The sequence below is a fragment of the Phyllobates terribilis genome, unplaced genomic scaffold (assembly GCF_046119375.1).
Source record: "Phyllobates terribilis strain yellow unplaced genomic scaffold, ASM4611937v1 Scaffold_831__1_contigs__length_621364, whole genome shotgun sequence".
Classification (NCBI taxonomy): domain Eukaryota; kingdom Metazoa; phylum Chordata; class Amphibia; order Anura; family Dendrobatidae; genus Phyllobates; species Phyllobates terribilis.
The window spans coordinates 39325-183503 of NW_027363591.1; the positions used below are offsets into that span (position 1 = coordinate 39325).

A 144179-nucleotide genomic window follows, 5' to 3' on the forward strand; every position below is an offset into this window, starting at 1 on the left:
TCCGTTGTGGTCATGTGACCACAGGCCCTAAAGTATATTTAAACAGACATGGAAGGTCCTATTAAACAATCCCCCCGAGGAAGCCACAGGATATACCACGCGAAACACGCATTGGGGTCCTTGTTTTTTCTGGGTGCTGATCTAATATGGGTAAGAGTGAAATATAATTCTTTAGCATTTTTTCATAGGGCACTATAGGCCATATGGCAAGTGGTACATATCCATAGTGATGAAATATGCCATAATTTTGTACCAGTGCATAAATGCCTTGAATACGAGCATTTCTTGCACTTTGTCCCAATAGATATTTAACATCTATTATTATGTTGTATATGTGTCACCCAGTTTGGTTGTCTGTGTGTCGTCCTTTTTAATCATGTATGTCTTTTCTATATATTGTTTACAATAAAGTTTTTTGATTCTTTGCCATATACTCTGTATATGGTTCGTTTTTGCTATATAACAGCAGAAAGAAGTCCGGGGGCGCCTCCCGCCAGAGAAAATATAGAAATAGTCCATGGATGAGTTCAATGGATCCAGCAGATGAGGGACACAACACAATCCCACGTGGCAGCTTCTATCAATCCACACCCGCCACGAGGATCTGGCCGCAGCCTGAGACCCTCCAGAGTCGGGAGGCCCCACGCAACTGACTGGGCCAAACATGAGTCTATTGTTCTGTCTACTGGGATCAGCCCCTGGATGGGGGAAGGGTTCACACCCTCTAGATGCAACAAGAGATGTTGACCTAGGCCCGATTACATTACAGTCCATGAGCACAGCCCGGGGGAGGGATACGCTGTTAGGCTGTGTGCCCACGATGTGTTTAAGCGTTTCCTCAGCAGCAAAAACGCTGCAGAAACGCTTAAACGCATGGTAGAAGGCCTGCCATATTCCCCCATGATAATCCGTGCTCTGCACATGCTGCGGAAATTTCCACTGTGCATTATCACTGCGGAAAAATACGCAGCATGTCCATTAATTTTGCGGACATGCAGCGTAATTGCTGTAATTGACTTGCATTGAAACGCATATTATCCGTGTCAGCACATTTGCATACACGGATAACATGCGTTTCTATGTGCGGATGGTACCCGGGTGTGGAGGACAGGAGACTCTCATCCAGACCTGGGTAACATAGAACCTGTGAAAAAAAGAATAAAATAAATATTATACTTAGCTTCTGATGGTCCCCGCTCTCCCTGTCTTCACTTGCCGGCAGCATGCTGTGGACTGTAGGACCTGCGCTGACGTCATTTAGTCATGTGACGGCAGGTCCTTCAGTGTACCGCGAGTTGTGGAAAAAAAACACAGCACTACCAATTATTTTGCAGAAGCGCTGCGTTTTCGCCGCCAGTGACTTGCATTAGAACGCATGCATTCCGCTTCACTAGATAAGCACATGCGGAATATAAGCGTTCAATGTGCGGATGGTACCCGCATGTGGAGGATGGGAGACTCTCCTCCGGACCCGGGTACCATAGACACTGTGAAAAAAAGAATAAAATAAAAAATAAATGTTATATTTACCTTCTGGCGGCCCCCGCTTCGCTCGTCCTCCCATGCCGGCAGATCGCGATGGACTGAAGGACCTGCGCTGACGTCATAGTCACTGTCTAGGGGCATCATAAATTCAGCATAAGGTGGGCATTACACTGTGTGGAGGCAACATACATACTGCATAAGGAGCATAATGGGGGCATTACACTGTGTGGGGGGCATCATACATCCTGCATAAGGGGCATAATGGGGGCATTACACTGTGTGGTGGGCATCATACATTCTGCATAAGGGGCATAATGCGGGCATTACACTGTGTGGGGGCATCATACATCCTGCATAAGGGGCATTACACTGTGTGGGGGCATCATACATCCTGCATAAGGGACATAATGGGGGCATTACACTGTGTGGGGGGCATCATACATCCTGCATAAGGGGTATAATGGGGGCATTACACTGTGTGGGGGCATCATATATACTGCATAAGGGGCATAATGGGGGCATTACACTGTGTGGGGGCACCATACACACTGTATAAGGGGCATAATGGGGGCATTACTGTGTGGGGGCATCATACATACTGTATAAGGGGCATAATGGGAGCATTACACTGTGTGGGGGCATCATACATCCTGCATAAGGGGCATAATAGGGGCATTACACTGTGTGGGGGGCATCATACATACTGCATAAGGAGCATAATGGGGGCATTACACTGTGTGGGGGCATCATACATACTGCATAAGGGGTATAATGGGGGGCATTACACTGTGTGGGGGCATCATACATCCTGCATAAGGGGTATAATGGGGGCATTACACTGTGTGGGGGCATCATACATCCTGCATAAGGGGCACAATGGGGGCATTACACTGTGGGGGGCATCATACATCCTGCATAAGGGGCATAATGGGGGCATTACACTGTGGGGGGCATCATACATCCAGCATAAGGGGCATAATGGGGGCATTACACTGTGGGGGTCCTGTACTCTGAGAACAATACGTTTCCTCCCTTCCTGTCTCCATAGTTGGGTCGTATGTATCTATTACAGGAAACAGAACAGAAACCTTATGATTCTTATAAAGGGGCAACACAAGACCCCAAAGAGCCTCCGTGCTGAAGGGGTTAATGCCCCCTGCGCCCAGTAATGGGGTCTCCACATACCTCCACGGTAGCGTCTAGATTGGAGTTGATCTCTTGAGGGGGAGGAGTGATTTCATTCTATGATGACGTCACCGGAAGGGGCGGGGCTTCTCAGTCCAGTGGACGCTCTTCCACCTGCAGCTGTAGCAGTGCACATTGTGCCGGGACCGGAGGATGGTGATTAGGAGCTCGTGTTCTGCGTTGTGCTGTGAGGACTGAGGTGGGAGAACTGACCATGTGAATAAATGCTGTGCTGGCAAAAAGGGGGCTGTGTGGGTGGTGTGAGGAGGCATGGGGTATGTACAGGGACATCCAGGGAGCTGTGTGGCTGGTGTGAGGAGGCATGGGGTATGTAGAGGGACATCCAGGGGGCTGTGTGGGTGGTGCGAGGAGGCATGGGGTATGTAGAGGGACATCCAGGGGGCTGTGAGGCTGGTGTGAGGGGCATGGGGTATGTAGAGGGACATCCAGGGGGCTGTGAGGCTGGTGTGAGGAGGCATGGGGTATGTAGAGGGACATCCAGGGGGGCTGTTTGGCTGGTGTGAGGAGGCATGGGGTATGTAGAGGGACATCCAGGGGGGCTGTGGGTGGTGTGAGGAGGCATGGGGTATGTAGAGGGACATCCAGGGGGCTGTGTGGGTGGTGTGAGGAGGCATGGGGTATGTAGAGGGACATCCAGGGGGCTGTGTGGGTGGTGTGAGGAGGCATGGGGTATGTAGAGGGACATCCAGGGGGCTGTGTGGGTGGTGTGAGGAGGCATGGGGTATGTAGAGGGACATCCAGGGGGCTGTGTGGGTGGTGTGAGGAGGCATGGGGTATGTAGAGGGACATCCAGGGGGCTGTGTGGGTGGTGTGAGGAGGCATGGGGTATGTAGAGGGACATCCAGGGGGCTGTGTGGGTGGTGTGAGGAGGCATGGGGTATGTAGAGGGACATCCAGGGGGCTGTGTGGGTGGTGTGAGGAGGCATGGGGTATGTAGAGGGACATCCAGGGGGCTGTGTGGGTGGTGTGAGGAGGCATGGGGTATGTAGAGGGACATCCAGGGGGCTGTGTGGGTGGTGTGAGGAGGCATGGGGTATGTAGAGGGACATCCAGGGGGCTGTGTGGGTGGTGTGAGGAGGCATGGGGTATGTAGAGGGACATTCAGGGGGCTGTGTGGGTGGTGTGAGGAGGCATGGGGTATGTAGAGGGACATCCAGGGGGCTGTGTGGGTGGTGTGAGGAGGCATGGGGTATGTAGAGGGACATCCAGGGGGCTGTGTGGGTGGTGTGAGGAGGCATGGGGTATGTAGAGGGACATCCAGGGGGCTGTGTGGCTGGTGTGAGGAGGCATGGGGTATGTAGAGGGACATCCAGGGGGCTGTGTGGCTGGTGTGAGGAGGCATGGGGTATGTAGAGGGACATCCAGGGGGCTGTGTGGCTGGTGTGAGGAGGCATGGGGTATGTAGAGGGACATCCAGGGGGCTGTGTGGCTGGTGTGAGGAGGCATGGGGTATGTAGAGGGACATCCAGGGGGCTGTGTGGCTGGTGTGAGGAGGCATGGGGTATGTAGAGGGACATCCAGGGGGCTGTGTGGCTGGTGTGAGGAGGCATGGGGTATGTAGAGGGACATCCAGGGGGCTGTGTGGCTGGTGTGAGGAGGCATGGGGTATGTAGAGGGACATCCAGGGGGCTGTGTGGCTGGTGTGAGGAGGCATGGGGTATGTAGAGGGACATCCAGGGGGCTGTGTGGCTGGTGTGAGGAGGCATGGGGTATGTAGAGGGACATCCAGGGGGCTGTGTGGCTGGTGTGAGGAGGCATGGGGTATGTAGAGGGACATCCAGGGGGCTGTGTGGCTGGGGTGAGGAGGCATGGGGTATGTAGAGGGACATCCAGGGGGCTGTGTGGCTGGGGTGAGGAGGCATGGGGTATGTAGAGGGACATCCAGGGGGCTGTGTGGCTGGGGTGAGGAGGCATGGGGTATGTAGAGGGACATCCAGGGGGCTGTGTGGCTGGGGTGAGGAGGCATGGGGTATGTAGAGGGACATCCAGGGGGCTGTGTGGCTGGGGTGAGGAGGCATGGGGTATGTAGAGGGACATCCAGGGGGCTGTGTGGCTGGGGTGAGGAGGCATGGGGTATGTAGAGGGACATCCAGGGGGCTGTGTGGCTGGGGTGAGGAGGCATGGGGTATGTAGAGGGACATCCAGGGGGCTGTGTGGCTGGGGTGAGGAGGCATGGGGTATGTAGAGGGACATCCAGGGGGCTGTGTGGCTGGGGTGAGGAGGCATGGGGTATGTAGAGGGACATCCAGGGGGCTGTGTGGCTGGGGTGAGGAGGCATGGGGTATGTAGAGGGACATCCAGGGGGCTGTGTGGCTGGGGTGAGGAGGCATGGGGTATGTAGAGGGACATCCAGGGGGCTGTGTGGCTGGGGTGAGGAGGCATGGGGTATGTAGAGGGACATCCAGGGGGCTGTGTGGCTGGGGTGAGGAGGCATGGGGTATGTAGAGGGACATCCAGGGGGCTGTGTGGCTGGGGTGAGGAGGCATGGGGTATGTAGAGGGACATCCAGGGGGCTGTGTGGCTGGGGTGAGGAGGCATGGGGTATGTAGAGGGACATCCAGGGGGCTGTGTGGCTGGGGTGAGAGGGCATGGGGTATGTAGAGGGGCTGCGTGGCTGGTGTGAGGGGGCATGGGGTATGAGGACGGTGGCCGACACAACCTCCTTAAAGACGATAGCACGCCATTTTAAAATCTGTCATGGGAGAAATCCTGAAACATTTATGGTACGTGGTATTGATGTCATCCATAGTGGCATTAGGGGTGGAAATGTAAAAAAGTTCTGGCTCAAGGGGAAACCAAATGGATAGTGGAACAGGGAACAATGACACCAAATGGCCTTAATGAGGCTCTAAGCTTCACCCATTTCTTTAATAGATATAATCTTTGTGGTATTTTTATACAATTGTATGTGTTGATTTTAATTAGTTTTCTTTGTCATTTGTAACTTTCTCCCTCCATAGTCTATATGCACCATCTATATGGATCACCTACATATGGTAATCAATATGAGGATACTACTAGCAACAATTAAATTGGACCAAGAAAATAGATTTTCGTACTGACAGAATCGTGTTGTAATTATAGGAAAATGATGCTGCTTACTCTAACACATTTTTGCATTATTAAGTAGTTGCGTTACTATACTTGTCTAAATGCGTTGGTGTGTTGTTCTCTTTGGCGAGCGCGTGGGTGCTGTGCCTCCCCTTGCCTCTGCGTCATGCACGGCATCTGCATGGTGTCTGCGCATGTTGGGGGGCCATGGCAACGTGTCCTGGTTCCCTGTCATGCGTGGTTCACCTTGATGGCAATGCGTGACGCATCTGGCTTGGGCTGTTCAGCGCGCATGCGCTGATGGTCCAGGAGATGATTGGTCCGTTGTGGTCATGTGACCGCAGGCCCTAAAGTATATTTAAACAGACATGGAAGGTCCTATTAAACAATAATGATAATTCTTTATCATTTTTTCATAGGGCACTATAGGCCATATGGCACGTGGTACATATCCATAGTGATGAAATATGCCATAATTTTGTACCAGTGCATAAATGCCTTGAATACGAGCATTTCTTGCACTTTGTCTCAATAGATATTTAACATCTATTATTATGTTGTATATGTGCCACCCAGTTTGGTTGTCTGTGTGTCGTCCTTTTTAATCATGTACAGTGCCTACAAGTATTATTCAACCCCCTGAAGATTTAGCTGGTTTGATAAGATGCAAATAAGTTAGAGCCTTCAAACTGCAAACGAGAGTAGGATTTATGAACAGAAGCATAAATCTTACAAACCAAAAAGTTATGTTGCTCAGTTGAATTTTATTAAATTTTAAACAAAAGTGTGGGTCAATTATTATACAACCCCTATGTTTAATATTTTGTGGAATAACCCTTGTTTGCAATTACAGCTAATAATCGTCTTTTAGAAGACCTGATCAGGCCGGCACAGGTCTGTGGAGTTATTTTGGCCCACTCCTCCATGCAGATCTTCTCCAAGTTATCTAGGTTCTTTGGGTGTCTCATGTGGACTTTATTCTTGAGCTCCTTCCACAAGTTTTCAATTGGGTTAAGGTCAGGAGACTGAGTAGGCCACTCCAACACCTTGACTTTTTCCCTCTTGAACCAGGCCTTGGTTTTCTTGGCTGTGTGCTTTGGGTCGTTGTGTTGTTGGAAGATGAAATTACGACCCATCTTAAGATCCTTGATGGAGGAGCGGAGATTCTTGGCCAAAATCTCCAGGTAGGCCGTGCTATCCATCTTCCCATGGATGCGGACCAGATGGCCAGGCCCCTTGGCTGAGAAACAGCCCCCCAGCATGATGCTGCCACCACCATGCTTGACTGTAGGGATGGTATTCTTGGGGTCGTATGCAGTGCCATCCAGTCTCCAAACGTCACGTGTGTGGTTGGCACCAAAGATCTCGATCTTGGTCTCATCTGACCATAGAACCTTGAACCAGTCTGTCGGAGTCCTCCAAGTGATCATGAGCAAACTGTAGACGAGCCTTGACATAACGCTTTGAAAGTAAAGGTACCTTACGGGCTCGTCTGGAACGGAGACCATTGCGGTGGAGTACGTTACTTATGGTATTGACTGAAACCAATGTCCCCACTGCCATGAGATCTTCCCGGAGCTCCTTCCTTGTTGTCCTTGGGTTAGCCTTGACTCTTCGGACAAGCCTGGCCTCGGCACGGGAGGACACTTTCAAAGGCTGTCCAGGCCGTGGAAGGCTAACAGTAGTTCCATAAGCCTTCCACTTACGGATGATGCTCCCAACAGTGGAGACAGGTAGGCCCAACTCCTTGGAAAGGGTTTTGTACCCCTTGCCAGCCCTGTGACCCTCCACGATCTTGTCTCTGATGGCCTTGGAATGCTCCTTTGTCTTTCCCATGTTGACCATGTCTGAGTGCTGTTCACAAGTTTGGGGAGGGTCTTAAATAGTCAGAAAAGGCTGGCAAAAGAGATCTTTAATACATACATGTGAAGCTCATTATTCTTGGTGCCTGAACTACTTCTTAATACTTTAGGGGGACCAAACAGAATTCTTGTGGTTTGAGGGGTTGAATAATAAATGACACTCTGAATTAACTTTTAACGTTTTAAAAAAAACAAACAAACAAAAAAAAACAACAATATTTGCTGCAGTGCATTTCCCACTTCCAGGCTGATCTACAGTACAAATGTCACAATGCCAAGTTAATTCCGCATGTGTCAACCAACTAAATCTGCAAGGGGTTGAATACTACTTGTAGGCACTGTATGTCTTTTCTATATATTGTTTACAATAAAGTTTTTTGATTCTTTGCCATATACTCCGTATTTGGTTCGTTTTTGCTATATAACAGCAGAAACAAGTTCGGGGGCGCCTCTCGCCAGGAAAATATAGAAATAGTCCTTGAATGAGTTCAATGGATCCAGCAGATGAGGGACACAACACAATCCAACGTGGCAGCTTCTATCAATCCTCACACGCCACGAGGATCTGGCCTCAGCCTGAGACCCTCCAGCGTCAGGAGGCACCACGCAACTGACTGGGCCAAACATGAGTCTATTGTTCTGTCTACTGGGATCAGCCCCTGGATGGGGGAAGGGTTTACACCCTCTAGATGCAACAAGAGATGTTGACCTAGGCCTGATTACATGACAGTCCATGAACACCGGCCGGGGGAGGGACACGCTGTTAGGCTGTGTGCCCACGATGTGTTTAAGCGTTTCCTCAGCAGCAAAAAACGCTGCAGAAATGCTTAAACGCATGGTAGAAGGCCTGCCATATTCCCCCATGATAATCCGTGCTCTGCACATGCTGCGGAAATTTCCGCTGTGCATTATCACTGCGGAAAAATACGCAGCATGTCCATTAATTTTGCGGACATGCAGCGTAATTGCCGTAATTGACTTGCATTGAAACGCATTTTATCCGTGTCAGCACATTTGCACACACGGATAACATGCATTTCTATGTGCGGATGGTACCAGGGTGTGGGGGACAGGAGACTCTCATCCAGACCTGGGTACCATAGAACCTGTGAAAAAAAGAATAAAATAAATATTATACTTACCTTCTGATGGTCCCCGCTCTCCTTGTCTTCACTTGCCGGCAGCGTGCTGTGGACTGTAGGACCTGCGCTGACGTCATTTAGTCATGTGACGGCAGGTCCTTCAGTGTACCGCGAGCTGCGGAAAAAAAACGCAGCACTACCAATTATTTTGCGGAAGCGCTGCATTTTCGCCGCCAGTGACTTGCATTAGAACGCATGCATTCTGCTTCACTAGATAAGCACATGCGGAATACAAGCGTTCAGTGTGCGGATGGTACTCAGGTCTAGAGGAGAGAAGACTCTCCTCCGGACCCGGGTACCATAGACACTGTGAAAAAAAGAATAAAATAAATGTTATATTTACCTTCTGGCGGCCCCCGCTTCGCTTGTCCTCCTATGCCGGCAGATCGCGATGGACTGAAGGACCTGCGCTGACGTCATAGTCATGTGACGGGTCACGTGACGCTGACGTCGGCAGGTCCTTCAGTGTCCCCCGATCTGCCGGCAGCCAGAACGGAGCAAAGCAAGACACCGGGGGCCATCAGAGGGTAAGTATAGATTTATTTTTTTATTTTTAACCATTCTTTTACGGTCAAACTATATAAATTCATGCCGTTTGCATGGATTTATATAGTGTGACCAAGTTGTCAAGCAGTTTCCAAGTGATGCTAAAATCGCTTGGAAAGCGCTTGTCAACCCGCATGCGGAAATGCAAGTGAAGAACGCACTGTTAGTCATATTGGATAAAACAAGTTGCTGAGGTTAGGACCACCAGGGACCCCAATGTTACTTAGGAAAGACTATGTCCATATTTAATAAAAAAAAATTCACATATGCATAGCACAGATCTGTCCGTCCATTCATGGATTCTGTATGGGACTAATAAAAATAGGCCATCACAGCACTCGGCTATGTCACTTATGTACATAAATGCATAGAAAATATTAACTACTCGAGCTAAATTGCTGCATTGTCGCCTTAACTCTGCACCTGATTAATGTCTTGATGAGAGGGCGGGGGTGAAGGACGCAGCTCCAGATTCATTAAGAGACATATTGATCAGAAGCGTCTGATGGCTGGACAGCGCCTCCATGCTATGCCACTGACTGGAGTAGGACTTGTAGCGACCACAGCTGCTGATGATGAAGATGCCAAACAGCAGTCATCACAACCCGGCCCACTTACCCATAAAAATGGCATTAGAAAGCAAAAAGTTCCAACATTTTTACATAGTTTTCAGTTGCATCCAAATTATACGATTGAGCATTTTATAACAGAATTCTGGAGTAAAAACTATGATGAATAGGGTCCTATGGGTTTTGTTCTGTTTAAGCTGAGTTGATGCAGGTCTGTGCTATGACGTCAATTCAAGTTAAGAAACCCTTTTATCTACAGGTGCTTCTCACTAAATTAGAATATCATCAAAAAGTTACTTTGTGTCAGTTCTTCAATACAAAAAGTGAACCTCATATATAGAGTCATTACACACAGAGGGATCTATTATATAGTCATTACACACAGAGGGATCTATTATATAGAGTCATTACACACAGAGTGATCTATTATACAGAGTCATTACACACAGAGTGATCTATTTCAAGTGTTTATTTCTGTTAATGTTGATTATGGCTTACAGCCAATGAAAACACGACAGTCATTATCTCAGTAAATTAGAATACTTTTATAACAGCTTGAAAAATTATTTTAAAACCGAAATGTTATCCTACTGAAATGTCTGTTCAGTAAATGCACTCAGTACTTGGTCGGGCTCCTTGTGCATCAATCACTGCATCAATGCGGCAATGTGGCATGGAGGCGATCAGCCTGTGGCATGGAGGCGATCAGCCTGTGGCCCTGCTGAGGTGTTATGGAAGCCCGGGTGGCTTTGATAGCAGCCTTCAGCTCGTCTGCATTGTTGGGTCTGGTGTCTCTCATCTTCCTCTTGACAATACCCCATAGATTCTCTATAATAGATTCTCTATGGGGTTAAGGTCAGGCGAGATAGCTGCCAACCAAGCACAGTGATACTGTTGTGTGTAAACCAGGTACTGGTACTTTTGGCCGTGTGGACAGGGGCCAAGTCCTGCTGGAGAATGACATTTCCATCTCCAAAAAGCTTGTCGGCAGAGGGAAGCATGAAGTGCTGTAAAATGTCCTGGTAGACGGCTGCGCTGACTTTGGTCTTGATAAAACACAGTGGACCTACACCAGCAGATGACATGGCTCCCCAAACCATCACCGATTGTGGAGACTTCACACTAGACCTCCAGCAGCTTGGATTGTGGCCTTTCCACTCTTCCTCCAGACTCTGAGACCTTGTGGAGTGTGTCAGTGACTGCCTTCTGGACATCTGTCAAGTCAGCAGTCTTCCCCATGATTGTGGAGCCTACTGAAACAGACTAAGGGACCTTGTTAAATGCTTAGGAAGACTTTGCAGATGTATTTTGTTAATCATTCTAATTTACTGATATAATGACTTTTGGGTTTTCATTGGCTGTAAGCCATAATCATCAACATTAACAGAAATAAACACTTGAAATAGATGACTGTCTGTAATGACTCTATATGAGTTTCACTTTTTGTATTGAAGAACTGAAATAAATTAACTTTTTGATGATATTCTAATTTAGTGAGATGCACCCGTATTATTAGAATTATCACACCAGTACACCTGTTTTCTCATTTGTGAGATTTAAGTAAACCTTGTATGATATCTTTTTCATTTGTGAATGTCCTTATACTTTCAAGCAGAACCTAGACACCCCACAATGCAATAACCCATCGATCACTACAAGCCCTCTGTTTTCCATGGATATCCATATTATGGACTGAGTATAGTTTCTTATGCCTGAACTGCGCACCCCTCGGTGAAGACAGTGAGTTTTTTGGGGGGCAGCTTATGGTCGTCTCAGGATATGAACACCCCCTGATCTGCTTGAAAATATAACTGAAATAAAATGTTGAGAAAAAAATTCAAATATCATGTTGACCCTTCAAGTCACCATGTTGTAAATCTTTATCACTTCCCCACAGAATAAGTGATTGGTCTGAAATCACTCAGGGGGTAAAGAGACTATGTCATCACAGAATAACTAATCAAACCAATGGCAGCCCCTCAGTATATCATGGCACCCTGTATTTTGATTGGCAGCTGTAGCTTATAGACTCGAGTGGGGGTCTCAAACATTTGGCCACAGAGGCTGCTTGAGGTCCTCAAAGAATCCACTCCAATCCAATGTGGTAAATTATGAGGCTCTCGGCTGCGCTCTGTTACGTTTATCCCTGCGAGGCTCCGCCACTTTTTGAAAAACTGAATTCCAGTCACCTCAGCACCAAACTGTATAGAATGGAGGTTGCAGAGAGATCCTCAAAAAATCCACTCCGATCTAGACGGCTCACTGGTGAATCAGCTAGAATGGAGTAGCTCAAATGATGTCCTCAAAAAATCCACTCCAATACAATGTTGTAAATTATGAGGACTCTGTTGCTGCGCTGTGTTACGCTTTTCCCCGCGAGGTTCCGCTCTCTTTAAAAAAAAATTGATTTCAGTCACCTCAGCACCAAACTGTACAGTTTGGAGGCTACAGGGAGGTCCACAAAAAATCCACTCCAATCTAGACGGCTCAATGAAGAATCAGCTAGAATAGAGTTGCTAAAATGAGGTCCTCAAAAAATCCACTCCAATCCATTATTGTTAATTATAAGGACTCCGTCGCTGCACTGTTACGTTTATCCCCGCGAGGCTCCGCTCACTCTCGAAAGACTCAATTCCAGTCACCTCAGCACCAAACTGTACAGTTTGGAGGCTACAGGGAGATCCTCAAAATACCCACTCCGATCTAGACGGCTCTCTAGTGAATCAGCTAGAATGGAGTTGCTCAAATAAGGACCTCAAAAAATCCACTCCAATACAATGTTGTAAATTATGAGGACTGTCGGCTGCGCTCTGTTATGTTTTTCCCCGCGAGGCTACACCTACTCTTTGAAAACCTAAATTCCAGTCACCTCAGCACCAAACTGTACAGAGTGAAGGCTACAGGGAGATCCTCAAAAAATCCACTCCGATCTAGATGGCTCACTAGTGAATCAGCTAGAATGGAGTTGCTCAAATGAGGTCCTCAAAACATCCACTCCGATCCAATGTTGTAAATTATGAGGAGTCTGTCGCTGCGCTCTGTTACGTTTTTCCCCACGTAAAACTGAACGATCAGCGCTGTGTGTGATTATTTATATTATAAAAAGCGATAATAAAATGCAACTTTGATTAATCATGAAAAAAATAAAATTTTGCCCTTTGGAAATACGTAATAAATATAACAGTTTCAGCAAGTACCTAAAAAATAAAAACATGAAATCATTACAATTATAAAGCTGATATATATCTACAATGTGTGTACATTCCAATTCCACTACATTGCAGGCTATGAGGATCCGGGAATCTGCTCCATTCTGGACATTGGAGGTGATTTTTTGAGGAACATTACTGTAGAAACTGAACTGTCTAGAATGGAGAAGCAGAGAGATTATCAAAAGATCAACTCCGATCCAGTCACCTCACCAGTGAATCAGCGAGAGTGGAGATGCTGGAATGAGGACCACAATATATCCCCCCGATCCAGTCACCTCACCAGTGATCAGCTAGAGGGGAGATGCTAAAATGAGGAGCACAAAATATCCCTCCGATCCAGTCACCTCACCAGTGATCAGCTAGAGTGGAGATGCTGGAATGAGGACCCCAAAATATCCTTCCGATCCAGTCACTTCACCAGTGATCAGCTAGAGGGGAGATGCTGGAATGAGGACCACAATATATCCCCCCGATCCAGTCACCTCACCAGTGATCAGCTAGAGGGGAGATGCTAAAATGAGGAGCACAAAATATCCCTCCGATCCGGTCACTTCACCAGTGCATCAGCTAGAGTGGAGATGCCGGAATGAGGACCACAATATATCCCCCCGATCCAGTCACCTCACCAGTGAATCAGCTACAGTGGAGATGTCGGAATGAGGACCCCAAAATATCCCCCCGATCCAGTCACCTCACCAGTGAATCAGCTAGAGTGGAGATGCTGGAATGAGGACCACAAAATATCCCCCCGATCCAGTCACCTCACCAGTGATCAGCTAGAGGGGAGATGCTAAAATGAGGAGCACAAAATATCCTTCCGATCCAGTCACCTCACCAGTGATCAGCTAGAGGGGAGATGCTGGAATGAGGACCACAATATATCCCCCCGATCCAGTCACCTCACCAGTGATCAGCTAGAGGGGAGATGCTAAAATGAGGAGCACAAAATATCCCTCCGATCCAGTCACTTCACCAGTGAATCAGCTAGAGTGGAGATGCCGGAATGAGGACCACAATATATCCCCCCGATCCAGTTACCTCACCAGTGAATCAGCTAGAGTGGAGATGCCGGAATGAGGACCACAATATATCCCCCCGATCCAGTCACCTCACCAGTGAATCAGCTAGAGTGGAGATGTCGGAATGAGGACCCCAAAATATCCCCCCGATCCAGTCACCTCACCAGTGAATCAGCTAGAGTGGAGATGCTGGAATGAGGTCCCCAAAATATCCTCCCGATCCAGTCACTTCACCAGTGAATCAGCTAGAGGGGAGATGCCGGAATGAGTACCACAATATATCCCCCCGATTCAGTCACCTCACCAGTGAATCAGCTAGAGTGGAGATGTCGGAATGAGGACCACAAAATATCCCTCCCATCCAGTCACCTCACCAGTGAATCAGCTAGAGTGGAGATGCTGGAATGAGGTCCCCAAAATATCCCCCCGATCCAGTCACTTCACCAGTGAGTCAGCTAGAGGGGAGATGCCGGAATGAGGACCACAATATATCCCCCCGATCCAGTCACCTCACCAGTGAATCAGCTAGAGTGGAGATGTCGGAATGAGGACCACAAAATATCCCCCCGATCCAGTCACTTCACCAGTGAATCAGCTAGAGGGGAGATGCCGGAATGAGGACCACAATATATCCCCCCGATCCAGTCACCTCACCAGTGAATCAGCTAGAGTGGAGATGTCGGAATGAGGACCACAAAATATCCCCCCGATCCAGTCACTTCACCAGTGATCAGCTAGAGGGGAGATGTCGGAATGAGGACCACAAAATATCCCTCCGATCCAGTCACTTCAGTGCTGAGCCGCCTAGAGTGGAGCTGATAAAATGAGGCCTCAAAAAATCAACTCCGATCTAGACGGCTCACTGGTGAATCAGCTAGAATGGAGGAGCACAAATAATCAACTCCAAACTAGACGCAACCCCTCCTGCAGAGCTGCCACCACATATATGGCTGTCGTGTACGCACAGGAGCTGTGATGAGGTCACAGGAGGGGAGGAGTCAGGGGTCACATGATCAGGGGCCTCAGTGGATGCAGGACTCTGCTGTGCTGGTTGTCATGGTGCTGGATGAGCTGAAGTTTATGTGTGGGGTCAGGAGGGGTTTACAGTGTGGATGTAGCAGAGCCGCGCGTGTACGAGGTGTACGGAGCAGAGCCGCGCGTGTACGAGGTGTACGGAGCAGAGCCGCGCGTGTACGAGGTGTACGGAGCGGAGCCGTCTGTGTACGAGGTGTACGGAGCAGAGCCGCGTATGTACGAGGTGTACGGAGCAGAGCCGCGTGTGTACGAGGTGTACGGAGCGGAGCCGCGTGTGTACGAGGTGTACGGAGCGGAGCCGCGTGTGTACGAGGTGTACGGAGCGGAGCCGCGTGTGTACGAGGCGTACGGAGCGGAGCCGCGCGTGAACAAGGTGTACAGAGCAGAGCCCCGTGTGTGCAAGGTGTACGGAGCGGAGCCGCGCGTGTACGAAGTGTACGGAGCAGAGCCGCGCGTGTACGAGGTGTACAGAGCGGAGCCGTGTGTGTACAAGGTGTACGGAGCGGAGCCACGCGTGTACGAGGCGCACGGAGTGGAGCCGCGCGTGTACGAGGTGTACGGAGCTGAGCCGCGTGTGTATGAGGTGTGCGGAGAAGCGTGTGTACGAAGCGTACGGAGCGGAGCCGTGCGTGTAAGAGGTGTACGGAGCTGAGCCACGTGTGTACGAGGTGTACGGAGCGGAGCCGCGTGTGTACGAGGTGTACGGAGCGGAGCTGCGCGTGTACGAGGTGTACGGAGCGGAGCTGCGCGTGTACGAGGTGTACGGAGCGGAGCTGCGCGTGTACGAGGTGTACGGAGCAGAGCCGCGTGTGTACGAGGTGTACGGAGCGGAGCCGTGTGTGTACGAGGTGTACGGAGCGGAGCCGCACGTGTATGAAGCGTACGGAGCGGAGCCGCGCGTGTACGAGGTGTACGGAGCGGAGCCGCGCGTGAACAAGGTGTATGGAGCGGAGCCGCGCGTGAACAAGGTGTACAGAGCAGAGCCCCGTGTGTACAAGGTGTACAGAGCAGAGCCCCGTGTGTACAAGGTGTACGAGGTGTACGGAGCGGAGCCGCGTGTGTACGCAGTGTACGGAGCAGAGCCGCGCGTGTACGAGGTGTACAGAGCGGAGCCGTGTGTGTACAAGGTGTACGGAGCGGAGCCGCGCGTGTACGAGGCGCACGGAGTGGAGCCGCGCGTGTACGAGGCGCACGGAGTGGAGCCGCGCGTGTACGAGGCGCACGGAGTGGAGCCGCGCGTGTACGAGGTGTACGGAGCTGAGCCGCGTGTGTATGAGGTGTGCGGAGAAGCGTGTGTACGAAGCGTACGGAGCGGAGCCGTGCGTGTAAGAGGCGTACGGAGTGAAGCCGCGCGTGTACGAGGTGTACGGAGCTGAGCCACGTGTGTACGAAGTGTACGCAGCCGTTTGTGTACGAGGTGTACGGAGATGCGTGTGTACGAGGTGTACGGAGCAGAGCCGCGCGTGTACGAGGTGTACGGAGCCGTTTGTGTACGAGGTGTACGGAGCTGAGCCGCGTGTGTACGAGGTGTACGGAGCGGAGCCGCGTGTGTACAAGGTGTACGGAGCCGTTTGTGTACGAGGTGTACGGAGCTGAGCCGCGTGTGTACGAGGTGTACGGAGCGGAGCCGCGTGTGTACGAGGTGTACGGAGCGGAGCCGTGACTATAATCAGCCTTTGGGGGATAAATGCTTTTCTAACCTTGCCCTTAGAGGAGCTTATTACAATTTAATCATGAAGGGTGATGAGTGTAAATCGGCGTCTTTAGCGTCTGAGGTTTTATCGATAATCTTGTTCTGCCCTTTGGATTCTCCAATGCACCAACAGGATTTCACGACTTTCTGAATGATATTTCTCTGATTACATCGGGAGATTTGTTGTGATTTATCTTGATGATAGAATTTTCTCTCCTGATTTGGATTCTCACCAGGAACATGTCCGTCTTCTATTACAAAGATTGAGGGGAAAAAAAATATGTGTTTGCTAAAATTGAGAAATATTTTTTTTTCTGTTCAGGAAATTTCATTCCCGGGGATCATTTTATCGGCTGATGGTTTACGATGGATCCTGGGAAGGTGAAAGCCATAATAGATTGGGTCCAACCTAGTGACCTGAAAGCGTCACCAACTATTATAGGAAATTCATTAGGGGTTGTTCTCTGATTGCTGAACCTCTTACTGACCTCACACATAAGGGGGCAGATCTCAAGGTTTGGTCACCGGATGCTATTGGGGCTTTTGAAAAATTGAAGGAGTGTTTTATGTCTGCTCCTGTTCTAATCCAACCCAATCTACAAGAACCATTCATTGTGGAGGCGGATGCTTCAGAGGTCGGGGTAGGGGCCGTTTTATTTCAGGGTTACAAAACTTTGACCTATTTGTGGCCATGTGCTTTTTTCTAGAGAAAATTTTCGTCTGCTGAAAGACATTCTGCTGTTGGGAATGGAGACCTTTTCTGGAGGGTTCATCAAGTCACTGTGGTCACGGACCATAAGAATTTGGAATATATTGATCAGATAATTGACTAGCCCCTAGACAGGCCGGAGAGTCTTTATTTTTCTCTAGTTTCTATTTATCGCTTTCAGGCCGGGTCCAAGGATGTGAAGGCTGTCGCACTATCAAGCAGTTTAAGTTCAGTTTCTCCTCCAGAACCTCCATTCTACCTAAGGGCATTGTGGTTTCTGTGATATCCTCTGAATTGGAATTTGAGATCCGTAAAGTCCAGTCTTTGGCTCCTTCTGCCACTCCTGGGTCCAAATTATTTGTAGCCGTGTATCTAACATTGCATCTGTTGCAGGAGTTTCATGATTCCATCTTGAGTGGTCATCCTGGGATTACAGCTATGAGGAAAGCTATTAGTAGGCTTTTTTGTTGGCCGTCTATGAATAATGATATTAAAGATTTCGTATCCGCTTGTGAAGTATGTGCACACAATAAAGTCTGTCATAACTGTCTGGCCGGGGAATTGAATCTATTGCCAATTCCAGAAAGATAGCTGACTCATCTGTCCATGGATTTCATCACGGATTGGCCTCTGTCTGGTGGGAAGACTGTTATTTGGGTGGTAGTTGACCGATTCAGTAAACAGATTAATTTTGTTCCTTTGCCAGGGTTACCTGATGGTGAGACACTCTCCAGGTTGTTTGTGTGTCATGTTGTGATACTGCATGGAATTCCTGATAACATTATGTATGAACAAATCAATCTTTGGAACAAATTTTAATGTGTTTTATTGCGGCTCAGCAGGACTGGTTCTCATTCTTATCTCTTGCTGAGTTTGCCTTTAATAATCGGATCAATCAGTCCAGTGGAACTTTGCCCTCTTTTGTAATTATGGTTTGCATTCCCATTTTGGTGAATTTTCTAATATAAGTTTAGAGGGGAGTAGAGATCGCCATACAGAAACATGGGGGATGTTACATACTTTGAAAATAGACCTAGTTCTATCAAGTTAACCAATTCTCCACCAATTATAGTTTTTTTGTCAATAAATTATCTATAACCCACAATGTTATGTAGTGAGGAAATCATCCAGCCCTTTTTTAAAAGTTGTTATAGTGTCTGCCATTACTACCTCTTGTGGTAGGGCGTTCCACAGTCTCACTGCCCTGAATGTAAAGAACCCTTTCCTGTTTGCCAGAATGGCCATTCTTCCACCCAGGGTCGGTCTGGCCTGGCGGGAAATCGGGAAATTTCCCGGTGGGCCCCGATATGAGTGTGAGAAAATTGGTGGTGGGGGCCCTTTAAAAGTGTGAGCCCTTTAAAAGCGCGGCTGAATCAAATGTAGCGTCGCGCGCACGGCACATTCATTGGTGACAGCGGGCCTGCAGTGACGTGCATGCAGCATACTTACCACGTGAGTCCTTGACACTAAGAGGATGGATTCTTTCTGGGCGGTGTCACGCACCGCGCTCTGCTTTCCCGCTGGCTGGCAGACTGTGGTGACGCTGACGCCGCTCTCTTCTGGCCTCTGATACGCCGCGCCCGCGCTCTGCAGTGCTCTCTCTCTGCTCCGGGGCCGTCCTATGATACGCCGGCGCCACCGAAGCTGATGTCTTGCTCTGCTCTCCCTGCTCCCGGGCTTCTGATACGGTCCCATCCCGGCTCTATATCTGCCCTGGCCTGCTCCCCTGTAGTAATACCGGCTCCCGACCAGGTGGTGGCACCGCCCTCTTCTCTCCTGCTCTGACTCTGGGCTTTTTTATACCGGCTCCGGGGCTGGATATGTGGAATCTGGCCTGGAATTGGAAACAAGGCTGCAGTCCTACAGCTCTCACTGCTTCAATTTCATGTCAAGAGCACCGTGCCAAATAGTCAATAACGTTTTTATGGGTGAGTTATATGGCTGTGTGTGTGTGTGTGTATATGGCTGTGTGTGTGTGTGTGTGTGTGTGTGTGTATATGCCTGCATGTGTGTGTATATGCCTGCATGTGTGTGTGTGTAAATGCCTGCATGTGTGTGTATATGCCTGCATGTGTGTGTGTATATGCCTGCATGCGTGTGTGTGTATATGCCTGCATGTGTGTGTATATGCCTGCATGTGTGTTTATATGCCTGCATGTGTGTGTGTATATGCCTGCATGTGTGTGTGTATATGACTGCATGTGTGTGTATATGACTGCATGTGTGTGTATATGCCTGCATGTGTGTGTGTATATGCCTGCATGTGTGTGTGTATATGCCTGCATGTGTGTGTATATGCCTGCATGCGTGTGTGTGTATATGCCTGCATGTGTGTGTGTGTATGTGTGTATATGCCTGCATGTGTGTATATGCCTGCATGTGTGTGTGTATATGCCTGCATGCGTGTGTGTATATGCCTGCATGCGTGTGTGTATATGCCTGCATGCGTGTGTGTATATGCCTGCATGCGTGTGTGTATATGCCTGCATGTGTGTGTGTATATGCCTGCATGTGTGTGTGTATATGCCTGCATGCGTGTGTGTATATGCCTGCATGCGTGTGTGTATATGCCTGCATGTGTGTGTGTATATGCCTGCATGTGTGTGTGTATATGCCTGCATGTGTGTGTGTATATGCCTGCATGTGTGTGTGTGTGTATATGCCTGCATGTGTGTATATGCCTGCATGTGTGTGTGTGTGTATATGCCTGCATGTGTGTGTATATGCCTGCGTGTGTGTGTGTGTATATATGCCTGCATGTGTGTGTGTGTATATGCCTGCATGTGTGTGTGTATATGCCTGCATGTGTGTATATGCCTGCATGTGTGTATATGCCTGCATGTGTGTGTGTATATGCCTGCATGTGTGTGTATATTCCTGCATATGTGTGTATGCCTGCATGTGTGTGTGTATATGCTTGCATGTGTGTGTGTGTATATGCCTGTGTGTGTATATGTGTGTGTGTGTGTATATGCCTGACTGTGTGTATATATGCCTGCCTGTGTGTGTTTGTATATGCCTGTGTGTGTACAGTGTGTGTGTATATGCCTGTGTGTGTACAGTGTGTGTGTATATGCCTGTGTGTGTACAGTGTGTGTGTATATGCCTGTGTGTGTACTGTATATGCCTGCATGTGTTTGTGTGTATGTATTTGAGTGCCTGCATGTCTACGTGTGTATATGTGTCTTCACACGTGTGTGCGTACTTCCCTGTGTGTCTGCATTTTTGTGTGTGATTGTCTGAGTGTGTCTGAGCATGACTGCGTGTGCATTTCTGTGTGTGCTTGCCTGCGTGTGTACGTGTCCCCATTTCTGTGAGTATGTGTATCTGTGTGTGCATATTAGGGCTCTTTCACATGTCCTGATATTTACGGGACTGGAGATATCCGTGTCCACCTGTGTGTCATCCGTGTGACACATACTGGCGCTTGGGAATCAGTGTACAGTTAGTGCTGTTCCCAAGAGCCGGGTGCTGAGCGCTGCCCTCATCATAGATCCCTGCCGGTGCTGCGATCAGCAGCAGCAGGGTCAATGGTGAGAGTAGTAGTCTACTCCCTCCGTGTCCAACTGTAAAAATAGGAATAAAATAAAAGAATCCTTATACTCACCTCTCCTAAGCATCACCCGCTGTAATCCGTGTGAGCGCTCACGCCGAGGAGAACAACTCCTGCAGCGAGCGGGCCCCGGAGCTGCGCTCAGTGATTGACAGGGCACCCCTTGTTGAGCGCAGCTCCGGGGCCCACTCGCTGCAGGAGTCGTTCTCCTTGGCGTGAGCGCTTGCACGGATTACAGTGGCTGACGTTTAGGAGAGGTGAGTATAAGGATTTTTTTTATTTTATTCCTATTTTTACAGTTCTACACGGCGGGAGTAGACTACTACTCTCATCATTGACTCTGCTGCTGCTGATCGCAGCGCCGGCAGGGATCTATGATGAGAGCAGCGTTCAGCACCCGGTGCTTAGGAAGAGCGCTGTCATCAGTGTGCGGGACGTTTTGCGGGAGGTGCAGCAGGTAAAAACATTCATTTGAATGGGTCTACGTGTACCAATGTCTCTGGTTCGTGTGGAAACTGTCACCGCATGTACTGACGTGTGAAAGAGCCCTTAGTATGTGTCTGTGTGCGCTTGTTTTCGTGTGTGTAAGCGCGCTTCTGCATGTCTGTGTGGTCTTCCGAAGATTTATTATATTTGGGGAGAGATGGGAGAGAAATTTTAGGAGACAGAATGGGGAGATGTGTGAAAAAACAGTATGGTGAACCAGAGGAGGGGTGGGAATGAGTGCAGGAACAGAATGGGGAAGGGGGATGTGTGAGGAAACAGTATGGAGAGTGGGGGAATAGTGTGAGGAGACAGTATGGAGGGAGAAAAGTGTGAGGTGACACAGCACAGAGACTAGGTAGTGTGGGGGAAGGTATAGAGATGCGGCAATATGGGGGAAACAGTGTGAGGGCACAGCAAGGAGGGAACAGTATGCTGAGGAGGGGGGAGTGTGATGAAGGGGCACAGTATAGAGACTGGGCAGTATAGGGGGGACACAGTGTGAGAGGACAATGTGAAGAGGGGGCCCAGTATGGTAAGGAGAGGACAGTGTGGAGAGCAGGTACCATAAGAGGGGTAGAGTGTATGTCATGTTTTTTTGTGCAGGGAGCATTGTAAGAGTTAGGTTTATTCAGGGGCTCAGTGTAGATATTTTTATTCAGGAGCATTATAATGACACTGTATCTTTAAGGGCATCGTGTGGGGATGTGCTGCAGAAGACCGGAGAAGATGGAAGTCTGCAGAGATGAGCTGTGGATGAGAAAAGTCATCATGGCGTCTGGACTAGAGGAAGAAAAGAAAGAGAACGACTCTAATCAGAGAAGCCGTCTCAGGTAAGATACCTGGATGTAAATGTTCATCTGTGATCCTGCCTGTGTCTTATCAGTACTGTGGTTCCTGTATGGTCCGCAGTCTGATGATGACTGATAACAACGCCCAGTATCTCTATTGTTAATTACATACTGGGAGTTGTAGGTTTATGCGATACAAAGATATATGGGGCTGACCTGACATTACAAATGATGGTGGTTCAGATGATGCATTCATGTACTGATGTGTTTGTGCGCGTCTGCGTGTTTGTGCGCGTCTGCGTGTGTGTGCGCTTCTGCGTGTTTGTGCGCGTCTGCGTATCTGGAATAATATGTATTTTTGTAAGATGCGTGTATGTAACTGTGCATTGTGGTGTGTAATAACATTCATATGCTTGAGGCACCTTTACTAAATCTATTAGGTCTCTTTCACATGTGTTAGGGAATTCCATTTGTCTTTCCACATTTAGGAACAGACAAGTGAAATTTGCTAACCCTGATATAACTGTCACCATAGGGATGTGCTTGTATGGAAGCGGGTTCAGGAGCTGAGCCTGCTCCATACCGGGCAGATGTCGGCTGTGTTACATAGCCGGCGTCTGCCTGTAACAGCAGTGATCAGAGCTCGCCTTGATTGCTGCTGTTTTGAGTATTTAAGTGCCCTTTTCAATCACTGACAGCGGCATTTAGATAGCACAATGGCCGGTGCATGCAGTCACCTGTTCCCTTCAGCCCCCTGTGACGCAGTTGCAGGTTGCTGATGGGTTGCCAGTAGTGCTGAGTGAGCGTGGTCGGATAAGAGACATTACAGTCACCACGAACTACAAAGTGAGCGTGCTGCAATAACGTCCGGCACCTTGATTGTGACACTTCCATGGAGCCCAACCTCAGGCTGAGCTTCATTGAATGACTAACATGGCAGCAGCACCTGGCAACTAGTGCTGAGTGAGTGTGGTCGGATAAGGTGTGATCCCAGCATGCTCGGGTGTTATCCGAGTATCTTGTAGTGCTCTGCTAATATGCTTGAGTCCCTGCGGTAACATGTTTTGCGGTGGTAGACAGAAGCAACACATGCAGGGATTACCTAACAAACCGGCAATTCCTGCATGTGTTGCGTCTGTCTACCGCCGCAAAACATGATACCCTGGGGATTCGAGCATAGTAGCACTACAAGATACTGGGATAACACCCGAGCATGCTGGGATCACACCTTATCCGATAACGCTAGCTCAGCACTAGTTGCCAGGTGCTGCTGCCATGTTAGTCATTCAATGAAGCTCAGCCTGAGGTTGGGCTCCATGGAAGATGTCACAATCAAGGTGCCGGACGTTATTGCAGCACCCTCACTTTGTAGTTCACGGTGACTGTAAAGTCTCCCTCCTTGCCGATCCTATGACAGGAAGCGAGCGGCGGTAGGGAGAATAAAATGTAATTTTCTCCGTGTAGCCAACACTTTTCCAATAAGCCGTCTAACCAGGCTTTCAACCCTATTTACCTGCAGATTACCCCTATATCTGCAGATAAATAGCATTTTTCAAGGTGACAAGTTACCATTAAAAGGACTCTGGCAGTACGGAATGGCTGTTCGAAGAAAGTCCTGCCGCTTGGTGCTCCACAGCACGGCCAATCATGTAACCATAGTGCATTATAGAAAAGCATAACAAGTAATAAAACTGTTTATGGTGGGCAGTAGTGTGGGCCCCTAGAGTCAGTTCCCCTGGTGGGCCCTAGGCACCCCAGTCCGACCCTGTATGTACCATCCTCCAAAACTTTGAGGACTCCACTAAGATGGTGAGCGGCGATGACGCCATAATTAGCGTCACCATCCCGCTTCTCTGTCTTCTGAAATGCTCTCTGCTCACAATCAAAGAGGATGCATTGCAGGCGGAGCACGATGAGATGGAGCAAGGAACCATACAGGGTGATTACACACAGCCAAGCCTCATCTCATCCTAACGTGGAAGAAGGATTAGGTGACAATGAGGAAGAGGAGGAGGAGGAGGAAGGACAGGAGCTAGTTTCATGCACTATAGACGGTACTACCTGCACCTGCACTACCTGTATAGCTGTCTGTTCAGCGTGGATGGCCAGAGGACAGAGAGGAGAAGGAGGAGGAGGAGAGCATGGTCAGTCATCCTCTTGGTGAGGACACAGAAGTCTTGCCTGTTAGTAGTCTGGCACGCATGGCTGAGTTTATGTTACGCTGCCTTTCCCATGACCCTCGTGTGACGCCCTGCTGTGCATGGAGCCACAGATCCTGGAGGTGTACATTTCCGGATTTCTCCACAAGAGGCCCTCAGAGCATACACACACCTCCACCCTACCTCAGACCACCAGAGGGAGCCCGGATAGGGATATAAATACGGAGGGTGGAGCTAGGCAGAGTGAGTCTGTGAGTTAGTTCTCCTCAGGAAGTGAGTGGAGACAGAACAGTCTGGAGTCCACAGCCAGTTCCTGCAGAGTGAGACACAGAGAAACAGGTCAGTCTGCAGTGGAGCTCAGTCAGACTCAAGCAGCTCGAGTTAAGTGAGCTAGGAGCGTTGCTGACGCTCAGAGAGCAGCAGAAGAGGCAGCCAGCTAACTGCCAGTGTGTATAGCCTAGTGAGGGCCCGAGTAGGCCGAAGGCTAGAGGAGTGAGTAGCATTGGGGGCAGAGGAGCTTTACCAGCTCACCCCAGAAACCATATACTGGACACCGGGTCCTAGTCTGCAGGGATTCTTTACACCCAGCAGAAGACAACCAGAACCCCTGGCGAACTACATGTCCCAGGAATACCAAACGCTGACTGTTATACCAGGGTCAGGAGTTACCGAGGCCCCATATACCAGGGAGTGTGTACTCCAACAGAAGGCCCTACCACAGGATCAGCCGGTGCAGAACAAAGACTAAGTTAGGCCTAGCTCCAGGCAGGCCAGAGACTAACACTAAGCGGCGAAGAAACAGGAGGCCCTACCACAGGATCAGCCGGTGCAGAACAGAGACTAAGTTAGGCCTAGCTCCAGGCAGACCAGAGACTAACACTAAGCGGCGAAGAAACAGGAGGCCCTACACCTGCTCACTGGGGAGAGTCCTGCAGTGCACCCCTCACCCTACAGTGCTCCGGACGGTACCTGCATTTCCACCAGTAAAAGGTACAGAACCAAACCGTGTGTGTCCCCTGTCCTTCCTTGGACCCGGCTGGGTCACCGCCATATCGTGCACCTCGTCAAACATCACTGCCCTGAGGCCTAGCTCCACCTGTGGGGAGCTACACCATCAAAGCTGCCGTAACACCAGCCTCAGTGGACTGCCGCAGCGCTGGTGATCCTCACCAGACACCACAGGTGGCGTCACGAACTTTGACATTTCATTTTCCCCTTTTTAAGAGAGATCCCAGGGTACGGGCCCGGGAGCCGACCACCGCGACATCCCCCAAAATCAGGCATTAAGGCCCGGGCGCCGAGTAGTCCCCATCCCCTGGGCGTCACATCTCTCTAACTGGCGTCACGAACAAGATTGCGTGCCCGTTGCCACCGGGTACTGTGCACCTTAAGAAACTGTAACACTCACAGTGGTGAAGCTTTTCCCGCCATTTTCTGGAGTTTCCCGCCTCTGGCCGCCATCTTTCCGGTCACCGCGTGGGAAGAAGAGGGGCATAACCGCTGGAAGCGCGCGAAGTCGAGGACACACCCCACGCACTGACGCAGCGTCAGGTCCTGGCAGGAAGCCCCAGCGAATGCTCTGACGTGGAAAGTAAGCGACGCAAGGTCCTACCAGAAGACCGTCACCTGCGGAGCTGCGGCCTACAGAAGGAAGGTAGGCCATGGTTCACTAGGGGGGTGCCAAGATGTTGCAGCAACAACCCAACGTCGCGACCCAGGCTGACAGCCCCGATGATGCACCCGCGGCCGCCGCCGCGCAAGACGGAGCCGCCGCTCCATCACCAGGGCCTGTAGCCCCTATCGTACCATTGGCTTTACCATACATGCCTGGAGCAAAGTGGCTCCCCCAGTACAGCGGCAAGCCAGACACCCTGTCTGGATTCAAGCGCAAAATATGCAGCATCCTGGACATGTATTCTATGACGGGCAAACAAAGAACTACATTTGTTGTGGGACAATTGACTGGTGCTGCAGAGAGAGAAGTAGAGACCTGGTCGGCCGCAGACCAGGAGTCAGTGTCCGCAATTTTCGAAAAATTACAGACTGCCTTTGAGGACCGCACTGAAGCCGACCTCCGGATGAGGTTCTACCAATGCTCTCAGAAACCGGAGGACAGCGTTCGGGACTATGCCTGCCATTTACAAAGGGCCTTGTGAGCTCTAAAACAGGTTAGTCCAATTAGCATAACTAATGAGAGTAAAATGCTAAAAGAACAATTTGTCCAGGGGCTGAGGTCCCAAGCGGAGAGCAGGACTGTGCGTTGGTGGTCCTTGGATCATCCAGATGCTACCTTTGACACCCTTAAGGATATGGCTATAAAGGGACTGCAACCCCTGAAGACGGCAGATACTGCAATCCAACGTTACCAGGGTGGGGCCACTCCAACGCCAGCAGCACCCACCTTTTCCCCACTGGCTTCTGAAGCCAAAGTGCAGGCTGCGCCCCCCACTGAGCTGGACTGTCTGCGCTCAGATGTGCGCCAGCTGACCAAAAACCTGGCCACTGTGATGAGTGCCCTGCAGCTATGGACGGACCCAGAGACGGAGGGAAAGATCCTGCTAGCCGACTGCCCTGAGGATGTCCCCTGGATGAACCGGAGGAGAAGGAGGACATCGCCACCCCGGAGGAGGACTACGCCGCCCTCAGGAAAGACCAACAACCAGCGCCATTCTCACCAAGAGTTCGTCTGCCACTGCTGCCAGAAGGCAGGTCACACAGTGCACCAGTGTCCTTTAAACAAGCAGACCCTGGGTCCGAGGGCCAACACCCAGGAATAGACTCAGCAGGCCCCTCAGACTGGCACCGCAGGTTCGTGGGAGGAAGACCTTTCCTATACATCATACTGGACGGCATTGCGATACCTGCCCTGCTGGACACCGGATCCCAGGTAACAATCATACCTGATATCCTCTATAGCAAATACTGGTCCATGGACAGTCTCCAACCCCCAAACCCAGACTTTTCAGAATATGCCTCTAACGGCCTCCCTCTTGACCTACTTGGGGTTAACAATGTAGCAGTAAAAGTGGGGAGAGTGGAGTTAAAGGACCAGGGACTCATTGTAGTGAAGACTGTCAATGAGGAAAATGGACTGAATGTGGTACTAGTCACTAACATTGTTGGTAACCTGTGGAGGAGGTTGTGTTTTTACTCCAACAGCTCCCTGACGTTGCCAGACCAGGGCAGAAGAGAGCGATCCAGAAGGAGATCCGAGCCCTGATGTACCAGCAGCAAGTGAAGCTGACCGGTGGTGAGATTGGTAATGTGCGGGTAACAGATCCCATACCCATTGTGATTCCCCCAATGAGTGAAATGCTTATCTGGTGTAGAGCAGCAATAGGTCTTAAAGGACAGAGCTACCAGGCGGTAGTAGAACCCATTAGCTCAGAGCACAGACCTACACTCTTAACTGCCAGGGGGGTAGTAGATGTACGCAATGGAAGGGTGACCGTCCGTCTTCTCAACTATGGGGAAGATGAGGTCAGATTACCACGTTATGCCACTGTTGCCAAACTTTACACTGTAAATAATAACTCTATTCACACGGCGGAGTCCTTAACCTCCCCAGACCAAATGGAGGATAATGACCCTGCAACCCAGGTGGAGGATTGGTGTCAGCAGATCCATGTTGGGACAGACACCACTCCAGCCCACCAGAAACAGGGAGTACACCGGGTGGTTCAGGAATACGCGCAGGTATTCAGCAAACACCCACTTGACTTTGGGAGGATTAAGGGGGTACAACATCACATCCCCAGAGGCAACGATCCCCCCATCAACGAACGGTACAGGCCTATACCTCCAGCACACTACCAGAAAGCCAAGGAGATGTTGCATGACATGAAGAAGGCAGGGGTAGTAAGGGATAGTTGTAGTCCCTGGGCAGCTCCCCTAGTCCTAGTCAGGAAGAAGGATGGGAGCATGAGGATGTGTGTAGATTACCGTCAAGTAAATCGCATTACACATAAGGATGCATACCCTTTACCCCGTATTGAGGAATCCCTGGCTGCCTTAAAGTCTGCAAATTACTTTTCCACCCTTGACCTCACTAGTGGGTACTGGCAAGTAGCTGTGGCTGAGGAGGATCGGGAGAAGACGGCCTTCACCACCCCGATGGGACTCTGCGAGTTCAACAGTATGCCGTTTGGACTCTGCAATGCCCCTGGAACGTTCCAGAGATTGATGGAGTGCTGCCTGGGACACCGCAACTTCGAGACCGTGTTACTATACCTGGATGACGTGATTGTGTACTCCAAAACGTATGAGGACCACTTGAAGCACCTGGCGGAGGTATTTGAGTCACTGTCCTGGTATGGGATGAAGTTGAAGCCCTCAAAGTGCCACCTGCTCAAGAAAAAGGTACAGTACCTGGGGCACATTGTTAGTCCAGAGGGAGTACCACCAGACCCGGAGAAGGTCACTGCCATCTAGAAATGGCCGGAGCCGAAGAACCTCAAGGAGGTGCGTCAGTTCCTAGGACTAGTAGGATACTACCGGAGGTTTGTAAAAGATTACACGAAGAAAGCAGCGCCTCTGCAAGACCTCCTGGTAGGACAGTCCCCCAAGGGCAGAAATTCCCCATTCCACTGGGGTAAAGAACAGGCTAAATCATTTCAAGAAATGAAGGAGATCCTGACAGGTGATGAGATCCTAGCCTACCCTGACTACAGCCAACCGTTCCTGCTGTATACTGATGCCAGCAATGAAGGATTGGGAGCTGTCCTAAGTCAGAAGCAGAATGGCCAGGAGAAAGTCATCGCGTATGCAAGCAGGAAGCTCCGCCCGACTGAGAGGAACCCAGAGAACTATAGCAGCTTTAAGTTAGAGTTCCTGGCCTTGGTCTGGGCCATCACAGAAAGGTTCAAGCACTACCTAGTAGAGATGAGCGTTGTTCGACTCGAACTGTTCGCCAATCTCAAATTCGAGCTGTTTTGGGCGGTGTTCGAGCCGTTCGGCGAACACGAACGATTTGAAAAAAATTCGGCTGTTCGACGTTATGTTCGATAACTGTTCGTGCACCAAAATCATAACTGGATTTTTTCTCAGTAATGCTGAAAATTAATGTTAATACGCAGTTTGAGTGTTCAGCGGGGCGGGGGGAGGGGCAGGGGATGGATCTCTGCAGGAATAATGAAGATCTCCATTTTTTTTTCTCTTTCCCGCATTTACAGTGGGGAGGTGCAATCTGTCAGCCTATCAGCAGAGCACACACGGAGCAAACTGCTTTTTTTCACACAAGCAAGGACATGTGTCATTGGCACTGTATGTCACATGTCCTTGCTCTATAAGACCCAACCATTTTCCCCGTCGCCACCATTTTCTCACTGCTGCAGCTGCGTGTTAGACGGCACCGCTGTTGCTGTGTGTGCTATACCTTGTCAATTTCAAGTCAATTTTCGCACAAATCTACAGATAGCTTGGTAGTAGGGAATAGTTTTGATTGCAGTCCTTTTAAGGACTAGGTTACAGCATTCCCTACGACTTTTATCAGGCAGGTCTGTGCTCTTAAATAGATAGGTTGGGAGTAAAGACTAATTGTAATTGCAGTCCTTTTCAGGACTAAGTTACATCAGTTCCTATCAGTTTTTGCCAGGCAGGTCTGTGCCAGTGCTGTGCAAGCTTTTTTCATAGCATTTGGCTAAATCTAGCAAAGCTAATCCTTTTTGGCCTATTGCAGAGTGTGTTAGTCAGTGGAGTAGCCTATCTGTGTTGCAAGCTACATCACCTGTGTATAGAATACCAATTTTTTACTGCACCTAGTGAAGTAAAATCTTTTGGGCATAGCATCATTCTATTAGTCCATCTATACTGACCTCCATAAGGTTGCAAATTGAATATAATTTTTTTCTGCATCTAGCTCTGAAAAAATATTTGGGCTTCTAGCAGTGTGTGGGACTTGTTCTATTAGTCCATCTATACTGACCTCCATCAGGTTGCAAATTAAAAATAATTTTTATCTGCATCTAGCTCTGAAAAAATATTTGGGCTTCTAGCAGTGTGTGGGACTTGGTCTATTAGTCCATCTATACTGACCTCCATCAGGTTGCAAATTGAATATAATTTTTATCTGTATCTAGCTCTGAAAAAATATTTAGGCTTCTAGCAGTGTGTGGGACTTGGTCTATTAGTCCATCTATACTGACCTCCATCAGGTTGCAAATTGAATATAATTTTTTCTGCATCTAGCTCTGAAAAAATATTTGGGCTTCTAGAAGTGTGTGGGACTTGGTCTATTAGTCCATCTATACTGACCTCCATCAGGTTGCAAATTGAATATAATTTTTTTCTGCATCTAGCTCTGAAAAAATATTTGGGCTTCTAGCAGTGTGTGGGACTTGTTATATTAGTCCATCTATACTGACCTCCATCAGGTTGCAAATTGGATATAATTTTTTTCTGCATCTAGCTCTGAAAAAATATTTGGGCTTCTAGCAGTGTGTGGGACTTGTTCTATTAGTCCATCTATACTGACCTCCATCAGGTTGCAAATTGAATATAATTTTTTTCTGCATCTAGCTCTGAAAAAATATTTGGGCTTCTAGCAGTGTGTGGGACTAGTTCTATTAGTCCATCTATACTGACCTCCATCAGGTTGAAAATTAAAAATAATTTTTATCTGCATCTAGCTCTGAAAAAATATTTGGGCTTCTAGCAGTGTGTGGGACTTGGTCTATTAGTCCATCTATACTGACCTCCATCAGGTTGCAAATTGAATATAATTTTTTTCTGCATCTACCTCTGAAAAAATATTTGGGCTTCTAGCAATGTGTGGGACTTGGTCTATTAGTCCATCTATACTGACCTCCATCAGGTTGCAAATTCAATATAATTTTTTTCTGCATCTAGCTCTGAAAAATATTTGGGCTTCTAGCAGTGTGTGGGACTTGTTCTATTAGTCCATCTTACTGACCTCCATCAGGTTGCAAATTGAATATAATTTTTTTCTGAATCTAGCTCTGAAAAAATATTTGGGCTTCTAGCAGTGTGTGGGACTTGTTCTATTAGTCCATCTATACTGACCTCCATCAGGTTGCAAATTGAATATAATTTTTATCTGTATCTAGCTCTGAAAAAATATTTAGGCTTCTAGCAGTGTGTGGGACTTGGTCTATTAGTCCATCTATACTGACCTCCATCAGGTTGCAAATTGAATATAATTTTTTCTGCATCTAGCTCTGAAAAAATATTTGGGCTTCTAGAAGTGTGTGGGACTTGGTCTATTAGTCCATCTATACTGACCTCCATCAGGTTGCAAATTGAATATAGTTTTTTTCTGCATCTAGCTCTGAAAAAATATTTGGGCTTCTAGCAGTGTGTGGGACTGGTTCTATTAGTCCATCTATACTGACCTCCATCAGGTTGCAAATTGGATATAATTTTTTTCTGCATCTAGCTCTGAAAAAATATTTGGCCTTCTAGCAGTGTGTGGGACTTGTTCTATTAGTCCATCTATACTGACCTCCATCAGGTTGCAAATTCAATATAATTTTTTTCTGCATCTAGCTCTGAAAAAATATTTGGGCTTCTAGCAGTGTGTGGGACTTGGTCTATTAGTCCATCTATACTGACCTCCATCAGGTTGCAAATTCAATATAATTTTTTTCTGCATCTAACCCAGCCAATAGTTTTGGCCTAATACCACAGTTTGGCCACTCAGCTCTGCTCGGTTCCCATACATTGTTTTTTTGTGCAAACAACTCCAGAGTTGTGAATTAGTTAACCACCAAAATGAGTGGAAAAAGGCCTGCTGCTGGTGGAAAGGGGAATAGGCGTGTTGGGAAGGGGAAAAAAGGTTGTGTCCGAGGGGTAGGTGTTAAAGCAACAGTAACATCTGCAGAAGAAAGACAATCTTCCAGCCAAACTAAAATGTCTACTTCTATTAGCGGACAATGTGATAAGATCCCTTTCTTACGGCCACGCCAATCGCTACAAATTCCAGATGAGGCACAAAAACAGCAGGTGCTTCAATGGATATCAAGTGCTCCTTTAAGTGGGCTCTCCTCCACATCAACTTCAACATCACAAATACTCCAGTCCTCAAAGGTGTCACCCCAATCGCACTTGCTTCCTCACAGCTCCCAAATCTCCAGCTGCCCGTCTGAGTATGAGGTAGAACAGATGGTTGAGTCTGCAGAGCTGTTTACTCATACTATAGCCTAGGACTCAGAGGTCGGCTCCAGCGCTTCTGTGAATCCAGACGAGGAAATGATCTGCACTGATGCCCAGAATCTTTATGAGTTGGATCCAGGACCAGACGCTGAAGGTTCTGACCATATGTAGACCCTCATTCCCAAACTGTAACTCCTGTTGGTGGAGACAATGAGGAAGACGATGATGAGACTCAAATACCTGATTGGAGCGACAACTTTAGTTTTTTGTCAGGGTAGGAACAGGTTGGCTCTGAGGACGACGGGTGTGATAACACACAGGGTGATGATGATGAGGTTGGAGATCCCACTTACTGTCAACCCACAGTCAGCCAAGAGATGAGGTCAGCAGAGGAGGTGGAGGAGAATGCTAGTGACGACGAGGTCAGGTTGCGCCTTCCTGGACAGAGACGTAGTACTGGAAGCACGTCAACAACTGCATCCTCAAACACAACTCTGCCTCTCACCACAAGTCGTGGTGGCTCTTCAGGTCGCATGGGTGCTAAGCCTTGCATAGCCTGGGCATTTTTTCAGATCGATAAAGATGACCCATCTCGTTATCTGTAACATTTGTCAGCAAAAGCTAAGTAGAGGCCAAAAAATACATAGTTTGAGTACTTCATGCATGAACCGGCACATGGACATGAAGCATAAGTTGCAGTAGGAAGCTCACTGTGCTACAATGCGGCCTAGCCGGCCGGGCCAACCACAGTTTGCCACATCTTGTGCATCCGCGGCCTCTTCATCCTCTGTGACTGGGGGGACAGCAGTCACACCTGTTTTGGGACGCAGACCTGCCACCTCTTTACCCACAACAGCCAGCGTGATTGGCAGGTCATCATTTTCTTTGGAGGTGGTAACACCAGCTGGTGTTGAGCGCTGTCTGACATCGATAGCACCACCTTTGGATCAAGGCAACCTAACATGTCCGCCTGCATCTTCCTCACAGACTGGCAGTTTGCCGGGGACACCCTTATCAACCCCGTCTAAGCACAACAGCCAGCCCTCGGTCCCTCAGATGTGGACAAGTAAAAGACCATTTCCTCCTAGCCATGAGAAAGCTAAGAGGTTGAATTTCACCATCTACAAGCTCTTGGCTGCAGAAATGCTGCCTTTCCGCCTGGTGGACACAGAGGATTTTCGAGACCTTATGTCCGTCGCAGTGCCCCAGTACCAGATGCCCAGTTGGCACTACTTCTCAAAGAAAGATGTGCCTGCGCTCCACCAGCATGTCACACACAACATCACCGCTTCTTTGAGAAACTCTGTGTGTGACAGGGTGCATTTCACCACAGACACTTGGACGAGTAGGCATGGACAGGGGCGTTACATGTTGCTGACTGGGCACTGGGTAACTATGGTGACAGCAGGACAAGGGGCTGCTGTCCAAGTCTTGCCGTCCCCACGAGTTGTGCGTCAATCCTCTTTATCTCAAAGTTCCTCCACTGCTTCTGCCTCCTCAACCTCCTCTCGGTCCTCCACCTGCACACAAAGCTTGTCTGGTCATGCCACAAGCTTTCTAACTGCGCAGAAGGGATCCTGCACACCTCCTTACTATGCTGGCAGTAGGGCTCAACGTCATCAGGCGGTTTTTACTTTGAAATGTCTGGGAAATGTGAGTCACACAGCTGAGGAGTTGTGGTCAGCTCTGGAGAACCAATTTCATGAATGGTTGTCTCCACTGGACCTGAAACCAGGGAAGGCCGTGTGCGACAATGCTGCAAACCTGGGTGCGGCCCTTCGCCGGGGCAATGTCACACACGTGCCTTGTATGGCTCACGTGTTGAACCTGGTTGTCCAGAATTTTTTAGCCCACTATCCCGGACTAGATGGCCTTCTGCAGAGGGCACAGTCACTGTGTGCTCACTTCCGCCGTTCGCATCCCGCAGCTCAGCGACTTACATCTCTACAGAAATCGTTGGGCCTGCCACTTCACCGGCTAAAATGCGATGTGCCTACCCGGTGGAATTCAACTCTGCACATGTTGCAGCGACTGTGGCAGCACCGACAAGCCCTGGTGCAATACGTTCTGACGTATAGCCTGGGCCAACGAGATCCAGAGGTGGGGCAAATCACGCTGGAGGAGTGGTCTCAGATCAGGGACCTATGCACCCTTCTGCACAGTTTTGAAATGGCGACGAAGATGTTTAGTGCTGACGATGCCATTATCAGCATGACTATTCCGGTGATTTACATGCTGGAGCACATGTTAAACAGAATTCGGAGTCAGGTGGTGGCACAAGAGGAGGTGGAGGAAGTAGAGGAGGAGGAGTTGTATGCGGAAGGGCTAACATCTGCAAGGTCCAGACGGTCGGTAGCACCAAGGCGGCAGGCATGTGAGGGTGGGGGAGATGGTTTTACCAGGGTGCATGGTAGCAGCCAAACTAGTGAGGAAGGTGCAGGAGCCCAGGAAGAAGTGGAGGACGAACTGATGGAAGACTCATCAGATGAGGGAGACCTTGATCACATTTCTGTTGTGCGAGGTTGGGGGGAGAGGACAGAGGAAGGAAGCATGATTGTTACCTCGCCACCAACACAACAGGGACTTGGTACTCCTGGATACGCAAGACACATGAGTGCCTTCTTGCTGCACTACCTGCAACATGACCCTCGAATTGTGAGAATTAGAAATAATCCTGACTACTGGGTTGCCACACTGTTAGATCCCCGGTACAAAAGTAAATTTGCAGAAATTATTCCTGCCATAGAAAGGGATGCACGCATGCAGGAGTATCAGCGGAGACTGTTGCAGAATCTTACATGTGCTTTTCCACAAAACACCAGTGGTGCACGTAGTGAATCTCACAGTTCCAACTTGCCAACCGTGGGACCGTCGAGTGTTCAGCACTCAAACCGTAACAGAAACACAGTATCTGCTGGTAACATCAATTTTGCGGAATCATTTCACCACTTTTTTAGCCCATCCTTTGCAAGGCCACAGGAGACAAGAAGTCTGACACATAGTCAACGCCTAGAGACGATGGTACAGGAGTATCTCCAAGTAAACATTGAAGCCATGAGTGTGTCACTAGACCCTTGCACTTTTTGGGCTTCCAATCTGGATAAATGGCCGGAGCTAGCCACTTACGCCTTGGAGATCTTGTCATGCCCCACAGCCAGCGTTCTGTCTGAGCGTGTGTTCAGCGCTGCTGGTGGTGTGCTGACAGATAAGCACATGCGGCTCTCCACTGATAATGTAGACAGACTCACGTTCATAAAGATGAACAAATCATGGATCCGAAACGACTTTTCTACCCCTGTGTCATCCTGGGGAGAGTAAAAGCTTGATGATTGGTTAAAATCACCTCACCAACCGTTTTAAGCTTTCAAATTACTAATCATGTTTATCTGTATCTTGGCTGGAAAATAATTTGGGCTTTGTAGCAGTGTGCAGTACTGATTCTATTAGGCCATCTATACTAAGCTCCACCAGATTTAAAATTACTAATCATGTTTATCTGTATCTTGGCTGGAAAATAATTTGGGCTTTGTAGCAGTGTGCAGCACTGATTCTATTAGGCCATCTATACTAAGCTCCACCAGATTTAAAATTACTAATCATGTTTATCTGTATCTTGGCTGGAAAATAATTTGGGCTTTGTAGCAGTGTGCAGTACTGATTCTATTAGGCCATCTATACTAAGCTCCACCAGATTTAAAATTAATAATAATTTTTAGCTGCATCTAGCCCGGAAAATAATTTTGGGGCTCCGAGATGCGCAAGACACATAAGTGCCTTCTTGCTGCACTACCTGCAACATGACCCTCAGATTGTCAGAATTCGAAGTAATCCTGACTATTGGGTTGCCACACTCTTAGATCCCCCACACTCTTCGATCAACCTTTTCATTTTAATAAAGAACAAAAAAATGGTCATTTTTGAAATTATCATCATTAGCAGGTTATTAGAAACTGAAATCAAACAGTTTTCAACTCAAAACTTTATTCTAGGTGATGTTACATTTGCACATAGGACCCCTTGTTCGAAAGGAGCTTCTGAACTCTCTCGTCCATTGAATTTGTCAGGTTTTGGATGGTTTCTGCTTCAATTGTTTTGCATGAGGATAGAATACCCTCCCTGAGCTGTTGCTTAGATGTGAACTGCCTCCCGCCATCATAGACACTCCTTTTGATGATGCTCCAGAGGTTCTGAATGGGGTAGAGGTCAGGGGAGCATGGGGGTCACACCATAAGTTTGTCCCCTTTTATGCCCATATCAGCCAGAGATGCAGATGTGTTATGTGCAGCATGAGACGGTGCATTATCATGCATGAAAATGATCTTGCTGTGGAATACACGGTTCTTCTTCTTGAACCATGGCAGGAAGTGCTGTTTGAGAAACTCCACATAAATTATGGAGTTCATCTTTACCCCTTCAGGGATCCTAAAGGGGCCGACAATCTCTCTCCCCATGATTCCAGCCCAAAACATTACTCCACCTCCTCCTTGTTGGCGCTGTCGCCGTGTTTGTGTGGGGTGTCCATCAACCAGCCATCCTCCACTCCATCCATCTGGACCATCGAGCGTTGCACGGCACTCATCCGTGAACAAAACAGTTTTGAAATCAGTCTTCATGTATTGTTTGGCCCACTGGAGCCGTTTCTGCTTGTGTGCAGTGGATAGAGGAGGTTGACAGGATGGCGTACGCACAGCTGCAAACCTCTGAAGGACCCTGCATCTTGTTGTTCGGGGGACGTTGGAGGCACCAGCAGCTTCAAAAACTTGTCTGCTGCTATGACCAGGCTTTTTTTGCCGCTGCTCTTTTAACCTGACATAATTGCCTGTAGGAAAGAGTCCTCAATTTACCCTTATCAGCACGCACACGTGTGTACTGTGAATCAGCTACATACTTCTTGATTGCCAAGTCACTTCACTTGCTTACAGTGATATAAAGAGCCCTGACACACATCACCATCAATGAGTTTAACTGTCAAACAAACAAATTCTTCCCTTATCACTCCTAAACACTTTTTGCATAATAATTTGGAACACAGTGTACATGTGCTTTTCCACAATACACCAGTGGTTCACGTAGTGAATCTTACAGTTCTAACTTGCCAACCGTGGTCTGTATGGAGTTGTTCAATAAAGGGCCCAAAATTAAGATAACATAGATGGGAGAGGTCTCTATGAATAGGAATTCCTAAGTATTTGATACCATGTGAGGGCCAGGCAAAGGGAAAGTTGGACTGGATGGAATCCTGTATGGATTTGGGGAGGGAGACATCGAGGGCCTCAGACTTCGCTGCATTGATTTTAAAATTTGACCATGTAACAAAGTGATCTATTTCAGCCATAACAGCAGGGATGGATATATGTGATTGAGTGATATATACTAGGACATCAGCAGCAAATAGAGAGCACTTGTACTCGGTGCCTCCCACCTCAATCCACCTAATATTGGGATTATGGCGAATTGATGAGAGCAGGTGCTCCGTCACTAGGATGTATAAGAGAGGGGACAGAGGACATTCCTGCCTTGTCCCATTGGTGATTATGAAAGGTGATGAAAATGTTGTGACGCGCCCCCTGGGCCTTGGGACACCCAGACCGGACCCTTTTTGGTGGATGCTGGTGGTTGTAGTCTCCGTGGCGGCGACCCGGTTCCGTGGCTCAGGGCGGTCAAACCAGTGGCGGAACTATTTATGTGGTTTTGATGTTTAAACGTCCGACTACGCCACCCATGGATTGCGGTCAGAGTGAACCGCCACTGCAGGGCAAACCGCTGAGGCTGGTGTTGTGGGTGCAGCAGAGCGTAGCATAACTCCCCACGGGAGGAGTATAGCCTCAGGGAAGTGTATGCGGAGGATGGGGGTGATGGTGCAGGGCAGCAGCAGTAACGACACGGAGTCAGTGATGCAGTCCAGGGCCTTTACTCACAGTTCTTATTATCCAGACCACTTCTGCAGGTAACGGCTGCCCACGTCGTACTGTGCTCACCAGGTGAGGGGCTCAGACAACTCCCAGATAACTTTGGAGCGCTTCACAGGACCCCCTTTGTGTGTCCTTTGTCTGGCCTTTCTTACCAACCCTTCTGTCCGGCTGCCTCGGACCTCCTCTTGGTAAACTTGGCGCCAGTTTCCCTGACCCTATGTGGTGCCTTCCTAGCGGGTGTAGCAAGGGGCTGCGCCACATAAAATGTCACAGCCTCCGGTTTCTAGCTGAGGGTCGTTTCCCGTCTCCACTAGTTTCGGGGACCGGTCTCCCCCTTTGGCCTGACCCCTCCACGCAGGTGGATTCAGGCGTGCGGTGGCAACTCGCCCGTCCGCACCCCTGGGATCCCTTCGTTCCTCGTTCCTGGAGCCTTCTCCGCTCCTCTTCCTTCCTTCTCCCTCTTCCAGGCCTGGGCCTCTGTTACTAGGCCCGCCTCCGGAGCAGAGCTCATGCAGAGCCCCTGCTCCCTGTCACTTCTGCTCAGACTTCTCTGCACTGAACTAAGATGGTGCCCACCTTTTATACTCCCTTCTCAATGCACCCAGGAACTGCTTCCTCCCTGCTCCTGCACTACAGGGTTCCCCTTCCTCAGTGTTCCCTCCCCCCACTCCAGCCAGGTACAGGGACTGTCGTGCCCATCTCAGGGGCATATTGGTCGCCCTGCCCCACGGCAATGTGGTGTAATGCATGCAGGTGTCGGGTCCTGATCCACACTCCATCCTTACCTGAGAGTGAGATATCACACCTCTGGGTGAGGTGCAATACCTCTGTAGCAACCGACCCCTCGGGGTGCTACAGTTCCATTTATCTTCAGCCTAGGTGATGTGTTGCGATACAGGGCCGTGATTTTGGCTATAAAAGGGTCCCCTAGACCCCTACCCCAAGCTTTTTAAGAGAATAATATATGGCGTGCCAGGAGACTCTATGGAATGCTTTCTCAGCATCCAACGAGAGTATCTAATTACAAATTTTTAACTGCATCTAGCCCAGGAAATACTTTGTGCCTAGTAGCAGTGTCTGCTAGTCAGCGGATTATCCCGGCTGTTAAGCAAGCTACACCACCTGTAGTTTGGACACTTAATTTTTTCAAAGGAAATGCTTCGGGACCACGGGATACTCAGTGAAGAGCATCAGGAGGCACCCCAAGGCATAGGGGCTGGGACTGGCGGTAGGATGCCTTGCGGTGGACAGCCGAGCTCGATCCTTATAAAAGCTTTTTAACTGCAGCAGCTTTAGTGGACGCTACTGGAGCTGGAATTACGCGGCTGCTGGCATGAGACTTGCCCTTCAATAGATCCTTGTAAAAGGATTTAAAGTGTATTCATTCAAATTAGAGAGACAATTTAAATTAAAAAGCTTAGAGCTGCCTCCACCACAGGGGGGCTCGCTCGACCCACCAGCGGACAGGCACCAGTATTGGGAGAGGGGGGCTGGCCGTCAGGGTCCACCGCGACTCTGGCACAAACCCGGCGACACGGAGGTGGCACGGGCAGGAACGGACTGGCCGTGTCAGCTTCGCACTTTTTTGGTTTTAGAAGGGCATGACATGCCTATATCTGTGTCTCCCCCTCCTTTTACTCCTCCACCTCTCTTCTTTTCGCATGACTATATGTACTTGTCACTTTTCCATGTGTTAGTTGTGTCTTCTGAGCAGTTTGTCAGCTTTTGGACACCTTTGAAGGTGTTTTCTATGTGTTTCTATGTGTTTTTGTTTGCCTGCCATTGGTTTTAACGGTGTTCGAAGGTGTTCGACGAACACACGGGTGTTCGACGAACCGAACTCGAACACTACGGGGGTGGCTCAACACTACTGAAGACTCACAACTAAGACAGAGTACAGGGAAGAGCTTGTGTATTAGCTAGGGAGAGGATAAAGTGTTCTTCCAGTGTCCATCTTAAAACAGCTCTTGTCAGAGGCAAAGCAATATTTTTCCTGCACACACAGAAGTAGAATTGTGTGCGGATTTTTTTCTTTTTTTTTTAGCACTGGTCTATTTTCCCCGCTGCTTTAGGGGTCAGAGCCTGCCTTCTGTCCATATTAGTGTACATAAAAAATCTTTGATTGCCCTGCACAAAGCAGTAGTCCAAACATTTCCGGCTCCACTCCCTACACCTCATACGCGCGCGGCTCCGCTCCCTACACCTCGTATGCGCGCGGCTCTGCTCTGCTCCCTACGCCTCGTACGCGCGTGGCGCGGCTCTGCTCCGTACGCCTTGTACACACACGGCTCCGCTCCGCACGCCTCGCACACGCGTGGCTCCGCTCCGCACGCCTCGCACACGCGCGGCTCCGCTCCGCACGCCTCGCACACGCGCGGCTCCGCACGCCTCGCACACGCGTGGCTCTGCTCCGCACACCTCGCACACGCGCGGCTCTGCTCCGCACACCTCGCACACGCGCGGCTCTGCTCCGTACACCTCGTACACGCGCGGCTCCGCTCCGTACACCTCGTACACACGCGGCTCCGCACACCTCGTACACACGCGGCTCTGCTACATCCACACTGTAAACCCCTCCTGACCCCACACATAAACTTCAGCTCATCCAGCACCATGACAACCAGCACAGCAGAGTCCTGCATCCACTGAGGCCCCTGATCATGTGACCCCTGACTCCTCCCCTCCTGTGACCTCATCACAGGTCCTGTGCGCACACAACAGCCATATATGTGGTGGCGGCTCTGCAGGTGGAGGTATGTGGAGACCCCATTACTGGGCGCAGGGGGCATTAACCCCTTCAGCACGGAGGCTCTTTTGGGGTCTTGTGTTGCCCCTTTATAAGAATCATAAGGTTTCTGTTCTGTTTCCTGTAATAGATACATACGACCCAACTATGGAGACAGGAAGGGAGGAAACATATTGTTCTCATTAGTGATGAGGGAGCGTGTATTGTTAACCCTTTCGGTGAGCACGCTCGGGTGCTCGCCCAGTATTTGCGGCGTGCTCGGCATCTATGTTAGTGCCGCCGCGGCTGCATGTGTCATGGTTGTTAGACACATGCACCTCAGTCTGTAGTAGGGAGGTGCCGGTGATATTCACATGTTTCCTTGTGAAAGCTTGGAGCAGGTGTAGTCTGCTTACTTCCTCTCTCAGTCCTTGGAGGCTGCCATGTCGTTGGCCATACGTCTTGATAGATGCCTTCGGTATAGACGGGTGAGACCACCTGCTACGGGACCTTCTTGTCGGGTTTATGTGCCGCTGCCGGGGGAGCGGTCTGGAGGTGAACCAGTACTGGGGGAGGTAGCAGAACCCATGCAGTTAGGGGGTGCCTTTACATCATCATTTCCCCGGAGATTCGCAAGAATAAAGGCGTATTTTTTTTTCTGGGAAAAAGGGACATTTTATTAGGACCTGTCCTTCAATTCCTAAACGAAAGGAGAACTCACAGCAGATAGGATTCTCTTATAACATAACCTTCACTTATACTTATAAAACTTTATATCCTATATATCCATTACTGAATCAACATAACCCCTATTAACCTCAGGACTCAAAAAGACTCATTACAGATATTTACAGGATACGGTCCCCGGATGAATTTATCCAGTCCTGACTGTTAACATTAATCATAATCTAAAGTGCTATTGTGCAATATAGAAAGAAAATGTGTGGTTCTCACCTATTTTGCATGTAGACACCATCCAGGATTTTCTGTCTGTCGATCTTTTTATGAGGACTGATGCCCCCCCCCCCTGTCATGAACCTGGGTTTAGTTCCCACCCCGACACGGGCAGTACCCTTGTGTACCTTCTAACATATCCCACAAAAACCCTTCCGACGCGTTTCTTTCTCCTTACGGAGAATTCATCAGGGGAGTATGTTTAGCATTTTGGGGAAGGCACAATTCATGCAAAGAGAGAAGGTGACTCTGTGCCAATATAGTGTCAAAGTGAGTAAAACAAAAAATTCAATGAGGCTCACAATGGCGAGTGTTCATTACAATGGTGCAGAGTGCTTCCTCCACTATTTTTCCAAAAAAATGTATGGGGAGATAATCCCACACACTCACTTCCTGTATGTAAATAGGTTTACTCTCCCTCCTTTCCAGGGAGTCTGACTTCTATACCAGGAAAGATCTTTGAACAAATTATTAAACAACATGTATGTAAGTACATGGATAAGAATGAAGTGATTAACCAGAGTCAGCATGGGTTTGTAACTAACAAGTCATGTCAGACTAACTTAATTTCCTTCTATGACAGAATCACTGACTGGGTGGATCAGGGAAATGCTGTAGATATAGTATATCTTGACTTCAGCAAAGCATTTGACAAAGTATCTCACACCATCCTTATTGAAAAAATGACCAAGTATGCAATGGACCAGGCAACTGTTAGGTGGATTCATAACTGGCTTAGTGATCGGACTCAAAGGGTGGTTGTAAATGGCTTCACATCCAGCTGGATGAATGTCTCAAGTGGGGTACCACAGGGCTCCGTCCTGGGACCTGTATTGTTCAACATCTTTATCAATGATTTAGATGAAGGAATTGAGGGTAAGCTGATTAAATTTGCTGATGACACAAAGCTAGGAGGGATAGCTAATACTAGAGAAGAGAGAGAGAGGATTCAAAAAGACCTAAATAAACTGGAGCAGTGGGCAGCAACCAACAGAATGGTTTTTAACAGGGAAAAATGCAAAGTACTACATCTGGGCAATAAAAATGAAAAAAGCATATACAAAATGGGAGGAATAGAGCTAAGCAACAGTACATGTGAAAAAGACTTAGGTATACTAATAGATCATAGACTGAACATGAGTCAACAGTGATGCAGCAGCAAAAAAGGCAAATACAATTCTGGGATGTATTAACAGAAGCATACAGTCTAGATCACGTGAAGTCATTATCGGTCTTTACTCCTCTTTGGTCAGACCTCATCTGGAATACTGTGTACAGTTTTGGGCACCACATTTTAAAAAAGACATAGACAAACTGGAGCAAGTTCAGAGAAGAGCGACCAGAATGGTGACTGGTCTGCAAACCATGTCCTATGAGGAACGGTTGCAGGATTTGGGAATGTTTAGCTTGCAAAAAAGAAGACTGAGAGGAGACTTAATAGCTGTCTACAAATATGTCAAGGGCTGTCACATTGTAGAAGGATCATCTTTATTCTCATTTGCACAAGGAAAGACTAGAAGCAATGGGATGAAACTAAATGGGAGGAGACACAGATTAGATATTAGAAAAAACTTTTTGACAGTTAGGGTGATTAATGAGTGGAACAGGCTGCCACGAGAGGTGGTGAGTTCCCCTTCAATGGACGTCTTCAAACAGAGGCTGGACAGACATCTGTCTGAGATGATCTAGTGAATCCTGCTTTGAGCAGGGGGTTGGACCAGATGACCCAGGAGGTCCCTTCCAACTCTACCATTCTATGATTCTATGATTCTATGTCACTTCCCGGGCGGGGCTTATATCTGTCTTATATTTTTGTTGCTATAATTCCCGGGTTTATCTCTATCAAACCCATTGCTTTTTCAAATACATTATCCCATAATAGTGCTCTCATCAGATTCATTCCATTTTGACCACCTTATATGTATTCCCACTCTTTCAAAACATGTCATTTCCTGCAGCGCGGAGTCTCACAATCACATGACACGGCTGGGTCTCACCCTATCGCACCGCGACCAGGTGACATAACCGATCACATAATTTCTGGCCGCCCGGCATGCCGCGATCACGCAATGCAGCCCCATTTTTACAGCCATCTACGCTCAGCCATATGTTACAACATGTGGCCGTGGACTCCACAACGCTTCGGTCACGTGGCACCCGAAACGCCTCAGTCACACGGCCGACCACATATGGTCACATGTCCCCATATATACCGTATTATTTCTGAATGATTACCACTGCCATAGTGACCATCAATCCAAATCGCACATGATGCTCCTTCCTACTTGGGATAGGCTGGCAGCTTTAAATACAAACTTCATCAGACATAATTTGAATATACGTATTTCATTCTGAAGGCGCTCTTTAAGCAACCTGTTGCCCACAATGTCATATATTATATATCTATCCATAAATTTCCCTTCTTCCTAAGGGTATATAATCCTTAAGGATATAAAGATCACCTTCTTTTGAAGGCACTCAAGATTTTAAAGGCTCAAAAATCTGATTTTGACAGGCTCATGTAATGGGACCCTCCATGATCAAACGGGGTGAAAGGAGGGGGAGGATTTTGTTCGGTGGAGATGGGGATCAGGAGATACTCCTTTCAGATAAAACAGCTATAGCCAAGTTGCTCATTGAGCCCCTTAGGGGCCATGGTGTTCAACCGGAAAATCGATCTTGCTCCTTTTTGCTGTAGGATTCTGTCCATGTCCCCTCCCCTACTATTCACTTTCATGCAATCAATTCCCGTAAATGATGTAACTTTCGGATCTCCCCCGTGCACGAAATTTACATGTTTAGCAATGGGTGTCTTTATTGTTTGCAATATAATTTAGATGCTCTCCTATTCTTCTTCTCATTTCTCGTATGGTTTTCCCTGTTTACAGACGGGCCCATGGGATGGGGACGTACTCGGCGCCCGGGCCTTGTTGCCTGGTCTTGGGGATGTTGCGGTACTCGGCTCCTGGGCCCGTACCCTGGGGTATCTCTTAAAAAGGGTAATTTAAGTTGGGGTTATAAATGTTCGTGATCACCAGCGCTGCGGCAGTCCTCTGAGGCCGGTGTTCAGGCAGCTTAGATGGTATAGCTCCCCACAGGTCGAGCAGGGCCTCAGGGCAGCGTAGAGGTAGGGATGCAGGACAGAGGGGACCCAGCAGGTTCAGAGCAAGAATAGGCACGCAGTTCACTTCAGTATCTTTACTGGTGGTGTTTCAGGCACGATCCGGGGCGCTGTAGGGTGAATGGTGCATATCAGGACTCAACCCAGTGAGCGGGTGTAGAGCCTCCTGTTTCTTGCCTTTGTTTAGTAAGTCTCTGACCTGCTTGGAGCTAGGCCTAACTTGGTTTCTGTCCTGCATCGGCTGATCTTGTGGTAGGGCTTTTGGTTGGAGATCACTCTCCCTGCTTGCAGGGCCTCCGTGACTCCTGGCTCTGGTACGTATCAGCTCTTGGGTGATCCTGGGATCTGAAGTCTTCCAGGGGTTCCGGTTGTCTCTGCTGGGTGTAAGGAATCTCTGCAGACGTGGACCCGGTGTCCGGTATATGTGCTTAGGGTGAGCAGGTAAAGCTCCTCTGCCCCCTATGTTACTCTCCTTCCACTTGCCTTCGGCCTACTTGGGGCCCTCACTATGCTACACACTAGCAGGAAGCTCACTGCTTCTTCACCGCTCTTATGGTGTCGGCACACCTTAAGCTCACTAACCTGAGCTCCACTGCAGTCTAATCACTCTTAACTGAGCTGACTCCTGCAGGAACTGAACTGAGAACTCTGTCCCTCTCTGCCTGTGAGCAGGAACTCTGTTCTCTGAGCAGAATGTGCTCTGATCTGTTCCCTGATAGACCTTGTTCTCCCTGCCTAACTCCACCCTCCATATATATCCGTCCCTATCCGGGCTCCCTCTGGTGGTCTGAGGTGGTAGGGTGGAGGTGTGTGTATGCTGTGAGGGCCTCTTGTGGAGAAATCCGTCCATGCACCCCACTGGGATCTGTGGCTCCAATGCGCAGCAGGGGCGCCACATTTACTCCTTTTTGCAAATACATGTTGCTTTAAATATCACAAATTTTGTTCTGCTATTAATAAAACTTCTAATATCAAAGGACAATCCAGTAACGTTACTCATAAAGGTTTTTGTAGTCTTAACATTCGGACAGGCCACACATCCGCTGCAATTGTAGCAGCCATTCGGTCTCCCTGATAACCAAGACTTGTCCTTTTTAGATTGCACAAAATGACTTTTGACAACCCTGTCTCCAATCGTTTTGTTTCTATGAAACGTGATTTGTGGTTTTGTACCAACAACTTTTTTCAAATCCTCGTCTATGGTAGAATTCCCGAATATTTTTCTATAATGACCCTTGCTTGTGGGGCACCATTATTGTATGTCGCAATCAACCTAATAAGTTCTTTTTCTTTTTCATTATCGTCTTTTGTTCTTGGAGAGAGCAGATTTTCTCTATTTTGTTTTAAAGCAAACTGGTGCGCCCTTCTCAAAACCCAATCAGGGTATCCCCTTCGTTTAGACCTCTCTCTCATTTCCTTAGCCTGCTGTATAAATTCACCATCAGTCGAACAATTCCTTCTCAGCCTGATGTATTGGCCTTTTGGTATTCCCTTCATCAGAGGGAGAGGATAGTGGCTCTCCCACCGAAGAAGGGAATTTGTAGCTTTTGGTTTCCAAAAAATTTTGGTATGTATACCCCCCTCCTCTTATTTTGCAATCTGGTACTTTTCTTCAACTACCTATCCCTACCAGGTCATGGACACACTTGTCCATGGATTTTATTACTGACCTCCCGGTTTCTGCAGGTAAAACAGTGGTCTTTGTGGTTGTAGATAGGTTCAGTAAAATGGTTCACTTCATCCCATTACCTGCACTTCCAAATGCTAAGACACTTGCTCGGGTGTTTATAAATGAGATTGTGAAGCTTCATGGGGTTCTCTCCGATGTGGTATCAGATAGGGGACCCAGTTTGTTTCCAAGTTCTGGAAAGCATTCTGTTCTCGACTGGGGGGTGCAGCTGTTTTTTTCCTCTGCCTTCCACCCCATGACCGAGCGCGTCAATCAGAGTTTGTAGACCTACCTCAGGTGTTTTGTCGCCAAAAATCAGGAGGATTGGGCATCCTACTTACTGATGTCAGAATTTGCAATTAATAATCATCTTCAAGTATCCACTGGCAGGTCACTGTTCTTTGGTGCATACGGTTACCATCCACAGTTTGGCACCTTTAGTGGGGGAGGAACTTCGGGAGTTCCTGAGGAGGAACGGTTTTCTTCGTAGCTCTTCTTTATGTGGCGGGGGGTGCTGAGTAGTTTAAAGATCATGGGAGACAGGTATAAACTCATGGCTGACAAAAAACGCTTGCCAGGTCCGAACCTGAATGTGATTAACTTTGTGTGGTTGTCTACCAGGAATGTTAAGTTGAAAGTCCCTTCCTGGAAGCTGGGACCTAGGTTCATTGGTCCCTATAAATTAACTGCCGTCATTAACCCAGTCTTGAGCTTCCTCAGTAAGAATTTTGAAGATTGTTCGTGGCTGGGTCTTCCAGCATGACAATGACCCTAAACACACAGCCAGGGCAACTAAGGAGTGGCTCCGTAAGAAGCATTTCAAGGTCCTGGTGTGGCCTAGCCAGTCTCCAGACCTGAACCCAAGAGAAAATCTTTGGAGGGAGCTGAAATTCAATGTTGCCCAACAACAGCCCCGAAACCTGAATGATCTGGAGAAGATCTGTATGGAGGAGGGGGCCAAAATCCCTGCGCAGTGTATGCAAACCTGGTCAAGAACTACAGGAAACGTCTGACCTCTGTAACTGTAACAAAGGTTTCTGGACCAAATATTAAGTTCTGTTTTTCTATTGTATCAAATACTTATTTCATGCAATAAAATGCAAATCAATTATGTACAAATCATACAATATGATTTTCTGTTTTTTTTCCAGATACTGCCTCTCACAGTTGAAGTGAACATGCGGTAAAAATTACAGATCTCTCCATTCTTTGTAGGTGGGAAAATTTTCAAAATCGGCATTGTATCAAATACTTATTTTCCCTACTGTATGTATGTGTCTGTGTATATATACATATATGTGTACCATACCCTTTCCTTTATACCTTGATACATATCTGGTCCTATTTATCAGTGTATTTTTATATATATTTCTATATCTATATAAGGGCAAACTAGGGCTTCTAAGAGACACTCACTGAGCCCCATTCTTGGGGCAGATTCTATTGAACCCGGGACCAATGAGATATTTACCTCTCAATAGTTGGATAGGCAGGGGCGAATCATCCATAGTGGCAACCCACGTGACCGCTATGGTGCCCTTGAATTGATGGTGATGGCATTGAATAGAATAGTGAATCAGGGAGTCGAAAGCTTCCCGATCCACCATTCAGCCTTCGCCTGTGAGTCTAAGACTCCGTGCACTGCAGGCACAATGGCGTCACTACATCCCACCTGTAGTATGGAGTCTCAGTACTATAGGCTTCATATTACAGTTGGTTGAGTAGTTTGTGTTTTTTTTTAAATGTCAGGAATTGTGGGGGCATCATATTAAGTGAAGGGTTGTGGGGGCCGACATCTGTGGGGGCCATCATACTGTGTGGGAGCCCTCATACTGAGCTACATGGGCGCACAGGAGAACAATTTCCTAGTGATGAGTGAGATAGGGATAAGTAAGTGAGAAATACAGACCTTTGGTCTATGTGGTTGCAGACTTGAATTAATATGGTATATATCAATAAGGTCAACAATTATACCTCCCGAATAAATATATTTGGCACACAAACACAGGCTATATGAGCTCGGTTTAAAGCAAGATAAGATGCAAATCCACTAAAATAAATTAATTTTTATTTCAATAATTTAAAAACTTAGTAAAAAACAGGTGCCTTCAAATTTCATCAATAAAACACTCCACACTGGCTCAAATTACATGCAACAATAGTTATTTAGCAACACATGCCTATAAGATCTAAAATATCAATATTGCACTTCTTCCTTAGATATAACGTGCTGTAAATAATTTAGTGCCAATCCCCCCAAATCAAAACATAAAGTGCAAGTTCATGAAAGATCGATTCCTCTCCCTATATATGGAGAAGATTGATTATATTTGTAAATATAAATGCAATGTGCAATTATGAAGGATATGAAATACGGCAACAAAAATCAGCACTAAATAAAGTTATAATGGAGAACTATGTGTATAGGATTATATTATTCATATTTGAGAAGATTGACTATATTGGTAGATATAAATGCAAGTGCAATTCTCATATAAGTATATGAAAAGCAGCAACAAGAATCAGCATTCACTGAAACTATTAGTGGAAAGCTATGTGCACAGAGTTGTATTATTCATAGGCATGAAATCCAAGTGCAGTACTTACATGTAGAGTGTTAGTGGCAGTGTACAGCCAGTGGAGGTTTAGAGAAATCTGCCCCGACGACGCCGTTTCGCCATATGCTTCTTCTTGGTAAAATAACCCTTACACAGCCTGGAGGTGTGTTTGGGGTCATTGTCCTGTTGAAAAATAAATGATGGTCCAACTAAACGCAAACCGGATGGAATAGCACGCCGCTGCAAGATGCTGTGGTAGCCATACTGGTTCAGTATGCCTTCAATTTTGAATAAATCCCCAACAGTGTCACCAGAAAAGCACCCCCACACCATAACACCTCCTCCTCCATGCTTCACGGTGGGAACCAGGCATGTAGAGTCCATCCGTTCACCTTTTCTGCGTCGCACAAAGACACGGTGGTTGGAACCAAAGATCTCAAATTTGGACTCCTCAGACCAAAGCACAGATTTCCACTGGTCTAATGTCCATTCCTTGTGTTTTTTAGCCCAAACAAGTCTCTTCTGCTTGTTGCCTGTCCTTAGCAGTGGTTTCCTAGCTGCTATTTTACCATGAAGGCCTACTGCGCAAAGTCTCCTCTTAACAGTTGTTGAAGAGATGAGTCTGCTACTAGAACTGTGTGGCATTGACCTGGTCTCTAATCTGAGCTGCTGTTAACCTGCGATTTCTGAGGCTGGTGACTCGGATAAACTTATCCTCAGAAGCAGAGGTGACTCTTGGTCTTCCTTTCCTGGGGCGGTCCTCATGTGAGCCAGTTTCTTTGTAGCGCTTGATGGTTTTGGCAACTGCACTTGGGGACACTTTCAAAGTTTTCCCAATTTTTCGGACTGACTGACCTTCATTTCTTAAAGTAATGATGGCCACTCATTTTTCTTTACTTAGCTGCTTTTTTCTTGCCATAATACAAATTCTAACAGTCTATTCTGTAGGACTATCAGCTGTGTATCCACCAGACTTCTGCAAAACACAGCTGATGATCCGAACCCCATTTATAAGGCAAGAACTCCCACTTATTAAACCTGACAGGGCACACCTGTGAAGTGAAAACCATTTCCGGTGACTACCTCTTGAACCTCATCAAGAGAATGCCAAGAGTGTGCAAAGCAGTCATCAAAGCAAAAGGTGTCTACTTTGAAGAACCTAGAATATAAGACATATTTTCAGTTGTTTCACACTTTTTTGTTAAGTATATAATTCCACATGTGTTAATTCATAGTTTTGATGCCTTCAGTGTGAATGTACAATTTTCATGCTCATGAAAATACAGAAAAATCTATAAATGAGAAGGTGTGTCCAAACTTTTGGTCTGTACTCTATATATATATATATATATATATATATATATATATATATATATATATATATATGAAATATACATTGAAGGAAATAAGTATTTGATCCCTTGCTGTTTTTGAAAGTTTTCTCATTGACAAAGACATGAACAATCTATAATTTTAAGTGCAGATTAGTTTTAACATTGAGAGATCGAATATCCCAAAAAATCAAGAAAATCATAGTATAAATTAGATAAATTTATTTGCCTTTTGCAGTGAGAAATAAGTATTTAGTCCTGTCAGAAAAATATTAAGAATTCCCTCCCCCCCCCCCCCCCCCCCAGACCCCTCTTCTTCTCCTCCTCCCCTATAGTATTTGTCAGGAGAGAAGAGCTGATAATCTGCCATCTGTCTGTATGCAAATTATCACCACAGCAGAAGTGGCTTGGACAGATGCTGGCACAAAGAAAGGTGCTACAACCCCAATTAGCATGTGAGTGTGTTTTCCTCTGACACAGACCTCCGACAATTTACATCTAGCTGAGGAGGACACAGCTCGTTAACTAAGACAATTCCCCACCTGCAAACTGCAGGATTATCGGAGCCAAAATAAAATATGGAGTAACTAAAGTTCCATTTATTCCGATGATAATGGGGCCCATATTATTAGTGACAGGGTCAGCCAAGCAACAATATGCTTATTTTCCCGGAGCTGTGAGCCCTTCCGGGGAGAAAAATGGACTGCAGCTATACCGTGTGTGGTCTCCCCTCCAGCTATATTGAATCATCTCTGCGATCTTATAGTAAGTTTCTTCTTTAATACTTATTATTTTGTGTAACTGCATATGTATTGTATTGCCCCTTGTGTAAAGTCTTTGTACATTTTTCATAAACACTGCCTCAATTTTGGATTAAATATAAAATTTAATAAAATAGGAGGTGGGGGAGATATGGCAATGATGGAGGAGTGCCGGGGAGATATGGCAATGATGAAGGAGGTGGGGGGAGATATGGCAATGAAGATGGCAATATGAAAATGATGGAGAAGGTGGGAGAGAGCAATGATGAAGGAGGTGGGGGAGAGAAATGATGGAGATGGGAGAGAGCAATGATGGAGGAGGTGGGGGGAGAGCAATGATGGGAAATTATTTGGATGCTATATGCTGTTAATATCTGGTCTGGTCAGGGTGTGGTGGTATTTCTCCCTTGTATGTGGTATTATTCAGTCACTATGTGGTGGTAATATGTGGTCTGGTCACGGGTGTCACTGTATTTCTGCCTTGTATGTAGTATTATTCGGTCACTATGTGGTGGTAATATGTGGTCTGGTAATGTGTGGCAGTATTTCTCCTTTGTATGTGGTACTATTGCTGTTGGTATAGTGGGTTGTGTTGGGTATGGCGGTCATTTGTTCTTTCTGATATTAATTAGAAGATTCTTTATTTGCACTAGTGATTAAATACTTGGAACAAGATGCACTTACAGGGGTTCTCCGGGGAAAACAAGTAATCACCTCTCCACAGGATAAGTGATAAAGTATTGATTGGTTGGGGTCTGAATACTGGGACCTGCACCAATTGGTAGAATGTGGAGTTTTTATACCCATTAGACTGGAGCTCATGTGCGACTTGACCACTGATCCATTCATTCCCTCAGTTGCTGTTCTTGTTTTCATCTGGAAGCCCCAAAATGAATGTATGAGGCTGCGGTCAGACTTCCCACCTGCTGCTGCATTTTAAAATGGGGATAAGTGTCCTGACAGGGATAAAACTTCCCCATTCTTCCGATAGGTGCGTTTTCCAATGTTCGGACCCAAACAATCAATAAGTTATCACATATCTTGTGAAGCCCATGGATCGGTGATAACTTGCTGTAACCAAAGAACCCCTTTAATGCAAACTACCTTATTTGTACATCCTAGTTATAGTGGTGCACAGTAGATGCAGGAGCCGCCTGCAATTTACAGTCGACGCTCCACTATAACAGAGATAACGGCTAACAGGTATTTGCATATAGCTGTAGAGTGGGCCCCGAGGATCAATTCCCCCTGTGGGCCCCAGACACCCCAGTCCAACACTGGCTGTCTTACATAGTCACCTGTATAAAAGACTCCTGTCCATAGACTCAATTAATCAGACAGACTAACCTCTCCAATATGAGCAAGAACAAAGAGCTTTCTAAGGATGTCAGGGAGAAGATCATAGACCTGCACAAAGCTGGAATGTTCTACAAAACCATAAGTAACATGCTGGGTGAGAAGGAGACAACTGTTGGTGCAATAGTAACAAAATGGAAGAAATGCAAAATGACTGTCAATCGACATCGATCTGGGGCACCATTTAAAATCTCACCTCGTGGGTTATCCTTGATCATGAGGAAGGTGAGAGATCAGCCTAAAACTACATGGAGGAAACTTGTTAATGATCTCAAAGCAGTAGGAACTACAGTCACCAAGAAAACCATTGGTAACACATTGCGCCTTAATGGTTTAAAATCCTGCAGTGCCCGCAAGGTCCCTCTGCTCAGGAAGGCACATGGGCAGGCCCATCTGAAGTTTGCCAATGAACACCTGGATGATTCTGTGAGATATTGGGAGAAGGTGCTGTAGTCAGATGAGACTAAAATTGAGCTCTTTGGCATTAACTCAACTCGCCATGTTTGGAGGAAGAGAAATGCTGCCTATGACCAAAGAACACCATCCCCACTGTCAAGCATAGAGGTAGAAACATTATGTTTTGGCAGTGTTTCTCTGCTAAGGGCACAGGACTACTTCACCGCATCAATGGGGGAATGGATGGAGCCATGTACCGTAAAATCCTGAGTGACAACCTCCTTCCCTCCACCAAGACATTAAAAATGGATCGTGGCTGGTTCTTCCAGCAAGACAATGACCCAAAACATACAGCCAAGGCAAGAAAGGAGTTGCTCAAAAAGAAGCACAGTAAGGTCGTGGAGTGGCCTAGCCAGTCTCCAGACCTTAATCCCTTAGAAAACTTATGGAGGGAGTTGAAGCTCTGAGTTGCCAAGCGACAGCAATCAAAATCTGAATGATTTAGAGATGATCTGCAAAGAGGAGTGGACCAAAACTCCTCCTGACATGTGCGCAACCCTCATTATCAAGTACAAGAAACGTCTGACCGCTGTACTGGCAACAAGGGTTTTGCCACCAAGTATTAAGTGGTGTTTGCCAGAGGGATCAAATACTTATTTCTCTCTGCAAAATGCAAATATATTTATCAAATTTATACAATGTGATTTTCTTGATTTTTTTTTTTTAGATATTCTATCTCTCAATGTTACACTTAATCTACCCTTAAAATTATAGACTGTCCATGTCTTTGTCAGTGGGCAAACTTACAAAAACAGCATGGGATCAAATAATTATTTCCTTCACGGTTTATATATATATATATATATATATATATAATTTTTTTATTTTTTTTTTCCCTTTGGGTGGGGGGGCTCAATTTCAGCTATTGCTATGTCACTGTGTGTAGTATCGGCGTGTCTGTTCCCTGACAGGCAGAGACGCCGTCCCTCTTACCGCCGCGTTCCCTGCCCGGCATCCTCCGGTGCTCCTACTGCTGCGGCTGCCTGCAGGCGCAGCTGTCCAGGTACTGTGCTTAGGGCGCATGCTTCCTCCCTCATAAAGAGGCAGCGCATTCCGTCCTAAGGAGTCCCCGGTTAATGGCCGGAGGACCTCCCGTATATAAGGCACCTCCTCCAAAATGGAGGTGCCCGAGCAAAGTTGTAGCACTGTGTACTTACCTCTGCTTCAGCCCTCAGGTTCCGCTGCCTGCCTGACTACCAGTCCTGCCCGGCAGCCTGACTACCAGTCCTGCTCGCCAGCCTGACTACCAGTCCTGCTCGCCAGCCTGACTACCAGTCCTGCCCGCCAGCCTGACTACCAGTCCTGCCCGCCAGCCTGACTACCAGTCCTGCCCGCCAGCCTGACTACCAGTCCTGCCCGCCAGCCTGACTACCAGTCCTGCCCGCCAGCCTGACTACCAGTCCAGTTCGCCAGCCTGACTACTCTCCAGCCCGTCAGTCTGTCTTCCGTTCAGTCCGCCAGTCTGTCTATGGGCTCTGCCCGCCTGCTTACCTGGAAGCACCTGCCTGTTACCTGCCATGCCTACCAGCCAGCCTACCTAGAGGCTCCTGCCTGTTACCATCCGTGCCTACCAGCCAGCCTACCCTAGAGGCTCCTGCTTGTTATCTGCCATGCCTGCCAACCCGCTTGCTTACCTGGAAGCACCTGCCTGTTTCCTGCCGTGCCTACCAGCCAGCCTACCTGGAGGCTCCTGCTTGTTACCTGCCGTGCATACCTGGAGGCTCCTGCTTGTTACCTGCCGTGCCTACCTGGAGGCCCCTGCTTGTTACCTGCCGAGTCTGCCAGTCAGTCTACCCGGATCACCCACCAGCCTGCCTGTTGTGCCCATCTGCTATACCAGTCAGTCCCTGCCTTCTGACCCGTGGGAGTCACCTGCTCTCATACAAAGTCTGGCCCAGAGTAGCACCTGGTCCCTCTGCTCGGTCCTTCTCTGGTCACGGAGTCGATTGAGCCGCCGTACGACCTTGTTTGCTCCGAGTTGATACCTAGTTACGCCCCTCTGGTCCCTCCTTGCACCGCAGCACAGAGGTTCCACCACCCGGATCCGTAACACTGTGATTTCTATCTACGTCACTGTGTAGAGGATGTGTAAAGGAAAACAGAGTATAAGAAGGTTATTATGGACGTGACTTAACGAACATTGTGCAGTGAGTCTGGTTTCCCTAGTGACTAGAGATGAGCGTTGTTCGACTCGAACTGTTCGCCAATCTCAAATTCGGCGAACACGAACGATTTGAGAAAAATTCGGCTGTTCGAGGTTATGTTCGATAACTGTTCGTGCAGCAAAATCATAACTGGATTTTTTTCTCAGTAATGATGAAAATTAATGTTAATACACAGTTTGAGTGTATAGCGGGGTGGGGGGAGGGGCAGGGGATGGATCTCTGCAGGAATAATGAAGATCTCCATTTTTTTTTCTCTTTCCCGCATTTACAGTGGGGAGGTGCAATCTGTCAGCCTATCAGCAGCGCACACACGGAGCGAAGTGCTTTTTTTCACACAAGCAAGGGCATGTGTCATTGGCAGTGTATGTCACATGTCCTTGCCCTATAAGACCAAGCCATTTTCTCACTGCTACAGCTGCGTGTTAGACGGCACCGCTGTTGCTGTGTGCGCTTTACCTTGTTAATTTCAAGCCAATTTTCGCACAAATCTACAGATAGCTTGGGAGTAGGGAATAGTTGTGATTGCAGTCCTTTTAAGGACTAGGTTACAGCATTTCCTACGACTTTTATCAGGCAGGTCTGTGCTCTTAAATAGATAGATTGTGGGAGTAAAGACTAATTGTAATTGCAGTCCTTTTCAGGACTAAGTTACATCAGTTCCTATCAGTTTTTGCCAGGCAGGTCTGTGCCAGTGCTGTGCAAGTTTTTTTCACAGCATTTGGCTGAATCTAGCAAAGCTAATCCTTTTTGGCCTATTGCAGAGTGTGTTAGTCAGTGGAGTAGCCTATCTGTGTTGCAAGCTACACCACCTGTGTATAGAATACCAATTTTTTTTATTGCACCTAGTGAAGTAAAACCTTTTGGGCATAGCATCATTCTATTAGTCCATCTATACTGACCTCCATCAGGTTGCAAATTGAATATAATTTTTTTCTGCATCTAGCTCTGAAAAAATATTTGGGCTTCTAGCAGTGTGTGGGACTTGTTCTATTAGTCCATCTATACTGACCTCCATCACGTTGCAAATTAAAAATAATTTTTTGTCTGCATCTAGCTCTGAAAAAATATTTGGCCTTCTAGCAGTGTGTGGGACTTTCTCTATTAGTCCATCTATACTGACCTCCATCAGGTTGCAAATTAAAAATAATTTTTATCTGCATCTACCTCTGAAAAAATATTTGGGCTTCTAGCTGTGTGTGGGACTTGTTCTATTAGTCCATCTATACTGACCTCCATCAGGTTGCAAATTAAAAATAATTTTTATCTGCATCTACCACTGAAAAAATATTTGGGCTTCTAGCAGTGTGTGGGACTTTCTCTATTAGTCCATCTATACTGACCTCCATCAGGTTGCAAACTGAATATAATTTTTTTCTGCATCTAGCTCTGAAAAAATATTTGGCCTTCTAGCAGTGTGTGGGACTTGTTCTATTAGTCCACATATACTGACCTCCATCAGGTTGCAAATTCAAAATATTTTTTTGTCTGCATCTAGCTCTGAAAAAATATTTGGCCTTCTAGCAGTGTGTGGGACTTTCTCTATTAGTCCATCTATACTGACCTCCATCAGGTTGCAAATTGAATATAATTTTTTTCTGCATCTAGCTCTGAAAAATTATTTGGGCTTCTAGCAGTGTGTGGGACTTGTTCTATTAGTCCATCTATACTGACCTCCATCAGGTTGCAAACTGAATATAATTTTTTTCTGCATCAAGCTCTGAAAAAGTATTTGGCCTTCTAGCAGTGTGTGGGACTTGTTCTATTAGTCCATCTATACTGACCTCCATCACGTTGCAAATTAAAAATAATTTTTTGTCTGCATCTAGCTCTGAAAAAATATTTGGCCTTCTAGCAGTGTGTGGGACTTTCTCTATTAGTCCATCTATACTGACCTCCATCAGGTTGCAAATTAAAAATATTTTTTATCTGCATCTACCTCTGAAAAAATATTTGGCCTTCTAGCAGTGTGTGGGACTTGTTCTATTAGTCCATCTATACTGACCTCCATCAGGTTGCAAATTGAATATAATTTTTTTCTGCATCTAACCCAGCCAATAGTTTTGGCCTAATACCACAGTTTGGCCACTCAGCTCTGCTCGGATCCCATCCATTGTTTTTTTGTGCAAACAACTCCAGAGTTGTGAATTAGTTAACCACCAAAATGAGTGGAAAAAGGCCTGCGGCTGGTGGAAAGGGGAATAGGCGTGTTGGGAAGGGGAAAAAAGGTTGTGTCCGTGGGGTAGGTGTTAAAGCAACAGTAACATCTGCAGAAGAAAGACCATCTTCCAGCCAAACTAAAATGTCTACTTCTTTTAGCGGACAATGTGATAAGATCCCTTTCTTAAGGCCACGCCAATCGCTACAAATTCCAGATGAGGCACAAAAACAGCAGGTGCTTCAACGGATATCAAGTGCTCCTTTAAGTGGGCTCTCCTCCACATCAACTTCAACATCACAAATACTCCAGTCCTCAAAGGTGTCACCCCAATCGCACTTGCTTCCTCACAGCTCCCAAATCTCCAGCTGCCCGTCTGAGTATGAGGTAGAACAGATGGTTGAGTCTGCAGAGCTGTTTACTCATACTATAGCCTGGGAATCAGAGGTCGACTCCAGCGCTTCTGTGAATCCAGACGAGGAAATGATCTGCACTGATGCCCAGAATCTTTATGAGTCGGATCCAGGACCAGACGCTGAAGGTTCTGACCATAATGTAGACCCTCATTCCCAAACTGTAAGTCCTGTTGGTGGAGACAATGAGGAAGACGATGATGAGACTCAAATACCTGATTGGAGCGACAACTTTAGTTTTTTGTCAGGGCAGGAACAGGTTGGCTCTGAGGACGACGGGTGTGATAACGCACAGGGTGATGATGATGAGGTTGGAGATCCCACTTACTGTCAACCCACAGTCAGCCAAGAGATGAGGTCAGCAGAGGAGGTGGAGGAGGATGCTAGTGACGACGAGGTCAGGTTGCGCCTTCCTGGACAGAGACGTAGCACTGGAAGCACGTCAACAACTGCATCCTCAAACACAACTCTGCCTCTCACCACAAGTCGTGGTGGCTCTTCAGGTCGCATGGGTGCTAAGCCTTGCATAGCCTGGGCATTTTTTCAGATCGATAAAGATGACCCATCTCGTGTTATCTGTAACATTTGTCAGCAAAAGCTAAGTAGAGGCCAAAAAATACATAGTTTGAGTACTTCATGCATGAACCGGCACATGGACATGAAGCATAAGTTGCAGTGGGAAGCTCACTGTGCTACAATGCGGCCTAGCCGGCCGGGCCAACCACCGTCTGCCATATCTTGTGCATCCGCGGCCTCTTCATCCTCTGTGACTGGGGGGACAGCAGTCACATCTGTTTTGGGGCACAGACCTGCCACCTCTTTACCCGCAACAGCCAGCGTGATTGGCAGGTCATCATTTTCTTTGGAAGTGGTAACACCAGCTGGTGTTCAGCGCTGTCCGACATCGATAGCACCACCTTTGGATCAAGGCAACCTAACATGTCCGCCTGCATCTTCCTCACAGACCGGCAGTTTGCACTGTCCAAGTCTTGCCGTCCCCACGAGTTGTGCGTCAATCCTCTTTATGTCAAAGTTCCTCCACTGCTTCTGCCTCCTCAACCTCCTCTCGGTCCTCCACCTGCACCCAAAGCCTGTCTGGTCATGCCACAAGCTTTCTAACTGTGCAGAAGGGATCCTGCACACCTCCTTACTATGCTGGCAGTAGGGCTCAACGTCATCAGGCGGTTTTTACTTTGAAATGTCTGGGAAATGTGAGTCACACAGCTGAGGAGTTGTGGTCAGCTCTGGAGAACTAATTTCATGAATGGTTGTCTCCACTGGACCTGAAACCAGGGAAGGCCGTGTGCGACAATGTTGCAAACCTGGGTGCGGCCCTTCGCCGGGGCAATGTCACACACGTGCCTTGTATGGCTCACGTGTTGAACCTGGTTGTCCAGCAATTTTTAGCCCACTATCCCGGACTAGATGGCCTTCTGCAGAGGGCACGGTCGCTGTGTGCTCACTTCCGCCGTTCGCATCCCGCAGCTCAGCGACTTACATCTCTACAGAAGTTGTTGGGCCTGCCACTTCACCGGCTAAAATGCGATGTGCCTACCCGGTGGAATTCAACTCTGCACTTGTTGCAGCGACTGTGGCAGCACCGACAAGCCCTGGTGCAATACGTTCTGTCGTATAGCCTGGGACAACGAGATCCAGAGGTGGGGCAAATCACGCTGGAGGAGTGGTCTCAGATCAGGGACCTATGCACCCTTCTGCACAGTTTTAAAATGGCGACGAAGATGTTTAGTGCTGACGATGCCATTATCAGCATGACTATTCCGGTGATTTACATGCTGGAGCGCATGTTAAACAGAATTCGGAGTCAGGTGGTGGCACAAGAGGAGGTGGAGAAAGTAGAGGAGGAGGAGTTGTATGCGGAAGGGCTAACATCTGCAAGGTCCAGACGGTCGGCAGCACCAAGGCGGCATACATGTGAGAGTGGGGGAGATGGTTTTACCAGGGCGCATGGTAGCAGCCAAACTAGTGAGGAAGGTGCAGGACCCCAGGAAGAAGTGGAGGACGAACTCATGCAAGACTCATCAGATGAGGGAGACCTTGATCACATTTCTGTTGTGCGAGGTTGGGGGGAGAGGACAGAGGAAGGAAGCATGATTGTTACCTTGCCACCAACACAACAGGGACTTGGTGCTCCTGGATGCGCAACACACATGAGTGCCTTCTTGCTGCACTACCTGCAACATGACCCTCGAATTGTGAGAATTAGAAATAATCTTGACTACTGGGTTGCCACACTGTTAGATCCCCGGTACAAAAGTAAATTTGCAGAAATTATTCCTGCCATAGAAAGGGATGCACGCATGCAGGAGTATCAGCAGAGACTGTTGCAGAATCTTACATGTGCTTTTCCACAAAACACCAGTGGTGCACGTAGTGAATCTCACAGTTCCAACTTGCCAACCATGGGACCATCAAGTGTTCAGCACTCAAACCGTAACAGAACCACAGTATCTGCTGGTAACATCAATTTTGCGGAATCATTCCACCACTTTTTTAGCCCACCCTTTGCAAGGCCACAGGAGACAAGAAGTCTGACACATAATCAACGCCTAGAGACGATGGTACAGGAGTATCTCCAAGTAAACATTGAAGCCATGACTGTGTCACTGGACCCTTGTTCTTTTTGGGCTTCCAATCTGGATAAATGGCTGGAGCTAGCCACTTACGCCTTGGAGATCTTGTCATGCCCCGCAGCCAGCGTTCTGTCTGAACGTGTGTTCAGCGCTGCTGGTCGTGTGCTGACAGATAAGTGCACGCGGCTCTCCACTGATAATGTAGACAGACTCACGTTCATAAAGATGAACAAATCATGGATCCGAAATGACTTTTCTACCCCTGTGTCATCCTGGGGAGAGTAAAAGCTTGATGATTGGTTAAAATCACCTCACCAACCGTTTTAAGCTTTCAAATTACTAATCATGTTTATCTGTATCTTGGCTGGAAAATAATTTGGGCTTTGTAGCAGTGTGCAGCACTGATTCTATTAGGCCATCTATACTAAACTCCACCAGATTTAAAATTAATAATAATTTTTAGCTGCATCTAGCCCGGAAAATTATTTTGGGGCTCCGAGATGCGCAAGACACATAAGTGCCTTCTTGCTGCACTACTTGCAACATGACCCTCATATTGTCAGAATTCGAAGTAATCATGACTACTGGGTTGCCACACTCTTAGATCCCCCAAACTTTTCGATCAACCTTTTCATTTTAATAAAGACCAAAAAAATGGTCATTTTTGAAATTATAAGCATTAGCAGGTTATTAGAAACTGAAATCAAACAGTTTTCAACTCAAAACTTTATTCTAGGTGATGTTACATTTTCACATAGGACCCCTTGTTCGAAAGGAGCTTCTGAACTCTCTCGTCCATTGAATTTGTCAGGTTTTGGATGGTTTCTGCTTCAATTGTTTTACATGAGGACAGAATACCCTCCCAGAGCTGTTGCTTAGATGTGAACTGCCTCCTGCCATCATAGACACTCCTTTTGATGATGCTCCAGAGGTTCTGAATGGGGTAGAGGTCAGGGGAGCATGGGGGTCACACCATAAGTTTGTCCCCTTTTATGCCCATATCAGCCAGAGATGCAGATGTTTTATGTGTAGCATGAGATGGTGCATTATCATGCATAAAAATGATCTTGCTGTGGAATACACGGTTCTTCTTCTTGAACCATGGCAGGAAGTGCTGTTTGAGAAAATCCACATACATTATGGAGTTCATCGTTACCCCTTCTGGGATCCTAAAGGGGCCGACAATCTCTCTCCCCATGATTCCAGCCCAAAACATTACTCCACCTCCTCCTTGTTGGCGCTGTAGCCGTGTTTGCGTGGGGTGTCCATCAACCAGCCATCCTCCACTCCATCCATCTGGACCATCGAGCGCTGCACGGCACTCATCCGTGAACAAAACAGTTTTGAAATCAGTCGGGGGACGTTGGAGGCACCAGCAGCTTCAAAAACTTGTCTGCTGCTATGACAAGGCTTTTTTGCCGCTGCTCTTTTACACTGACGTAATTGCCTGTAGAAAAGAGTCCTCAATTTGCCCTTATCAGCACGCACACGTGTGTACTGTGAATCAGCTACATACTTCTTGATTGCCAAGACACTTCATCCTGATCATCGCACAATGTTGATTGTAGTCATGCCTTGACCTAAACACTCCACAATTTGTTGCTTCTCAGCAGCCGACACATCCTTTTTCTTTCCCATTTTGGCAGAAAATGTTGGCTGCTTAATAATGTGAGACAGCCTTCTTAAGTAGTCTTGCCTTTCATTGGACACACCTGCCAAACTAATTAGCACAGGTGTCTGCAATTGCTTACAGTGATATAAAGAGCCCTGACACACATCACCATCAATGAGTTTAACTGACAAACAAACAAATTCTTCCCTTATCACTCCTAAACACTTTTTGCATAATAATTTGGAACACAGTGTACATGTGCTTTTCCACAAAACACCAGTGGTTCACGTAGTGAATCTTACAATTCTAACTTGCCAACCGTGGTCTGTATGGAGTTGTTCAATAAAGGGCCCAAAATTAAGATAACATAGATGGGAGAGGTCTCTATGAATAGGAATTCCTAAGTATTTGATACCCTGTGAGGGCCAGGCAAAGGGAAAGTTGGACTGGATGGAATCCTGTATGGATTTGGGGAGGGAGACATCGAGGGCCTCAGACTTCGCTGCATTGATTTTAAAATTTGACCATGTAACAAAGTGATCTATTTCAGCCATAACAGCATGGATGGATATATGTGATTGAGTGATATATACTAGGACATCATCAGCAAATAGAGAGCACTTGTACTCGGTGCCTCCCACCTCAATCCACCTAATATTGGGGTTATGGCGAATTGATGAGAGCAGGTGCTCCGTCACTAGGATGTATAAGAGAGGGGACAGAGGACATCCCTGCCTTGTCCCATTGGTGATTGTGAAAGGTGATGAAAATGTTCTGATGCACCCCCTGGGCCTTGGGACACCCGGAGCCGGACCCTTTTTGGTGGATGCTGGTGGTTGTAGTCTCCGTGGCGGCGACCCGGTTCCGTGGCTCAGGGCGGTCAAACCAGTGGCGGAACTATTTTTGTGGTTTTGATGTTTAAATGTCCGACTACACCACCCGTGGATTGCGGTCAGAGTGAACCGCCGCTGCAGGGCAGACCGCTGAGGCTGGTGTTGTGGGTGCAGCAGAGCGTAGCATAACTCCCCACGGGAGGAGTATAGCCTCAGGGCAGTGTATGCGGAGGATGGGGGTGATGGTGCAGGGCAGCAGCAGTAACGACACGGAGTCAGTGATGCAGTCCAGGGCCTTTACTCACAGTTCTTATTATCTAGACCACGTCTGCAGGTAACGGCTGCCCACGTCGTACTGTGCTCACCAGGTGAGGGGCTCAGACAACTCCCAGATAACTTTGGAGCGCTTCACAGGACCCCCTTTGTGTGTCCTTTGTCTGGCCTTTCTTACCAACCCTTCTGTCCGGCTGCCTCGGGCCTCCTCTTGGTAAACTTGGCGCCAGTTTCCCTGACCCTATGTGGTGCCTTCCTAGCGGGTGTAGCGAGGGGCTGCGCCACATAAAATGTCACAGCCTCCGGTTTCTAGCTGAGGGTCCTTTCCTGCCTCCACTAGTTTCGGGGACCGGTCTCCCCCTTTGGCCTGACCCCTCCACGCAGGTGGATTCGGGCGTGCGGTGGCGACTCGCCCGTCCGCACCCCTGGGATCCCTTCGTTCCTGGAGCCTTCTCCGCTCCTCTTCCTTCCTTCTCCCTCTTCCAGGCCTGGGCCTCTGTTACTAGGCCCGCCTCCGGAGCAGAGCTCATGCAGAGCCCCTGCTCCCTGCCACTTCTGCTCAGACTTCTCTGCACTGAACTAAGATGGTGCCCACCTTTTATACTCCCTTCTCAATGCACCCAGGAACTGCTTCCTCCCTGCTCCTGCACTACAGGGTTCCCCTTCCTCAGTGTTCCCTCCCCCCACTCCAGCCAGGGACAGGGACTGTCGTGCCCATCTCAGGGGCATATTGGTCGCCCTGCCCCACGGCAATGTGGTGTAATGCATGCAGGTGTTGGGTCCTGATCCACACTCCATCCTTACCTGAGAGTGAGATATCACACCTCTGGGTGAGGTGCAATACCTCTGTAGCAACCGAGCCCTCAGGGTGCTACAGTTCCATTTATCTTCAGCCTAGGTGACGTATTGCGATACAGGGCCGTGATTTTGGCTATAAAAGGGTCCCCTAGACCCCTACCCCAAGCTTTTTAAGAGAATCATATATGGCGTGCCAGGAGACTCTATGGAATGCTTTCTCAGCATCCAACGAGAGTATCTAATTACAAATTTTTAACTGCATCTAGCCCAGGAAATACTTTGTGCCTAGTAGCAGTGTCTGCTAGTCAGCGGATTATCCCGGCTGTTAAGCAAGCTACACCACCTGTAGTTTGGACACTTAATTTTTTCAAAGGAAATGCTTCGGGACCACGGGATACTCAGTGAAGAGCATCAGGAGGCACCCCAAGGCATAGGGGCTGGGACTGGCAGTAGGATGCCTTGCGGTGGACAGCCGAGCTCGATCCTTATAAAAGCTTTTTAACTGCAGCAGCTTTAGTGAACGCTACTGGAGCGGAATTACGCGGATGCTGGCATGAGACTTGCCCTCCAATAGATCCTTGTAAATGGATTTAAAGTGTATTCATTCAAATTAGAGAGACAATTTAAATTAAAAAGCTTAGAGCTGCCTCCACCACAGGGGGGCTCGCTTGACCCACCAGCGGATAGGCACCAGTATTGGGAGAGGGGGGCTGGCCGTCAGGGTTCACCGCGGCTCTGGCACAAATCCGGCGACACGGAGGTGGCACGGGCAGGAGCGGACTGAACGTGTCGGCTTCTCACTTTTTGGATTTTAGAAGGGCATGACATGCCTATATCTGTGTCTCCCCCTCCTTTTACTCCTCCACCTCTTTTCTTTTCGCATGACTATATGTACTTGTCACTTTTCCATGTGTTAGTTGTGTCTTCTGAGCAGTTTGTCAGCTTTTGGACACCTTTGAAGGTGTTTTCTATGTGTTTCTATGTGTTTTTGTTTGCCTGCCATTGGTTTTAACGGTGTTCGAAGGTGTTCGACGAACAGTTCAACGAACAGTTCGGCGAACACACGGGTGTTCGACGAACCGAACTCGAACACTACGGGGGTGGCTCAACACTACTAGTGACAGGTATTTCTTATTGCTAAAACTGAGATTTTTTCAGGTTAAATATTTTTTTAAACAACTCTCCTCAGTGCGATCATACACCATACAAGCCTCTGATTGCTCAGGTGATGCACTGTACTACTGTGGTGCCGTGTATTATCTCTGCCAGTCAGTGTAATACTAACGGCCCCATACACATGAGATAAGTGTTGGCTGAACGGTCATTTGGCAGACTGCTATCTCTCCAGACTCCCCCATACTCAAATATTACAGCTTTCCTGTGGTCTGTATGAGAGAGTCGACTCCTCTAGCGGACGATTATCTACAGGAAAAACAAATGGATTAGCCTCTGAAATTCAGGATGACAGATCCTTCTCTGCTCTGACATCATTTGTCGGGAGGCCCCCAAATACTTTATATAGTCAATCAAACCCCCTGAATCAGTGTTTTCATGCAACTTTAGTCTAATATGTATGGGAGCGTTAAAATGTAACTTATTGGGTGCTGCCTCTGGCCCGGCCAAATAGACTTTCATACATTGCAGGCCCAGACACCATTAATAGGCATTTAGGTATCAAAGTAACTAGGCAGCCCCATACTATCAAATACTTGGGGGAGGAGGGACATACGGCCGAACTCTGTCACACCTTCTTAGATGCCATATTTGCTTTTGACAGCAGCAAGTGGTTCAACCTCCAGGGTTTTGTTGCAGCCGCACCTGTGATATCCCTGCGGTGTACATCTATGTTCTGGTGCCCAAAAGAGTTGTTTTTTTTAAAAAACAAATTAACTTGTTAAAAAATAACAAAATGTGTCTTGTGCTTTTTCATGTTTTTTTCTTTTTACAAGAATTGTTGGTGCCAATTTTCTTTTGAAACATTTTAATCTCTGCTTTTTTTCTTGTAATATTGGAAAGCCTAAAGCCAAAAATAAACTCCATAAAACATTGTACATGGAGGCCTTGGTATCAAATAATTTCTGTCTGCGATGTTTGTGCAAACAAAAATGCTTTTATAAAAGCCTCAACCTTCTGTGTGTGAATCAGGCATGAGATCTAACGTGATAGAAGATTACACTCCGGGGAAGACGGGAAACATTCATACAGACTGCTAGTGGTGATGATGTAGTCAGTGACAGACTCTGGCCAAATATGTTTCTAGAACAGTAGTAGAAGATTAAGATATCATCCTCATCATGAAGTAGTTTTTTGTCATGTCACGTGTAATGAATATCTCCTGCAGTATTGCTAATGCCGATTCCAATGTTGGTAAAGGAGATGAGAATTAGCGTCATGGAAGATGAGTCTATGAGAAATGTATTCAGCTGGAGACTCTGAGGAAGAAAGAAGAAAACTAAACACTGTAAAATAATAAATCTCCTTATATGTTTCCCCTTATTATCTCCAGTAATTGTATTATTACACAGGATTTTTATGATGTTACATCTGCTCATCTTCTCATTCAGATCCCTACAATATTGGATCCTCTCAGTGAAGATCTTCTATATAAGAGAATTTTCCTAATGGATCCATAAAAGATGGATCTGGACAGAGATAAGATGGCGGAGAGGATATTACACCTCACCCTAGAGATCCTCTTCCGGCTTACTGGAGAGGTGAGAGATTCTGATGACGTCACATTACATCATTCTTATCTATGGGAATAACAGATGGACAGAACTGGAGAGGTGAGGACTCTGGAAATGTCTGTAGTGAGATTTATTAATGTGTCTCTCCATAACCAGGATTACACAGTAATGAAGAAGACCTCTAGTGAGCGCTGTCAGGACCCTGCGTCTGAGGGATGGGGAAGACCCAAGAGCCTAATCACGGGGTCTCCACCTTTTCCAGTGATGCATGAAGACATCAATGACCAGAAGATCCTAGAACTCGCCTATAAGATGATTGAGCTGCTGACTGGAGAGGTGACACTGCTGGGAATTCTGGGACATTATACAGTAACGTTATGGAGGGATCGAGGGGATGACGGTATCATTGTATGTGTTAGGTTCCTATAAGGTGTCAGGATGTCGCTGTCTATTTCTCCATGGAGGAGTGGGAGTATTTAGAAGGACACAAAGATCTGTACAAAGACATCATGATGGAGGTTCCCCAGCCCCTCACATCACCAGGTAATAGGACTAAATACACACGGCCTATAATTATCTGTATGTAAAGAATGAATTCAGTCCCAATATGTGTTTCCTCCAGATCTATCCAGTAAGAGGACAACACCAGAGAGATGTCCCCGTCTTCTTCTTCCACAGGACTGTAAACAAGAAGATCCCAATGTTCCTAAGGATCATCAGGTAGATGGAGAGAAGATGTCCTGAGATCTCCCCTATGATGTGTAGACGGCTGTGAAGGTCTTGTGCTCAGTCTTGTTTTATCCACCATTAATATGTTTTATACTTGTGTAATGAGAACGTTGGACATGGCAGGATTAGAGCTGATCATAGATGTGACTTCTCCATCTGTCTGTGACTTTTATAATATTTGTTTCAGGGTGAAGATCTGAGCCATATTAATACTACGGAGACATATGTGGGGGGTGATGAGCGGTGTAAGGAGGAGATTCCTACATATGACTCCCCAGGTGAGTAGTAACCACTAAATGCAAAGAAGTCACAGATTCTTCTCAGTCACCGGCTGTGGCTGCTTTATCGGTGGTGTTGTCCGGCCATATCACATTCGTGTGATCACCATTTTGCCTCTAGACCACAACCTTCTTCACCCAAAACTGTTCAAATGAATTTGGGCATTGAACACCCCTTTTCTAGAGAACTTGCAACCTGGAGGATCCACCTACCCCCTGTGATTAGTAGACGCTGACCGTTACCTGCCCACATCTGTAAACTACAAAGCCAAATGAGAGCGTACGTAGAAAGTGCTGACAAGTGAGAAAATCACTTGAAGAAAAATATTCTGATGGGCCTGTAAGAGAAAGTAGAGGGTGATGATGCTGTTGGCTTCCTAGGACCCTGATATCTTATTGGATGAATCTACCTTCTCTCCCTTCTGTGCGGCTGAATGTGCTCATATGGTCCCTACAAGACCAGGTCCAGTCTTTCTGGCCAAACTTCACTTTTATGATTGCAAATATTAAATGTGCAGTGAGGGCCAAGTGTGAATTTCTGTACAATAACAACGGAGTTTCCCTTTATACTGACTTTTTAATTTCTTTTAAAACTGAATAACTTCAAGCAGGATTGGGATAAACTACATAAATAACATTACACCTGTGCCATGATATGTCTCTAAGCTGTGCGTGGCTGATGGCTGTAATATACATCTATTCACGCCTGCAGGAGATGTGGTGGCATGGCTCGAGCCCTGGTTTCATGGATTCACTCCGCGTCATAAATTCCATTACATTTTCAATCCTAAGGAATTCAGATTCCTGCACAATCTCTCCTGAAATGGGGGCACTAATACTTTCTCTACTCTTCTGGTCAGGACTCATCATACCTCCAATGGTCCACCATAAATGAGCACAACTCCAGTTTAGTGTTGGATTTCTCCATTCATACATACATTGGTGTTGGGAATGTAACATATATTTTTATTGTTGTATATTTTTTTACATGTTCATTCTGTATGATAGTTTATTTGGGGTTGGATCGGCTGGCCTCACCTATGTGAGTCTTTAACTACCTAGTAGTTACAGTTACAGACTAAATGTTTTTTTTACTGAAGAAGACTGTTCAGCTTGATCGTTTCAGTCGGTGTTATTATCTGTAGTCACAGTTTTGCCCATTACCCTTTATTCTTCCTTACGGATCTTGACTTACACAGATACTCCTAGGCTTGGGCCATAGTGTTACTTGCTGTTCTGTGGAGTGAGATGGGAAGAAGAATAGTCCGGTAGCCAGAACCAGGAGGGCAGAGAAAGTACAAAATCAGAATACGCAAAAATAGTCAGTAAACGGGCCGAGGTCATAACAGGAACCAAATACACAAGCCGGGAGTTGAGCACAGAGGACTGAACCAGAGGAGAACAAGGCTGGATCTGGCAGCTTCCGGCAATATGCTTCCAGCTTTAGTAGGGTGCGGTGCTTTCCATATGGCTGAAGCAGGGAGCAGATTACTCCAGCTGGACAGCACACACACCCATACTGCCAGACTGGATGGTACTACTGGTTCCATGCAAACTAATCTAAGTGGCTGGACAGAGCCTGCGCCGCCCAGAACTTTTGGTCCCGACGTCTTCTCAATCACCAGCGCCGCCTGCAGAATAAATAGGACAGCACCTGGTGACAGAAGCAGACGTCGCAGGAGCAGGTCCCAGAGGATATGGGACACACCACACCATACAAAATGTCAGAAAATCAGAGCAGTAGAAATTCCCATATATTGACTCCATTTTGAAAATTATGACCCTCAATGAATTAATCTTAAGAAGTTGTCACCACTTTGACTCCACAGTCACTTTCCGAAAATTAGCACACAGTAGATGTTTCAAAGTGAAAATTACAAATATGCCATTTTATTGCCCAACACATAGTGCCCAGATTGTGCTGCGGGAGACACACACTGTAAATGAAGAGGGTTCTTCTCACTATAGTAATGCCAAATACATGGATGATAAATGTGGTTTGGGCGCACTGCAAGGCTCAGAAGTAAGGGGGAGATCTGACTGTGGGAGAGCAGATGTTGCTGGATTGGTTTATAGAAACAAAGTTGCTTTTCAAGAGCCTTTGAGCCACTAATAATGTGAAAATCTCTGTTTTTCCACTGACAGATGATGGACCTGAGTGGGGACTTGTTTTTTGTGAGATGAGTAGAAGTTTTTATTGGTATTAGTTTCACCTACATAACATTGTTTGGCTTTTTATTCCATATTTTGGAGACTGAATGAACAAACAGTTGAACATCACGCTCCACTGGCTCATCCTATGAGGTTTTCTATTAGACTGTGAACTGTCATTGTCTTGGTAAATAATTCAATATATTTACAGAACTTACCCTTTTTACGGACAGTTTAAGCAGAAATGTTAAAAAATATAAATTTCAAGAATATTTTATTCAAAAATGATAATTGGTTTTATCCTTGGCAGATGACTGTACCAGGAGATCAGAGGGACAGCTGACATCTTCAGTTTTTAAATCGGATGATCTTGAGATCCCAGAGGATACAATTGAAGTGAATGCCATTACTCCAGATTTACCATCATCCCTTCACAGCAAAGATCTGTCGTCTGATCCTATGAAACAGGTCCTGTCTTCTGATTCATTACTGACTACTAAGGAAAATCAAAGTCACAAAATAAGCATTAAAAAACAAACTGCTCCTAAAGCAAAGAAGCCATTTTCTTGTTCAGAATGTGGAAAATGTTTTACAGAGAAATCAAGGTTTATCAGACATCAGAGAACTCACACAGGGGCGAAGCCTTTTTCATGCTCAGAATGTGGGAAATGTTTTAACCGGAAAGCGCATCTTGATAACCACCAGAGAACCCACACAGGAGAGAAGCCATTTTCTTGTTCAGAATGTGGAAAATGTTTTACATTGAAACCAAGTTTTATCAGACATCAGAGAACTCACACAGGGGAGAAGCCTTTTTCCTGTTCAGAATGTGGGAAATGTTTTAACCGTAAAGCGCATCTTGATAACCACCAGAGAACCCACACAGGGGAGAAGCCTTTTTCCTGTTCAGAATGTGGGAAATGTTTTAACCAGAAATTAGATTTGGTCTATCACCAGAGAACTCACACAGGGGAGAGGCCTTTTTCCTGTTCAGAATGTGGGAAATGTTTTATCCAGAAATCAGATTTGCTTAAGCACCAGAGAACTCATACAGGGGAGAAGCCTTTTTCCTGTTCAGAATGTGGAAAATGTTTTAAACAGAAATTTGATTTGGTCAATCACCAGAGAGCTCACACAGGGGATAGGCCTTTTTCCTGTTCAGAATGTGGAAAATGTTTTAACTATAAATCAGATTTGCTTAAGCACCAGAGAACTCATACAGGGGAGAAGCCTTTTTCCTGTTCAGAATGTGGAAAATGTTTTAAACAGAAATTTGATTTGGTCAATCACCAGAGAACTCACACAGGGGAGAAACCTTTTTCCTGTTCAGAATGTGGAAAATGTTTTAACCAGAAATCAGGTTTGGTTACGCACCAGAGAACTCACACAGGGGAGAAACCTTTTTCCTGTTCAGAATGTGGGAAATGTTTTAAACAGAAATCAGATTTGGGTAAGCACCAGAGAACTCACACAGGGGAGAAACCTTTTTCCTGTTCAGAATGTGGAAAATGTTTTAACCGTAAAGCGATTCTTGATAGCCACCAGAGAACCCACACAGGGGAGAAGCCTTTTTCATGTTCAGAATGTGGGAAATGTTTTAACCAGAAATCATATTTTGTTATTCACCAGAGAACCCACACAGGGGAGAAGCCTTTTTCCTGTTCAGAATGTGGAAAATGTTTTGTGAAGAAATCCTCACTTCTTAGTCACCAAAGTACTCACACAGACGAGAAGCCATTTTCATGTTCAGAATGTGGAAAATGTTTTAAACAGAAATCAGATTTGGGTAAGCACCAGAGAACTCACACAGGGGAGAAGCCTTTTTCCTGTTCAGAATGTGGGAAATGTTTTGTGAAGAAATCCTCACTTCTTAGTCACCAAAGTACTCACACAGGCGAGAAGCCTTTTTCATGTTCTTAATGTGGGAAATGTTTTACACAGAAATCAACTCTTAATAAACTTCAGAGAAGTCACACGGGAGAAGCCTATTTAAATTCTAACCGAAAATTGTATCTTCTTAAAGGGGTTTTCCACTTCTCTTGGTACAACGACTTCTCATTCCTCATGTTTGGCCTTGTTAAAATAAAAACACTCATACGCACCTCCTGTTGTGGCGCCGTTCCATTGGTGTCACAACTCGCGTTTCTGGGGCTCACATAAGGTTATTACATCACACAATCCTGCTCCCAATCAACGCCGCCTTCGGACGTATTGAAAATCAACAGGAAAGACATGACCTGGACATAGCAATGAGAGCACTCTCTTCAGACCGTGTTCCTGGGGGAATTATAAGCAATTTCCGGCCTTAAACATGACGTTCGATATGGGAAAGAAAGACGAGATCGGAGGTTAATCTGAGGTCCTCCACCTCGGTCAGCATATCTGATATGCAGTGGTTCTTATCGAAAGTCTTATCATCCTGCTCTGGAGCCATTACTGCCTCATCTCAGCTTGGAAAAAGAAGCAGTATTAACCCTCATGATGCCAGACAGCCCAAGCCTGTAAGTCCTGCACTAACTTCTCTCTTAATGTAGGCCTCACAAGAAAACATCTCCACAAATCTCCCTGTATTCTCACCAAATCCCACATACTGAGCAGTGCTTGCTGCACAGAAAAATATACTCCCCCAGCCACAGGGGATTTTAATATGGGGAAAGCCATAATTGATTTGTATTTCATATTCCGTCTATCCCTACTAAACAAGAGATAGAGCAATATATACAAAGGCTGAAGACCACGTACAAAACTGAAATAGTTCCCTCACTTCTAGCCTATCACAGCTTACTGACAAGGTACAGAGATAAGAGGATGATGTCCTACAAGTTGTGGCAATCAAAATGCTCAGAAACAAACACTGGATCTTCACAGCCAGCAAATAAACAGTCTCTTTAATATCATTGATGACCAAGAAAATCACAATAATATCCTGAAATCATCAATGCACAAGCGATTATGCCAACACTATAGACATTATTCAATAATATTCTTGGTGACCCTATTGATAAGGAGCTGGAGATCGACAGGGCGCACTGTACATTAGGCAATCATGGCCCAGATCCTGAGCGTCCAAGGGACATTATCGGTCACATACATTATTTTCAATGTGAAAGAGGCCGTTGTGAGGAAAGCAGGGGAGTTGGGTCCTGGTGATTTCAATGGAAAACGCATACAATTGCTCACAGATCTATCCTGAATGGCACTTGCTTAAAGAAGGGTATTGACACCACTACTTGATGCTCTCTAGGAAAATGGTCTGATGTGCTCCTGTGGTACCCTTTCCAGCTGCAGGTCCGAAAAAAATTGAACATTTTATATTTTGAAAGATCAAAGCGACATGAGACCATTCTGTGATGTCCTGGACATTCCCAGAATTCATATATCTGCCTGGCCACCTTCTCCACCATTGCCACAGAGTTTCAGCACCTCACAGAAGGCTTTCAATGGATCAGGAATTTGATGGTGATGCACCCAGATGGGAAAGGAACCTGCCAATCATATGAGCTCTTGTTTTCCCTGATGAGAGAGACAGTTTGCTGATGCTTACTTATTTCTTTCAGAATATAATAAGATATATCTAAATGGAGTTTTAGGTGCCACTCTTCCACTATACAGAACGTCTCAGTTCATATCTTAGAACGACATTTAAGCTGAGTTCACATTATATTACTGTAATATCAAGCTGTATTACTTTGCTCGCTATATATTCTATGGTTCCCCCTAATAGGAACTCTAGGACTGAAGGTTTGACTTACGCCTGTAAAGACAAACCCCAGTTAAGGACTTGCATTGGGATCTGCTTGTTTCGCTAGTTCCTGGTGTTCGATATATTCATAATCTATACCTCATGGCCACTGAGCAGTAGACATTACTATCTACCATCTACACCTCCTCTTTGCTCTTGGTCTTTCTCTCCTCCTCCTTTTTTTTCATATAATATGACACAACGCAGAACTCGTTCATTGAATGTCAGAGGACTTAATGTTCGAGAGAAAGGAGCTCAAGTGTTTTATCATATGAATAAATAACACGTTCATTTTCTCCTTCTTCAGGAGACCCGCTTTAGAGGCGATCATATACTGTACCTCAGATTACTAACAGATATTATTCATCTTGGCGTCACAGTAGAAATGCTGTTTTGAAGTCTAAGGTGCGGAGTATAGGCCGACACAGATCACTACCGCATACTATTGTAGAAACACTGTCTGACACGGAGAGGATGTATGTGTTTAAGATTTCGATCTATTCCAACATTTTGACTTTGGCAAACTTATATCTCCCTAATTGTGACTTAATTAAGACATGATGTCAGTACTTAAACAAACTAAAACATTTTCTGTAGGACCTTATCATCATTGAAGGTGACTTTCATTTTGTCTTGGATCCTTCTTTAGAGGCGTTCCTGGGCTGGAGTCACCAATCTAAATCACCCAAAAGCTTTGCTAAACGTGCTCCGGCCTTTCCAACTGGTCGATGTATGGAAGATACAACATCCAGATGTAAAGGATTATACACATTATTCTCCTTTACACAATATGCATAGCCGTAGAGACTTTTCATTAAATTGCCATCACTTGCTTACATGGCAACCTACATCTCTGATAGGGATTGCTATATGGTCAGATCATGCTCCTGTATATTGTTATCTGACTATACCTGACTCCACCAAGAGTTCAACTGTGGAAACTTAAATGATAATCTGCTGAAAGACTCACTCTGTGTCTCAGACCTTCTTGAGACTATAGACTCCTTCACAAATATGAGCATGATGAAACTGCCTTACCATTTCAATGGGAAGCTCTCAAATGCGTCCTCAGAGGGATACTAATAAAACATGGATGCAGGCTAAAAAGAGAAAGCAGCTAAAGTCTCCCATTTGCTTTAGCGGATTGATCCCATTGACAAACAACATAAATGATCTGCTTCCCTCCAGACATACGCAGACCTGCTTAACGCTAGAAAGCAGCTAAGCTAGTTTCATGGATGGGTTACTCGCAAATATTGTGGAATTTCAGGGCACCTACTTATGGAAGAAACCAAGCGGAAGCTTCCATTCTCCATACTAGATATGGGGCCTCCTGGAGAAAATGACCTAAAAGGTCTTAAGCTAAAGTTAATATATAAGGTGTGGGATAGGGGTAAAAATATTCTGGGGATTGAAAGGTACACAAACTATACTCCTTTATGGCACAACTATAACTTACCTTAGCTACAGAAACTAAATAATGTTAGTGAGTGTGTGGATAGGGGTATATGTTCGGTATCACAACTCTTAAGGAATGGATTATTCAAGAGCTTTGAACAAATAAAGGCAGATTTTAGCCTTTCACATAGGGTGCTTTATCAGTATCTGCAAATACGTCATGCATATAACACACAACTAGAATAAACGCCATACTGATTGATAGACATCACTCGATAGATACCATTGCTACAGCGGTGGATACAAAATGTCTAATATCCCTTATTTATAGGCAGTTACTTGCCCTACATTTGGGTAAATATCCTTTGATCGTTAAGACAAAATGGGAAGAGGATGTGGGTCCTTTATCTGAGGAAACTTGGATTTGACACCGAATCTTTCATTGTCAGAGTCACAAAGATTGTCCCAAATTCTTCTCATTCATAGGGTATATAGATCCCCAAGTATTTTATTTAAAATTTTAATACAAACTGATGACACATGCCCTAGATGTGGTCAAAATGCTGCCAACCTGATACATATGATGTGGGAATATTGACGACTACTGGAAGGGAGTGATCGCTCTTGTACTATCTGTATTTGGGATACAACTTCAGTTGGAACCTAAAATCTGTATCCTGAGACTCCTGGGAGAGGACGTAGACCAGACTCCCATATGGCAATAGCTAGCTCCAGAATATTATTCTAGCCAGATAGTTGTTGGCTCTACATTGGATAGAAAATTCTCCCCCAACGATAACAGAACTAAAATCCAGGATAAATGACACTATGCTTGGAAAGGGAGCTTATATATGAAGAAACGCTGTCAAGAAATCCATACACATATGGGACAATGGTTAATTACCCCCGGTATTGCTTCAGAAAACCTTCTCAGAAATACTATACTGGACCGTTTGTGCATTTCCTTACATAAGTAAACCAGGAATTTATATCCTGATACCCAAGGTGTCAGCGAATAATAATTGTCTCAGTCCATATAATTGTCCCTTCTTAGATATATTCTTTTTCTTTTGTTGTCCCAATAGGGAAAAAAATAATCCGTCAGGAATATTTCAGATATTTATGTACAAATGTAAAATACTATTCCAAAACCTTGTACTATAGAGCGATATTGGGATTTATATCACTGTAAACCGGTTGTCGTATTGTTACTGGTTATTTATTTTTATTTATTTTTTTTGTCACAAAGTTTGTTTACAAAACAAAATGTTGGTAATTATTTCTTTTGTTCAAAATGATCTGATTGAAAAAAAGAAAGATGCGAAGGTCTATAATAGATCAAACATATGCAAAATATCAAGATCGCATGCGAAGGTATTCTTACAAATTTGCTGATAAATGTGGTCTCACATTGACAAGGAGGTTACATCCACACATGTAAAGGACATATGTATCCAAAATAAAAGGGGCACCCGGCTATAGATTCATAACCCCACTGACATAGAGGAAGCATTTCATTGCTGTTATAGATCACTATATAATATTTATGCACAATACCACGACGTGTCGCCTAATAGTCTTGAAACAAAAATTGACAAATATATTATGGACACTACCGTTCCTTCCTTACAGACCCCCGAGCAGGAGGTACTAGACAAAGCTTTCACTGAACGAGAGATATGAGAGGCCATTAAATCATTCCCTATTGGGCAGGGAGTTAAGGAGATATAGGGGAAAGAGAAAATATACCTGTGTAGCTTATATAATGAGAGGACAGATGTGTGACACCGTGTCTCACCAGAGAGATCTAGGACTGTAAAGAAAGACAGATAAGATAGGTATCCACCACATCATAGACAGCCCCAGTGTCAGAGGAATACAGGCATACCATAGGATTTGTTCAGGATTTCCTAGGTCTGGTGTCCTGACGCGGTATTCACCGCTTGTCAGCGTGCGACGCCTGTATCAGAGAGCACCCGGAAGTGTTTTATACAGGCATGCAATGAGCGTCCAGAGCCCCCGGCCAATAGGAAAATTGTGACCACGGCGGAAGTGACGCTATCGGTTGCTAGGTAGATGAATATCCGGTCATGTGATGCCTATGGTGCGTTCCAGATGGGCGGAAGTATGTGTTCCAAGCTAGTGATAATACTATGGATCAGAGATATCACGTTCCGAGGCTGAGTGCTATGTTTTAAATGGATACAAGGTGGATATGGGAAATGCAATGGAGCGGAAGAGGGAGAGTGGGATGATCCAAATTAGTAGGACCAGCGGAAATAGAATTTGATGTTCCAGAAGGGGGTTAATAGGATATTAACATTGGATCTAAAAAACAAGAAAAAACATGTCAATATCTCTCCAAACATGTAAACTGTCAAAGATCGACAGTTGGGTCGGGAGAGGAGGACTACTACTCCTCTCATCCGACCGCTGATAACAGCGAGAGCGGCGCTGCTGAGGGGAGCAGTAGTTTTCCTCAGCAGAGCCGGCGTGCCCACGGTGAAAAAAAGAAAGAAAAAAAGTAAAAAGAGAAAAAAAAACCTTATGCTCACCTGTCCAGCGACCCCAGGTGTCCTCGGTCCCAGCAATGCTCTCCTCCCGGCGGCTGGCGTTATACTGCTGGGAGTGCGCTCGCTCCTAGCAGTATACTGTGCTTCCAGGACCTGTGGTGACGTGAGCGATCAGCTGATTGGTCACGTGACCGATCAGCTGATGATCACGTGACCTCACCCTGGGAATACTCTCAAGTTCTGAGTGGTAAGCTCACCGGGGCTGATCTTAAGCTGATCAACCACAGTGACCTTACTCCTGCAAAGCAATGTATACTGACAGGAGTGATTTTACACTTCTTGTCAGTGTACATTGCTGTCTTCTACAGCAGTGACATCAGTGATTGGGTGAATGGCAGTAGCTGACACCAAGCTCTTTTCTTTGGTGATCACAAGATGTCAATCAGACCTTTTCATGACCAAACCTAATTAAAGTAAAGTAAAGAGTTAAATAAACACACAGAAATAAAGCAAACACTTTATTTTAAATACAACAGGTACATTCTTTAATAATTTAAATTAACCAATATACTCACCCCAGTTCTGACGGTAATCCAAGGGTTTAAGCAATGTCCCATCAAATAACTTTATTTAGCTCCAAAAAACGCATAAAAAACAAGGCAAAACCGCACATTTTATCCGCAGCGTTTTTCCTGCCAAAGAGATGCAGAAACGCTCAGGAAATTTCTGCTTCAAATCCTGATCGTGCGCACATAGCCTCAATCTCAAAGGCAAAGAAAGATCTCCTTAGGCACTTTCTAACAGTCCTGGGAATCTGATGTAGTCTACAAATGGATACCTTAAAACCATAAAAATAGAGTTACAAAAACAAGATACTGTCCCTTGTTCACCAATTTATTAGAAAATATGGATCCCCCGCAGGTCCGACATAGTTCAGCTCTTCCCATGACGTTCCCTGAATCCGTTGATAAAAGTGTATGGAGAGTCTCCATAGGCTTTTAGCAGCCGCTACTCCCGGTTCCTGCTGCACTCTGAGACCCGGCGGCTCTGCACAGCAGTGACTTCAGTAACTATACTGCTTATCAGAGTCGCCGGGTCACACTGTCCTCTGTTAGACCTGGCGACTCTGATGAGCAGTATAGTTACCAATGTCACCGCTGTTCAGAGCTGCCAAGTCTCGCAGGGCGAAGCGGGACCCAGGAGTGACTGCTGCTAAAAACCTATGGAGACTCAGAACAAATCTCCATAGGCTTTTATCGACGGATTCGGGGAACGTTGTGGGAAGCACTGGATTACATTGGACCTGTTATTTTCTAATAAATTGTTGAATGAGAGACAGTGTCTTGTTTTTGTTTCTCTCTTTTTATGTTTTTTTGGGTATCCATTTGTGGACTACGTTGGATTCAGTGGACTACGTCAGACCTGCATGTTTTTTTTGTGTTTTTTAATAAATTTGTGAACCAGGAAAAGTGTTGGGAAATGTTTATTCAGATGAAGTATTTTTTGTTTTTATTTTTGATTGCTGCGTCAGTAATGGGAGTGTCTTATAGACACCGCTTCATTACTACCATCAGAGCTTGATGCCAGCTGTGATTTGTGACAAATTACAGCTGACATCAACCCCAAGACACTTTACACTGATTGTCAATGCATCAGGGAAATTGGGAAGAGCAAAGGCAAAATGCCATAATTGGTGCATCTCATATACTTCTGGTATATTTAAGCTGGGAAGGGCCCAATAACCAGGGACCTTCCCAATCTGATATCAGCTCTCTGCTGTATGCTTTACCTTTGCTGGTTACAAAAATAGGGAGGGGTGGGCACATCATTATTTTTAATTATTTATTTATTAGGTTAAACAAGGGTAAACGGCCATTAATGCCATTGGAAAGGCTGTAAAGGGTGAGAATTTATACAGTACAGACCAAAAGTTTGGACACACCTTCTCATTTAAAGATTTTTCTGTATTTTCATGACTATGAAAATTGTACATTCACACTGAATGCATCAAAACTATGAATTACCACATGTGGAATTATATACTTAACAAAAAAGTGTGAAACAACTGAAAATATGTCTTATATTCTAGGTTCTTCAAAGTAGCCACCTTTTGCTTTGATAACTGCTTTGCACACCCTTGGCATTCTCTTGATGAGTTTCAAGAGGTAGTCACCGGAAATGGTCTTCAAACAATCTTGAAGGAGTTCCCAGAGATGCTTAGCACTTGTTGGCCCTTTCTGCGGTCCAGCTCACCCAAACTATCTCGATTGGGTTCAGGTCTGGTGACTGTGGAGGCCAGGTCATCTAGCGTAGCCCCCCATCACTCTCCTTCTTGGTCAAATAGCCCTTACACAGCCTGGAGGTGTGTTTGGCGTCATTGGTCTGTACTGTATATGTAGGGGGGTTGTGAAATTATATGTAGGAAATCTATTATCTATCATCTCTCTAACTTCATTCTATCATCTATCGATATCTGTACATAACATTGTTTTCTTAGTTTTGTAATCAGCTTTAGGTTACATAGAGGATTATAGTAAGTAAAAGACGATGTTAATGACGCATTGTAAATGGATGCAGGCGAGAAAAAGATGAACGGGATGAACATCGGAGCGATTTATAATCTGCTGATGTGAACGATCCCTTATCTGGACTCTGAATATAGTCTATCAAGGCTGCCCTCCCTGGAAGGGGTTAAACATACGAGATTTCAGCATTTTAGCTCCTGGCATGAAGTGGATAGCACAATCATATGCCGCCATATAGTAGACGTCCGGGAACTGGTGATAATCACCTCATGTGTCCTCTATTTGTCTCCAGGAAAATCCCACGTTCACACTGTGCATCCACTGAGGCCCCTGATCATGTGACCCCTGACTCCTCCCCTCCTGTGACCTCATCACAGGTCCTGTGCGCACACAGCAGCCATATATGTGGTGGCGGCTCTGCAGGTGGAGGTATGTGGAGACCCCCATTACTGGGGCAGGGGGCATTAACCCCTTCAGCACGGAGGCTCTTTGGGGGTCTCTGTGTGGTGTGAACAGTGAGGTAACAGCTGTGGGCAGAATGCGGCTTCGCTGGTTCCCGTCCACATTAGATCCCTTCAGACGACTGCAGGATGAAGGACAGAAGCCCAGAGACGTCCTCACACAATGGCCGTTCCTTCTCTCCTAGTTCCCGCACAGTGATGTAGATACTGGTGATAATCGCCCCCATATTCTCTTTATTCCTCCGGTGCGATGGATTTACCCTCAGGTTCAGCAATGCTCCTCCGCCATCTCTCCTCCACCTCAGCTATTTACCCTTTCAATGCCACAAAACTGAACGTTCTTACAGTCCCCATTGTGTTCTCTTAGGAAATGTGTGGAATCGTTGGAGGGGTTAATGGCCGCGGGATTAGTGGGGTCTCCTATGTGCTCATTAATTCTCTGCCTTATTTACGGGAGGAGCAGCCGACATATCTGACATTACATCCCAGACACTGAATACCATATGCTACAAATTCACTGCTGCAGGCGATCCATTGTTTAATGAAATGTTTTTATTTAATGTGATTAAACCTATTTCTTGTGTTCGGCATATTTACATGGTGAACATTCATCAATGCCGCATTGGTGAAAACCCAGAGGTGTAAGGCAGGTTCTCGTTATCGGCTTCTCTTGGCATTAAACCAGGAGACAGGAGTTGTGAAAGGGTCGGGGCCGAGAACAAACAACCATCTCGTGAGAAACGTATTCAGCTGCCGACTCCAAGGAAGAAACTGCTTGTTGTCTGTGGCCTAAAATATAAAGGTTTTATTACTAGATGTAAAGAAGAAAACTAAATACTGTAAAATAATAAATCTCCTCATATGTTTCCCCTTATTATCTCCAGTAATTGTATTATTACACAGGATTTTTATGATTTTACATCGGCTCATCTTCTTCTCGTTCAGGTCCGTACAATATCGGATCCTGTCAATGAAGATCTATATAAGAGAATTTTCCTTACGGACCCATCAAATATGGATATGGACAGAGAGAAGATGGCGGAGAGGATATTACACCTCACCCTAGAGATCCTCTTCCGGCTTACTGGAGAGGTGAGAGATTCTGATGACGTCACATTACATCATTCTTATCTATGGGAATAACAGATGGACAGAACTGGAGAGGTGAGGACTCTGGAAATGTCTGTAGTGAGATTTATTAATGTGTCTCTCCATAACCAGGATTACACAGTAGTGAAGAAGACCTCTAGTGAGCGCTGTCAGGACCCTGTGTCTGAGGGATGGGGAAGACCCCTGAGCCCAATCACAGGACCTCCACCTCCCCCCTGATACATGAGGACATCAATGACCAGAAGATCCTAGAACTCACCTACAAGATGATTGAGCTGCTGACTGGAGAGGTGACACTGCTGGGAATGCTGGGACATTATACAGTAACGCTATGGAGGGATCGAGGGGATGACGGTATCATTGTATGTGTCAGGTTCCTATAAGGTGTCAGGATGTCTCTGTCTATTTCTCCATGGAGGAGTGGGAGTATTTAGAAGGACACAAAGATCATAGAATCATAGAATGGTAGAGTTGGAAGGGACCTCCTGGGTCATCTGGTCCAACCCCCTGCTCAAAGCAGGATTCACTAAATCATCTCAGACAGATGTCTGTCCAGCCTCTGTTTGAAGGCGTCCATTGAAGGGGAACTCACCACCTCTCATGGCAGCCTGTTCCACTCATTAATCACCCTAACTGTCAAAAAGTTTTTTCTAATATCTAATCTGTGTCTCCTCCCATTTAGTTTCATCCCATTGCTTCTAGTCTTTCCTTGTGCAAATGAGAATAAAGATGATCCTTCTACAATGTGACAGCCCTTGACATATTTGTAGACAGCTATTAAGTCTCCTCTCAGTCTTCTTTTTTGAATGAATATAGGGACGTCATGATGGAGGTTCCCCAGCCCCTCACATCACCAGGTAATTGACAGGGCTAAATACACACGGCCTATAATTATCTGTATGTAAAGAATGAATTCAGTCCCTATATGTGTTTCCTCCAGATCTATCCAGTAAGAGGACAACACCAGAGAGATGTCCCCGTCCTCTTCTTCCACAGGACTGTAAAAAAGAAGATCCCAATGTTCCTCAGAATCATCAGGTAGATGGAGAGAAGGTGTCATGAGATCTCCCCTATGATGTGTAGACGGCTGTGAAGGTCTTGTGCTCAGTCTTGTTTTATCCACCTGTATTATATATTTTATACTTGTGTAATGAGAACGGTGGAGATGGCAGGATTAGAGCTGATCATAGATGTGACTTCTCCTTCTGTCTGTGACTTTTACAATATTTGTTTCAGGGTGAAGATCTGACCCATATTAATACTACAGAGACATATGTGAGGGGTGATGAGCGGTGTAAAGAGGAGATTCCTACATATGACTACCCAGGTGAGTAGTAACCACTAAATGCAGAGAAGTCACAGATTCTTCTCAGTCACCGGCTGTGGCTGCTTTATCGGTGGTGTAGTCCGGCCATATCACAATCGTGTAATCACCATTTTGCCTCTAGACCACAACATTCTCCTCCACCAAAAACTGTTCAAATGACTTTGGGCAATGGAAGCCCTTTCTGTGCTGCTGAATGTTCTCATATGGTCCCTACAAGACCAGGTCCAGTCTTTCTGACCAAACTTCACTTTTATGATCGACAACATTAAATGTGCAGTGAGGGCCAAGTGTGAATTTCTGTACAATAACAACAGAGTTTCCCTTTTACTTTTCAATTTCTTTTAAAATTGACTGACTTCTAACAGGATTGCGATAAACTACATAAAAAACATTACACATGTGCCATGATACAGTGGGGGAAATAAGTATTTGATCCCTTGTTGGTTTTGTAAGTTTGCCCACTGACAAAGACATGAACAGTCTATAATTTTAAGGGTAGGTTAATTTTAACATTCAGAGATAGAATATCCAAACAAAAATCAAGAAAATCACATAGTATAAATTAGATATTTTTTTTCATTTTGCAGTGAGAAGTATTTGATCCCTCTGGCAAACAACACCTAATATTTGGTGGCAAAACCCTTGTTGGCAAGCACAGCAATAAGACGTTGTTTGTAGTTGATGATGAGGGTTGCGCACATGTCAGGAGGAGTTTTGGTCCACTCCTCTTTGCAGATCATCTCTAAATCATTCAGATTGTGATGCTGTCACTTGGCAACTCGGAGCTTCAACTCCCTCCATAAGTTTTCTATGGGATTAAAGTCTGGAGACTGGCTAGACCACTCCATGACCTTAATGTGCTTCTTTTTGAGCCACTCTTTTTGTTGCTTTGGCTGCATGTTTTAGGTCATTGCCTTGCTGGATGACCCAGCCACGATCCATTTTAAATGTCCTGGTGGAGGGAAGGAGGTTGTCACTCAGGATTTTACGGTTCATGGCTCCATCCATTCTCCCTTTGATGCGGTGAAGTAGTCCTGTGCCTGCAGGAGATGTGGTGGCATGGCTCGAGCCCTGGTTTCATGGATTCACTCCACGTCATAAATTCCATTACATTTTCAAGGAATTCAGATTCCTGCACAATCTCTCCTGAAATGAGGGCACTAATAGTTTCTCTACTCTTCTGCTCAGGACTCATCATACCTCCAATGGTCCACCATAAATGAGTGCAACTCTGGTTTAGTGTTTGCGTTCTCCGCTCATACATACGTTCTTGTTGAGGATGTAACATGTTTTTTTCTTCTATGTCTTTTTTTTACAGGTTCATTCTGTATGATAGTTTGATTGTGGTGGGATCATCCGGCCATTCTTATATGAGTCTGTAACACCCTGGTAGTCTATAAAAAAGATCTCCATTGCCTCTTCCAAATGTCCGATATCTAAATTTAAGACTCCTCAGCTCTGCACTATTATAAATATTTCTATTTAAATGTCTAATATTTCTTCTTGAATCACGTCTGATAGAAAATATTGTCCTTTACATTTTTTACTGATGGAGACTGTTGAGTTTGATCATTTCAGTAGATGTGTTATTTTCTATACTCAGTTTTTGACTACAGCAGTTATTTCCCCCTAATACTCTGATTTAACCCCTTCCCGCAGACAGTTTTGTGTTCCCAATCAGGGACCATTTTTCAAATCTGACGTGTGTCACTTTACAATGGGTACGGAAAGTATTCAGACTCCTTTAAATTTTTCACTCTTTGTTTTATTGCAGCCATTTGGTAAATTCTAAAAAGTTATTTTTTTTCTCATTAAAGTACACTCTGCACCCCATCTTGACTGAAAAACCCCCAGAAATGTAGACATTTTTGCAAATTTATTAAAAAAGAAAATATCACAGACCAAATGAGAATCATTAGCTCAAAGGAACTGCCCAAGGAGCTCAGAGACAGAATTGTGGCAAGGCACAGATCTTGCCAAGGTTACAAAAGAAGTCTTCCAAGACCTGGCCTTCCAGTCAGGGCCGGCTCCAGGTTTTTGTGGGCCCTGGGCGAAAGAGTCTCAGTGGGCCCCTTTAACACATACATGATTCATGATGCACAGATACCGCAGAGAAAGATATATATATATACATATACAGTACAGACCAAAAGTTTGGACACACCTTCTCATTTTAAAGATTTTTCTGTATTTTCATAACTATGAAAATTGTACATTCACACTGAAGGCATCAAAACTATGAATTAACACATGTGGAATTATATACTTAACAAAAAAGTGTGAAACAACTGAAAATATGTCTTATATTCTAGGTTCTTCAAAGTAGCCACCTTTTGCTTTGATGACTGCTTTGCACACTCTTGGCATTCTCTTGATGAGCTTCAAGAGGTAGTCACCGGAAATGGTTTTCTCTTCACAGGTGTGCCCTGTCAGGTTTAGTAAGTGGGATTTCTTGCCTTATAAATGGGGTTGAGACCATCAGTTGTGTTGTGCAGAAGTCTGGTGGATACACAGCTGATAGTCCTACTGAATAGACTGTTAGAATTTGCATTATGGCAAGAAAAAAGCAGCTAAGTAAAGAAAAACAAGTGGCCATCATTATTTTAAGAGATGAAGGTCAGTCAGTCCGAAAAATTGAGAAAAGTTTGAAAGTGTCCCCAAGTGCAGTTGCAAAAACCATCAAGCGTTACAAAGAAACTGTCTCACATGAGGACCACCCCAGGAAAGGAAGACCAAGAGTCACCTCTGCTTCTGAGGATAAGTTTATCTGAGTCACCAGCCTCAGAAATCACAGGTTATCAGCAGCTCAGATTAGAGACCAGGTCAATGCCACACAGAGTTCTAGCAGCAGACACATCTCTACAACAACTGTTAAGAGGAGACTTTGTGCAGCAGGCCTTCATGGTAACATAGCTGCTAGGAAACCACTGCTAAGGACAGGCAACAAGCAGAAGAGACTTGTTTGGGCTAAAGAACACAAGGAATGGACATTAGACCAGTGGAAATCTGTGCTTTGGTCTGATGAGTCCAAATTTGAGATCTTTGGTTCCAACCACCGTGTCTTTGTGAGATGCAGAAAAGGTGAACGGATGGACTCTACATGCCTGGTTCCCATGGAGCATGGAGGAGGAGGTGTGATGGTGTGGGGGTGCTTTGCTGGTGACACTGTTGGGGATTTATTCAAAATTGAAGGCATACTGAACCAGCATGGCTACCACAGCATCTTGCAGCAGCATGCTATTCCATCCGGTTTGCGTTTAGCTGGACCATCATTTATTTTTCAACAGGACAATGACCCCAAACACACCTCCAGGCTGTGTAAGGGCTATTTGACCAAGAGGGAGAGTGATGGGGTGCTACTCCAGATGACCAGGCCTCCGCAGTCACCAGACCTGGACCCAATCGAGATGGTTTGGGGTGAGCTGGACCACAGATTGAAGGCAAAAGGGCCAACAAGTGCTAAGCATCTCTGGGAACTCCTTCAAGATTGTTGGAAGACCATTTCCGGTGACTACCTCTTGAATCTCATCAAGAGAATGCCAAGAGTGTGCAAAGCCGTCATCAAAGCAAAAGGTGGCTACTTTGAAGAACCTAGAATATAAGACATATTTTCAGTTGCTTCACACTTTTTTGTTAAGTATATAATTCCACATGTGTTAATTCATAGTTTTGATGCCTTCAGTGTGAATGTACAATTTTCATAGTCATGAAAATACAGAAAAATCTTTAAATGAGAAGGTGTGTCCAAACTTTTGGTATGTACTGTATATATATATATATATATATATATATAGTACAATGCCACAGATTTCACTTCTTACATTACATGAGCGATATTTATAGTAAATTCTACAAAAGCTCAGAAACCAGTTAATCCTTGCAGCGCACAGTGCAGACTGGACAGTATAGTCCTCCATACAGTATTATGGGCCCCATATAACGCTCCATGCAGAATACTGGCCCCCATATAACGCTCCATGCAGAATACTGGCCCCCATATAACGCTCCATGCAGAATTCTGGCCCTCATATAATGCTCCATACAGTATACTGGCCCTCATATAACGCTCCATACAGGATACTGGCCCCCATATAGCGCTCCATGCAGAATACTGGCCCTCATATTATGCTCCATACAGCATACTGGCCCTCATATAACGCTCCATACAGGATACTGGCCCCCATATAGCGCTCCATGCAGAATACTGGCCCTCATATAACGCTCCATACAGGATACTGGCCCCCATATAGCGCTCCATGCAGGCTGTGCCCCCTTCACCTAATGCCCCATGCAGGCTGTCCGCCCGACACACACAATGCCCCCTGCAGGATGTCACTTCCTTCCCCCACATAATGCCCCATGCAGGATGTCACTCCCCCCCATATAATGCCCCATGCAGGCTGTCCCCCCCCACACACACACATAATGCCCCATGAAGGCTGTTCCCCCCCACATAATGCCCCATGCAGCAGCCACACATAGATACACACACGGCACACCATTAAGTATAGCCCTCCAGTCCCCTCCTATAGCAGCTGCAGAGCAGACAGACTAGGCATGCCTAGGAGGGGACTGGAGGGCTATACTTAATGGTGTGCAGTATGCGTATCTATGTGTGGCTGCACTGGCCGGTCCCTTCTTCTGGCACGGTCTGACCCACTGGTGCCATTCCATTTCCACTATGTGGAGACTGTCACTGGGTGAATTACTGCCATTGCTCCTCCTGTCAGCACACTGCAGTATAAACAGGAAGCCCTGTCTGTGAGAAATGGCAGAGAAGGAATGGAACGGGTAGGGATGTTGGTGATGGTGAGTCAGAGTCAGACCATTAAGTATAGCCCTCCAGTCCCCTCCTATAGCAGCTGCAGAGCAGTCAGGCACCATCATGCGGCATGCCTACCTCTGCCCTGCCTGCTGCCCCTTCCTTCTCTGCTATTCCACACAGTCAGACAGGATTTCCTCAGATACTGCAGACAGTGCTGTGCTTAGTAGTATTGTGTGTGCTGCTGTGCTAAGTAGTATTGTGTGTGCTGCTGTGCTTAGTAGCAGTGTGTGTGCTGTTGTGCTTAGTAGTATTGTGTGTGCTGCTGTGCTTAGTAGCAGTGTGTGTGCTGCTGTGCTTAGTAGCAGTGTGTGTGCTGCTGTGCTTAGTAGTAGTGTGTGTGCTGATGTGCTTAGTAGCAGTGTGTGTGCTGCTGTGCTTAGTAGCAGTGTGTGTGCTGCTGTGCTTAGTAGCAGTGTGTGTGCTGCTGTGCTTAGTAGTAGTGTGTGTGCTGCTGTGCTTAGTAGCAGTGTGTGCGCTGATGTGCTTAGTAGTAGTGTGTGCGCTGCTGTGCTTAGTAGTAGTGTGTGTGCTGCTGGGCTTAGTAGCAGTGTGTGTGCTGCTGTGCTTAGTAGTAGTGTGTGTGCTGCTGTGCTTAGTAGCAGTGTGTGTGCTGCTGTGCTTAGTAGTAGTGTGTGTGCTGCTGTGCTTAGTAGCAGTGTGTGCGCTGATGTGCTTAGTAGCAGTGTGTGCGCTGATGTGCTTAGTAGTAGTGTGTGCGCTGCTGTGTTTAGTAGCAGTGTGTGTGCTGCTGTGCTTAGTAGCAGTGTGTGCTGCTGTGCTTAGTAGTAGTGTGTGCGCTGCTGTGCTTAGTAGCAGTGTGTGCGCTGCTGTGCTTAGTAGCAGTGTGTGCGCTGCTGTGCTTAGTAGTAGTGTGTGTGCTGCTGTGCTTAGTAGCAGTGTGTGTGCTGCTGTGCTTAGTAGTAGTGTGTGTGCTGCTGTGCTTAGTAGCAGTGTGTGCGCTGATGTGCTTAGTAGCAGTGTGTGTGCTGCTGTGCTTAGTAGTAGTGTGTGTGCTGCTGTGTTTAGTAGCAGTGTGTGTGCTGCTGTGCTTAGTAGCAGTGTGTGCTGCTGTGCTTAGTAGTAGTGTGTGCGCTGCTGTGCTTAGTAGTAGTGTGTGCGCTGCTGTGCTTAGTAGCAGTGTGTGTGCTGCTGTGCTTAGTAGCAGTGTGTGCGCTGCTGTGCTTAGTAGTAGTGTGTGCGCTGCTGTGCTTAGTAGTAGTGTGTGTGCTGCTGTGTTTAGTAGCAGTGTGTGTGCTGCTGTGCTTAGTAGTAGTGTGTGCTGCTGTGCTTAGTAGTAGTGTGTGCGCTGCTGTGCTTAGTAGTAGTGTGTGCGCTGCTGTGCTTAGTAGTAGTGTGTGCGCTGCTGTGCTTAGTAGTAGTGTGTGCGCTGCTGTGCTTAGTAGTAGTGTGTGTGCTGTTGTGCTTAGTAGCAGTGTGTGTGCTGCTGTGCTTAGTAGCAGTGTGTGTGCTGCTGTGCTTAGTAGCAGTGTGTGCGCTGATGTGCTTAGTAGTAGTGTGTGCGCTGCTGTGCTTAGTAGTAGTGTGTGTGCTGATGTGCTTAGTAGCAGTGTGTGTGCTGCTGTGCTTAGTAGCAGTGTGTGTGCTGCTGTGCTTAGTAGCAGTGTGTGCGCTGCTGTGCTTAGTAGTAGTGTGTGCGCTGCTGTGCTTAGTAGTAGTATGTGTGCTGTTGTGCTTAGTAGCAGTGTGTGTGCTGCTGTGCTTAGTACAGTGTGTGTGCTGCTGTGCTTAGTAGCAGTGTGTGCGCTGATGTGCTTAGTAGTAGTGTGTGCGCTGCTGTGCTTATTAGTAGTGTGTGCGCTGCTGTGCTTAGTAGTAGTGTGTGCGCTGCTGTGCTTAGTAGTAGTGTGTGCGCTGCTGTGCTTAGTAGTAGTGTGTGCGCTGCTGTGCTTAGTAGTAGTGTGTGTGCTGCTGTGCTTAGTAGTAGTGTGTGCGCTGCTGTGCTTAGTAGTAGTGTGTGCGCTGCTGTGCTTAGTAGTAGTGTGTGTGCTGCTGTGCTTAGTAGTAGTGTGTGTGCTGCTGTGCTTAGTAGTAGTGTGTGTGCTGCTGTGCTTAGTAGTAGTGTGTGTGCTGCTGTGCTTAGTAGTAGTGTGTGTGCTGCTGTGCTTAGTAGTAGTGTGTGTGCTGCTGTGCTTAGTAGTATTATGTGTGCTGCTGTGCTTAGTAGTAGTGTGTGTGCTTCTGTGCTTAGTAGTATTGTGTGTGCTTCTGTGCTTAGTAGTAGTGTGTGTGCTGCTGTGCTTAGTAGTATTATGTGTGCTGCTGTGCTTAGTAGTAGTGTGTGTGCTGCTGTGCTTAGTAGTATTGTGTGTCTGCTGCTGTGTTGAGTTGACTTAGACAGATATATAGTATAGTCAAGTTATGTCTTTCTATTTATAGATTATAGATCCATGATGATGCATGTGACTATCACTGTGACATCATGTATCCATAGATAGAAAGACATTGATAAGAGTAAGACGTGCACAGAGAAAGTTACCTGCGGTTGGTGGCAGTGTGTGGTGGCTGGCTGTGGCTGGCTGGCTGTGGCTGGCTGGCTGTGGCTGGCTGTGGCTGGCTTTTGGTTTCCGAGGAGCACGAGCTCGGAGGAGGGACCCAGTCAGAAGGCAGTGCAGCTGCGGTAGGAATAGATGGTGCACAGCACTGCCACCATCTGGCTGGATGTCTGCAGCGCTGAGCACTCAATAGCCGGAGGAGAGAGGAAGCTAAGGATGCATCTGCCTGCCGGCGGTAACCCAGGACGCTGCGGGCAGCGCTCACATAGCAACCGAGGTGAGTGCGGGCCCCCCGCTGTCCAGAAGAGGATCTGCCACCCGGCAGTAACCAAGGACGCTGCGGGCACTACCGCAGCGCCTCTCACACACATGACACATAGTGATAGATTAGCAAGCAGCCCAGATGAGTGGGCCCCCCTTTCTGTCCAGGGCCCCGGCACTTGCCCGGGTGCGCCGGGTGGTGACGCCGGCCCTGCTTCCAGCCAAACTGAGCAATCGTGGGAGAAGAGCCGTGGTGAGAGAGGTAAAGAAGAACCCCAATATCACTTTGCCTGAACTGTAGAGATGCAGTAGGGAGATGGGAGAAAGTTCCACAAAGTCAACTATCACTGCAGCCCTCCACCAGTCGGGCCTTTATGGCAGAATGGCCAACGGGACCCTCTCCTCAGTGCAAGACATATGAAAACCCGCATAGAGTTTGCTCAAAAACACATGAAGGACTCCCAGACTATGAGAAATAAGATTCTCTGGTCTGATGAGACGAAGATAGAACTTTTTGGTGATAATTCTAAGCGGTATGTGTGGAGTAAACCAGGCACTGCTCATCACCTGCCCAATACAATCCCAACAGTGAAACATGGAGGTGGCAGCATCATGCTATGGTGGTGTTTTTCAGGTACAGAGACAGGACGACTGGTTGCAATTGAAGGAAACATGAATGCGGCCAAGTACAGAGATATTCTGGATGAAAACCTCTTCCAGAGTGCTCTGGACCTCAGACTTGGCCGAAGGCTCACCTTCCAACAAGGCAATGACCCTAAGCACACAGGTAAAATAACAAAGAAGTGGCTTCAGAACAAGTCTGTGACCATTCTTGACTGGCCCAGCCAGAGCCCTGACCTAAACCCAATTGAGCATCTCTGGAGAGACCTGAAAATGGCTGTCCACCAACGTTCACCATCCATGGAACTGGAGAGGATCTCACTGAAGTTACTGGTTCAAGGGCCGCTCTTGCTGCAGTGAGTCATTCTTCCCTGCTCTTCAGCATGAGCTGTCGCATCATGCCACCATTCATGCTCAAGAACACATGTTGCACAGATGGATTACGGCGTGGGACACTATGGATTCTTCCCACATGGGATAGATGAGGGATATGGTTGTTTTTTTATTTTTGTTTTTTTACATGGGACAATGGCTTGGGGATTAGGTGTTAGGTGAGTATATGTAACGGGGCTGGGTGGTGGAACCTCTGTGCCTTGGAACAAGGAGGGACCCCGAGGGGGAGGTGCTATTCTGGGGATGACCTTGTAATAGAGCAGGTGGCTCCCACGGGTCAGATAGCTGGGACTGACCGGTGTAGCGGGTGGACACAACGGGTAGGTATCAGTCTCTGGGTGAGTAGACGGTTGGTCACGGTACGTGACGGAAGAAGTCTCTTTAGCTGGCAGGCGGGTGGTCACGAGAAGTGACGGAAGAGCAGGTAAGAGTTTCTTGGCTGGCAGGCAGTTGGTCACGGCAAGTGACGGCTGAGCAGGTAAGAGTCTCTTGGCTGGCAGGCAGGTGGTCACGGGAAGTGGCGGCAGAACGGGTAAGAGTCTCTTGGCAGGCAGGCAGGTGGTCACGGCAAGTGACGGCTGAGCGGGTAAGAGTCTCTTGGCAGGCAGGCAGGTGGTCACGGCAAGTGACGACTGAGCAGGTAAGAGTCTCTTGGCAGGCAGGTGGTCACGGCAAGTGACGGCTGAGCCTCCAGGAAGGCTAGCAGGCGGGTAGCAGGTGAGCGCTCCCAGGTGAGCGGGCTAGCAGGTACAGCAGGTAGCAGGCAGGTAACTGGCGGGTGCTTCCTGGTCCACATTTGGACTTGCCCATAGACAGACTGGCGGATGCAGGAGACAGACTGTCGGGCTGAAGAGACAACAAGCAGGCAGACAGGACTGGTAGTCAGGCTGGCAACGGGACCAGAGGGCTGAAGCAGAGGTGAGTATGCTTTGCAACAACTTTGCTCGGGCACCTCCATTTTGGAGGAGGTGCCTTATATATGGGAAGTCCTCCGGCTGTTGGCCGGGGACTCCTTAGGACGGCGCACGCAGTCCCTTTAAGAGAGGGGGACCGCGCGCCCTAAGCACAGTGCCCGGGAAGGAGCGCGCGCCGGCAGCAGCGAGGAAAGGAGCGCTGGAGGACACCGCGCGCTGAACAGGAAGGTGAGAGGGACGGCGTCTCTGCCTAGCAGAGGGCAGAGACGCCAATGCTACAGTATAAATTTGCTTTTTTATTTTTGTTTTTTTGAACAGGACATTGGCTTCAATGGATTAGGTGAGTATAACTGTCTTTTTATCTTTAAATAAATGTGTTAAAAATTGCTAAAATATATTTATTTCTGTATATTGTAATAGAGAACTTTTTATTAGATGCGATTGTTTAAAGAATATATCACAATATTCTTATAGGAAAATGTAGCGGTTTATCCTTGGATTGTTCATTATAAATTATTGCAGTAGTTACATAAAATAGGTGAAATAGTTACAAAGTGATTGTCCATTATTAGCTTATTAGTTTAGATTCACCCATCTTTTCCCGGGATCCTGGATGATAGGTTGCATCTGTCTGTGTCCAGCACGTGCTTCAGGATGACACCATGCATCTGGGCCTTGTCAGCTGTTTCTTCAGCATGGGGATCCTACGACTGAGCTGTGTAGTGTAGAATGGAAAGAGAGCCGCTCCCTATGTCTTACAGGGGTTATATAGGCCCCTCATAGCATCTGCTCTTTATATATGGCACTAACTTACACTGAGCTAAGATTAGCACTTTGTGATGTCAGCAAAAGATCCTTGCACGATGGTTGATGCAATCTTATGCAATGTATGGATACAGAATAAAAATTAATATCCATATTTAATATTTAACACTAATAAAGGATTTTTTTCTGGCTGTTTTTTTCAAAACTTACTATGGGGTTACAAATGGGGGCGTCTTATAGGTGCCTCTCCATTACTAACTCCTGGGCTTCATGTCAGCTACCAATACAAGGCAGACATCAACCGCAACCAAGTTACCCCATTTGCCACAGCACAAGGGCAAGTGGGAAGAGCAAGGCTTAGCACCAAAATTGGCACATTGTATTGATGCCCCATTTCTGGGGCAGCTGAGAGCTGATCTTATTAGCCTCGGGGGAGGAAGGAGGGGGCAGTATCTATGGCTCCTTACCTGGCTAGTAATATCAGCCCACAGCTGTCTGTTTAGCCTTTGCTGGTTAATATTTCTAGGAGGACCCTACATCAATTTTTTTCTGGGGTTCCTCTGTAATCTAGCTAGTAAATGCTAATCAAACAGCTGTGGGCTGTTATTAATAGCCAGGGAACATTTTTGGCTACTGGCCCCTTCCCTCGCTAGTAATATCAGCCGCCAGTGGTCGGCTTTCCCTCTGCTGGTTATAAAAATGACGCTGGAGCCCACGTCATCTTTTTTTTATTTAAAGGGAATCTGTCACCCCCTGGGAGTTATCAGACCTCTAATATGGGCATCCAGGTTATAGAAATGTAAATCTATACTTATCTGTATGTCCCATATCAGAGCTCTGATAGCAGAGAAATATATTTTTATTAAATCATTTTCCTGAGCTTGGGCCCTGTGACGTACAGGGGCGGGCAGGGGAGCAGGGAAATATTTAAATTAGGCATATGGGCAGGCATTTCTTGGCGTCCCCTGATGCCATGCTCAGGAAAACTGATTTAATAAAAGGATATTTCTCTGCTATCAGACCTCTGATATGGGACATACAGGTAAGTATAGATTTACATTTCTATAACCTGTATGCCCATATTAGAGGTCTGATACCTCCCAGGGGGTGACAGATTCCCTTTAATTCTTCATTTTACACTGGATGTACTCAGCTGGGGCTGAATACAACTCCCTTCATTGACAAGGGACAATGATGAGAGTTGGTTTCAGCAGCCAGCGCTTGGTATCAGTGCTAACTGTACTGCTTTTCCCAGGCGCCGGTACGTGTCACACTGACATACGGACTGCACACTGATGTGTTACACGGACATACAGATACACGGATGTCACCCTTATGCCACAGAGATGTCACATACAGATGGCACATGGACACAGACCATTGATCTCACCAGTACTAGTTTTTCCTATATGGGAATCACCAGGACATGTGAAGGAGGCCTAAGAAGGTATATTCTTCAGCCAAGGCCTCAGATGCCAATCTATGTATTGTGACAGTGGCTCTGTTAGTGAATCTATGCCTGCCACAATTAGGGTGGCCCATGGGGGCTGTCAAAGATTTGTGGAATTTTGGAATAAAATACCAATTGGCTTTTTTTGGGTACATAATACGTTTTTCAGCCTTCTTTTAGAATTTTGCCAAGCTCTACAAAATTTCGCAATAAATATTGTAATTTATTTCTAAACTTAAAGTTCATTGCGGAAAAATCCGCAGCATGTCCATTAATTTTGAGGAAACGCAGCGTTTTTGCCGCCATTGACTTGCATTGAATCGCATAATATCCGCATGACTACATGTGCACATGTGGATATTAAGCGATTCAATGTGCGGATGGTACCCGGGTCTGGAGAAGAGGAGACTCTCATCCAGACCCGGGTACCATAGAACCTGTAGTTAAAAAAGAATTAAAAGAAAAGCACCCAGTCTCCTGTATGGTGCGTCCTGTGTCTTCGGTGGCTCACGGTGGTGTAAAAGGACCTTCTATGACGTCATTTAGTCATGTGACGGGTCACGCGACCGCTGACGTAGGTTGTCGCTTGACCTGTCACATGACTAAATGACGTCATGGTAGGTCCTTTTACACCACCGCGAGCCGTCGAAGACACTGGAGAAGGAGACCGGAGGCCATTGGCAGGTGAGTTTAATGATTTTTTTTTATTTTTCGCCATTTTATTCTTTTTTTTACTATTGATGCTGCATTTGCAGCATCGTAACTTGGTCACACTATATAAATCCATGCCGGTTGAATGGATTTATATAGTGTGACCAAGTTGTCACGCACTTTCCAAGTGATGCTAAAATCGCTTGGAAACCGCTTGACAACCCGCATGCGGAAATGCAAGTGAAGAACGTTTCACATCCGCATGTCCCTGGCAGGAAAAACGCATGTACAATCCGCATGTACAATCCGCATGCGTTTTTCCTGCCAGGGAGATGCAGAAAAAATCTGGAGAATTTCAGCATCGTGGGCACTTAGCTTAAAAAACTTTACTTCAGGTTCTCAGATGCTGAGTGTGAATTCTGTTCTGTAGGCAGACAGCAAAGTCGCATCTCTTTGAAGGGAGACAACACTGAGTCCTTGATACCCGATCACACATGGAGTCTCTGCTGGTTTTCTGGATGTAATTAAAGGTGCGGCAGTGCTGAATGTTTTAAACAGATGGATTTTTTTTACTGCTTTAAAAAAAGTCAAATTGAATATTTGCAAAGTGAAATTCATTCATTAAACAAAAATGTAAGCCCGGTAATAACAGTGAAGTGTTCGCCTCATCTATCATGAAGTCAGTCAAGTTACTAATAATAAGATCTTTTGTATAGTTTCCGTCCAGTGTCTCCAAGCAACTTGCTTCTATTTTTCTCCTGTTTTTCTTGGGTCGTCTCCTCTGATCGATTTCCTAAAAGGATATTTAATGCACCGGGTGTGGAAAATGTTTTGGAGATTTTTCGCGGCGGTTTCTGGACAGACTGCTGGAAACTTTCTGATGTGCTGGAGTCTGAATCTGTAGTCCAATAATCAGTTGATCTTTTTTTCTGATATTTCCGCTGTCTAATTTTTTTGTTGACCCCAGTGGAAAATCCGACCAGCGTTATAATCTGATTTGTCTCGTAAAAATGTATCTTTCTTTCTTTCTCTGTTTTATTTCCGTCTGTATAGGGACCAATTTCTTCTCTAATTTGGAGAAAAACGTTGTAACTTAATTATTTGTGCCTCAAGTGAGAAGTTGAAGTTCTATTTTTACTTTTTCCAACTCTGGGGCTACTTCATTATATTCTTTTTCGTTCTGCTTAAGGGTTAAATCCATCAGATTTTTTTGTGTAGTTTAAGTGTATTTTTTTCCCAAGATATCACAAAGTTCTTATTTTTGGGAAATTTAAACATCTCTTTGAAGACTCAGAGCGCCCTAGGGACTCGTTCACGTTCCTGATTAGATTTAAGGGAATTAATCTTCCAAAATAGGCGGTATCTCCTTTTCCGCTAAATGAGTAATTCTTCTTTCCCGAACCTGGATACTGATGACCTGTAACTCATAGTTTAGGTTGCAGTCCATAAAAATCGCACCTGTGTCTAGACGTAGTGCCCAGATTGTGCTCCAGGAGACCCACACCGTAAATTAAGTGGGTTCTTCTCACTATAGTAATGCCAAATACATGGATGATAAATGTGTTTTGGGCGCACTGCAAGGCTCAGAAGCGAGGGGAGATCTGACTTTGGGAGAGCGGATATTGCTGGATTGGTTTATGGAAGCCATGTTGCTTTTTAAGAGCCTTTCAGCCACTAATAATGTGGAAATCTCTGTTTTTCCACTAACAGATGATGGACCTGAGTGGGGACTTGATTATTGTGAGATGTGTAGAAGTTTTTATTCTCCTCTCCAGGGCAACAATCCCTACTCCACAAACTTGCATACCCTCGCAGAAATCTCAAACACCTTGACCTACACTCACGCTCTGAATCCCCTCTCCCTCTTATAGACATTAGTTCTTTACATGATGCAGATGTTGCTGCCACTTTATACAACACCACAACAGCTGCAGCTCTCGATTCGGTCGCTCCCCTCACACATACCAAAGCTTGCACAATCAACAGATAACCCTGGCACACCACCCTAACTAAAGAACTGCGAGGGGCCTCCAGGGTTGCTGAGCGTAGATGGAAAAGGTCCCACTCCAATGAGCACTTCATCGCATTCAAACAGTCCCTCACTACCTTCAAGTCCACACTCACTGCAGCAAAACAAACATACTTCGCATCTCTCATATCCTCCCTGGCTCACAACCCCAAACAACTATTCAACACCTTCAATTCTCTTCTCCGTCCTTCAATGCCTCCTCCCTCTCCTCTTATTTCAGCTGAAGACTTTGCCTCATTCTTCAAGCAGAAGATTGACACCATCAGACAAAGCTTTTGCCTAAAGCCCCCTCAGCCCCTCCCCACACCTACTCAACCCTCCTCCTCCAAAACCACCTTCTCCACCATTACGGAAGATCAACTTTCCTCTTTACTCTCCAAATCACACCTCACCACCTGTAAACTTGACCCAATCCTGTCCCACCTCATCCCAAATCTTACCACTATCTTCATCCCAGTCCTAGCCCACCTCTTCAACCTGTCATTAACAACTGGTGTCTTCCCCTCATGCTTCAAACATGCCTCAATCACACCCATCCTCAAAAAGCCCTCCCTTGACCCATCCTCTCTGACTAGCTATCGCCCCATATCACTTCTCCCCTATGCCTCAAAACTACTGGAACAACACGTCCATTCTGAGCTGTCCTCCCACCTCTCCTCCTGCTCCCTCTTCGACCGCCTACAATCTGGTTTCCGACCGCACCATTCTACTGAAACTGCCCTTACCAAAGTCACCAATGACCTACTAACTGCCAAATCTAAGCGACACTACTCTGTCCTCCTCCTCCTAGACCTGTCATCTGCCTTCGACACAGCGGACCATTCCCTCTTACTACAAACTCTCTCATCTCTCGGCATCACAGACTTGGCCCTATCCTGGATCTCCTCATACCTAACAGACAGGACATTCAGTGTCTCTCACTCATACACCACCTCCTCATCTCGCCCCCTATCTGTCGGTGTCCCCCAAGGTTCAGTTCTAGGACCCCTGCTCTTCTCCATCTACACCTTCGGCCTGGGACAGCTCATAGAGTCTCATGGCTTTCATTATCACCTCTATGCTGATGACATACAGATCTACCTCTCTGGACCCGATATCACCTCCTTACTAACCAAAATACCACAATGTCTGTCTGCTATTTCATCCTTCTCTGCTAGATTTCTAAAACTTAACATGGACAAAGCAGAATTCATCATCTTTCCGCCATCTCATTCACCACCCCCCCAACTGACCTATCTATCATCGTCAATGGCTGTCCACTCTCTCCTGTCCATCAAGCTCGCTGCCTTGGGGTAACCCTGGACTCTGATCTCTCCTTCAAACCACATATCCAAGCCCTTTCCACTTCCTGCCGACTCCAACTCAAAAATATCTCCCGGATCCGCACATTCCTCAACCACGAATCTGCAAAAACACTAGTGCACGTCCTCATCATCTCCCGCCTTGACTACTGCAACCTCCTGCTCAGTGGCCTCCCTTCCAACATTATTGCACCCCTCCAATCCATCCTAAACTCTGCTGCCCGACTAATCCACCTGTCCCCCCGCTATTCCCCGGCCTCTCCTCTCTGTCAATCTCTTCACTGGCTCCCCATTGCTCAGAGACTCCAGTTCAAAACCCTAACCATGACATACAAAACCATTCACAACCTATCTCCTCCATATATCTCTGACCTAGTCTCCCGTTACATACTCGCACGCAACCTCTGATCCTCACAAGATCTCCTTCTCTACTCCCCTCTTATCTCCTCCTCCCACAATCGCATACTAGATTTCTCCTGTGCTTCCCCCTTACTCTGGAACTCTCTAACCCAACACGTCAGACTCTCGCCTACCGTGGAAACCTTCAAAAGGAGCCTGAAGACCAACCTCTTCCGACAAGCCTACAACCTGCAGTAACCACTGATCCACCACACCACTGCACGACCAGCTCTACACTCACAAACTGTATCCTCACCCATCCCTTGTAGATTGTGAGCCCTCACGGGCAGGGACCTCGCTCCTCCTGTACCAGTCGCTGTCACATTGTGTTCAAGATTAGTGTAATTGTTCTTGTATGTATACCCCTTTTTCACATGTAAAGTGCCATGGAATAAATGGCGCTATAATAATAAATAATAATTCAATGTTTTTACATAACTTCCCATTTGTACGGATAGTTTAAGTAGAAATGTTCAAAAATATAAATTTCATGGATATTTTGTTCAAAAATAATAATTGTTTTTATTCTTAGCAGATGACTGTACCAGGAGATCAGAGGGACAGCTGACATCTTCAATTTTTAAATCAGATGATCTTGAGATCCCACAGGATACAATTGAAATGAATGTCATTACTCCAGATATACCATTGTCCCTTCACAGCAAAGATCAATTATCTGATCCTTTGAAACAGGTCCTGTCTTCTGATTCATTACTGACTACCAAGGAAAATCTAAGTCACAAAATAAGCATTAAAAAACGAATTGCTTCTAAAGCAAAGAAGCCATTTTCCTGTTCAGAATGTGGGAAATGTTTTAACCAGTATTGGATCCTTGTTAATCACCAGAGAAGTCACACAGGGGAGAAGCTTTTTTCATGTTCAGAATGTGGGAAATGTTATAACCAGAAATCAGATCTTGTTAATCACCAGAGAACTCACACAGGGGAGAAGCCTTTTTCATGCTCAGAATGTGGGAAATGTTTTAACTACAAATCAGTTCTTGTTAAACACCAGAGAACTCACAGAGGGGAGAAGCCTTTTTCATGTTCAGAATGTGGGAAATGTTTTGTACAGAAATCACAGCTTATCGCACATCAGAAGACTCATACAGTGGAGAAGCCTTTTTCATGTTCAGAATGTGGGAAATGTTTTAAGTACAAATCAGTTCTTGTTAATCATAAGAGAACCCACACAGGGGAGAAACCCTTTTCCTGTTCAGAATGTGAGAAATGTTTTTACAGAAATCACAGCTTATCGCACACCAGAGAACTCACACAGGGGAGAAGCCTTTTTCATGTTCAGAATGTGGGAAATGTTTTAACCAGAAATCAGATTTTGTTAAGCACCAGAGAACTCACACAGGGGAGAAGCCTTTTTCCTGTTCAGAATGTGAAAAATGTTTTAACCAGAAATCAGATCTTGTTCGTCACCAGAGAACTCACACAGGGGAGAAGCCCTTTTTATGTTCAGATTGTGGGAAATGTTTTGTGCAGAAATCACACCTTGTTAGACACCAGACACTTCACACAGGGGAGAAGCCGTTTTCTTGTTCTTAATGTGGGAAATATTTTACGAGGATATCAGCTGTTAATAAACATCAGAAAAGTCACACAATGAAGGAGCCTTTTTCCTGTTCAGAAAGTGGGAATTGTTTAACCATAAATTGATTTTTGTTATACACCAAATAACTCACTCGGGAAAAGCATTTTTCATGTTCAGAATGTGGGAAATGTTTTAACCCCTTTCTGACATTTGTGGTAATAATACGTCATGGTGCCCTGGGCCTATTGGGCCAGTGACGTACTATTACTTCATGTGGTGATCACGCCCACACACAAGCGGTGCGGGTCGATCGCTGCTGACTGTCAGCTATTTGCAGGGAGTGGTCCCGCACCGCTCCCTGCACATTAACCCCTGAAATGCTGCATTCGAAGTCGAGGGAAAGAGGGGGTAAGCACCGATGCTTACCTCCTCTGCCGGTGTCCCACACTATCTGCAGCGGCTCCCGGATGTTATCATGATGATCCGATGTCGTCATGACAGCATCTCGGTCACCAGACAGCAGGAAGTTACTTTGGTCATGCGCAGTGCATGACCAAAGTAACTTCTCCCTCTGCAGCTGTGACAGCCTGGATAGCACAGGGATGCTGCTGCATTCCTGTGCTATACAGGCAATCTGAATGTGAAAAGTGAAAGTCCCATAGTGGGACAATGTGTAAAAGTACCAAAAGGCTCAGAAAGTGAAAAAAAAAATTGTAAAAATATTTTTAAAAAAATAAAAATATACTGTACCCATAAATAAATATTATCGTGAAAGCAAAAAAAACAATAAAATTACACATATGTGGTATCACTCCGTCCAGAACGACCTGACCTATAAAACTGTCCCACTAGTTAACCCCTTTAGTGAACACGGTAAAAAAAAACAAAGCAAAAAACGATGATTTATCATCATACCGCCAATAAAAAATGCAATAAAACGCGATCAAAATGACGAATGCAAAAAAATGGTACCGCTGAAAACATCATCTTGTCCCGCAAAAAACAAGCTGCCTTGCTCCATCAGCCAAAAAATAAAAAAGTTATAGCCCTCAGAATAAAGCGATACAAAAAAAATATTTTTTCTATAAAATAGTTTTTATTGTGTAAAAGCGCCAAAACATAAAAAAAGATATAAATGTGGTACCACTGTAAACGTACTGAACCGAAGAATAATGCTGCCTTATCAATTTTACCAAATGTGGAATGGCATAAAAAAAAAAAAAATTCCGGAATTGTTGATTTTTGTTTATTCCGCCTCCCAAAAATCAAAATAGAAAGCGATCAAAAAATGTCACGTGCCTGAAAATGGCACCAATAACAACGTCAACTTGTCCTGCAAAAAACAAGCCATCACATGACTGTCGGCCAAAATGTGGAAAAATTATAGCTCTCAAAATATGGTGATGCAAAAACTAGCCTTTGCAAAAAAAAAAAGCGTCTTTTCATGTGACATCTGTCAGTCATAAAAAACTGATATGGATCTGGTAACTCTGTAATCGTACCGACCCGAAGAATAAAGTGTCTTAATCAATTATACCGTACGAGAAACGGCATAAAAAATAAACTCTAGGGTTGGGCTAGGGTTAGGTTTGGGTTAGTGTTAGGGTTGGGCTAGGGTTAGAGTTGGGTTAGAGTTGGGTTAGAGTTGGGTTAGAGTTGGGTTAGAGTTGGGTTAGAGTTGGGTTAGGGTTGGGCTAGGGTTGGGTTAGGGTTGGGCTAGGGTTGTGTTAGGGTTGGGCTAGGGTTATGGTTGGGTTAGGGGTGGGCTAGGGTTGGTGTTGGGATTTTTTCAAAAGTAAAGAAAAAAAATGACAACGATATGGTGACTAGTGTTAAGCGCAAGTGCTCGCTACTTGAGTTTGCTTCGGGAGCTCGGGTATGCACTGAGTATAGCGGGTGCTCGAGTGACATGATTGAGTCTCTGCCCCATATGTTTTGCAGCCGTTATACAGCCAAAAAAACCTTCGGAAATTGCCTGCCATGCATGAGCTATCCCCGCATGTTTTTTTTTGGGGTGTCTAATAACCGTGAAACATGCGGGCAGGGACTCGAGCATGTCACTTGAGCACCCGCTATACATGGTGCATACCTGAGTACCCAATGCAATTCAAGTAGCGAGCACTTGCGCTCAAGAGTAATGACAACTTATTCAATATGATGACCTAATGTTATCAAATTCTGTGTCGTACCTCTGGGTTCAAAATGTTCACTATACCCCTTGATAAAATCCTTGAGGGGTCTAGTTTCCAAAATGGGGTCAATTCTTGTGGATTTCCACTATTTAGGTGCATCAGGGGCTCTCCAAAAGCAACATGACGTCCGCTAATTATTCAAGAAAATTTTACATTCAAAAAGTCAAATGGCGCTCCTTCCCTTCCGAACTCTGCCGTGCGCCCAAACAGTGTATTTTCCCCACATATAGGGTATAGGCTTACTCAGGAGAAATTGCACAAGAAATTGCATGGTGCAATTTCTCCTGTTATTCTTATGAAAATGCAAAATTGGAGGCTGAAAAACATTTTTGTTGGAAAAATGTGAAAATTTTATTTTTACGGCTCAATGTTTTAAACTTCTGTGAAGCACCTAGAGGTTCAAGGTGATCACCACACATCTAGATAAGTTCCCTGAGGGGTCTAGTTTCCAAAATGGGGTCACTTGTGGTGGGTTTCCACTGTTTAGGCACATTAGGGGCTCCCCAAACGCAACATGGCATCCCCTAATTGTTCACACAAATTTTACATTCAAAAAGTCAAATGGATCTCCTTCCTTTCCGAACCCTGCCATGCGCCCAGTGGTTTTCCTCTATATACGGGGTATCGGCGTTCTCAGAATGAATTGCACAACAAATTTTGTGGTCCATTTTTTCCTGATACCCTCGCGAAAATGAAAAAAATGGGGTCTAAACTAACATTTTTGTGAAAAAGTTAAATGCTAATTTTTTCTTCCACATTACAAAAATTCCTGTGAAGCACCTGAAGGGTTAATAAACGTATTGAATGTAGTTTTGAGCACCTTGAGGGGTGCAGTTTTTAGAATGGTGTCACTTTTCTGTATTTTCTGTCATAAAGGCCCCTCAAAGTCACTTCAAATGTGACGTGGTCCCTAAAAAAATGGTTTTGTAAATTTTGTTGTAAAAATGAGAAATCACTCGTCAACTGTTAACCCTTATAACTTCCTAAAAAAAAAATTTTGGTTCTAAAATTGTGCTGATGTAAAGTAGACATGTGGGAAATGTTATACATTAACTATTTTGTGTGACATATCTCTCTGATTTAAGGGCATAAAAATTCAAATTTTGAAAATTGCTAATTTTTTGCCAAATTTCATTTTTTTCACAAATAAACGCAAGTGATATCGAAGAAATTTTTCCACAATCATGAAGTACAATATGTCATGAAAAAACAGTCTCAGAATCAGGGGGATCCATTGAAGCGTTCCAGAGTAATTACCTCATAAAGTGACAGTGGTCAGAATTGTAAAAATTGGCCCGGTCATTAACGTGCAAACCAGGGGTTTACCAGAAATTGAATGTTGTTAAGCCCCAGCAAAACCACTCAGGGGAGAAGCCTTTTTCCTCTTCAGAATGTGGGAAATGTTATAACCAGAAATCAGATCTTGTTATACACCGGAAAACCCACACAGGGAAGAAGCTCTTTTCTTGTTAAGAATGTGGGAAATATTTTAGCCATCCATTAGCTTTTGTTAAGCACCAGATAACCCACACAGGGGAGAAGCCTTTTTCCTGTTCAGAATGTGGGAAATGTTATGTGAAGAAATCATTTCTTCTTAATCACCAGAGAATTCACACAGGGGAAAAGCTTTTTTTCATGATCAGAATGTGAGAAAAAAAATGTTTTAATCAATAAACTTTATTGAACACCAAATAACATAGTTTACAGCAGAATAATTATTTTACATGTCGTCATACAGTACATGTTCAGGAATTGTACCTATATAAAGCAATTGCTCATTCAATGTCATTCAAATAACGACCATATAGCTCTCCCGTTCCCAACCCAGAAATAACATCCACTCTCCCCACCCTCTCTGACTGTGTGCATTACAGTAAAACCATACCCACACTCAAGTAGGTGTTACTCTTAGACAGTTAGTCAAGTACATCAACCTACTAGCTAACACAAAAAACCCTTTGTCTATTTATCTTAAAAGGTAATCTTTAATAGTCATACTTGACACATATAACATACAACAAGTGCCCATAAAGTGCCCATAAAAAGTGACCTAGTGCCGGTAGAACTGTTCATTTATCATGATTATTTTTATGATTATTTTTTATTTTTTTTCCTTCTTTTTACACACCTTATTGCTGACGACGATAGTCTTCCACTACTGGATACTTAAAAATAGCAGGAGAAGGTTGTTGTAGATGGGGCTTATGAATGCATATCTATTATTTCCCAAGCTACACATATGCTACATATGCATTCATAAGCCCCATCTACAACACCCTTCTCCTGCTATTTTTAAGTTTAGTGACTGGTTGTGTATAGGCTGTTTTTGCCCAAGTTCCCACCTATAAAATTATATATCCAGTAGGGTAAGACTATCGTCGTCAGCAATAAGGTGTGTAAAAAGAAGGAAAAAAAATAAAAAATAATCATAAAAATAATCATGATAAATGAACAGTTCTACTGGCACTAGGTCACTTTTTATGGGCACTTTATGGGCACTTGTTGTATGTTATATGTGTCAAGTATGACTATTAAAGATTACCTTTTAAGATAAATAGACAAAGGGTTTTTTATGTTAGCCGGTATAATTATTCCCTTTTTACATGGAATCAAGACTATGTGATCTTACATCAACCTACTACCCAGACCGGTGATGATCATAATTTATAGGATCAGTAAATTAAATAAGACATCTCTAGCCAGCTCTTCCGAAACCACAGCTGTGCACCTAATCCAGTCTCCCCATACTTTACCCAATGTACCAATCGTCCCCTCTTGATATAAACCTTTTTTTCCATTAAAATAGTAGAGTTGAGAGCTTGGACCACTTCTTCTACACAGGGCTGTCTGGTTGCCAGCTAGTGTTTGGCAATGGATGGATCTTCTAGTCTAGCAGAGGATTTTAGCAATAGCTAACTGTACCTGGGGAGATCCTCCCACCTCCCCCGTTAATCCAAACACACAAGTTTTCGCACTAAGCGTGGTTTGGATATTAACACTTCTGCTATTAATCTATGTCAGGGTTCCACAGGGACAACACTGGGGAGATCACACAATATCTCACCACTGTCTTCACTCTGTTAGGATTTCGTCAGGGATCCATAAGCACACGATCCAGACTACTCACTACGCAGCTATCGGCAAGCGAGCAGAAAGCGAATGGCGTCACACCTCCGGATTCCAACACATGGAATATGTGTATTCACCCCTGGACGGTTACTGCCAGCTTCGCGATAGCCCAATTATTATTATTCGCTGCCACCACCGGCCGAGTTTGAAATATAATACAGGCCTGGCCGGACGCCTGCGTTCTGGTAGCATGTGACTTCGGGTGAGGGAACGATTACAGAGCAAAAGAAACAAAGCTATTAAATTTTATATTTAATCCAAAAGGGAGGCAGTGTTTATGAAAAATATACAAGATTTTACAAAAGGGGACAATACATACGCAGTTACACAAATAAAACAGAATTAAAGAAGAAGCTTACTATACGTTCGCAGAGATGACTCAATATAGGTGGAGGGGAGCTCTCCTATGACTTGACCGTTACCGAACAGGATCTGTTGCTTATAATAAATATATACTCCCAGCAATGAATACTACTCTATCCTCCGTGGATTCCTTTATCCACGGCTCAGGCCGTCTGCAGAGCTCTGTTGAATCCCCGGGAACTAATCTTCCTTGGCTAGATGTACATTTATCACAAGTCTGTGTCAGAGGAATCTTCCCTCGCATTTTAATTGGGCTGGCAACACCTAGCATTTGTTTACAAGGCACTTCTCATGTGTGTGTTAATTTTCATACAGACAGATGGTCCAAGTGTCAGCTCTTCTCTTTGAAAAATGGTGGATAAGGGAGGGGTGAGAGGGAAAAGGGGTTTGGGAGAGATTTTTAATATTTTCTCAGTATCTCCATGACAATCTACCTAACACCCTCCCTCCTCTCCCAAGTCACCACCAGTCTCGGGCATGTCCAAAACATTTGCATCAGGTCCGCATATTCTTCCCTGCAACACTGACAACAGCCACACATCATTAGGCCCATTCTATACAATACTTTGAGAATCCTATAAACTCTATGAACTAGAAACAGTTGAGACCTTCGTTGCGGTGTAATTATTGAAAGCAACTCTGGAGATTCCAGCACCTTGTTCCATTCCTCTGTAGAAATGCTACCCACATCCTCCTCCCAATTACTCCGAACCTGAGCCATGGGGTCACCCAATTCAGATTCACGCAAATCAAATTAAATTCCTGTTTCAGCTGTTTGAACTACTTGACATTGTTATCCCAGTATAGCTGATGCACATATTCCAATCCCTGATTCTTCCATTCTCCAAATCCCTCCAATCTCCGCAACTCCTCTAGATTAAAGTTATACCAGATAGGCATGTACTTTGAGCAGGTATGTCATTCCAAACAGCCTTTTACGTGTCCACCAAATTTTATGTACCAGTTACTGGGTAGGTTATGTACTCGAGCTACGTACAAATTTGTGAGATTCCAGTATCTCCAGTAAATTCTTCCTTCCCTCCCCAAGTATTTTAATATAATCGATCCTACTTCCTGGGCCATCTTCAGTGTCTAGCCTTAAAAGTGCTGAAATTGGGAAGCTAAGTAGTACCCCCATACAGTGGGTACAGAAAGTATTCAGACACCTTTACATTTTTCTCTCTTTGTTTCATTGCAGCCATTTGGTAAATTTTAAAAAGATCATTTTTTTCTCATTAAAGTACACTCTGCACCCCATCTTAACTGAAAAAAACCCAGAAATATAGCAATTTTTTCAAATCCAAAAGGAGCAGATTTAGACCAGTTTATTGTCAGCAGGGTCGCCATGAGGGCATTACTGCCCTTACTGGCGTATGGGGCCCGGTGAGTAGAGTGGCCCCAGCGAACTGAACTTGCGTCCTCAGACGCAGGTTCACTTTAAATCTATTGCCGTGTGGGAGTCTTCCCGCACCGCAATAGTTAAGTCGGCCGCCAATCACAGGCCGGTAGCTGACATCAGTGTGCACATCGCTGGTGTAGGACGTCACTGCCGGCCTGTAACTGGCTAACGTCCGTGCTTCAAATCAATGAAGGAGCGTCGCTGCTGGAGCAGCAGCAAGGTGAGAAGGAACTTTTTTTTTTTTGAGACATGGAGGCTGAATGGGAGATGAGACATGGGGGCAGGATGGGAGAAGAGACATGGGGGCAGGGTGGGAGATGAGACATGGGGGCAGGATGGGAGATGAGACATGGGGGCAGGATGGGAGAAGAGACATGGGGGCAGGATGGGAGAAGAGACATGGGGGCAGGATGGGAGAAGAGACATGGGGGCAGGATGGGAGAAGATACATGGGGGCAGGATGGGAGAAGAGATATGGGGGCAGGATGGGAGAAGAGATATGGGGGCAGAATGGGAGAAGAGACATGGGGGCGGAATGGGAGATGACACATGGGGGCGGAATGGAGAGATATGGGGCAGAATGGGAGATGAGACATGGGGGCAGAATGAAGAGACATGGGGGCAGAATGGGAGATATGACATGGGGCAGAATGAGAGATGAGACATGGGGGCAAATTGGGAGATGACACATGGGGGAAGAATTGAGAGACATGGGGGCAGAATGAGAGATGAGACATGGGGGCAAATTGGCAGATGCTACATGGGGGCAGAATGGAGAGACATGGGGCAGAATGGGAGATGACACGGGGGCAGAATGGAGAGACATGCGGGCAGGATGAGAGAACATGAGGGCAGGATGTGGAACAATATTACTGTAGGGGCTAATTAAAGGATTTTATTACTACTGTGATGTATTTTAATTTTGAGGATACTGTTTTCAGTGGGGAGGGGGCCCTATTACTATGTAGGGTGACACTTTGTCACTTTTTTTGTTCATCTGGTGTAGTGTAGAAATTGGGGAAAAACTAGGGAATGTGCTTTGGAAACTGCTCTAGATGTGTTTTTTTCTGCAGAGACGAGTTTTGGCTAGAAGAAGTGATGGCAGTCTGTGTTGGATGAACAAGAAAAGCTAAGATGAAGGACTTCAACTAGAGACGGCACTGGTGAGTCAGTGTGTTACCTGTACACTGACACTATACACTACATACTATACTGTCACGCCATATGTGGGAAAGACTTAGTGCTACACAAAGGGAAGAGGAAAAGGGAGCCCAGACTCTAAGGAAAAAAAGGGGGAAGTGGAGGCCTCCTAGTCTGGTTTAGTGTCACCCTGTCTCAACTACTGACCCTATATTGGCTCTTCACCAATCGCAGCACGCGTGCCTCGCCCTGACTTTCCCTGGCATATGGCTAAGGCTAGGGAAGGGAGGAGATGAGCACTAGTCGATCTCCACTAAACTCTATAGACAACAAGGGTAGACAAAAAGGGGGAGATTGGTTAGCTTTAGACGACTTCCAGACAAATGTGCACACGACCTCAAGCTCCAGAGGACAAAATACTGCTCTTGCTAAAGCCTAACAAGTAGTAATGAATATTGCCAGCACCTCCCTCTCAGACACACCAGGTATTTATATACCCAGGCCAGGGAGCTAATTAGCCAGAGGGAGGTAGCCGCTGGGTCCTAGAGACAGCCTCTTGCCTGTAAGAAGATGTCTGTAATGCCAAACGTAGAAATCTCCTGCAACCGAGTGCAGGGTGACTGTCATCTCTGATACACCTGTGACAGTACCCCCCCTGTCACTGGTGTGTCAGAGGTGACAGACAGTCGCCCTGCAGTTGGTTGCAGGAGATCTCTACTTTTGACATTGTAGACAGCTTCTTAGATAAGAGGCTGTCTTTAGGACCGAGCGGCTCCTCCCTGTTGCTAATTAGCTCTTTGGCCTGGGTGTATATATACCTGGTGTGTCTGAGAGGGAGTCACCGGCTATACTCATTTCTACTTGTGTGGCTTATCAGGAGTAGTACTTCATCCTCTCTGGAGCTTGAGGCCGTGTGCATATTTGGAGTCTTCTAAAAGCTAAGCAATTTCCTGTTTTGTCTTCCCTTGTTATCTTTAGTGTTTAGTGGAGGTTGACTAGGGCTCATCTCCTTCCATCCCTATCCGTAGCCATACGCCAGAGAAAGTAGGGCGAGGCACGCGTGCGGTGATTGCTGAAGATGCAATATAGGGACGTTAGTTGAGACAGGTTGACGCTAGACCAGGCTAGGAGGTCTCCACTTCCCCCTTTCCCTAGTGTCTGTACTCCTCCCTTTTCCCTCTGTGTTGCACTATCACCTGGCGTGACACCCCCTCTACGAGTGGCCTCCAGACACTCAGGAGTGGGTTTCTCAGGAAAAGAAATGTGGAATGAGCGAACCAATCTGGGAGCGTTCACCTCTGACGCTGAAACCCACATCTTCTCCTCTGGACCACAGCCTTTCCAGTGCACCAAGTATTGTAGAGAATGACGTTGGAGACAAGAACCTACAATCCTCGAAATCTGGAAATAGACATTACTCACATGTATTAAAACTGTCAAACAGTCGCAAATCATGCACACAGGAGCGATTCTAACATATCACCGAGCAGCTGTAAATACTCGGAGCTCGGCCCGAGCATACTCGGCGAAAGGGTTAACAGAACATATTTGCTCAACACTAGTAAGGACATGTGGAACACATTGTGGACCTTAAGGGCCTGAGGAAGTTCAAGACTAAAAGCTGATGGGTTAATGACGGCGGTTATTTTATAGGGACCAATATACCTAGGTCCCAGCTTCCAAGAAGGGACTTTCAGTATTATATTCCTGGTAGACAACCACGCAAAGTCATTCACATTCAAGTCCAGACCTGACAAGTGTTTTCTGCCAGCCATACGTTTATACCTGTCTCCCATGATCTTTAAATTACTCAGCACACCCTGCCATACCGAGGAGAGCGACAAAGCAAACCGTTCCTACTCAAGAACTCCTGAAGCTCCTCCCCAACTAAAGGTGCCAAACTGTGGGTGATAACTGTATGCACCGAAGAACGGTGACCGGCCAGTGGATTCTTGCTGATGATTATTAATGGCAAATTCTGCCAGCGGTAAGTAGGGTGCCCAATCCTCCTGATTTTCGGAGACGATACACCTGAGGTAGGTTTCCAAACTCTGACATGCTCGGTCTGACCATTCGACTGAGGGTGGAAGGCAGAGGAAAAGGACAGCTGCACCCCCAGTCGAGAACAGAATACCTTCCAGAACTTGGAAACAAACTGGATCCCCCAATCTAACACCACATCGTGACCCGTGAAGCTTCACAATCTCATTTATGAACAGCTGAGCAAGTGTCTCGGCATTTTGAAGTGCAGGCAATGCGACAAAGTGAACCGTTTACTGAACCTATCTACTAACACCAAAACCACTGTTTTGCCTGCAGAAACCGGTAGGTCAGTAATAAAATCCATGGACAAGTTTGTCCGTGGCCTGCTAAGGATAGGTAGTTGTAGAAGAGTACCAGACGGACGGGTATACAAAACCTTAGAATGCGCGCAAATACTACAAGCAGCTACGTGTTCAATCACATCCCGATGCAACCCCGGCCACCAAAAAAAACCAGAGAGGAGGTCTGCTCTTGTCTTACCACCTGGATGCCCAGCAAGCAGAGTTATGATGTTCCTAAATTACTTTGCGGCGCAGATCAGATGGTACAAATAACTTTCCTGAAGGGCAGGACGCAGGGGTGTCCCCATGTGCCTCCAACACCTCACCCTCCAGTTCAGGATAAAGTGCCGAAATGACTACCCCTTTCTTTAATATTGAGGCACGGTTCTCATGGTCATTACCACCAAGGAAGCTCCGAGACAAAGCATCAGCCTTGACATTTTTGACCCCTGGACCAAAAGTGACAACAAAATTGAACCTAGTAAAAAACAGGGACCATCTGGCTAGCCTAGGGTTGAGACGTTTAGCTGATATGAAGATATGACAGGTTCTTAGGGTAAGTAATAACAGTAATAGGATGGACAGCCCCCTTCAACGCCAATTTGATCGCCAAAAGTTCCCTATTACCCACGTCTTAATTTCTCTCAGCCGAAGACAATTTTTTAGAAAAGAAGGCGCATGGACACCATTTACCAGGGGACGAACCCTGAGACAACACAGCCCCAACCCCGATATCCGAAGCATCAGCTTCCACAATAAAGGGTTGATGAACATCGGGTTGACTGAGTTTAGGTACAGTGGCGAAATTATTTTTTAAAGAAGAAAAAGCCTGTAGGGAAGCATCCGACCATTTGGAAAAATCAGACACCTTCTTAGTCATGTCAGTAAGGGGTTTCACAATAACTAAGTAATTTTGGATGAATTTCCGGTAAAAATTAGTAAAGCCCAGAAAACGTTGTAGAGCCTTCAGGTTCTCGGGACGTTCCCAGTCAAGGACTGCACGGATCTTCTTTGGATCCATCCGAAAACCGGAAGATGACAACAAGTACCCCAAAAACTGCACCTCCTGAACAGCGAAAACACATTTTTCAAGTTTGGTGTCAAGTTTGTTATCCCTTAATGTAATAATAATAATTTTTATTTATATAGCGCCAACATATTCCGCAGCACTTTACAATTAAGCGGGGACATGTACATACAATAAATTGAATACAAGGTGAGACAGTTTAAACAGTTACATTAGGAGTGAGGTCCCTGCTCACAAGCTTACAATCTACAGGGAATTGGGGGGACACAATAGGTGAAAAGGGCTTGTTATTTCAGGTCTGGCAATTATAATAGGTATGGATTTTCATATAAAGCTGCAGGATCCGGTCATCAGCCAGTATGTTTAAGTGCAATAATCAAGTATCGAGTGCAGTTATCGTGTGCATGGAGGGTGTGGAGACAGATGAATAGTAGGATGCAGATTAAGAATAATATTTAGAAAGAGGGAACAGGGGAAAGTTAGTTTACTGAGTAGTTGCGGTGGTAGGCTTGTTTATAGAGATGGGTTTTTAAAGTGCGCTTGAAGACGTGGGGGATAGGCATGAGTCGCATCGTCGGGGGTAGAGCATTCCAGAGAACTGGCGCAGCACGAGAGAAGTCTTGGAGATGGAGATGCGAGGTTCGGATTATGGGGGATGTTAGTCTTCGGTTATTTGTAGAACGGAGGGTACGTGTAGGGCGATAGACAGAGATGAGAGAGGAAATATAAGGTAGTGCAGAACTGTGGAGAGCTTTGTGGATGAGAGAGGAGTTTATATTCTTGAGCACCTGCTTAACATGTACCTGATAAGTCTCAAAATCAGGTGAATAAACCAAAATATCGTCCAGGTAGACCACCACAAACCCCCCCCCCCCACATACACACAAACCAAATGATGGAAAATATCATTTATGAAATGCTGGAATACCTCAGGTGCATTGGTCAAACCAAGAATTCTCTGATTCTAACCAGGCTGTAGGCTTCCATTAAATTCATACCTTAGCTCCCACAACCTGGCTGAACTAATCAGAAATCAGAGGAAGACGGTATGGATCATGGATGGTAATTTGATTTACAGGGATGTAGACCGCCATATTTTTTTTCACAAAGAAGAACCCTGCTGCCAAGGGCAAAGATGAGGGTCTGATTTGTCCCTTCTCCAGACTTTCTGCAATTAAATCCTTCACGTCTTGTCTCTCAAGGCCAGAAAGATTATACAGTCTGGACTGCGGTAGTTTAGTTCCAGGGGTCAGGTTAATAGGACAGTCATAAGCACAATGAGGAGACAAATCCTGACACTCCATCTCAGAAAAAACGTCTCCAAAACCAGACAGAAAAGCAGGTAATATTTCCGTAAAGAGACAGTAGCAAGGGAAATATCTAAACAGTTCTCATGGCAGTAATCTCCCCATTCAATAACCTCCCCGGCTTGCCAATCCACCAACGGATTATGTTTAATAAGCCAAGGGATACCCAAGACAATCGGTGTGGGAAGATTGTCCAGAGCATAGCAAGGGATTATTTCACAATGAACTGACCCCATCCTCAGTTTTACATTATGTACAATCTGAGTAAATGCTTTCAGTGCAAGTGGCGCCGAGTCGATGGTGAAAATGGAAATAGGTTTATCTAAAGTACAGCAAGCAAGACCATGAGTTTTCACAAACTCAGCATCCACTATGTTGACTCCGGCTCCACTGTCAACAAACACAGAAATTTTCTTGGTTTTGCTCTCTAGCACCACCTCTGCTGTCAGGACAAAGCGGGAACTGCAGTTTGACCACAAATGCACCCCTTGTTTATTCCACTCCAGACTACCAAGAGTTAATCGACTCTCCTTTTGTTTAGTAATTGAAGCACTGGTCCCAACAAAATGTCCCTTTTTCCCACAAAAAAAAATATGCCTTTTTTTTTGCGAATCTCCGGGGAGATGTATGATGCAGAGACACCCCCTAATTGCATTGAGTCATTCCATTTGGAATCCGTTGCCCATCTATGGAATTCCAAACTGTATGTCTCCACTGGCCGATTCCCCTGCTGAAGGCAATGTAGCCTAGACTCAGCCAAGGCGACTCAGTCAGGGTCATCATAGATGAAGTCCAGAGCCCCAAAAAAGCCCTCCACAGACTGGAGACAAACAGGGTCCTGCGGTAAAGAAAATGTCTAGGATTGAGGATCTTCCTGCAGTAGAAAGATTACAATTCCAACCTGTTGCTCCTCATTTCTGGAGGAATAGGGACGAAGTTTAACATACAGTTTGCAGGCCTCCTTGAATGCACAAAAACTTGTCTCTACCTCCAGAAAACCTGTCCAGGAGGGCAACCTTGGGTTCAGGCTGGGCAGGCCTACTTGCCATATTGGCGACCTGCAGCTGCTGATGCTGCTGTTGAACCTCACAGCGGAGGTCATTCACCTCCTGAGACAGAGAGCGAAACTGCTCTGCGAGCTCTGCAACTTGAACCCATACCAAGGGAGGAAGGAAAAAAATGGTCCACACCCAAGAACACACAGAGAAAAAAAAACAAAATGTCAGTTTTTTTTTTCCTTTTCAAAACGTGCTCGGCCGGTGATAATGTCACTCCAGGTGTGGGAAAGACTTAATGCTACACAAATGGAAGAGGGAAAGGGAGCCCAGACTCTAGGGAAAAAAGGGGGAAGTGGAGACCTCCTAGTCTGGTCTAGTGTCACCCTGTCTCAACTACCGACCCTATATTGCCTCTTCAGCAATCGCCGCACGCGTGCCTCGCCCTGGCATATGGCTAAAGCTAGGGAAGGGAGGAGATGAGCACTAGTCGATCTCTACTAAACTCTATAGACAACAAGGGTAGATAAACGGGAGCTTTAGACGACTTCCAGACAAATGCGCACATGGCCTCAAGCTCCAGAGAGGACGAAGTACTACTCTTGCTAAAGCCTCACAGGTAGTAATGAATATTGCCGGCACCTCCCTTTCAGACACACCAGGTATTTATACACCCAGGCAAGGGAGCGAATTAGCCAGAGGGAGGTAGCCTCTGGGTCCTAGAGACAGCCTCTAGCCTCTAAGAAGCAGTCTGTAATGCCAAATGTAGAGATATCCTGCAACCAAGTGTAGGGCGACTGTCTGTCACCTGTGATACACCCGTGACATACAGTACAGACCAAAAGTTTGGACACACCTTCTCATTTAAAGATTTTTCTGTATTTTCATGACTATGAAAATTGTACATTCACACTGAAGGCATCAAAACTATGAATTAACACATGTGGAATTATATACTTAACAAAAAAGTGTGAAACAACTGAAAATATGTCTTATATTCTAGGTTCTTCAAAGTAGCCACCTTTTGCTTTGATGACTGCTTTTCACACTCTTGGCATTCTCTTGATGAGCTTCAAGGGGTAGTCACCAGAAATGGTTTTCACTTCACAGGTGTGCCCTGTCAGGTTTAATAAGTGGGATTTCTTGCCTTATAAATGGGGTTGGGACCATCAGTTGTGTTGTGCAGAAGTCTGGTGGATACACAGCTGATAGTCCTACTGAATAGACTGTTAGAATTTGTATTATGGCAAGAAAAAAGCAGCTAAGTAAAGAAAAACGAGTGGCCATCATTGCTTTAAGAAATGAAGGTCAGTCAGTCCGAAAAATTGGGAAAACTTTGAAAGTATTGTAGTAGTCAGTCACTATGTCATGGTAATATGTGGCCTTCCATGGTGTGGCAGTATGTGTTCCTTGTATGTGGTATTATTTGGTCAATATGTGATGGTAATTGTAACATCCCTGGCGGCGTGCTGGCATGGCTTACCATCTCCCACCATGCAAGACCGCCAACTTACCTACCAGTACAGGCTGTGCACTATGCTCTTCTACTTCCTGTGTGCATGTCTCTTGTCTGCTGGCTTAGGGTGGCAGCGCTGGAAGTTCCTGATTCTTAAAGATACAGTGTGCGCATTCCTAATGCGTCCCCAGCCTATTACTGTGAGTCATTGGATACTTAAACCTCCTCCACCCAGTAGGAGGGACCTGAGCAACACTTTCTTACAGTGTGTTCTGTGCAACTGTGAGTTGCCAGGTCCTGTCATGAATCTTGCCCGTTTCAGCCACCCTGGGGGCTGAGTACCCAGGCCCTTTACCTGTATCTGTGACTTCTAGTCTATTTATCGTCTCTGACATGCAGGCCTTCCTGGTGGACTTTCTAATGGTCTTCGATGACCCTAACCCTGAATCTTCTGATAAAGCTTCCCTTCCCAATATCCTGGAGCAGTCCAGATGGGTGATGCGTGTAGGTAGCCCATCAGTTCCCCAGCCTGAAGAGGCTGCTGCCCACGCAGAATCCACAGTGGATGACAATGCTCCGCAGAATACTTCCCTTCCCAACCTCAAGAGGCTGTCCAGACGAGCAAAGCATAGAGGTAAACCATCACGTCCGGTTCTGTCCTCCCAAAGACCTCCTGTTCCCCAGCCTGTAGAGGCAGCTACCTGCACAGAATCCATGAAGGTTGACCATGTTTGTCAGGCAAAGCAGAGGCCAGAACTCAGTCATAAAATTGGATTGCGGACCCACTGCGATCTTTGAAGGTTGGAGAGTCCCAAGACATTAGGCCTGTAGGAAAGGCTGCCCTTGGCGTTAGTGTTTCCTCTCCACAGATGACCGTGACTGTCTCCGTGGCAAGTGAAGACCTCGGATTAACCGGAAGTTTCGGGCTGAAAGCCATGAAGAGTCGGTGTCTGATCCCCATCCGACAACTCCAGAATCTGGTTTGGGCATTGTCAGGGGAAGGACGAGTCCTACTCAGAAACAGTCAAAATATGTCTGTACAAATTAAGCTCCAGATTGGAGCATTACACATGAAGAAGTTCACATTCCAGGTGCTGTCTGGCTTACCCACAGGTCGTCCAGAGCCTAGAGCTCTAGTGCCTGCTCAGGTCTGGAGATCCTGCATGGTGTTTCCTGGGGGACTGCTGAGGTACAAGTCTCCATATCTTCAGGACAATCAGCAATATCTTCTTCTTCTTCACCAGATCTGCTAGTCGCTGACTCGCTGTGCGCTGAGGTCTCCGAAGGAAGGGAAGCGGAGGCAATTTCCCCACACAGTCTCGACGATTGTACCAATGATCTGGCTTCAGGTACCGCCGCGCCTCGTAGACTTGTCATCTCAGAGACCAGACTGAAGATGGTCCCGAAGCAAGGATCTTCCATCTCTAATAAATCTGGCAATAAGTCCATCAAGTCGGTGGCTACCCCCAAGTCTCTGCACCCCTCCTACCAGGTGGAGGATCTCCAGTTGTCCCTTGAATTCTTTGGGGTGCTACCCAATAATAAAAAATGGAGAGAGACTTTCCTATGTCCTGTTCCTGGTACTTTGTCCACTTCATCTGATGCTGAGGATGGCTTGATGGGAGGAAGCATCCTAGTCACCAAGATGGTGAGACCTTTCTCGTTCCCTCTAGTGGACAGAAGAGGTAGTCTTTTTGAAGAGAAGTCTTGGGAGTCCATTGAGAAGGATTGGCCTCCAACTTCTCTGCCGAAAATCCTTGCAGGCTTGAAGAAGAGAGGGCGTAATGGGGGGTACTATAACATCCCTGGCGGCGTGCTGGCATGGCTTTCCATCTCCCACCATGCAAGACCGCCAACTTACCTACCAGTCCAGGCTGTGCACTATGCTCTTCTACTTGCTGTGTGCATGTCTCTTGTCTGCTGGCTTAGGGTGGCGGCGCTGGAACTTCCTGACTCTTAAAGTTACAGTGTGCGCAGTCCTAATGTGCCCCCAGCCTATTGCTGTGAGTCACTGGATACTAAAACCTCCTCCACCCAGTAGGAGGGGCCTGAGCAACACTTTTTTGCAGTGTGTTCTGTGCAACTGTGAGTTGCCAGGTCCTGTCCTGAATCTTGTCTGTTTCCACCACCCTGGGGGCTGAATGCCCAATCTCGTTCCTGTGTCAGTTCCTGTCTGAACTGTGATCTAGCCCGTTACCTGTTTGTCTCTATGTCTGATCCTTCCCTTTTCCTGCAGTGTCTGAACCAGTATCTAACTCTTACTCGTCTCTGTACTTCTGTTTGTGAGTTTTGTGTCCACTCGCTACTTCATAGCAAGTACCTTGTGTGTATCTGGTTCTGCTTGTCCCGTTTACCTGCCTCTGTATCTACCTCTTGTGTTCTAGCTATCTTCCTGTGTTTCCGTCTGTTCATGTAAACAGAGCCCTGTCCTGTCTGCCCGTACCTGCGGCTCTGCTCTGCCATGCTCCGCTTCTCCTCCGCACCTGCAACTCTGCTCTGCCTTGCTCCACTTGTTCTCTGCAGCTCTGCTATTTTCTGCCCTGCTTCGCTTGCCATCCACACCTGTGGCTCTGCTCTGCTCTGCTCCGCTTGCCCTCCATACCTGCGACTCTGCTTGCCCTCTGCACCTGCAGTTCTGCTCTTCTCCGCTTGCCCCCCGCACCTGCGGCTCTGCTCCGCCCTGCTCTGCTTGTCCTCCGCACCTGCGGTTCTGCTCTGCTGCGCTTGCCCTCCGCACCTGCGGCTCTGCCCTGCTCTGCTTCCCCTCTGCACCTGCGGATCTGTTCCTGTATCCCAGTCTGTACTGGTCCCTATCCAGCCGTGCCTGCCACTACCTGCCTGTCTGCATACCATCCAAACCTCCCCATTCCTGCATTCCCTGGTGTGGGTTAACAGTAGAGATGAGCGTTGTTCTACTCGAACTGTTCGCCAATCTCAAATTCGAGCTGTTTTGGGCGGTGTTCGAGCCGTTCGGCGAACACGAACAATTTGATAAAAATTCGACTGTTCGAGGTTATGTTCGATAACTGTTCGTGCACCAAAATCATAACTGGATTTTTTCTCAGTAATGATGAAAATTAATGTTAATACGCAGTTTGAGTGTACAGCGGGGTGGGGGGAGGGGCAGGGGATGGATCTCTGCAGGAACAATGAAGATCTCCATTTTTTTTTCTCTTTCCCGCATTTGCAGTGGGGAGGTGCAATCTGTCAGCCTATCAGCAGCGCACACACGGAGCGAAGTGCTTTTTTTCACACAAGCAAGGGCATGTGTCATTGGCAGTGTATGTCACATGTCCTTGCCCTATAAGACCCAGCCTTTTTCCCCGTCGCCACCATTTTCTCACTGCTGCAGCTGCGTGTTAGACGGCACCGCTGTTGCTGTGTGCGCTATACCTTGTTAATTTCAAGCCAATTTTCGCACAAATATACAGATAGCTTGGGAGTAGGGAATAGTTGTGATTGCAGTCCTTTTAAGGACTAGGTTACAGCATTTCCTACGACTTTTATCAGGGAGGTCTGTGCTCTTAAATAGATCGGTTGTGGGAGTAAAGACTAATTGTAATTGGAGTCCTTTTCAGGACTAGGTTACATGAGTTCCTATCAGTTTTTGCCAGGCAGGTCTGTGCCAGTGCTGTGGAAGTTTTTTTCACAGCATTTGGCTGAATCTAGCAAAGCTAATCCTTTTTGGACTATTGCAGAGTGTGTTAGTCAGTGGAGTAGCCTATCTGTGCTGCAAGATATACCACCTGTGTATAGAATACCAATTTTTTTACTGCACCTAGTGAAGTAAAATCTTTTGGGCATAGCATCATTCTATTAGTCCATCTATACTGACCTCCATCAGGTTGCAAATTAAAACTAATTTTTATCTGCATCTACAGTACCTCTGAAAAAATATTTGGGCTTCTAGCTGTGTGTGGGACTTGTTGTATTAGTCCATCTATACTGACCTCCATCAGGTTGCAAACTGAATATATTTTTTTCTGCATCTACCTCTGAAAAAATATTTGGGCTTCTAGCTGTGTGTGGGACTTGTTCTATTAATCCATCTATACTGACCTCCATCAGGTTGCAAACTGAATATAATTTTTTTCTGCATCTAGCTCTGAAAAAATATTTGGCCTTCTAGCAGTGTGTCGGACTTTCTCTATTAGTCCATCTATACTGACCTCCATCAGGTTGCAAATTAAAAATAATTTGTATCTGCATCTACAGTACCTCTGAAAAAATATTTGGGCTTCTAGCTGTGTGTGGGACTTGTTGTATTAGTCCATCTATACTGACCTCCATCAGGTTGCAAACTGAATATATTTTTTTCTGCATCTACCTCTGAAAAAATATTTGGGCTTCTAGCTGTGTGTGGGTCTTGTTCTATTAATCCATCTATACTGACCTCCATCAGGTTGCAAACTGAATATAATTTTTTTCTGCATCTAGCTCTGAAAAAATATTTGGCCTTCTAGCAGTGTGTCGGACTTTCTCTATTAGTCCATCTATACTGACCTCCATCAGGTTGCAAATTAAAAATAATTTGTATCTGCATCTACAGTACCTCTGAAAAAATATTTGGGCTTCTAGCTGTGTGTGGGACTTGTTGTATTAGTCCATCTATACTGACCTCCATCAGGTTGCAAACTGAATATATTTTTTTCTGCATCTACCTCTGAAAAAATATTTGGGCTTCTAGCTGTGTGTGGGACTTGTTGTATTAGTCCATCTATACTGACCTCCATCAGGTTGCAAATTAAAAATAATTTGTATCTGCATCTACAGTACCTCTGAAAAAATATTTGGGCTTCTAGCTGTGTGTGGGACTTGTTGTATTAGTCCATCTATACTGACCTCCATCAGGTTGCAAATTAAAAATAATTTTTATCTGCATCTACAGTACCTCTGAAAAAATATTTGGGCTTCTAGCTGTGTGTGGGACTTGTTGTATTAGTCCATCTATACTGACCTCCATCAGGTTGCAAACTGAATATATTTTTTTCTGCATCTACCTCTGAAAAAATATTGGGCTTCTAGCTGTGTGTGGGTCTTGTTCTATTAATCCATCTATACTGACCTCCATCAGGTTGCAAACTGAATATATTTTTTTCTGCATCTACCTCTGAAAAAATATTGGGCTTCTAGCTGTGTGTGGGACTTGTTCTATTAGTCCATCTATACTGACCTCCATCAGGTTGCAAACTGAATATAATTTTTTTCTGCATCTACCTCTGAAAAAATATTTGGCCTTCTAGCAGTGTGTCGGACTTTCTCTATTAGTCCATCTATACTGACCTCCATCAGGTTGCAAATTAAAAATAATTTTTATCTGCATCTACAGTACCTCTGAAAAAATATTTGGGCTTCTAGCAGTGTGTGGGACTTTCTCTGTTAGTCCATCTATACTGACCTCCATCAGGTTGCAAACTGAATATAATTTTTTTCTGCATCTAGCTCTGAAAAAATATTTGGCCTTCTAGCAGTGTGTCGGACTTTCTCTATTAGTCCATCTATACTGACCTCCATCAGGTTGCAAATTAAAAATAATTTGTATCTGCATCTACAGTACCTCTGAAAAAATATTTGGGCTTCTAGCTGTGTGTGGGACTTGTTGTATTAGTCCATCTATAATGACCTCCATCAGGTTGCAAACTGAATATATTTTTTTCTGCATCTACCTCTGAAAAAATATTTGGGCTTCTAGCTGTGTGTGGGACTTGTTGTATTAGTCCATCTATACTGACCTCCATCAGGTTGCAAATTAAAAATAATTTTTATCTGCATCTACAGTACCTCTGAAAAAATATTTGGGCTTCTAGCTGTGTGTGGGACTTGTTGTATTAGTCCATCTATACTGACCTCCATCAGGTTGCAAATTAAAAATAATTTTTATCTGCATCCAGCTCTGAAAAAATATTTGGGCTTCTAGCAGTGTGTGGGACTTTCTCTATTAGTCCATCTATACTGACCTCCATCAGGTTGCAAATTAAAAATAATTTTTTGTCTGCATCTAGCTCTGAAAAAATATTTGGCCTTCTAGCAGTGTGTGGGACTTTCTCTATTAGTCCATCTATACTGACCTCCATCAGGTTGCAAACTGAATATTTTTTTTTTCTGCATCTACCTCTGAAAAAATATTTGGGCTTCTAGCCGTGTGTGGGACTTTCTCTATTAGTCCATCTATACTGACCTCCATCAGGTTGCAAATTGAATATAATTTTTTTCTGCATCTAACCCAGCCAATAGTTTTGGCCTAATACCACAGTTTGGCCACTCAGCTCTGCTCGGTTCCCATCCATTGTTTTTTTGTGCAAACAACTCCAGAGTTGTGAATTAGTTAACCACCAAAATGAGTGGAAAAAGGCCTGCTGCTGGTGGAAAGGGGAATAGGCGTGTTGGGAAGGGGAAAAAAGGTTGTGTCCGTGGGGTAGGTGTTAAAGCAACAGTAACATCTGCAGAAGAAAGACCATCTTCCAGCCAAACTAAAATGTCTACTTCTTTTAGCGGACAATGTGATAAGATCCCTTTCTTACGGCCACGCCAATCGCTACAAATTCCAGATGAGGCACAAAAACAGCAGGTGCTTCAACGGATATCAAGTGCTCCTTTAAGTGGGCTCTCCTCCACATCAACTTCAACATCACAAATACTCCAGTCCTCAAAGGTGTCACCCCAATCGCACTTGCTTCCTCACAGCTCCCAAATCTCCAGCTGCCCGTCTGAGTATGAGGTAGAAGAGATGGTTGAGTCTGCAGAGCTGTTTACTCATACTATAGCCTGGGAATCAGAGGTCGACTCCAGCGCTTCTGTGAATCCAGACGAGGAAATGATCTGCACTGATGCCCAGAATCTTTATGAATCGGATCCAGGACCAGACGCAGAAGGTTCTGACCATAATGTAGACCCTCATTCCCAAACTGTAACTCCTGTTGGTGGAGACAATGAGGAAGACGATGATGAGACTCAAATACCTGATTGGAGCGACAACTTTAGTTTTTTGTCAGGGCAGGAACAGGTTGGCTCTGAGGACGACGGGTGTGATAACGCACAGGGTGATGATGATGAGGTTGGAGATCCCACTTACTGTCAACCCACAGTCAGCCAAGAGATGAGGTCAGCAGAGGAGGTGGAGGAAGATGCTAGTGACGACGAGGTCAGGTTGCGCCTTCCTGGACAGAGACGTAGTACTGGAAGCACGTCAACAACTGCATCCTCAAACACAACTCTGCCTCTCACCACAAGTCATGGTGGCTCTTCAGGTCGCATGGGTGCTAAGCCTTGCATAGCCTGGGCATTTTTTCAGATCGATAAAGATGACCCAACTCGTGTTATCTGTAACATTTGTCAGCAAAAGCTAAGTAGAGGCCAAAAAATACATAGTTTGAGTACTTCATGCATGAACCGGCACATGGACATGAAGCATAAGTTGCAGTGGGAAGCTCAGTGTGCTACAATGCGGCCTAGCCGGCCGGGCCAACCACCGCCTGCCATATCTTGTGCATCCGCGGCCTCTTCATCCTCTGTGACTGGGGGGACAGCAGTCACACCTGTTTTGGGGCGCAGACCTGCCACCTCTTTACCCGCAACAGCCAGCGTGATTGGCAGGTCATCATTTTCTTTGGAGGTGGTAACACCAGCTGGTGTTGAGCGCTGTCCGACATCGATAGCACCACCTTTGGATCAAGGCAACCTAACATGTCCGCCTGCATCTTCCTCACAGACCGGCAGTTTGCCGGGGACACCCTTATCAACCCCGTCTAAGCACAATAGCCAGCCCTCGGTCCCTCAGATGTGGACAAGTAAAAGACCATTTCCTCCTAGCCATGAGAAAGCTAAGAGGTTGAATTTCACCATCTGCAAGCTCTTGGCTACAGAAATGCTGCCTTTCCGCCTGGTGGACACAGAGGATTTTCGAGACCTTATGTCCGTCGCAGTGCCCCAGTACCAGATGCCCAGTCAGCACTACTTCTCAAAGAAAGGTGTGCCTGCGCTCCACCAGCATGTCGCACACAACATCACCGCTTCTTTGAGAAACTCTGTGTGTGACAGGGTGCATTTCACCACAGACACTTGGACGAGTAGGCATGGACAGGGGCGTTACATGTCGCTGACTGGGCACTGGGTAACTATGGTGACAGCAGGACAAGGGGCTGCTGTCCAAGTCTTGCCGTCCCCACGAGTTGTGCGTCATTCCTCTTTATGTCAAAGTTCCTCCACTGCTTCTGCCTCCTCAACCTCCTCTCGGTCTTCCACCTGCACCCAAAGCCTGTCTGGTCATGCCACAAGCTTTCTAACTGCGCAGAAGGGATCCTGCACACCTCCTTACTATGCTGGCAGTAGGGCTCAACGTCATCAGGCGGTTTTTACTTTGAAATGTCTGGGAAATGTGAGTCACACAGCTGAGGAGTTGTGGTCAGCTCTGGAGAACCAATTTCATGAATGGTTGTCTCCACTGGACCTGAAACCAGGGAAGGCCGTGTGCGACAATGCTGCAAACCTGGGTGCGGCCCTTCGCCGGGGCAATGTCAGACACGTGCCTTGTATGGCTCACGTGTTGAACCTGGTTGTCCAGCAATTTTTAGCCCACTATCCCAGACTAGATGGCCTTCTGCAGAGGGCACGGTCGCTGTGTGCTCACTTCCGCCGTTCGCATCCCGCAGCTCAGCGACTTACATCTCTACAGAAGTCGTTGGGCCTGCCACTTCACCGGCTAAAATGCGATGTGCCTACCCGGTGGAATTCAACTCTGCACATGTTGCAGCGACTGTGGCAGCACCGACAAGCCCTGGTGCAATACGTTCTGACGTATAGCCTGGGCCAACGAGATCCGGAGGTGGGGCAAATCACGCTGGAGGAGTGGTCTCAGATCAGGGACCTATGCACCCTTCTGCACAGTTTTGAAATGACGACGAAGATGTTTAGTGCTGACGATGCCATTATCAGCATGACTATTCCGGTGATTTACATGCTGGAGCACATGGTAAACAGAATTCGGAGTCAGGTGGTGGCACAAGAGGAGGTGGAGGAAGTAGAGGAGGAGGAGTTGTATGCGGAAGGGCTAACATCTGCAAGGTCCAGACGGTCGGCAGCACCAAGGCGGCAGGCATGTGAGGGTGGGGGAGATGGTTTTACCAGGGCGCATGGTAGCAGCCAAACTAGTGAGGAAGGTGCAGGAGCCCAGGAAGAAGTGGAGGACGAACTGATGGAAGACTCATCAGATGAGGGAGACCTTGATCACATTTCTGTTGTGCGAGGTTGGGGGGAGAGGACAGAGGAAGGAAGCATGATTGTTACCTCGCCACCAACACAACAGGGACTTGGTGCTCCTGGATGCGCAACACACATGAGTGCCTTCTTGCTGCACTACCTGCAACATGACCCTCGAATTGTGAGAATTAGAAATAATCCTGACTACTGGGTTGCCACACTGTTAGATCCCCGGTACAAAAGTAAATTTGCAGAAATTATTCCTGCCATAGAAAGGGATGCACGCATGCAGGAGTATCAGCAGAGACTGTTGCAGAATCTTACATGTGCTTTTCCACAAAACACCAGTGGTGCACATAGTGAATCTCACAGTTCCAACTTGCCAACCGTGGGACCGTCAAGTGTTCAGCACTCAAACCGTAACAGAACCACAGTATCTGCTGGTAACATCAATTTTGCGGAATCATTTCACCACTTTTTTAGCCCATCCTTTGCAAGGCCACAGGAGACAAGAAGTCTGACACATAGTCAACGCCTAGAGACGATGGTACAGGAGTATCTCCAAGTAAACATTGAAGCCATGACTGTGTCACTGGACCCTTGCTCTTTTTGGGCTTCCAATCTGGATAAATGGCCGGAGCTAGCCACTTACGCCTTGGAGATCTTGTCATGCCCCGCAGCCAGCGTTCTGTCTGAACGTGTGTTCAGCGCTGCTGGTGGTGTGCTGACAGATAAGCGCACGCGGCTCTCCACTGATAATGTAGACAGACTCACGTTCATAAAGATGAACAAATCATGGATCAGAAACGACTTTTCTACCCCTGTGTCATCCTGGGGAGAGTAAAAGCTTGATGATTGGTTAAAATCACCCTACCAACCGTTTTAAGCTTTCAAATTACTAATCATGTTTATCTGTATCTTGACTGGAAAATAATTTGGGCTTTGTAGCAGTGTGCAGCACTGATCCTATTAGGCCATCTATAATAAGCTCCACCAGATTTAAAATTAATAATAATTTTTAGCTGCATCAAGCCCGGAAAATAATTTTGGGGCTCCGAGATGCGCAAGACACCTAAGTGCCTTCTTGCTGCACTACCTGCAACATGACCCTCATATTGTCAGAATTCGAAGTAATCATGACTACTGGGTTGCCACACTCTTAGATCCCCCAAACTTTTCGATCAACCTTTTCATTTTAATAAAGACCAAAAAAAATGGTCATTTTTGAAATTATAAGCATTAGCAGGTTATTAGAAACTGAAATCAAACAGTTTTCAACTCAAAACTTTATTCTAGGTGATGTTACATTTTCACATAGGACCCCTTGTTCGAAAGGAGCTTCTGAACTCTCTCGTCCATTGAATTTGTCAGGTTTTGGATGGTTTCTGCTTCAATTGTTTTGCATGAGGACAGAATACCCTCCCAGAGCTGTTGCTTAGATGTGAACTGCCTCCCGCCATCATAGACACTCCTTTTGATGATGCTCCAGAGGTTCTGAATGGGGTAGAGGTCAGGGGAGCATGGGGGTCACACCATAGGTTTGTCCCCTTTTATGCCCATATCAGCCAGAGATGCAGATGTTTTATGTGCAGCATGAGATGGTGCATTATCATGCAAAAAAATGATCTTGCTGTGAAATACATGGTTCTTCTTCTTGAACCATGGCAGGAAGTGCTGTTTGAGAAAATCCACATACATTATGGAGTTCATCTTTAGCGCCTTCAGGGATCCTAAAGGGGCCGACAATCTCTCTCCCCATGATTGCAGCCCAAAACATTACTCCACCTCCTCCTTGTTGGCGCTGTAGCCGTGTTTGCGTGGGGTGTCCATCAACCAGCCATCCTCCACTCCATCCATCTGGACCATCGAGCGCTGCACGGCACTCATCCGTGAACAAAACAGTTTTGAAATCAGTCTTCATGTAATGTTTGGCCCACTGGAGCCGTTTCTGCTTGTGTGAAGTGGATAGAGGAGGTCGACAGGATGGCATATGCACAGCTGCAAACCTCTGAAGGACCCTGCATCTTGTTGTTCGGGGGACGTTGGAGGCACCAGCAGCTTCAAAAACTTGTCTGCTGCTATGACAAGGCTTTTTTGCCGCTGCTCTTTTAACCTGACGTAATTGCCTGTAGGAAAGAGTCCTCAATTTGCCCTTATTAGCACGCACACGTGTGTACTGTGAATCAGCTACATACTTCTTGATTGCCAAGACACTTCATCCTGATCATCGCACAATGTTGATTGTAGTCATGCCTTGACCTAAACACTCCACAATTTGTTGCTTCTCAGCAGCCGACACATCCTTTTTCTTTCCCATTTTGGCAGAAAATGTAGGCTGCTTAATAATGTGAGACAGCCTTCTTAAGTAGTCTTGCCTTTCATTGGACACACCTGCCAAACTAATTACCACAGGTGTCTGCAATTGCTTACAGTGATATAAAGAGCCCTGACTGTGACGCCCTGCTGTGCATGGAGTCACAGACCAAAAGGGGGTGCATTTCAGGTTTTCTCCACAAGAGGCCCTCAGAGCATACACACACCTCCACCTTCCACCTCAGACCACCAGAGGGAGCCTGATAGTGATATAAATAAGGAAGGTGGAGTGATTCAGCAGTTTAGTGTTTCTGCTCAGACACAGAAGGAGAGAGTCTGGGAGTGAGTTCTCCTCAGGAAGAGAGTGGAGACAGAACAGTCTGGAGCCCACAGCCAGTTCCTGCAGACTGAGACACAGAGGAACAGGTCAGTCTGCAGTGGAGCTTAGTCAGACTCAAGCAGCTCAGGTTAGTGAGCTAGGAGCGTTGCTGACGCTCAGAGAGCAGCAGAAGAGGCAGCCACCTAACTGCCAGTGTGTATGGCCGGATGGTACCTGCATTTCCACCAATAAAAGGTACAGAAGCAAACCGTGTGTGTGTGTCCAATGTTCTTCCTGTGACCCGGCTGGGTCACCGCCATATCGTGCACCTCGTCAAACATCGCTGCCATGAGGCCTAGCTCCACCTGTGGGGAGCTACACCATCAAAGCTGCCGTAACACCGGCCTCAGTGGACTGTCGCAGCGCTGGTGATCCTCACCAGACACCACAGGTGGCGTCACGAACTTTGACATTTTATTTTCCCCTTTTTTAAGAGAGACCCCAGGGTACGGCCCCGGGAGCCGACCACCGCGACATCCCCCAAGACCAGGCATTAAGGCCCGGGCGCTGAGTAGTCCCCATCCCCTGGGCGCCACATCTCTCTAACTGGCGTCACGAAAAGGATTGCGTGCCCGCGGCAACAGAAGGAGTTGTGCCCGTTGCCACCGGGTACTGTGCGCCTTAAGAAACTGTAAAAAACTCACAGTGGTGAAGCTTTTCCCGCCATTTTCTGGAGTTTCCCGCCATTGGCCGCCATCTTTCCGGTCGCCATGCGAGAAGAAGGGCGTAACCGCGGGAAAACTAGAGGGCGTAACCGCTGAAAGCGCGCGAAGTAGAGGACACGCCCCACGCACTGATGCAGCGTCAGGTCCTGGCAGGAAGCCCAAGCGAACGCTCTGACGTGGAACGTAAGCAACGCAAGGTCCTATCAGAAGACCTCCGCCTGCGGAGCTGCGGCCTACAGAAGGAAGGTAGGCCACGGTTCAGTAGGGGGGCGCCAAGATGTTGCAGCAACAGCCCGACGTCGCTGACCAGGCTGACAGCCCCGATAATGCGCCCGCAGCAGCCGCCGCGCAAGACGGAGCAGCCGCCCAATTACCAGGGCCTTTAGCCCCTATTGTACCATTGACTTTACCGTACATGCCTGGAGCAAAGTGGCTACCCCAGTACAACGGCAAGCCGGACACCCTGTCTGCATTCAAGCGCAAAATATGCAGCATCCTGGACATGTATTCTATGACCGGCAAACAAAGAGCTGCAGTAGTTGTGGGACAATTGACTGGTGCTGCGGAGAGAGAAGTAGAGACTTGGTCGGCCGCAGACCAGGAATCGGTGTCCACAATTTTCAAAAAGTTACAGACTGCCTTTGAGGACCGCACTGAGGCAGACCTCCGGATGAGGTTCTACCAATGCTCTCAGAAGCCGGAGGACAGCGTTCGGGACTATGCCTGCCGTTTACAAGGGGCCCTGCGAGCTCTAAAACAGGTTAGTCCAATTAGCATAATCAATGAGAGTAAAATGCTAAAAGAACAATTTGTCCGGGGGCTGAGGTCCCAAGCGGAGAGCAGGACTGTGCGTTGGTGGTCCTTGGACCATCCAGATGCTACCTTCGACACCCTTAAGGACATGGCTATCAAGGGACTGCAACCCCTGGAGACAGCAGATACGTCTATCCAGCGTTACCAGGGTGGGGCCACTCCAACGCCAGCAGCACCCACCTTTTCCCCGCTGGCTGCTGAAGCCAAAGTGCAGGCAGCGCCCCCTACTGAGCTGGACTGTCTGCGCTCAGAAGTGCGCCTGCTGACCAAAAACCTGGCCACTGTGATGAGTGCCCTGCAACTACGGACTGATCCAGAGACGGAAGGAAAGATCCTGCTAGCCGACTGCCCTGAGGATGTCCCCTGGATGAACCGGAGGAGAAGGAGGACGTCGCCACCCCGGAGGAGGACATCGCCACCCCGGAGGAAGACAACGCCACCCCCAGGAAGGACCAACAACCAGCGCCATCCTCACCAAGAGTTCGTCTGCCACCGCTGCCAGAAGGCAGGTCACACAGTGCACCAGTGTCCTTTAAACGAGCAAACCCTGGGTCCGAGGGCCAGCACCCAGGAATAGACTCAGCAGGCCCCTCAGACTGGCACCGCAGGTTCGTGGGAGGAAGACCTTTCCTATCCATCATACTTGACGGCATTGCGATACCTGCCCTGCTGGACACCGGATCCCAGGTAACAATCATACCTGATATCCTCTATAGCAAATACTGGTCCATGGACAGTCTCCAACCCCCAAACCCAGACTTTTCAGTATATGCCTCTAACGGCCTCCCTCTTGACCTACTCGGGGTTAAGAATGTAGCAGTAAAAGTGGGGAGAGTGGAGTTAAAGGACCAGGGACTCATTGTAGTGAAGACTGTCAATGAGGAAAATGGACTGAATATGGTACTAGGCACTAACATTGTTGGTAACTGTTTGGAGGAGGTTGTGTTTTTACTCCAACAGCTCGCTGACGTTGCCAGACCAGGGCAGAGGAGAGCGATCCAGAAGGAGATCCGAGCCCTGACGTACCAGCAGCAAGTGCAGCTGACCGGCGGTGAGATTGGTAATGTGCGGGTAACTGACCCGATACCCATTGTAATTCCCCCAATGAGTGAAATGCTTATCTGGTGTAGAGCAGCAATAGGTCTTAAAGGACAGAGCTACCAGGCGGTAGTAGAACCCCTTAGCTCAGAGCACAGACCTACACTCTTAACCGCCAGGGGGGTAGTAGATGTACGCAATGGTAGGGTGCCCGTCCGTCTTCTTAACTATGGGGAAGACGAGGTTAAATTACCACGTTATGCCACTATTGCCAAACTCTACACTGTAAATAATAACTCTATTCACACGGCGGAGTCCTTAACCTCCCCAGACCAAGTGGAGGATAATGACCCTACAACACAGGAGGGGGATTGGTGTCAACAGCTCCACGTTGGGACAGACACCACTCCTGCCCACCAGAAACAGGGAGTACACCGGGTGGTTCAGGAATACGAGCAGGTATTCAGCAAACACCCGCTTGACTTTGGGAGGATTAAGGGGGTACAACATCACATCCCCACAGGCAACCATCCCCCCATCAAGGAACGGTACAGGCCTATACCTCCAGCACACTACCAGAAAGCCAAGGAGATGTTGCATGACATGAAGAAGGCAGGGGTAGTAAGGGATAGTTGTAGTCCCTGGGCAGCTCCCCTAGTTCTAGTCAGGAAGAAGGATGGAAGCATGAGAATGTGCGTAGATTACCGTCAAGTAAATCGCATTACACATAAAGATGCATACCCTTTACCACGTATTGAGGAATCCCTGGCTGCCTTGAAGTCTGCAAATTACTTTTCCACCCTTGACCTCACTAGTGGGTACTGGCAAGTAGCTGTGGCTGAGGAGGATCGGGAGAAGACAGCCTTCACCACCCCGATGGGACTCTGCGAGTTCAACAGTATGCCGTTTGGACTCTGCAATGCCCCCGGAACGTTCCAGAGATTGATGGAGTGCTGCCTGGGACACCGCAACTTCGAGACTGTGTTATTATACCTGGATGACGTGATTGTGTACTCCAAGACGTATGAGGACCACTTGAAGCACCTGGCAGAGGTATTTGAGTCACTGTCCCAGTATGGGATGAAGTTGAAGCCCTCCAAGTGCCACCTGCTCAAGAAGAAGGTACAGTACCTGGGACACATTGTCAGTCCAGAAGGGGTAGCACCAGACCCGGAGAAGGTCACTGCCATCCAGAAATGGCCGGAGTCGAAGAACCTCAAGGAGGTGCGTCAGTTCCTGGGACTGATAGGATACTACCGGAGGTTTGTAAAAGATTACACCAAGAGAGCAGCACCTCTGCAAGACCTCCTGGTAGGACAGTCCCCCAAGGGCAGAAATCCCCCGTTCCACTGGGGTAAAGAACAGGCTGAATCATTTCAAGAAATGAAGGAGATCCTGACAGGTGATGAGATCCTAGCCTACCCTGACTACAGCCAACCGTTCCTGCTGTATACTGATGCCAGCAATGAAGGATTGGGAGCTGTCCTAAGTCAGAAGCAGAATGGCCAGGAGAAAGTCATCGCGTATGCAAGCAGGAAGCTCCGCCCGACCGAGAGGAACCCAGAGAACTATAGCAGCTTCAAGTTGGAGTTTCTGGCCTTGGTCTGGGCCATTACAGAAAGGTTCAAGCACTACCTAGCCTCCAGCAAGTTCACTGCCTACACTGACAATAACCCCTTAACTCATCTTGAAACAGCCAAGCTGGGAGCCATGGAACAGCGATGGATGGCTCGGCTGTCAAACTACCAATTCACCATAAAGTACCGGGCGGGCCGCAAGAACGCCAACGCCGATGCCCTGTCCAGGATGCCTCACCAGTCAGACACAGAAGAAGAAGTGGATGACCTGGAAGAGGTTGAACTACCTGCCTTCCACCGGGATGGGATGACCCACGAGCTACGAGCCTCCAGGAGGCAACGCGGTAAGACGTTAAAACCCTTGCCTCACCACAGCTGGAAAGAGACCCAGGACAGCGACCCGGTTGTCAGCTGTATCAAGGAACTGATAACCCAAGAAGGTTCCTCCCTGGAGAAGGATGCGTCTCTCCAAGCAAAGCAGCTGTGGAATGAGAGAAGCCGGCTGTTTATCTACCATGAGAAATTGTGCCGGAGGTACGTCAATCCCAAAACCCACGAGATGGTGTGGCAGATAGTGGTCCCCAAGACGGACACCCAGATGGTGTTGGAGGCCTACCACGATCAAGCGGGGCACTTTGGCTGGAAAAAGCTAGAGACCCTGTTGAAGTGCCGATTCTACTGGGTGGGGATGCGCAGCTCCATTGAGAGGTGGTGCAGAGACTGTGGACCCTGTGGCCTCAGAAGAAGAGACTACAGCAGCCAGAAGGCACCTCTGCAACCCATCAAGACGACTCGCCCTTTGGAGATCGTGGCCCTGGACCATGTCAAGTTGTCACCTAGTCGGTCAGGATACTCCTATGCCCTGACCATGGTGGATCACTACTCCAGGTGGTCGCCCCTGTCAAAGACCTGACAGCAGAGACAGCAGCCAAGACGTTTCAAGCATACTTCTGCAGACCCCATGGATACCCTGAGCAGGTACTGACTGACCAAGGCCCGGCTTTTGAGGCTGAATTGTTCAAAGAGTTCTGCCATCTGTACGGGTGTAAAAAGATCAGGACTACACCGTACCACCCCCAAACTAACGGTCTCTGTGAAAAGATGAACAACATCATCATAGATCTACTGAAGACCATACCACTAGAAGAGAGAAACCAGTGGCCAGACCTACTACCTGACTTAGTGGATCTGTATAATCACATACCAGTAAGCTCCACCAATTGCAATCCGGCATATCTAATGCGGGCAAGACCTGGGAAGTTGCCCATGGACCTGTAGCTTGGTGTGGTAGAACCTGAAGCTGATGCGACCACTGAGGACTGGGACACAGCCAGACAGGAGCAGTACAGAAGAGTACAAGCCTGTGTCGAAGACAGTCTCACTCGGGTGAGGGATAAACAAGAGGCGCAATACAACAGAAGTACACCAGCAGAACCCTTCACACCAGGAGAAGTGGTATTGAAAAGGAAGCGGAGGAACCACAAGCTTGATGACCAGTGGGAGAGAGAACCCTACACTGTGTTGAATTCAAGGTTTGACAACAGGAAGACGTGTTTGATCAGCAAAGATGGAGGGAGGACCACTGCAACAGTATCTCGGGACCATCTAAAGTTGTGTCCGGATCTGCTAAAACCCCAAGAAGAAGTTTTCCTCATCATCCAGGAGGAACCTGAAGAAGCAGTAATCCATACTGACTTAGGTGACTTCCCGGCAGATTGGCCTCAAATAGGAGGAGCGGTGATCGTCCCAGTACTCCACTTCTTCCAGCAACCAGAAAACTCTCTACAGCAAGTTGGACCTGTAAGTGCTGCTGAAGAGCCAGCTCAAGAAGGATCTCCGGCTGGAGCAGAACAAGAAGGCCCAGCCAATGGTACACTTGCCAGTCCCATAGAGAGGTTAAGGCAATTTTACAACTTACCCACACGAAGGGCAGACAGGGTAACTGATGATACAGACATTGATACCCCACAGACCACTGCATTACGCAGATCAGTACGCAGCACGAGAGGTAAACCCCCTGCTAGGTACATTGAATAAAATAGTACAATTTCTGAGAATGTAGATAGTTACCCCTGTGGTATTATGTATTATACTACGTATTGTATTAATGTGTGTAACTTATATTTCTTCCCTTTGAATGGACAATTCAAGTGATATGGACACTGTAACCCTAACCTGTTTATTCCTTATATATGAACTCTGAGGCTGAGGACTTTGTGCAGCCCAAAGATTTTCTTTGTAAATATTTGCGCTCCCTGGAGTGCCCCTTTGAGCAACCTCTCCGGAAGAGACTTGGACTTTCTGGTTGCTCACTGCCTACTGCTTTTGCTATATATAGATATATTTTTATTCATGTTTTGTTATGCAACGTTCAAGTGTTCTAACCTCCCATAAAGGGAAGCTTGTTATTTCTATTGTTACAAAATGTGCTTCAGCCCGGGAGTGCTGATGTCAACTAGGGGGGAATGTGACGCCCTGCTGTGCATGGAGTCACAGACCAAAAGGGGGTGCATTTCAGGTTTTCTCCACAAGAGGCCCTCAGAGCACACACACACCTCCACCTTCCACCTCAGACCACCAGAGGGAGCCTGATAGTGATATAAATAAGGAAGGTGGAGTGATTCAGCAGTTTAGTGTTTCTGCTCAGACACAGAAGGAGAGAGTCTGGGAGTGAGTTCTCCTCAGGAAGAGAGTGGAGACAGAACAGTCTGGAGCCCACAGCCAGTTCCTGCAGACTGAGACACAGAGGAACAGGTCAGTCTGCAGTGGAGCTTAGTCAGACTCAAGCAGCTCAGGTTAGTGAGCTAGGAGCGTTGCTGACGCTCAGAGAGCAGCAGAAGAGGCAGCCACCTAACTGCCAGTGTGTATAGCCTAGTGAGGGCCCTAGTAGGCCGAAGGCTAGAGGAGTGAGTAGCATTGGGGGCAGAGGAGCCTTACCAGCTCACCCCAGAAACCATATCCCGGACACTGTGTCCGAGTCTGCAGGGATTCTTTATACCCAGCAGAAGACAACCAGAACCCCTGGCGAACTACAGGTCCCAGGAATACCAAACGCTGACTGTTATACCAGGGTCAGGAGTTACCGAGGCCCCATATACCAGGGAGTGTGTACTCCAACAGAAGGCCCTACCACAGGATCAGCCGGTGCAGAACAGAGACTAAGTTAGGCCTAGCTCCAGGCAGGCCAGAGACTAACACTAAGCGGCGAAGAAACAGGAGGCCCTACACCTGCTCACTGGGGAGAGTCCTGCAGTGCACCCCTCACCCTACAGTGCTCCGGATGGTACCTGCATTTCCACCAGTAAAAGGTACAGAAGCAAACCGTGTGTGTGTGTCCAATGTTCTTCCTGTGACCCGGCTGGGTCACCGCCATATCGTGCACCTCGTCAAACATCGCTGCCATGAGGCCTAGCTCCACCTGTGGGGAGCTACACCATCAAAGCTGCCGTAACACCGGCCTCAGTGGACTGTCGCAGCGCTGGTGATCCTCACCAGACACCACAGGTGGCGTCACGAACTTTGACATTTTATTTTCCCCTTTTTTAAGAGAGACCCAAGGGTACGGCCCCGGGAGCCGACCACCGCGACATCCCCCAAGACCAGGCATTAAGGCCCGGGCGCCGAGTAGTCCCCATCCCCTGGGCGCCACATGACACACATCACCATCAATGAGTTTAACTGACAAACAAACAAATTCTTCCCTTATCACTCCTAAACACTTTTTGCATAATAATTTGGAACGCAGTGTACATGTGCTTTTCCACAAAACACCAGTGGTTCACGTAGTGAATCTTACAGTTCTAACTTGCCAACCGTGGTCTGTATGGAGTTGTTCAATAAAGGGCCCAAAATTAAGATAACATAGACGGGAGAGGTCTCTATGAATAGGAATTCCTAAGTATTTGATACCCTGTGAGGGCCAGGCAAAGGGAAAGTTGGACTGGATGGAATCCTATATGGATTTGGGGAGGGAGACATCGAGGGCCTCAGACTTCGCTGCGTTGATTTTAAAATTTGACCATGTAACAAAGTGATCTATTTCAGCCATAACAGCATGGATGGATATATGTGATTGAGTGATATATACTAGTACATCATCAGCAAATAGAGAGCACTTGTACTCGGTGCCTCCCACCTCAATCCACCTAATATTGGGGTTATGGCGAATTGATGAGAGCAGGTGCTCCGTCACTAGGATGTATAAGAGAGGGGACAGAGGACATCACTGCCTTGTCCCATTGGTGATTGTGAAAGGTGATGAAAATGTTCTGATGCACCCCCTGGGCCTTGGGACACCCGGAGCCGGACCCTTTTTGGTGGATGCTGGTGGTTGTAGTCTTCGTGGCAGCGACCCGGTTCCGTGGCTCAGGGTGGTCAAACCAGTGGCAGAACTATTTATGTGGTTTTGATGTTTAAATGTCTGACTACGCCACCCGTGGATTGCGGTCAGAGTGAACCGCCGCTGCAGGGCAGACCGCTGAGGCTGGTGTTGTGGGTGCAGCAGAGCGTAGCATAACTCCCCACGGGAGGAGTATAGCCTCAGGGCAGTGTATGCGGAGGATGGGGGTGATGGTGCAGGGCAGCAGCAGTAACGACACGGAGTCAGTGATGCAGTCCAGGGCCTTTACTCACAGTTCTTATTATCCAGACCACGTCTGCAGGTAACGGCTGCCCACGTCGTACTGTGCTCACCAGGTGAGGGGCTCAGACAACTCCCAGATAAATTTGGAGCGCTTCACAGGACCCCCTTTGTGTGTCCTTTGTCTGGCCTTTCTTACCAACCCTTCTGTCCGGCTGCCTCAGGCCTCCTCTTGGTAAACTTGGCGCCAGTTTCCCTGACCCTATGTGCTGCCCTCCTAGCGGGTGTAGCGAGGGGCTGCGCCACATAAAATGTCACAGCCTCCGGATTCTAGCTGAGGGTCGTTTCCTGCCTCCACTAGTTTTGGGGACCGGTTTCCCCCTTTGGCCTGACCCCTCCATGCAGGTGGATTCGGGCGTGCAGTGGCGACTCGCCCGTCCGCACCCCTGGGATCCCTTCGTTCCTCGTTCCTGGAGCCTTCTCCGCTCCTCTTCCTTCCTTCTCCCTCTTCCAGACCTGGGCCTCTGTTACTAGGCCCGCCTCCGGAGCAGAGCTCATGCAGAGCCCCTGCTCCCTGCCACTTCTGCTCAGACTTCTCTGCACTGAACTAAGATGGTGCCCACCTTTTATACTCCCTTCTCAATGCACCCAGGAACTGCTTCCTCCTTGCTCCTGCACTACAGGGTTCCCCTTCCTCAGTGTTCCCTCCCCCCACTCCAGCCAGGGACAGGGACTGTCGTGCCCATCTCAGGGGCATATTGGTCGCCCTGCACCACGGCAATGTGGTGTAATGCATGCAGGTGTCGGGTCCTGATCCACACTCCATCCTTACCTGAGAGTGAGATATCACACCTCTGGGTGAGGTGCAATACCTCTGTAGCAACCGAGCCCTCAGGGTGCTACAGTTCCATTTATCTTCAGCCTAGGTGACGTATTGCAATACAGGGCCGTGATTTTGGCTATAAAAGGGTCCCCTAGACCCCTACCCCAAGCTTTTTAAGAGAATCATATATGGCGTGCCAGGAGACTCTATGGAATGCTTTCTCAGCATCCAACGAGAGTATCTAATTACAAATTTTTAACTGCATCTAGCCCAGGAAATACTTTGTGCCTAGTAGCAGTGTCTGCTAGTCAGCGGATTATCCCGACTGTTAAGCAAGCTACACCACCTGTAGTTTGGACACTTAATTTTTTCAAAGGAAATGCTTCGGGACCACGGGATACTCAGTGAAGAGCATCAGGAGGCACCCCAAGGCATAGGGGCTGGGACTGGCAGTAGGATGCCTTGCGGTGGACAGCCGAGCTCGATCCTTATAAAAGCTTTTTAACTGCAGCAGCTTTAGTGGACGCTACTGGAGCTGGAATTACGCGGCTGTTGGCATGAGACTTGCCCTCCAATGGATCCTTGTAAATGGATTTAAAGTGTATTCATTCAAATTTGAGAGACAATTTAAATTAAAAAGCTTAGAGCTGCCTCTACCACAGGGGGGCTCGCTCGACCCACCAGCGGACAGGCACCAGTATTGGGAGAGGGGGGCTGGCCGTCAGGGTTCACCGCGGCTCTGGCACAAACCTGGCGACACGGAGGTGGCACGGGCAGGAGCGGACTGAACGTGTCGGCTTCTCACTTTTTGGATTTTAGAAGGGCATGACATGCCTATATCTGTGTCTCCCCCTCCTTTTACTCCTCCACCTCTTTTCTTTTCTCATGACTATATGTACTTGTCACTTTTCCATGTGTTAGTTGTGTCTTCTGAGCAGTTTGTCAGCTTTTGGACACCTTTGAAGGTGTTTTCTATGTGTTTCTATGTGTTTTTGTTTGCCTGCCATTGGTTTTAACGGTGTTCGAAGGTGTTCGACGAACAGTTCGGCGAACACACGGGTGTTCGACGAACCGAACCGAACTCGAACACTACGGGGGTGGCTCAACACTAGTAATGACTCATGTCCAGCTTACCATATGTACCATCCCTTTAATGACTCACATCCTGCTTACCGTATGTACCATCCCTGTAATGACTCATGTCCAGCTTACTATATGTACCATCCCTTTAATGACTCACGTCCAGCTTACTATATGTACCATCCCTTTAATGACTCACGTCCAGCTTACCGTATGTACCATGCCTTTAATGATTCACGGCCAGCTTACCGTATGTACCATCCCTTTAATGATTCACGTCCAGCTTACTATATGTACCATCCCTTTAATGATTCACGTCCAGCTTACTATATGTACCATCCCTTTAATGACTCACGTCCAGCTTACCATATGTACCATCCCTTTAATGATTCACGTCCAGCTTACCATATGTACCATCCCTTTAATGATTCACGTCCAGCTTACTATATGTACCATCCCTTTAATGACTCACGTCCTGCTTACCGTATGTACCATCCCTTTAATGATTCACGTCCAGCTTACCATATGTACCATCCCTTTAATGATTCACGTCCAGCTTACTATATGTACCATCCCTTTAATGACTCATGTCCAGCTTACCGTATGTATCATCCTTTTAATGATTCACGCCCAGCTTACCATACGTACCATCCCTTTAATGACTCACGTCGAGCTTACCGTATGTACCATCCCTTTACTGATTTAAGGCCAGCTTACCGTATGTACAATGCCTTTAATGATTCACGGCCAGCTTACCGTATGTACCATCCCTTTAATGATTCACGTCCAGCTTACTATATGTACCATCCCTTTAATGATTCACGTCCAGCTTACTATATGTACCATCCCTTTAATGACTCACGTCCAGCTTACCATATGTACCATCCCTTTAATGATTCACGTCCAGCTTACCATATGTACCATCCCTTTAATGATTCACGTCCAGCTTACTATATGTACCATCCCTTTAATGACTCACGTTCTGCTTACCGTATGTACCATCCCTTTAATGATTCACGTCCAGCTTACCATATGTACCATCCCTTTAATGATTCACGTCCAGCTTACTATATGTACCATCCCTTTAATGACTCATGTCCAGCTTACCGTATGTATCATCCTTTTAATGATTCACGCCCAGCTTACCATACGTACCATCCCTTTAATGACTCACGTCGAGCTTACCGTATGTACCATCCCTTTACTGATTTAAGGCCAGCTTACCATATGTACCATTCCTTTAATGACTCATGTCCAGCTTACCGTATGTACCATCCCTTTAATGATTCACGTCCAGCTTACCATATGTACCATCCCTTTAATGACTCATGTCCAGCTTTCCGTATGTATCATTCTTTTAATGATTCACGTCCCGCTTACCGTAGGTTTGGAAATGCCTGAATGGCTGGTGTAGATTGTGGCTGACGGCCTCCTTCAGCTTCAGCGCGGCAGAATCAAAGATGTAATCAGGGAGTTTGGCCTCGATGATCTGAACCGTGCTACTACCAGAAAGCCACGGCTGCACCGTCTGAATATTCTGGACAAAGAAGAACGTTCTATAAAGTGACATGAATACTGCAGAAGTCTCTAATATAAACCCCCTGAACATCCACCTATTTTGATATAAATAAATCAAAAACTCCATACAAAGCTCCATATCCTCAGCATAGACATGGAATAAAAGCTGCCATGCTGTGTATCCTCAGTGGCCACTAAAGGGAGCTTAAAGGGCATCTGTCACCCCAAAAATTCAGATTTAACCACTTATACATTTAAAGCGCACCTGTCAGCAGGATTGAGCTCAGTAAAACACATACATTGTCAGGTGGGTGCCACTACACTGATTAAAATGATACCTTAGTTGATTAAATCCGTCCTGTGGTTCTTGTGTAACCTTTACTTTCAGTTTGGAGATAATGATATGCTCGTGTTCCGGGGCGGCCTGTGGGGGGCGCTTTATCTGGTGCTCTGCTTACATATTCATCTGTATGCTCTTATGACAGCTCACTGTGCCTTCACTGACCTGCCTCCTATTTTACATAATGCATCTGGTAGTGCGTAGTGCGGGGCTAGGTAAAATAGGAGGCAGGTCAGTGGACAATCAGTGAGCTGTCATAAGAGCATACACATGAATATGTAAGCAGAGCACCAGATAGAGTGCCCCCCCACACGCCGCCCCGGAGCATAAGCGTATCATTATTTCCAAACTGAAAGTAAAGATTACACAAGAACCACAGGACGAATTTCATCAACTAAGGTATCATTTTACTCTGTGTAATGTCGCCCTCCTGACAGTGTATGTGGTTTACGGAGCACACTCCTGCTGACAGGTGCACTTTAATAGGGGACTGGAGTGGAGAGCCATCCCTTCATGGGGGCCCACCGGAGGATTCTCCAGTTCTCCTGTTGGCCAGTCCGAGCCTGTAAAAGTGTTCATGCTATCCAACTCTTCTACTTATAATTCTCATATATTTTTGCAATGTGTATTACAAAGTCAATATACTCGTTGTCCTATCCCTGCATGGGGGCCCACCGGAGGATACTGCTGCGGACGCTCATATACTAGGTGACAGCCAATAGCAATTGTAAATCAGCCAGTACAATAATTTTTTTTGCTGTGATATTCCAAAATGGTGGCAGCAAATATCCAATTTTTTTTACTGCATTTTTTACCTGTGAGCCACACATGTACCTACTATAAAAAGTAAGTTGTCAGCATTGAAAAAAAATCCTGATACCTGAAGGGTCTTGGATATCCGAGTTAATATAAATAGTACAACTTCTTCTACGTCCTGGAAGCTTGGATAGAAATCCATTTTCTCGTCATCAAATGTAAGTTGCTTTTTGAAGATTGGTAAAAATTGCACCTCTATCAGGTCAAATAAACAGACATACGTTTCTACAGTTTTCTGCAGAAGGTCTCTCACCTGTGGGGGGGAGAAATCAGCAAGTATATATTAGTGTTTATAAGGAGAAAAAATACATGACTAGGAGAGTGGTGCAGAAAACAGGGAGACGGACTGGGCCATAAGAGAAGAAAGCTGAGTGACAACATTTACTGTGGGTGGGAACTCCTTAATCCCTTCAGGACCGGATAATTTTTTGTTTTGCATTTTTTCCTTCCCTTCTTCCCTTGTATAGTGTTCCCCATCCTGCGCCCCTTCCTTGTGTAATGCTCCCCATCTTGCGCCCCTTCCTTGTATAATGCTCCCCATCTTGCGCCCCTTCCTTGTATAATGCTCCCCATCCTGTGCTCCTTCCTTGTGTAATGCACCTCATCCTAGGCTACATCCTTGTATAATGCTCCCCATCTTGCACCCCTTCCTTGTGTAATGCTCCCCATCCTGCGCCCCTTCCTTGTATAATGCTCCCCATCATGCGCCCCTTCCTTGTATAATGCTCCCCATCCTGCGCCCCTTCCTTGTGTGATGCTCCCCATCCTGTGCCCCTTCCTTGTATAATGCTCTCCATCTTGCGATCCTTCCTTGTGTAATGCTCCCCATCCTGCGCCCCTTTCTTGTGTAATGCTCCTCATCCTAGGCTACTTCCTTGTATAATGCTCCCCATCTTGGGACCCTTCCTTGTCTAATTCTCCCCATCCTGGGACCCTTCCTTGTATAATGCTTCTCATCCTAGGCTACTTCCTTGTATAATGCTCCCCATCCTGGGACCCTTCCTTGTCTAATTCCCCCTATCCTGGGCCCTTTCCTTGTATAATGCTCCCCATCCTGGGCCCCTTCCTTATATAATGCTCCCCATCCTGGGCCCCTTCCTTGTCTAATTCTCCCCACCCTGAGCCCCTTCCTTGTATAATGCTCCCCATCCTTGGCCCTTTCCTGGTATAATGTTCTGTCGTTCTTTTCCAATACATTAAATAAACAAAAATAAATTATTCTTCTTACCTTCCTCCGCTCCCACGACATGCGGCGTCTTCTTCTGCAGCTGATTTCAGTGTGCCGGCACGGGCAGCGCATGACGTCACTTCCATGCGTCGCTCGTGACTGGCACGCCGACATCAGCTACCGGCCTTTGATTGGCTGGCGGCATGCATTGCAGCTCAGGGACCCGGCATGTCCCTGCGCAGCAATATACTTCAGCTGGATGTGCGTCCTCAGACTGTGGAAGTGCCATAAATATATGAGATGGGAATACCACTCTGAGTCTATGTTTGATCCAGAGATACAATAATGAACATGAATCCTTATATATCACGGATCTCGCAGCCGCCTTTACCTGGTTGGACATAAGTGTTGAGATGCAGTTATAAAAGGAATCCAATTTGTCCGCATTAATCAACTGCAGGGCATCTTGATTGACAAATAGATTGATCACTTTGGGGTACCAAGTGTTCAGCAACAAGCCAAGGATGCGCTGTTCCTCAGGGATTCACATTCTACAGGACCCCTGGACCCGACAAAGAATAAAGCACTTTATCATATTAAACCTGACAGGGCACACCTGTGAAGTGAAAACCATTTCCGGTGACTACCTCTTGAAGCTCATCAAGAGAACGCCAAGAGTGTGCAAAGCAGTCATCAAAGCAAAAGGGGGCTACTTTGAAGAACCTAGAATATAAGACATATTTTCAGTTGTTTCACACTTTTTTGTTAAGTATATAATTCCACATGTGTTAATTCATAGTTTTGATGCCTTCAGTGTGAATGTACAATTTTCAAAGTCATGAAAATATAGAAAAATCTTTAAATGAGAAGGTGTGTCCAAACTTTTATCCTGGGGATGGGTTATCAATATCAGATCGGTGGGCTCCGACACGCGGCACTGGCTCTACCCATCAGCTGATTGCAGCGCTCAAGTGTAAATAGTGTTAAGATTGAACATCACCGCTCCGTTCACTGTACTGTGGGTCCTGCAAGTCAGCTAATATTCATGTAATAGGAGCTGATCTGCAGCACCAGGGAGCGGCCACTACACAGTGACCACATCAGTGATGTTCAGCTCCTCCACACTGTTTACATCTGACCTCTGCCGAAGCTGCAAACAGCTGAGTAGTGGGGGTGCCAAGTGCCGGACCCCCACAAATCTAATATTAATGAGCTAACCAGGGGATAGGCCATCAATATGTTTGTCCTGGAAATTCCCTTTAAGGCCCACCTGCATATACTATGTTTATAATATATATATATATATATATATATATATATATATATATATATATATATATATATATATATGGCAAAGAGTGGGAAGGGGTTAATCACAGCCTCATAAAACGGAAAAGCAACACAAATATTGATTCTATCTTTTACACATTTGGGGTAGCCCTTAAGAGGGCCGTTGGGTCAAAGAGTGAGAGAGAAGAGAAGAGAGAGGGGAGGGAGAGATACCGGGAGATACCAAGAGAGAGAAAAAAAGAGAGACCCAACCAGTGCAAGGCTAAGCCAGGCAGGCGGCAGCGGCTATTTATACCCACTGCTGATCTCTGATTGGTGGAAAATCTGGGTGTGGCTGCTCTCTGATTGGTGGAATATCTGG

General features: G+C 46.5%; 1 long non-coding RNA gene and 1 pseudogene across 1 annotated transcript; both read left to right on the top strand.

Moving 5' to 3' along the window:
* Positions 1-41220: 41220 nt before the first annotated feature.
* Positions 41221-104734, top strand: LOC141240302 (uncharacterized; annotated as a pseudogene).
* LOC141240304 (uncharacterized) lies at positions 80691-82456 on the top strand. The gene is made up of 3 exons (XR_012305561.1): positions 80691-80759; positions 81737-81883; positions 82013-82456. It is a non-coding gene; the product is annotated as an uncharacterized lncRNA (long non-coding RNA).
* Positions 104735-144179: the final 39445 nt, after the last annotated feature.